This window comes from Vanessa atalanta, chromosome 7, assembly GCF_905147765.1.
Source record: "Vanessa atalanta chromosome 7, ilVanAtal1.2, whole genome shotgun sequence".
Taxonomy (NCBI): domain Eukaryota; kingdom Metazoa; phylum Arthropoda; class Insecta; order Lepidoptera; family Nymphalidae; genus Vanessa; species Vanessa atalanta.
The window spans coordinates 10,953,286-11,056,685 of record NC_061877.1 but is presented as its reverse complement, the minus strand read 5'-3'; the positions used below and the strand labels follow the sequence as shown (position 1 = coordinate 11,056,685).

The following is a 103,400-nucleotide window of genomic DNA, read 5'->3' as shown; positions in this document are numbered from 1 at the left end:
ACAGATTTCATTTTATATGTTTTTTTTTTTTAATATTGATTCATTTCTACAATTTACAAACAGCAAAGGTGGAAAGACATTCAGTAATTTTTACAGAGTAAAAAATATAGATATTAATAATATTCCTTTTTATATTTTATATACAGTCGGTTAGCTGACCTTGAAGTACCTAACTCTGTGTGCATTTATCGCGAAAGATTAAAGTGAACAATACAACATAGCAGACGATGATCAAATTGACCATCTTCCAATTTTAAATATTACTTAAAAATAATAATAATAATTGTACATTTCCCTTTATCATTATTATAAAATTAATTATTTAAATGAGAGACTTATTATCAGTTATCGCATTCATTACGTCACAAAGACTACCACACTGTAAAAAAATATAGTTACACTGTTTCTTCAAATGATCAGCAAAAAGTTGTAATTTCGTGATGCGTTAAAATTAAGGTTTTAATGAATTAATGATGTTAATGAAGTATGAAAATCTGGCAACAAATTTAATCAAACTTTTTACAACTACATTAGGTAAAATATTTCAAACATTTTTTTATCTGTTCAGCTTCTAAACTAAGATTGATTTCAGCTCATTTCCGGATCATTTTTGTCATGGCGTTGCAAATTGTTGACGGACTTCAGTAATTTTATTTTAGTATTAGCATGGATAAATTGAGGACTCGTTTTTTATAAAAACTACTACTTATTTTTGATACTCCATTCACTCATAAGTAGTTTTAGAGTAAAATATACAATAATTGTGTTTATGATACTTAGTACAACGCAGATCATCTGGTTGTATTTCCTGGTCATCCATCAAATTATTTCAAAAGTAGCACAAAAGTGTTCGAGTTGAAATGGGCTGAATATATTTTATGAACCTCACTCCATTTATAAAGTCCTATAAAGTTTATTTTTATTCTGTTTTACAAAATAAACAATTTAAATGGTGTTGCTATTTTAAAATAAAAATATGTTTAAAATCAAAACAAATTATTTCTTAAAAAATAAGACAATATTAATGGAATGAGGCTTTACATAATTCGAATAGGAAAAAAACCCAATAAATATTAAAAATTCTTATTAAATTTTTGGTTCAATTTAGTTTGCTTTTAGTAACAAATATTATCCGTTCCTATGGAACTATTATGTAAGAGTAAACTCGTACTTCGACGTAGAAATCCGTCGTAAATGTCAGAAAACATTACAGACTACAATAATTATTACAACATTTTAACGACGTATAACCGTATGCCGGATTTCAAAATTTAACGGATCAAGCACCAAGTGTTTAATTTGTCACTTACAGAATAGCTTAGCTGACCAAAAAAGCAAGAAAAACTGATTGTTACATGCGATTGAAAATTGACCTTGACGTCGAAGAAAACAAATATCTAGACTTGATGCTGGCTTTTTTACAAATGGTGGTACTGTAAATTTTCAGTGTCGAGCACGGAACCGTATAGAGGAGATTCTGAAAACAGAAATAAATCAGTATATTAGTATAAAGAAGTGATTGGTTATAAAAATATTTTTTTTTACTAGGTGGTGAGGCAAATAGACCACCTGATGGTAAGTGTTCACTACCACTGTAAAACGTGGTACTTTGGTGGTTACTGTAAAAAATATTAACCATTTTTCACAACAATCGCCAATGCGCCAACAATCTGGAATTTAAGATGTTATGACCCTTGTGCCTGTAGTTATACTGGCTCATTCAATCTTCAATTTGAAGCACAACAATAATAAGTAACGCTGTTTAGCGATAGAATGTCCTCCACATGTCATACCACAAAGTAAATAGAAGTGGTACTAATAAAAAATATATCTGCAATTATGAAAATACATCAATAAAATTAAGTTTTAATAGTTGACTTTTGTCATTTTTATGTACTTTTTTGAAAATAAGAAAATATTTAAGGATAAAGTAAAGTAGTCACAGCAGGGTTTGAACCCGCATCCTTCGGGTATTTTGTCAAGCATTATGTCTTATTTGCATCTTCGTGTTATATACTTCTCATTAATATTTTAATATAATTGTCAATTGAAGAGTAAAACCAGTCAAGTTTTTGAGTTAAAGTCAAATAAATGTCTGTCGGAGTCGAGTCGTGAACATACCTCTGTCAGTCAATAAGTCAATTGTCACACTTGAACAATCCTGTTTCCTCGAAGAATAAATTTGGTGTCTTTCTTCCGTCTAGTACTTTCCGTTCCAGTTGAACTATTTGTAGTTGTCGTCGGTGGGGTCGTGGTTGTTGTTGTCGTGGTCGTCGTAAACGTCATCGGATCAGGCAGGAATTCAGCTGGTAGCACACCTATCTCGTTATCACTGACAACTTGCGTTGGTAGAAGCGGTATGAGACCTTTCTTCAACATTTCTGCATAATCCTTATTTAATCTTGGCTGTTCGTCTGACGATCTTTGGTTTTCATTCATGTACGCGTTCAACTTTTCTAAATTTGCATTAATCTTTTTGATTTTCGATGGAGTCAAGCCTTGCGAATGTACATGCTTGTGGGCGGATGGAGCGACGGAGAGTTTGGAAGAAGCGTAATCATATGGAGGATATTGATAATTAGGATCATAATCCGTGTAACTATCAACCATGGCTGGTTCTCCGTAAGAGTTCACCGCTCCCCAACCCATTGGTCTGAAAGGTGGAACGGGTTGTGGCGGTGGCGGTACCTGGTCTACGATCGTGGGGTCTTCATGTGATGGGGTGTTGGTTGAGAAAACGTTTTTGATTGCAGAGTACACTGTGTTTAGTACCGATGGTGGAGGTTCGAGAGGTGTATAGCCAGCTGAATTATGACTTCCGCTGGGTATTGTGTCTCCCAGTGGCGTTAGGATAACCACACCGGCATGAACTCCGCTCAATTTACCCCGTCCTGTCTCAGAAAAACGTCTTAGTCGGACATGAGTTACGTCAACTGTCTGTTAGTTACACAACGGACTTCAATGATAGATGAGCACCTTTCTAATGTAATATAGATTGATCATTATAAAATAAAATCCAGCTTAGCTGAGAAATAAATAGTGATGTAACAGCATTTTATTAAATTATCGATAGCTAATTGACAGATGTGTAATGTTGTTTTTGTAAGGTGTTCGTAAATAGATGTGATTATAAAATACGAGTTTAAATTTAATATCATGAAATTTATTACACAAATTACCTTATTTTAAATAAGTAGGTTTTTTATGAATTTTTCCGTTCTTAATTTAAAAAAAAAGTCTTTATTATTATAATAATAAATTAGTTACTAATAATTACCTATCATATAATTGCTGTATCTAGGTTTGATTAATGTATTTAATAAATCACGTTATATTTTAAATATAAAGGTAAACGAACGAGCAAATGGGACCCTGATATTAGGTGGTCAACACCGCCCATACCGAATGGCGCTTTAAGAAATATTAATCATTCCTTACATCACCAATGCGCCACCAACATTGGGAACTAAAATGTTATGTCCTTTGTGCCTATAGTTACACTGGCTCACTCACCCTTCAAACCGGAACACACCAAATACTTCTTTCATACTGTGTTGTTGAATATCTGACGAGTGGGTGATGGGTACCACCAAGTGAAACCAACCAAAGATATTGTTGTTATAAGAAATACTTATTAATCATTCCTTAGATCGGCTATGCGCCCCACCGACCCTTGGAGCTAAGATGTTATGTGTAAATCCACGGGAATTTTTTTAATGATCCTGTGTCTGTAGGTCATCTAGCTTAGTCACTCTTCAAACCATAAGAAAATACAAACAAATTACTGTACCCTTCCCATATAAATATTATGATCCTCTGTCCAAAGGTTGCCTGGAAGAGATCGCTGTTTAGCGATAAGGCCGGTTGTACCTCATGCAACTTTTGTGTAGCGAAATTGTAATTTTTAGTTTTAAGTTTGGGTGCCATAATGAGTTAATAAATAAATCCAAATTATTGCTATTTGGCGGTAGAATATATTATGAGTGGGTACTATTAGTACCATTCTGATGAGCTTGCATAAAGCCATAACCAGTAAAATAAATCTCATATAATGAATTGATAATACATAGAACATCGAATCGAAAACAATCGTTACGTAATTGTCTAAATAAGGCCAATAGTCTATAGGTTAAATGTAATTTATAGTTCTTACGTTGACACCAACACTAGATGTCTAACTTGGTCGTACCACCTTTCACGAAATCATCCGGTAGCTGTTACGAAAGTAGTCCTTACAATTCGAATCATAATAAAACATTTTTAAACGCTATTTTAGAACAGCTCGACCGTGTCATATAGCTCGTTTTTAATACCTATATTACGATCAATACGTAACATTGTGGGTCACTGGAATAAGTATTAATATTTATGCCTGTAAGTTGTGTTGGTTTTGAGTTGAATTTTAATTTTGCGACTTTATTATATGTCGTATAATTTTGTGACATAATCACTGGCGATTGTGTAAGATTATGTGACTCTTTTTTTCCCTTTTATTGCAAGCAAAGGTATCATCAATAATAATAATAAACCGTGTTTTTAATTACATTTTCGGCAAAGACTTTCTTCAATAAATTTATTCAGTATGTTAAATAGACTTATTCATTGTTAAAGCGTTTCCTGGTCATAGACTACTAAATATTACATATTTTCTTTTTAAAATATTGTTTATAGGCAGCCTAAGAAATACGATATAGTATGTTATTAGACTATCCTGACCAATTGTTGAAATTAATATGATTACTGTATACTCTCACAATAATTATCTGTACGAACTTTCGATTTGAATATAATTTACAAAATATTCTAAAACATTATTGCATAAAATATAACGTGTAATTTTACACGTAATTTTTTTAAGTTCGATATTTATATAAATTAGTAAGTGACGTAATTTGGAAGGGGTGAGAGAGAAATGGCGAATGCATTCGACTCGCTCTAACCAGCTCCAATTTGGATTATTCATGCACGTTCTGTACACAGGACCAAGCTCCGAAATAGTTCTGTAGATCTCGATCTGTATCTATGTAGAGATAAAATTACTCACCGCGTGGACATACATGTCTCAGAATTTCATTCAACACGCAGATTTTCTCACGATATTTTCCATCGCTGAGCATTACTAAATTACAATAACAAAGTGTACAATAGCTATGAATAATTTATTAAATAATGGGAAAGTGTTGACGTCATCCCCGTTACTTTGATGAAATATCGTGTAATTCAATTTTGAGATTGTATGACTAGAATACATGTTTATGTCAAATCAGGATTTCGCAACTAGAGCGTGTGGATCTTTAGTCCAAATAAAATTAATATAAATTTATTTAAACAAAGTCTCGATTAAATATATATGGTAGTAATAAATTCAAATCATCAAATTATCAAATCAAATCAAAATATACTTTATTAAAGTAGGCTTATCTACCAACCCGCATTGGAGCAGCGTGGTGGAATATGCTCCAAGACCTACTCCTCAAAGGGAGAGGAGGCTTTAGCCCAGCAGTGGAAAATTTATAGGCCGTTAATGTAAGTAGGCTTTTACAAGCCCTTTTGAATCGTCATTTAACAAACTATATTAATTGAAGCTACCACTGGTTCGGAATGTAGATTCTACCGAGAAGAACCAGCGAGAAACTCAGTAGTTACTCTTTTTCAGCATCTAAAAATACAGTCATGTTAGTTAAATACAATTATATATATATGTAATATGTCCTGTATGGAAGTCAACAAGCATTAACTCCACGCTTTTTTATCATCTATATAATCTTGTATCGAATAATATGCCTTCTTTACCAATGTATTTTTACAAATGATTTGAATTTATGAAACAGCAAAGTTAATCGAGTTATTCCTCATAGCAACGAAGAAAATATTAATTACAATTTCTGTACTAATTTTATAAATGCGAAAATGTCAGTCTATTTGTTTTTCACTCTTATTGAACTGAATTTGATGAAATTTGGTATAAACCAAACTTGAAACCCAAGGATGAACTAGGCTAACGACCTATCACTATAACACTAGTTGTTTATAATACTAATGAGCCAGTTTTACTAAAGGCACAAGGGAATTAACCCAAGTTCCCAAAGCAAGTCTGGGGATGACTAATATTTATTGCAGTGCCAATGTCTAATAGGCGGTGGTGACCACTTACCTACAGTAGGCCCATTTGGTAGTCTGTCTACCTTTTATTAATATACGGACGAGGATTCAGACAAAAAGGTTGAGAATCCCTGAAGAATAATATTTGCTTTGCTAACGCGCTGCGATGCATGTGATCTGAGTTGTTACACTGTGGCTCTAATTACTCTGTCTCACTTACCCCCTTAACCGGAACAGAGCTTAACAATAACGTTACAACAATAAGAACATAATTTAACGAAAACAATAGAAAAGCGCCTTTATGTGTATTATACAGTTTATCTATCGCAAGAATAGTTCCTCGTGTTATATGACTTTGTTGTATCTAACGTGCTTATAATTCCCTGGTCTCAACGGGCTTATACTCTATGAGGTCAAAATATTGCGTAACCCTAAGAGAATGTTCACACATTGATGTAATATTTAATTTATAAAAATAACATAACATCAATTACTTGATCGTTACAATGCGTGCACGGAAGTAGCGTTAGCAAAATCATACTATTTTAACTATCAAAACGCGGTATTACAGATTTTGCTAATACAAAAAAATCATGTTTATAATGAAGCATACACCTTCTAAAAATTAAGATTTATTTACAAAGAACTCTAATTCACAGAATTGAAATTAAAGTTAAACTAGTTGCAATTTCATTTTCTGACGCTAATTATAGATCATTACCTCATGGCATGGTATTATTAAATACGTAAACGGTTTAATAACAATACAATACAAATACATACAAACATAAAATATACTGAGGTTTGAAGTAACAACTACACTGAAGAAGATTATGTTAATCAAATTAGTACAGACGTTTGAACTATTTAGCTAGTAACAATGGAACTGCAAACATTAATACATAACAACTCATTACTTTCTATTTGACTTATCTATGAACATAGTCTGTGGATATATAGAAGAATAGAAGGACTTCTAATACATGGACGGATAACATAAATAATCACCGAGCACTAATGCATTGGGTTAAGTTTCAGGTCAATTGAGTTTACACATCGTAAAATATAAAGGCTAGACTTGATATTATAGCAGGCTGGATATTTTGACATATCTTATAAACTTAACATATTTTGGCAGGTAATATATTTGTTCTCCCTTTTCTGAAATCTATGGGAGTGATTTCGTGAGAAGGGCGGAAGTGTGGAGCGCGCGCTGTGCTGGAATAGGCCGTTGGTACCAACCCATTTTTCAAATAAAAAGTTAATGTGACTTATTACCAAGGTGAGGTGTAACACATCATATGCGATAACAGAGTAAGGCTCAGCGTTCGTCGTCGTTTTTTTTTTTTTTATAAATATGTAAAGCCATCAAAAATTCTAGCAAAAACCGGACAACTAAAAGCCAAATATGTTCAGCTAAAACCAAATGGCAACCTCATCCATTAAAATTACGGATGCAGGAAGACGCGACAACAGTTCGCCAAGTAATAAATAAACATCACATTATACCTCACCTCTCTGTTTAAAACGCTTGACCCACTTAATTTAATCAAATATGTCTTCCGTCAGAATGTATTCACACACCAAAAATACCGGTCTGGTGATATAATTTGCTTTCACTAAAGGGTACAGTCGAGATTTGAACAGGTGTATCGGTTTCATTGTGCGTCTTCCTGGACGTATCGTGAAAGGAGGAAGGGTTATATAATTGATGATTAATATCTGGGTCGTGACCAGCCTTTGATCCTAATGCTAATAGACTATGATGAAATGTTTTATAAACTCTACAAGACGGTTAACATATTATAGTTTTGCATTATATGATAAAAACAAATCTGATCGTTATTTCTGGGCGACGGATCCTTTCTCTCTTTCTTCATGAGCTTGTTTTTATTCCTGTTATAACTAATGCTTTAACTTTTGTCTCATTAAACTTTATTCATTTTGTCTATCATCTCATTGTTTTACATACACGGATATATACTTTAAATACCTAATTTGAGCGAGAAATAACAACTATGATTTTAGGTAATTGAAATCGTGTAATACATAAGTAGATAATTAATAAAGTTACATCATAGTAGTATCATATTAATTAACTTGGAATTTTGATTCAATATTATTTGAGATGGTTATCGTAGGTACACGTGAATTCCCAAGATTGCTCGTGCTCGACGGCTAAAGAAAACATCGTGAGGAAATTTGCATTGTCGGCTGTCTGATTACATGTGTTAGTGGATACGAATCCACATGGAGCAGCGAGATGTATAAACCTTCTCGTTCTCTCTTCTCTCCAGTGCCGATATATCTTTAATATTGCGCTCGAAGTGGATATCCTAACTTTAAGCGAATCATGATTGCAGAACTGTCATAACAAATTTGTAAGGTGTCGCTTTGTGACTTATACGAACTGACTTCAATAAAATATTAGCTAAATATTTTGAATTTAATAAAATAGTGAAACCTCTCTTTCAACGACACATGACGTTATTTTCAACGGTTACATTTGAAAGGGAAAGTGCTTATGTTAATCATTATCTGATTTTTTAAAGTAGTTATTTTAAAATATTCACTTGCCTCACATGGCTTTGCGCAGGTCCGTCTTATTTGGTTTATTTATATTTTAGTATGAGGGATGAGTGATCAAGAGTGGAGATGGCCCAGCGGTTAGAACGCTGGGCCATCTCATCTACATCTTAAACGATGATTTCGGGTTCAAACCCAGGCAAGCACCACCGAATTTTCATGTGCTTAATTTGTGTTTATAATTCATCTCGTGCTCGGCGGTGAAGGAAACGTGCATGTGTCTAATTTCAACGAAATTCTGCCACATGTGTATCTAACAACCCGCATACCAATGCTTTTTTATATATACATAATACGTTTAGAAATAAGGGATAATTTGTAGTTTTTTTTTATACGTTAAAATTTACACACCGTTCAACACAATTAACATTAATAACTGTTTTAATGTTCTTTAACAATTATAATAATCCTATTAAGTAATCTTGAAAGAAAAATGAGGATGTACGTAATCAAGTCATGGATTCTTAACAAAAAAAAAAGCAAGAATTTATGAACATTTTACACATAAACATTATTTTCATTAAGCACTTGAGGTATGAATGGTAAGGTTATTAGATTTATGATACATTTTAAATCGTTACATAAATAACTGAAGATTTTTATTTGTTTGGAAAGTTGAATAATGCTGCACCTGTTTGGATAAAATTATTGTTAATTTATACGAGATTAGAACTATGATAACATTGGGTGTTCCGACTGTCATAGACCAAATTACGTCCGCGCTACGCCAGACTGTAAATTGATTTTGTGGCTTTTATTATAAGCATTTATCATTTTGGAAATTTAATATCGAAACAATGGAGGACTTTTTTTGTTAAAATTTTATGTATTTTTTGTAATTTAATTTAATTACGACAAAACGATATTTACTCTGTTTGTAAATTCTTTGTAGGTATTATATAATGATGGATGTTTTAATAAATACGTTTGTCATTTTGGAAATTTAACACCCAGTGAGCAATTGCATGTTCGAACATCTGGTGTCTGAAGTATTACTCAGCATTTAACTTCTCAACAAATTTTTACACTCGGTCGTCTACTAGTATTAGAAGCGCTGGCAAAAGTTCTTAAGAATAAAGTTTAGTATCTTTTCAATTGGTGTCCATGTATGAATTGCAATATTTTTTTTATGGGCGTTGGTGAATACATATCATTAGGTGACGCTTTTGTCGGCCGACTAATGTAGTTGCTTTGAATTGTTTTATTTTATTTGTGTCGTTGGTGTTGGTTATAATAATTCGTCAACATTTACATTACATTTTCTACATTAGCAGCCTGTAAATTACCCACTACTGGGCTAAAGGCCTCCTCTCCCTTTGAGGAGAAGGCTTGGAGCATATTCAACCACGCTGCTGCAATACGGGTTGGTGGAATACACATGTGACAGAATTTCGTTGAAATTAGACACATGCAGGTTTCCTCACGATATTTTCCTTCACCGTCAGGCACGAGATGAATTATAAACACAAATTAAGCACATGAAAATTCAGTGGTGCCTGCCTGTTTTCCACGTTAAAATCATAAATAAATCAAAGTCACAAATGTGGTAGGCTATAAGAGTGCTCGATTCCATGACTAAGAGGCACATGTGACAGGACATATTAGGAAAAATAACCTAGCTTTGTTTCCTACCTACATATATTAATATTAAGAATCTTCAGAGTGTTTACATATAACAACAAACTAAGTCCAACCTAAAATCATAAACTAAAATGATTTTCGAAGTGAACAATGAAATTACATAAATCAAAATATTCCCATACAAAACCGATATTCTAACATTTTCTCATTATGTAACGGTCGCCGCTCTCTCATTCTCAGATGTGTTCTGAATTACGTCACGACGTTTTGACCATCTTTAGTTTTTGGAAAAGTTAAACTTTGACCTAAGTTTACGGTTAGAATCGTTACGTACTGCTTATGAAAAGTCTGTTTACATTAACAAAGGACTTAAACTTTGATCCCATAGTTAGTAGTGAATTGCATTATAGATTAAAATTTATATTTGAAAATCGAACATGTTCTAAACACAACGAGGAACCTTTCTCTTTTTATTCCTTTGAATGGTATTAGGATAGGAATAGTAGTTATTAAATGTCATTTACATTACGTATCTCTGAAGGAGGAGCCATCTTTGATTGTCCATGATAGGTAATTATTTGTTTTAATATTGAAGTTGTATGTATGTTGTTGTATGTTTTTTTACTGAAGTTAATTAAAAGCCTTGTCCGTAACATAATTTAATATATAAATGTTAAATTAATCGTATAAGACTTTAGATAGTATCAAGAAAGTTCCATTTCAGAAATCAATTTTCTGATATAATTTTGTAAGTTTTCATATTTATCATAGTGAAATTACAAATATGATAGTTGATTAAACAAAATTGTGTTTTTGAAAGTGTGCGTATTAAAAGTCTATGTGTTTGTGTGTTGATCTAATAAGTGTCTAATGTTCGTCGAGTCGTTCGAATACTGTCATTACGTCAAAACATAAGTTTGTATAAAACACGATTTTTCATATATCTGTTAACATATCTTACCATCTAAATGGGCTGGGTACTTGTGTGCAGCAAATCCTGTAGGCGCGGCTGGCGCTGTGTGCGAGTACTGTGCAGGCGCAGTCGCACCGTAAGCACTTGGGGGTCCGTACTCCAGATGTGTAGTGGGAGGAGGTCCGTATACAGCTGTTGCTGTAATTATTATGTTACAATTAATTTCATCATTGATTATGATCAATGTCGCCAAGATTTGGAACGACCTGTCTGGGTCTATTATCTATAAAAAAAATCTAGTGCCCGGCTTTGAAAACTGGTAGAAAACCATCAAGTCTCACATATATCCATTAAAGCAGTGTGATGAAATAAGCTTGTAGCCTCAAAATTAGAGGAAGCTAAGGCCCGTTGGCTCTTACTTTTTATCAGATACATGTGGGCAATAATGGAATTATCAATATTCATAAAATCCTTAGTTCATCTTTTATGACATTTATTGTAAGCGTGAACCTCTTAACGACAACTTTATCTGGTCAAGGAATCCTATTGAGAAACAAACTTGGTCGTAAATAAAACGGTCCATCAACGGATCATGAGCGTGCATAACGACTTCTTGAATATAACTACTCTTGTATTCATTGTGTATTGTATACACATTGTATAATGAAAATTCCTACAACGGAGCTATTAAAGTGATCCTTTGTATGTATGCAAAAATATTATTATATAATAATAGTATTTTATCTTCTCACAGATTGTATATAAAATATTTAAGATCTTTTATATGTTAAAACACTTGAACCAAAATAATTCAGCGATCCATACCGAAAAAAATATAAACAGTCATGATATGTTTTTAAAAGTGGTGTCTACATTATAGATTTAACAAATTAGCTGCAAAAGACTGCGTAAGGGTAAATTTTAAACAAAATTACTCATTTAGTCCCGGTAAAGTTGAAATTTTTAAAAATCTCTCCTTAGTGAATGCTTACCTTCTAAAATGTACCTATATTACTAATTTTAACATTCTAGAATATGTCATGTGATCACAAATGATTTATTAGTTGGTATAGGTCATTTAAATTTAGTATCGGTAGACAATCGATTTTCTAAAGACATTTGCATGTTACGTATGAAATACCAATTAAAAAAAACCTTATGTTCTGAGGGTTGCAAAACTTCTGGAATACTTACATCCTGGCTTCTTCTCACTCAAAACAGCGGAGCTAACTATCTTCTTGCCAAAGTTGCTAACGACGTCTCCCTTGGATGATATCACTTTTCCAAGGGTCGATGCCAGTGCACCACCTCCTTTGATTAGCTGACCCTTCAGGATAGTTACTCCACCAGTAATGGCTTTAACAGCTTGGAACAAAGTGTAAAAGATGGATTTCTTCAAACCCCAGTAGTCAACTTTTTCTCCTTGCTGTGAATAGTTTAAAAATATCAGTTATGATACCTTAATTTACGTATTTAATTATGGCAGCAATAGTTTCCCAATAACTCATATGAGTAAAATTCGCTTTATTAAGTTGACCGACGGCTTAAATTGATTTTTGAAAAGCTACTACATAATTATTGAACACTTCTGTGTATAGGATAATAAAAGGTTCACACGTATTATATTTTGTTGACAAACATAATTTGTTGAAACAATCAAATCAAGATAATTAAAAAAAACTATATAAATATCCCGTCAAAAAAACTTGAAACTTGACAGCGTTAATTGCTTAATTGAAGTCAGTTCAGATGATTTAAATTGGTTATGATTTTCAACATTTTAGTGGGAGCCTACTCATGAAAAGGACGACAAATTCCCTAAATTTCTTCACAGTAATAAATAAGTATTCTATAAAGATATCTTCAAAAAAATATATAATTTTATAAATTTTACCGGTTCATACGAGTATCCCTGTTCAGTGTGTCCAGATTTTCCCGAAGCTGATGATAAGAATGACGCCGCACCAGCGGATGCCTGGCCAAGGAGACCAACTTTACTCTGTAATCCTGACGAAGCTTTGGAAATCACTGCTGATGTTATTGCTTGAGCTGAAGATCGTTTGGTTCTAAGAAGATAAGAAATATTTAGATAAATTGTCTTAAATTTTAATAAATTTGTCAATAAAGTTTAACAAAAAATCCCCCAACCTAAGTAGGTTGCTAAGTAGCAGATGGGCTTTGTATCAACTATCACACCAAACAGAAAACTTGCTTCAGCTTGAAGGGTGACTGAGCCTAAGGAAAGGTGACTGTAACTCAAGCGACGCATTATCTTATTTACCAAGGTAGGTGTCGCGTTGGCGATGTAAGGAATGCTTGTGGACGGTGGTGACTACATACCGTCAGGTGGCTCTTCTGCTCATCTGCTTGCTAATAAGTTTGTTTTGAATTAATGTTATCATTTATTTTATTTTTATGATTGGTGTAAATTATAATAATAGATCAATATTTTGCATATGCATGACTCATAAATAAATATGAGTTATAGGCGCATGATTTTTCCAATCTACAACAAAACAACCTTGCTATGTTTATTATACTATATATATTAATATTATGAAGCTGACGAGTTCGTTTGTTTCAACGCGTTTATCCCAGCATCACTGGCTAAACGAGTGAGAAATAAAATCTTTTTTCACTAGACTTTTATCAATAAATGAGTTATCCATTAATGTAGTATATTCTTCTAATACCTAGTTGTAATCATTACATAATCTTACCTCATTATTTCTTCTGCTGCTAATCCCTCAGCAAGAAGTTCCAGCTGTTGCGGTGTCATTCGACTGATAGCAGCCATGTCAATGATGTCCAGCTTTATTGGAGCCGGTGCTGCCATTGAGGTAGCCAGGCACACCATGCAGAACCAGAACTGGGACAATAATATATAGGGTTAAGTTCGCTGGTCACTTTGTTATGTAGAATGAGTAGTGAAGTATAGTAGGACATATTTATAGTTGTCTCTCACGCGATAATATCTTTGCCGATTATAAACTGATGTTGGTTGTTTTTTATTCAATTGACTATAACATAAGAAGTATCGACGCAAGTAAAACATAAGGTAGGTGCGCAATGTGTAGATCTAGACTTAGATAAATGGCTTTAAATCAGACACGGTAAAATTCTAAAATAATGGAAATATCTCAAGTACCGGACCAATATATTTTGAAGGCTGTAGTGTAAAAAATACCTAACCAAGCTCCGGCCTCCTGCTGAGAATTTTTATGATACCGGGAAGATTTCCAGAAAAACTTATAAATTCGTATTGGACCGACTCCAAGGATTGATTGGGAGAAATATCAAGGTAGAAATAACCACTTCAATAAGGAAGGAGGTGTTCACAAATATAAATAATAAATATTAACGCAAGATAATTCAGTAGCGAAACAATATACTACTGTTTTATTTACATAAAACAATCGTTGGTTCGACACGCAACATGCGAGATTTTGGATGAAAGTTGTAATTATATAAAGAAGTTATAATAATTATATTAATCCACACAACAAAAACACACACACACACATGCAACAATTTAAAGATATATATATAAAGGAATAATTGGTATTTTTATCTATTATTATACTTGAATATATTATCTGTGCCCAAAATATACAAATGTTACCATTATTTTTAAATGAAATGGTGCTAAATTAATTTATTCAATTCATAAAAATAAATAAAACGCCTCGTTTGTCAGTTTGCCTATCCGGTCACGTCCACAAGTAAAAATGAAAGTCATTGTCGAACATCAAGTGAAGATAATGAGTCTCGTACACATCGTGTTGTCTAAACTTAGATGAATTGTTTGAAAAGTATAAACAGTTAATTCTAAAGGCATTGATATTGAAACATACATCCATAAATGTGTGCTAGGAATTAGTTTCTAGTAATAATACTTATTTATTTGGTGTACAATAAAGTATTTTAATTATTCATAGTCCGCCTTGTCTTACTTAAAATTTATATTTACTTGAAAATACACATGTAAAACTTTAAAGCATTTTTATAAACACATATTGCGATGAAGCATTCTTGCTGTCATTGCAGACGGTCATGATTTGTCCATAAACTATTTTTATTTTAAATTTGTATATAGGTAGTTAAGACATTAATGTTAATGATCGTTATGTAAATAAATATTATACATTATATATTATGTTAAGTAAATGAGTGAATAATTTACCAAAATGCTGATTTTTAAATTGACGTTCATACTTATTGTATATGTTATACCTACAAGTACAAATTGTAAATGCTACGGTTTTCTCTCACGTATCTAGTCTAATTATACAATATTATTCATACATAAGCCAATTAACGAAAATGAAACTTACAACAGTACTTAAGTAATGTTTGCGATGAGTTAGACAGAGTTCTTAAAAGAAAATGCCAAGTGCGTGTCGGATTTGTGCTAAGATCAAAATCAAAATATAATTCATTCGAGTAGGCTTTTACGAGCACTTTTGAATCGTCATTTAACAAACTATATTAAGGGATGCTACTACCGGTTCGTAATCCATATTCTACTGAGAAGAACCGGCAAGAAACTCAGTAGTTTCACTTTTCCAACATTTAAAAATACTGAATCATGTTAGTTAAATACAATTATATATGTATATAATACAGGATGTATTATATTGCCTGGAAGTCAACAAGTATTAGCTCTACACTTTTTTATCATCTATAAGAGTTCTGTACCCGTGGATTTGGACTTCAGTTATTATCGTATGTCATAACGTCCGGAACGCGATGATGAAGATGTCATGTCCTTTATGTCAGTAGTGACTCACTCACCCTTCAAGCCGAATACAACAGACGGCAGTTTTTTGCCGGTAGAACATTTGATGAGTGGCTGCCACCCAGACGGGTTTGCCCAAAGCCTCACCACCAACATTAATTTATGGTTATAAAAGATACACTTTGGCAGAAATAATGATAAACGGCATAAGCTTAGTTATAGGTTTCCAACCATTGGGCACGGGAACATTATTAAAAACCACGAACAGATTTTGTAATTTCGTGTAGAGTATGCGGTATTTTTTTTGACGTCCTTTTGTTGCCGAATTCATATTCTATGAGATATTTTTTATAATATAATAAGTTTTAATAATAATAATATCAGTTATTTTATTACCATCTTCGTTTTAATCTATACTAATATTATAAATGCGAAAGTAACTCTCTCTGTCTTTCTATCTGTAGCTCTTTATGACCAAACCTCTTTACTGAATTTGGCGAGATTTGGCATGAAACAAGCTTGAACTCCAAGGAAGAACATAGGTATTCATTTATGTGTATGAAACCTGATGACCAACACCTCAAACGTGTCATTCAAGTCATTGAACATTTGGATAAGGTTCTAATATTTCCTAAATGTACATCGGAAATAGTTATCTGTATATATCTATACATTTTTATTATTTACATTTAAATACTATTTATTAATCGATTATTTTAATGCACAGATTATATATAAAAATAGGCATTAACAAAGTGGTAGAGCTGAATATGGGCTATGACAATATAATAAATAAAATAATGTTTTATTCTCAAATAAAGTTCACAGATGATTATATTTTACAGTTTTTTTACTCACGGCATCGTTATATTTATTATATGTAGATATATTACACAACGTTACGAGTTGCAGTATTATAATAATTCATAGCTGCGTTTTCTATTACTATTTTTTTTTATATATCTCTAATGTATTTTTTATTTGTATGTAAGATGAATATATATAGAATGTATTATAATTTTAATTCGCAATTACCGGATTGACGCAATACCGTAAATGAAATTCGAAAATTGAAAAAAAAACAAACAAATATAATATAGATAATAAATAATAGATACAAAGAACTGTAAGGAGTTTATTGTTTTTTTTTTTAATATTATAAAAATATTGACCAAAGAAGAATCAATAAAATAGTGATACGCAAAAATTTTATAAGACCCACATACGTGAAGAAGTGTTAGTAATAGTTAAGTAATAAATTAATTAATACGAACTGTTATACAACGATATTAGAGACTTAGTAACATAATATAAGTTCTTCATTAACCTTACAATTATACAAGCGACCAAAACGTAACAAGTACCTGTTTTTTTTATATAGAAGTGAAAGGATTCAGAATTTATTTTACAATTTTAGAGTACTATTTTACAACTTGAAGTCCAGGGAAAAAGAAAAATCATTACTCTTAATTTCCCGCCATACCGAGTATCTGTCAATATACATGTTACCAGTTTAAAAATTTAGATTATTACAATGTGTACAATATATATCGTTTATACTCTGGTATGGTCTAACAAAAGATTTAATACATAGTATTTAATCATTTTCTTTAAGTTTTACCTTTGATCGAAAATAGTAAACATACTAAAATTAGTAAAAATGTATTCCATTTTTTTTTAATATACAATTTTATCGTTGGTCAGTCGCAATCCAATAGGCGACGAATAGGCGTTAGGCTTGAAGCCAAATTAGTTAATCTGACTAAAGCATTCGTTTAAAAAACAGAAAATTAATAGCGAATTTAATTATATCTTTAACTTTTCTTGATTTAAACAGTACGTCTGTTAATTTTGTGTTTAAGTACGAAAATAAATATGCAAAAACCAATTTCTCAGCTGTGGTATTTTGTAAGTCGCCTTGGCAGTGAAAAGCGAAAGTTAAACGTGCGCGGGGCGACCGCAACGCGCCGCGCCTTCCGCTTGCTTCGATGCGGCTTTTGAACGAGCGATAATAACAATTATAAGACAAAATGTTTTTTTATTTTTATTCTTATTGGTTTTATTATCATTGACCATGTCCTATTATTTTACTATCGATATTTGTATGATATATATTTTTTAAAGAAGTAATCTTATTTTCAGAATATAAATTTCACTCTTAATTTTTAGCAGATAATATAATAATGAGTTATCATTTTAAATTTTAAAGTGTCAGAAACAAAAAGTCTATTCCTATAAAGAAATATTGATGTAACAAAAAATATCAGATAATACAAACCTTATTCACCTTTGCCTTTTCAAAGAAGTAATTTACAAAAAAATCAGTAAATATCTTATGAATCACATTAATTATTTATTTATATTATTTTAACGTAATTTTTAACATTAAAAAGGTTTACAATAAAGGCTCAAGTTAAATGGAATGAAAAAAAAAAACTTTCTTTAATTTGTTTTCGTGGCTTAACTCATTAAATACGCTAAGAGTATTATTTCCTGTTGTCAACTGTTTTTGTGGGTTAATATGTGAAGGGAAATCGGATTTGAATAATATTGATTTTAAATCTATATAATACGGCAATATCCTAACCTTCTACAAACTACAAAACGACAGAAATATTACAGTTAGATACGACCTTCGACAATTGATTTGGAGCAGGCACTTCTGCTCTATTATTAAATATATCAAATAGACCTGAATAGATGAATTTCAAGTTTGATGGTACTAGACAAAGTCGTTGCGCTAGAAACGCACATTTTTTTTAATATCTAAGTGTCGCGGGCAACCTTTCAATATTTTTTGGTTATTGAATCATCAATACATATTAAAAATACTATATATTGTACACATTATAAATTATCTACAATAAATTGTGAATTAAGCTTTATAGTTTGTGTTTTGTGTGCCCGACTTTGACAAATGTCTCATCCATTTTATTTCGTGTCTGACCTAAATCGGTGTTTTCCGAATATATTGGCTAGGTATTAAAGTATTTATAAAGCTTAATATTATATACAACGCAGATCCGGTATCAATATTTACGTAACTAAAAAATTAACGGATTATGTAATTTGTAAGAAAATAAAAGTAGGATTCGGCTCAAAACTTTTTATACTGAATATCAGATTTTAAGGTAACAGTCTAAAACTGAGTTACTCTAAGCTACGATAGCCTGAGTATGAGGAGCTTGGTTTCAAGGATCTTATTCTACCTTGGTAGACACGTCTGGCAACTTATCTGAAACATGCAGGTTTCCTCACAATGTTTTACTTGACAGTCGACACGTCATGAAATGTATTCATAATTTTAGCAACTTTGGTTATTACCACTCACGCGTTCTAGCCACTGAGTCATATCGTCTCTGAGTTTATATATAACGATTATTTATTATGATACATAATACGCAGGATGTATAAATAAAACATTAATACATAAGATATATTATTCCCTATTAATGAACATGACAAAGAGATTTTAAAAATACAATGAATCAATTATTTAATGTATACATACTTATATATATTATTAATTCGAAAGTAAACAGTTTGTGTGTGTTTGTCTCTAATGGAATGTAGGAAAAAAGGTTCGCAATTGTTTGTTTGTGAAATGTAGCAATATATGGCAAATTATTAATAATACATATTTGAAGTATTATATCAGACTAAAATTGCCAAACCAAATACGCAATAACTTAAACACTGATAATATTAAGTATTGTATACATTATACAAATATAATGAATTTGTTAAATATTATACTTTAGTAAATGATTTTAATTATAATAGAAAAAAATCATAAAATATAATAAACGTATAATATACTATAGTTCGTAATACTGAATCAAAATAGAACTAGAATATATATTATTATTATTATTATGAAATCATATATATAAATAATTCATTATATAGGATTACCTACAGATTATATTCTTGTATATATCTTTACAAACATATAATGTAATAAATATTTATTTTACGGAAGTTATTTCTTTATAATTCTCTTTGAATTTTTCCTTTCTACAAAGCTACAGGTCGTTAGTTGTTGTTTAATAAATCAAAACTCTTTCACTTGTTGTAATAAATATTTATAACGTGTATTGCTCCTTGTAATACTGCAATACATAAATACTTAAAATAATTGAAGATCAATTAATCGTATTCTAAATGGTTATATTGGTGAATAAAAGACACTCAAAAAAAATTCCTTTGAAATAAGTATCGTTATATAACCTATGTTATAATCTACTAACTCATAATGTATATATTAAGACTAGATAAGAATATAACATGTTTGTATGCAGGTTTCCTTACAATACATATATACATAGCACATTAAAACTAACAGTAGTTAACTCGGATTGAAGCCCATGACCTTTGTTCAACGTGCTATCCACTGGGCATATCAGTTGAGACACATATTATACTATGTCAGAAATCTTCAAAGAAATGCTTACAGGAACTGCACAAAGTGTTACCTCAATCGCCTGATCGATGCACAGACGCTTAGAGTATGAACAAGCATATGCATAAATTTTCATATATTAGATATTAAAATATATACAAACTAGGATTACTATATAAATAACTCTATAAATCACTTAGTGATAAAAATCTTCAAATGAACATATTTGTTATTTCGTAATTACGATTATGCAACTCATTGAAACGAAAGGAGTTTTTTAAGACATTCTCTTCGCTGAAGTCAATTTAAATTATGATTACGAATAGCTTCAGTGATTATCAAACCTATATATTTGTCACAAATATTATCAATTGATTTAATTTTGAAGATCGACTCTAGAATCATGATGTTAGCTTATTTTGACAGGGTTAAAGAGTAGAGTTAATCAAACCATACATTTAAAATATGTATAGGTATATCTATGGCTCGTTTGTGTGAACTCCATTTGCTAATATTTTGGTTACACTACACACTTGTATCACCGTTTATAATACATCGATATTCCATTTAACTACTTAAATCCATTGTAATTTTACTTCCAAACATCTAATATTTGCTGACATCATTTTTATTTTTAACTGGAATCCAGAATAAATATCATTCATTCAATTATTAACACTGTATTTGGCTTTGGAATATATCAAATGTCGTTCTCTATCAATTTTTTTTATATTCAAAATAATATTTAAACGTTGATCTCATTATTTTATGTAAAGACGCACGTACGACGACGTACGCTATCACCGCAAAAATTGCTGAAAAACTTAGAAGCTATAGCCATATCTTTCGAATACAATTTAAAACAGAAAAACAATAATAAGCACCTAATATAGCAGGCGCCTCTTTGATCCCTTTAATTATTGTCACCCCACTCCTAAAACTTCACGCTTAACTGGAGGGTTAAACAGAAACATTAACTATTCATTGCAAACAAGCATGATTACTATTCTTTAAAAACGGACTAACTTAAGGTTATTACTTAACAATATTACAACAACACACTCATTAATAGAGCTATACTTATTGTGTGCGAATATTTTTTTTTAACGGAAGTAAGTAATATATATTTATCAAGCGAAATGCACGCTCGCATGGATCAAATGATTGAAGGTTTGATGACGATTTTACAACTGGCTTCAGGTTTATTGACATAAAATTTCCTTTAGACATTCTTAATGGTATTACGCCTTCGACTTTAACTGTAATAAATTTATAGTAATATAAAAAGCTGTTTTGTTTTCATTGAATTTGCTAAACTGACTATAAATGCGTTTAGGAGGATCTTTGCTCAATCAAAGGGATTCTTGTTAATTTTTATAATGTCAAAATATGTATTTTCTTTATCTATACTTTGTTCTAAGGTTTTTATTTTTATCTCTACAATCTAATCAACACGATTAAAATCGCTTTTTGCCTGTGCCAGTATCTCCCCTTTCTTCTTCTAAATGACTTAACATATTTTTATGTAGTTTTATTTTACTAGAAGGAGTGATAAACGAGATAGGTAAGATTTTAGGTAAACTTAAAAAGGATTACAAAGAAGTCCTCATTTTAAGATACACGTAATAACGATTTTTGCCTCTTACAAATTATTGAAAAAAAAAAAGAAAAATTTACAAAGCTGTTTTCTTTAATTAATTATTAATCTTTAATCAGATAACATGCTAGTTACTTTGGGCATACAATATAGATTACAATTGTCTTTTACACTATAATATAAAATGAATACTTTCGATAATTGATATCAACGGTGATACGTTTACAAATGATTTGGACGAAAAAAGTCGTTCGCTGCGAAATAGTTTGTTTGTTGGATAACTGACAATAAAAATAAAGACATTGGGAGGTAGAGTTAAAGTTAACCATACCCATTAAATATTACTACTAAGTGCGCTTCTCATTTATTTTTTAATAAATTAAACCCTTGCGAAGCCGTGGGTCGCGTGTTAAATATGGATAATTTCAGATTCATATATGTAGAGACTTGTAATTAAAAACAAGCGGTTGCATAAATTTTTGTAAATGTTTAATCTAGTTGGTAAACCCATTTCACAAACGCTAATAAATAAACATAAGCTACGATTATAACAGATTAAAATAAAAGCCGTATTTTTTAATCATATTTATAGTATTATATAAATTTGACGACCTCCGTGGTCGAGTAGTGTGTACACCGGTTTTCATGGGTACGCCACTCCGAGGTCCCGGGTTCGATTCCCGGCCGAGTTGATGTAGAAAAAATCATTAGTTTTCTATGTTGTCTTGGGTCTGGGTGTTTGTGGTACCGTCGTTACTTCTGATTTCCATAACACAAGTGCTTTAGCTACTTACATTGGGATCAGAGTAATGTATGTGATGTTGTCCAATATTCATTATTATTATTATTATTATTAAGTACAGGCTTTTGTAGGCCCGTCTGGGTCTCTGCTCCCTCATCACATATTATCAATACTTACATCGTTATGTTCTGATTTGAAATTATTGAGCCAGTGGAAATACAGGCACAAGATACATCTCACTGCCCAATGTTGGTGGAGCATTAGCGATGTTGGTTTTATATTTCTAACGGTGCCGATATCTGTAGGCAGTGGAGAAAACTTGCCATCTATTGGCCTATTGGCCGTTAGGTCTAAATTTAACCAATAAAAAGGTTTCATCAAATCCTTTCTTAATAAATATAAAAGAAAAAAGGAACTTTTCAAGTATTGCCTTTGTCTTATAGGTTCAAACCTTGTGTTTATAGACAGCCAGTATATTGACAAAAGTTTATATTAATGTTATTAGTAAATATATATTACGTTATGTAAATATTGAGAAAACGAAGATCCGGTGAGAGTTGACGTGACACGGAATTCCCAAAATGACGTTATTTCGAAATAGTCTGTGGTCACGGGGACAGGACACTTACTGATAAAAAAATCTAAGATATATTTATCATTACCACATAATATAATAACTAATGGGCTCAACTTTGTTATATAATGTTAAAAGTTAGTTTTTGTTTATTATAATAAAATAAACTTTTATTAGGAATGGACAACCTGTAATGGATTGATCGAGACTGTTTAAGACTTCTTAAAAGATCGTGTATTACGTGTGTATTTCAATTTGCTTATTAACTAATTAATAAAAAAATTATAATAAAGCAATAATACGATCTATACTTACTACTTTTACCGAAAGGAACCGGCGAGTAGTTAACGTAACTCGGTATAATATTAAAAACACATTAAATGATTTTTTTAAATTATTCTTTAACTTCTGTGCACACCCTACTGACTACTCTCCTACACTATTCTGGGTTGGCTGGCAGAAAATGCTGTTATAGCGTTAAGTCCGCCCTCTGTACATGTTTTATTTGTACAATAAAGAATAAAAAAAAAAAAAATGATAATTCGACGAAATAAAATTATAAGTTAAGTACAATAAGAAAGTATGGATCGTAATTGTAATTTTCTCAATTTACTTAACATTTCGTCTTACGGTTAAATGAACTTCAAGTTTTACTCGACATTCAATTTCATCTGGTTACCTGCCTGCCCTGTTCCAAGAACGTTCATTAATTACCACTTTCTTAAAGTAAGACCAGTCTCGTAAAGAAATTATCCGACGTTACATATTATAGGAATTATTGTTGATGCCGTAAACTATTTATTCGTAAGAAAATTTGATTCAAATTTAATTAAATGTGTTTTGTTTATAAAATCATATAAACAATGGATGATATATGTTTCCAATAAAATAGTTAACTATTTCTGTGTTGCTTATAATTCTTCAGTATTCAGAAGATGACCAAAATTTTTCACCAAATTCTCGAAATTTGTTTACATTTTTTTTGACTCTAAGTAATTGCAACATGTTGACTAACACGTTAAGACAAAAAAATGTCTGTATCAACTGTTAGAGCAAAGAATGATTTGTCCGACCGCGGTCGTCAGCGTATTCACCGCAAACACCTCTGTTTAGTTCCGTTTTACCTTTTTGGACACGTAACAGTTCTCCGCCGTCTTGACACGCGGTTGTATACTCGCTTACATAATATTGTCCTCATTATGTTTGTCCATTACGAGATTATGTCTCGGAAGTAGAATGAGACGACATAATATCGTTTTCGGATACAACGTATTTATTTTATTTTAAATAAATATATATAATTTATCTGTTTCATTATGTGGTTTTAGGTTTATTCAATATAACTAATCTGTACTTAATTTTTTTTGTTTATAGCAACACTGTATAATACAGATAACACAAAAACTGTCATAATTAAAAAAATACATTTGAATAAAATTTGTGTTTATAAATAAATTGCTACTAAAAAAATGAAAAACAAATTTAAGAAGCATTTGATTTAAAATATTGGTATCTTGCTTTTTATTGACTTTCCTACAATCTAAAAAAAAACTTAAAAACAGTAACTCAGTTTTTTTTTAATAATGTTTGTAACATTGTACCGGCCAATAATATTACTTAGGGTATTGTATTATTTACAATAGACTTATGATATTTCAGAAACTTGGTTTTGTGGTCGATATACTTTCTCCGGTATATTTATATATCTTTTCCGGCATTGATGTATGTAATATATTGTCATATAATATAACGATTTAATTGCGTAATTTTAGGAATATATAATATAATACCTACGTCTCGTCTCGTCTAACTAGCTCACCCTTCAAATCGGAATACATTTGTTTCATATATTATAATGTTTGAAAATATTATATTGTCATACATAATGCTTATGTGATAATGAGTGGGTGGCATCTGCCTATATGGGTCAAAGACCTACTTATTATGAAAACAACAACACGACTGCTTGATCATGCTGAAAATGCGCGTCACGCAAATACCAAGACCAAATTTCACTGAATTTGTTTTTAATAGATGATTAGACTTTAAAATTACGAAGACGACGAAGATCTAACGATTAAACTAGTTAAAAATACCAAAAGAAATATTTAATGAGGAACTAGTATTAAATGTAAATAATGTAACCGAAGCCGCGGGTAAAGGCTAGTTGCAAATAAAAACACTATTACCTCAACATAATATCATAGGTACTAGTGACGTGTAACTTTCTATCGATAATAAGAATACGTCAATATATATTATGACAAATGTTGATAATTTGTGTAACGACAACAGTGATATTCAGAAAGCAAAACGGATTCACTTTCGTTCGACGTACGGTTACGTTACAAGTCGATGGCCGAGGTAACCTGGCCTACGACAAGGAATGAGGTTTACGTAGCCATATAAAACCAGTTCACACCGGTTCGTCGTCTTAATAACGACGCTTTTTATTCGTGACTTTAAACTTCGCAACTTTGAAAAAACTAATTGTATCATGAACCAACTCTATTGAAATTAAAACATAATATCTATCAAGAATATTTGTTGATTACTAACAGTATTTAAAACGGGATATTTACCATGTTTTTTATTTTTATTTGTTGGAGCTCGATATTTCGACATTATCTACGAATGTCTTGTTCACGAGACTGAACAAGACATTCGTAGATAATAAGGTAAATATCCCGTTTTAAATACTTAACAGTAATAAAAATAACCATGTTAATTTAAAATCTTATATTTGTTGATGTTATAGATACTGCTTAAGGCGCGTTGTGAAGAAATTATAGAAGTGATTTATTAAGTAACTTATTGTCATTACAATTAATAGGATTGTCACAAAATCGAACTCAAGACATGGTTCATTGACCGTCTAAATTGATTACTTTGTTTTTAATTTAATTATCGCAGTTCTACCTACATTGAAATTTAGATAGAATTTGAAGTAATTATTGTAATAATATAAATAAGGGAGTTACTAATAAGTTATTACTATAACATAGGAATTAATGTATGGAAAATTAAGGATAACAAGTAAATTTTGCAATAGTTAGTGCGTATTCACGAGTACAAGTTTTAAATAGATAACTGGTATCCGTACATAATAGGAGTGCGTTATATTTTTCTAAAAAAAGGACATTAGAAGAGGAAACATCTACATTTATAGTAATATTTTGCATCGTGATGTTGCGGCATGTGTGTTGACGTGTGCGATAAAGGCATCGAGGTCAGTTTATTTCTATAAATAAAATATGTCCAGATATAAAGAATCAGAAATTTAAATAATCCTAGTGCCAATTTAAGTAGGCGTCAAATTCACGTGACCATCATAATACCTAAATTATCTTAAACTACTTCTAAACTGGTATAATCGTTTGGTTGGTTTTAAAATTATGGATGGCATGAAGAATAACATCGCTAATGCACCAACATGCATGGGGCACGATATTGTGCCTGCATTTACACTGTTCCACTCATCCTTCAAACTAGAACACAACAATAATATGTATTGCTATCTGGCGGTAGAATATACTATGAGTGAGTGGTTTGTACCCAGCTATACGGGCAAGTATACTTAAATCAAATCAAATCAAAATGTTCTTTTTTCAAAAAAAGTTTTTTTTTTTTCAAAGTAGGTACTCTTTAGTATCGTTTTAATTAAATTAGCATTAGCATTAGCAACCACTGCTGGGCTAAGGCCTCCTCTCCCTTGAGGAGAAGGTTTGGAGCATGTTCCCCCACGCTGCTCCAATGCGGGTTTTTTGAATACACATGTGGCAGAATTTCGTTGAAATTAGACACATGCAGATTTCCTCACGATGTTTTCCTTTACCGCCGAGCAGGAGATGAATTATAAAGACAAATTAAGCACATGAAAATTCAGTGGTGCTTGCCTGGGTTTGAACCCGAAATCATCGGTTAAGATGCACGCGTTATAACCACTGGGCTCTTATATCAATAAAGTACAATTAAATCTATATATAGTAGTAATAATATATAAATAAACTACTCTCTTGAATAAAGGTGGAGCGATTTCTAGAATGCTTGTTTAATGAGAGTAGGATACATACGAATATAAGCTGTCTGCACGAACGTTAGATTTTAAGTCACTATGACTAAAATAAATGGATCAAACTGCAACTAAATTACCGAACAAAAAATGTTTTGTAAGTTTGTTTAATACTTTACATATATTATAGAACACTATACACATTTCAGAGGAAGACGGTTTAATGCAAAAGAATGATTGCTTTATAATCTGCATTCACCGAGATTGCGTAAAGTATAAAAAAAATTGCAAACTGTGCCAAACGTGAATGTTCATAAATGACTAACATAAGTGTACTATCACCAGTTTTTACTGACGTCATGGAAGTTTTTTTTTTAAATTATGATAACCAGCGAAGATTCTTCACAAGATCTTTGTAAAAGTAAATTACAAAAAATATATTTAAATAGTCGAAAATAGTCTAGATGTTAAATAACTTAAAGGACTGTTACTGGTTAAAATCTCAAAGAATATTGATGATTTTACGTATATTTGGACTGATTGCTTGACTGGCTGAGATTATATCTAATAATTAAATCGTATTCAACTTAATCTTGGAAATCTTATACTTTGAATTATAAAAGATAATTATACATTACTTAGAGCTATTCGGTCTCACGTGCGTTACATTCCAGCGATAAAAAAAAAAACATATCTGTCAGAAATTTGGCGTTTCGATAACAAAAAAAAACAATCAATACCTTCACTTTATTTAAGTACAAGCACTTTTGAATTGTCATTTTATTTGATTAAATTGAATTTGTAGTTTTTTTCCTTCTTTTTTAAATTATATTATTACATATTCTTATACTTATATTTATGTAATTATTGTGAACTTATATATCACATACTCGTAGTTCACTTCCTGCGTAGTGACGTACGTAGTTATTGGCGGCCACAGAATACCAGCGTTGAAACTCATCACAACAATGATTTTCAACATGCTGAGTGGCTTACCAATTTGGGCATCACACATTGTTTTTTTTTTATTTATTTTTTTTATTTTAGTTTGTATTCTTTATTCTTATACGTTCCTTTTATATACATTTTTTATATTGTTTGCATAAGTTGTGTGTGTGTCCAAATAAAGATTTTTTGATTTGATTTGATTTGATTTGATTTGATATTGAGATATGTATTGAGATAGATATTTAATTGGAATGTATCTACCGGCAACAGTGCTTATAGTGTCTTCACCTATTGAATTAGATAAATATATGTTATTTGAATACAATTTAATTATTTTTTATCGTGCGTAAAATTCAAAAATAGCTTTTTAATACTAAGTTATCTATAATGAATAGAAGATTTTTTTTTTTTTAATTAATGTTTTTCTTAAAAATATATTTTTATGTTTGATCATCTCAAATTTATTTCTATCATTGAATGAATGTAGTGGTAGATTAATTTATACTATATTTTATTTCATTTTATTTTATATAGGCTATTTATTTTTATTTATGTGATATTTATATTTATAAAAGAGGCCTGTGGAATTATTTATGTGAAAGATAATAAAAATGCAATAGTCGTTAAAACTTCAATGTGTTTCTTCTTCAAGACGAATGAGTGAAATGTGAAAGTAACCCAAAGCGATGTGTTAATACAAGAACATCGACATAGTATAATATATATGTAGACATAACAGTACCCCCCACCCCTTTACGTAGACTTCATAGTTCGATTGCTATTATTTGATAAGTATTTACCTTGTTTTGTACATAAATACTTTTTCACAATCTGTGAAAATTGATTGATTTTAATTAAATTAAAAAAAAAAAAATCTATATTACGAAAAACGATCTAACACTATTCCAAATATAAACTTAAAAAAATTGAGATAATATGACAAAGTTAATAATTTAATAAGCAATACCGATAAATAATCAAACGAATGGTGGTTGTGTCCATCTTCTGCAGACGTTTTATGTTTTTATTATAAAAGTATACATCTCTCTACGTCATGCCTGTTTCAAACAGTTTTTCATATTGGTTAAATTCTAGATAACTTCGTTGTAGTGACATAAATCTTTTTTGTATAACAGACTCAAAAACAAAAAGTATTACTATAATCAAAATTGTAGATCCTGAGATTAACACTAACGCTGACATTAACACTCTCTCTTATAAGATCTTATAAGATAAATATATATTTTGTAATCGTTAGATGTCTGATTCATTGAAGAGCCGAGATGGCCCAGTGGTTAGAACGCGTGCATCTTAACCGATGATTTCGGGTTCAAACCCAGGCAGGCACCATTGAATTTTCGTGTGCTTAATTTGTGTATATAATTCATCTCGTGCTCGGCGGTGAAGGCAAAACATCGTGAGGAAACCTGCATGTGTCTAATTTCTGCGAAATTCTGCCACATGTGTATTCCACCAACCCGAATTGGAGCAGCGTGGTGGAATATGCTCCAAGCCTTCTCCTCAAAGGGAGAGGAGGCCTTAGCCCAGCAGTGGGAAATTTACAGGCTGCTAATGTATGTATGTAATGTAAGATGTCTGATTACGATATCCAAAAAACATTAGTCATGTTTCAAACTTGGAATTATAATTTAGTGTTATAGAAAAAAATACTTTCAATTTTATCCTTCTAAACGGTGCCACATTCTCTTGATTTCCGACTTGTATGATGAATACGTTCTTGTATGTTACCTAATCGTCGTTCACCTAAAAGGTTAGAAGGTAAAATCATTTATGCAACTACAAGATGTATCAATTGACTTTAACTCGTATCTAAGTAAATGATCGCAGGCTTAAATCCGAACTAATTTTAGCTTGCTTGTTCAGTTGTAAATTATCTCTTCGGTCAAAACTGCACAGAAAACTTGTACATTTTAAAAAAATAACTTATAACAAATGTAAGAATTATCCGCAGTGACGTAAATTAAGGGTCGGATCTGGCTCTGAAGCTATTTAATCGAAATAACAATTTGGTGAGAGCCAATCGGCGTTTTAAATAGTTTTCAGTATCGTATTCACTAATAAATTTTATCAGACAGTATTCAGATTGTTACAAATGTTGCCAACATAAATATTTTATTTAAATACATCTATTTATTGCTATTATTTTTACGTTCATCATTGAAAACCGAATCTCAAACCTAGGCAATGTCGTGAGGAAACCTGCATGAGTCGAATGAAATACTGACAAATGTGTAATCAGTAACCCACATTAGTTCAGCATGGTGGAATCAATTCTCCATTCAATCCAATGTTCTCCTCAAAAAAAAGCACGAAAAAAATACAATAATATCTCAGCTTAATAAATTTGAATAAATACATCTTAAATAATATGAAGAAAAACTTTACTCACTACATATTTATTGGAACGATGAAATTTTGCGAGTTTCTACCTTGATAGGTTTATTCAGGAAAAATGCGCTTAATACAATGTGCATTTCTTATTGACGCCATTGTTGATACCGGTGAATAGCATGCCATGGGATTTTTGTGTCATTTTTTTTCAAAGTAAGTATAAATTACTTCAATACTTTCTTCGAAAACATGTTCGTTTTTTTTTTGAATAAACTTACTACCATTTTTTTTATTTTAACTTTATTGCTATTTAAAATTAAAAAAAAAGAAATGCGAAGAAATTTAAAAGTCATAGACAATCGAACGTTAATAGAATTTAAAAACATTTACCTTTATATTACGCGTGTTAGTCATCCTGTATGTGTTACGGCGAAAGTCACTAACACCCAGTTCACAACAAATCTTCACAAACACAATTAATTAAAAAAAAATAAGTTTAAAAAAGTATCGATTCGAAATTTGAGTAAATATATTTGAAATATTTTCAAAATGGCAGAAAGTATTGGCGCCAAATTTGTATTACGTAAACTTTCTCGCGCGCGATCGTGCGCGTGCGTCGTCGAGCGGTTGCTGTCACTCTCACCGGTCGGTCGTAAGGTTTTTTCTTTTTATTTAAATGGCAATCCCCGCTCTTTTTGCGATGAGAATTATCGCATAATATCGTATTATCAAACTTTAAGTAGGACATCTATATATTTGATCGAAATATATAGATCGAATAATTATTGTATAGTTCGAAAAAACATTTTTGTTTGGATTGAGCAAGAAATCGTACCGGCTGAAAAAGTTATTAGAATCAGGACTTTGCTAAGACATCATCGGAATCATGTACTACTTATGTCATATGCCACGTTGGCTTAGTAGGTCCGGTGATCTCAATTGCCATCCCAACTCAAGAAGGAATAGAGATTGTATTTGTGTTGGCGCAGACACTTGTGCGCAATAATATGACCGCACAGTAGGTTTGGCCACCGTGGTCGTAATTGATCAGGAAGATAATAACATTATCGTGTAAATCAAGCGTCGGATTGTCTTCCCGAAACACGTCAATCATACCTCGATAATATATACGTCATACATAACGTGAATCTAGGCTTTCTATCTGGTCAAATTTGAGAAGAGATTGGTAACACAGAATCTAAACGTTGACTATATTTTAGGCTATTTTCAAAAGATACTTCTGGTATTTCATAGATACTTTTGTTACTTTAAATTTTGTTAACAGTCAATAAATAATAGAAGTTTTGTTCTCGTAAATCCTGACTTATAAAGTAAGTTTGTAATTTAGATATAAATCTATGTTAATGTATTTCTCATTTTAAATACTTGCGTCAATATTTTATTGTAAATACCCTCGGTTAACTTTCTGGAGATAAAATAATAAATAAATTACAAGATAATCTTTCATTTTAATGAATGGTATGATACATACTTATTTCATAACCCCATCATTCTAAAACTAGGACTTTAGTGTTTTTTCTCTTAAGTTTATGAACAATATTGGAGTCAAATTTTTTGATATTTTCTTTAGAAGCTTTGAATTCTGAACGCTATAGATGCTCACTCCTCTTGTTTACTCAACGCTTCGTGAAATTGGCTTCAATCGCTAGGAAGCCCTAGAATGATTCGCATACTTTGTGATGCCCACTCAACAAATAATCTACCGCCAAACAGCAAGAGTAAGTGAGCCAGTATAACTACAGGCGCATACGACATAACATCTTAGTTCCCAAGGTTGGTATAAGGAAGGGTTAATATTTCTTACAAAGCCAATGTCTAATGGCGTTGGAAACCATTTTTATCAGGCCCATTTTCACATGTAGTGCTTAGTTAAATAATTCGATAATACGTCTTATTCATGCATGGTTAACTCAGCTTGTATCAGTTTAAGAATAATATAAAAAATACAGGCAGATGCCTTTACTTGGTGGTAGGGCTTTATGCAAGCCCGTCTGGGTAGGTACCACCCACTCATCAGATATTGTACCGCCAAACAGCAGTATTCAGTGTTGTTGTATTCCGGTTTGAAGGGTGAGTGAGCCAGTGTAACTAAAGGCACAAGGCACGTAACATCTTAGTTCCCAAGGTTAGTAGCGTATTGGTGATGTAAGGACTGACATCATATTTTTACAACGCTATTTTCTCTGGGCGGTGGTGACCACTTACCATCAGATGGCCCATTTGCTCGTCCGCCTACCGATATAAAAAAAGATGCGTTTTCTTTACTGATTCTTAGCATGGATGAAACCAAACAGAAATATTTAATATAATGGCAGAATTATATTAAATATTTCTGTTTGGTAGAAGAATATTTCATGAGTTTAAACACAAAGTAAAAATTTAAGACCGTTTTTCCAAATCCAACATCATTGCTTCTCGCTTCTTATTGTAATTATGTTAAATAATTCTGTAATTTATAATATATTTATAAGATAATCTAGGGAAAGTTGGAGATGTAATTGCTATAATGTTAATATCGTTTTGTGTAACCGTTATTTTTTAAATTAGAAGAAGCGTTGTGATGAAACTTTAAAATGGAAGTTATTGTTTTCTTAATGTTCAAAATTCTTAATTTTGTTAAAAAACTAATAATTCATAGTAAAATATTATATCATTTTGAAACATTTATATATTCTTTTTTAAATTACGAAACTGACCAAATAAAGTTATGTAAGGTAAATTTTGTAATAATTTCACTATATAACTAAAAGTTGGAAAATATATATATATTTTTTTTTGTCTAATATGTATAACTAAAAGTTAAAACAGTAGCTTTTTCTAAATGTATCACCGCTGGGCTAAGGCCTACTCTTTTTTTAAGAGTTGGAGCATACATATCCGCTGCTCCAATTCAAGTTGACGAATACACATGTAGCAGAATCAGACACATTTTTTTCATTATCAAGCACGAGATGAATTATAAACAAAAATTATACTTGCTAGGATTTGAACTCGTAATGATCGTTTACGATTCACGTGCTCTAACCATTCTGGCATCTTAGCTCTATTGACTATATTTTTTATTACTATAAAAGCAATGCTTCTATTCTTTGTTTTGTCTGATCATTAATATATGTTTAAAAAATATATCTATTTAATTTTAAAAAGAGCGATTTTAATATATGTAGAAGCCAGAATATTTTAACATTACTTATAACGTGAATATTTTTTCCCAAATAAGAAGGAGACTCAGCAACGCGTGATGGTGATTGTCCTAACAAAGAGTAGTCTGACAGTGTGTCAAGTAGAAGTAAAATGATTTGAAACTGATGAAGTAAAACATTACATTTGTTAGGTTTATTTTATTAAAAACTATTTTTTAGCCGCGGCTTCGCTCGCGTTTCCAGGGATGCTCGTCAGGCGTGAGGCATAAAAGTAATCTATGTCCTTCCTTGAAGTTCAGTGATTTGCCCCTTAATGAGCCATAGACAGACATACATAGTTACTTTCGCATTTATAATATAATAATAAGCCTTTTATTTCATTCCCTTAGTTAATAATACATTTCATTTAACAATATAATATAATTCAATGATTATAGCACTATTATTGTATCAATTAGTGTAATATAATATTCAAATATTTAAACATGCATTACACAGTTTTAAATTATAAAATGATTAATTTAAAAAATACATTTGATTGTTTATATTATTATTCTATTAAATTTATTTAGTTTATTCCAACATGAACTACACAATTTTAAGTTAATAAAATGTTTCATGTTTATTTATATTTAGTTAACTTATATTATAATAAAATTACACTCAATTACACTCAATTAAAGGGGAACCCCCGTGCGGGTAAAGGCCTCCTCCAGACTAGACCATTTTTCTCTATATTGAGCTACCTTCATCCAGTTCTCTCCAGCGACAGCTCGTATGTCATCCGCCCAGCGCTTGAGCGGGCGGCCCACACGTCGCTTGCCCGTGCTGGGGCCTCTCCACTTGGTTATTCTCTTTGTCCATCTGCCATCCTCATAACGAGACAGGTGGCCTGCCCATTTCCATTTCAGCTTTCTAACATGGGTTATTGCGTCTGAGACCTGTGTTTGTTTGCGAATTTCAGTGTTCTTTACCTTATCCGAAAGCTTAAGGTTCAGTATACTTCTTTCCATCGCTCTTTGGCAGACTGAAATTTTGCTAGCTGTTTTTTCTGTTAGACACCATGTTTGGCAGCCATATGTGAGGCATGGTAGTACACAAGAATCAAGTACTTTCTTTTTTAGTTTGGTGGACAATTTAGATTTCAGTATGTGTTTCAAGGACCAGTAACGTTTCCATGCTGAGGCAATCCTTCTCTCCACCTCTTCCTTGTCTGTCTCTCTAAAGGACAGTTGCTTGCCCAGGTATATGTAGTCATTGACATACTCTACATTTTTGCCGTTTATTTGAATAGGTGTTAAGGTATTGTTAGTCATTACTTTTGTTTTGTCAAAATTTATTTCTCTTTTAGTCCGACTTTAATGCTTTGTAAATGTAGGGTTGTTAGCATGTCATTTAGTTCTTCAGCGTTGCTAGCTAGTAATGCAATATCGTCCGCAAATCGCAGATGGCTCAAGTATTTGTCGTCTATTTTTATACCTTTGTTGCTCCAGCTTGAATCTTTAAGAATGAGTTCTAGAACAGCTATGAAAATTTTCGGTGACAAAGGATCTCCCTGGCGGACGCCGCGTTCTATTTTGAAAGTTGGTCCGATTCTCTCCATTCTGACTTTACTTTTACAGTTCTCGTATATGTTGCTAATGATGTCTATGTACGTTGTCTCTACTTCGTGGTATTCTAGAGCTTCTTTGATGGACGCGTGTGAGATAGAGTCAAAGGCTTTTCGGTAGTCCACGAAGGCTATGTAGAGTGGGGAATTAAATTCTTTAAATTTTTCTATCACTTGGCTGAGAACGTGAATGTGGTCTATTGTAGAGTATTTAGTCCTAAAACTGGCTTGCTCTATGGGTTGTTTCGCATCTTTATTTGTTCCAATCCTTTTCAGCAGACATTGGGAGAACAAATGTATAATATAATTTTGATTTATAATATAAGTAGAGATTAACTAATTTATTGTGGAGGGCGTCTTCGTGTGTGATCTATTCTACACAGATCACTCACTTTAACATTAAGATAACTATTTGTCCAATTGCTAATAATATTTCTGTAACAACTTTTCTGTATATTAAGACATGTTATTACATTATTATTTTGCATAATTAACTTTAAACTATTGCACGGGTTTAACAAATTACTATCTTTAAGGGGGTTTCACAAACGTTCCACATTCAAATCGAACCGTTATCTAACCGAATCGCATCCTTTCCTGCATCCGAGTATGCGCAAGAGTGGATTGGGTATTTACTCTGAACGTTGGGGGAAAACTGTTATTATGTAATTCGTTAATTAATATTAAGAACGTCTAGCTTTATTCCTTGACAAGATGACCTTCTTTTTTCGAATATTAAGCAAACTAGCTTTAGAAGAACATTATTTATCTCGAAAGTAATAAAACTATATGAGTATAATATGAAGCGTCAATAGCGCAATGGTTTAAGCGGTGTAAAAAGTCAAAAATTCTCACCTCTTGGGTTATTTTCGTCCCCACTTGTAATACAAGATTTAAGCTTAAATGGAGGGGTAAATAGAAGTATAAGTAATTTCTCATTGGGCATTGCTACTAAAAAAGAAAAAAATAGATTATAAAAGTACTTAATTAAATTTTAACAGCATTGCATAATGACTAATAAGTGGTAAACTAAGGAAGTTTATAGGTAACTCCGTTTAAAAACGGAACAAGATAATTACAATACAGATTATAAAACGTTTTATTGATTCTCAAATGGGATACAACATAGTATTAGATGTTTATTAATAAAATTATTTTTTAATACTTTTTTTAATACTAGCAACTCTATTACTAATTATAAATTGATTTCATGATATCTGATGCTATTATTATTTGAATTTTAAAAATTAAACTGTTGCCTGTCGTTTTGCTTTTTTAATTCGAAATAAGGAAGACGTTATAATTTTTTTTAATACCTCAAAAGACCGCCATTTGTGCCCTGATTTGGATTTTTTTGTTTGGTAAGGTGTAATTCCCGTTTGGTCTCGTTTTAACTTGAATAAATATAATGTGTAATAGGAAATTGTATAATCCAGTCCAATTCATCGTGGGCTTGCAATGGGAAAACCAGGTGCTTACAAGACAGCCAACCTGCCACCTGATTTCATGTGGTCACCTCATAGACGCGGCATTGTAAGAAATTACTTACACCATTAATGCGTCGCCAACCACGATTTCTAAGATTATGTTCCCATTTTTTATGACTTTGAATCGTGATTTATTACATACTAGTGGGTCTCCCGCGAAATTTCACTTTTATTCAAAAGGTTTTTAGGAATTTCGAGACCTATGACAGGTTTTGTTTTGATTTCATTTCATTGTTAACTGCAAGTCGCTCATCTATATTTGGCGCCAAAATGACGAAACCACTTTTAAATGATTTTTTAAATATCAAATAAGTAGTATACTTGGTTCAGTTAGAATTGGAGGTTACTTTAACTTTGTTTACGTTTTTTAATTTTTTATTCTTATACAGCCTTAGTACTGCTCTCTAACTGGCCAGTAACTTATTTCCGCTCTCTACATTTTTTTTTTTTTAATCGTAACAATTTAGTTAGTTGCAATGAAGACTCATCTTTAATTTCCTGCACATCTAAGGCTCTTCAAAATGCGACTACAACCGATTTTTTATATGCAGCCATCGTCCCATAACCACTGGTACAAAAATCGGCATACGCTATTAATATATTATACATATATATGTATAATTGTTTTATTCCTGTCTCCACATACGTCACGTAGTCTGTATCTTTAATTTATATTTTTAATTTTATTTGTTGTTATTAAGATCTTTGGTTTAAAAAGTAGCCTTTGTCCTTCCAAAAGGTTCAAGCTTTCGTTATACCAAATTTAATCAAATTCGTTTCAGCGGTTTGGTCGTGAAAGAGTAACACACATACATAGGGCTACTTTCGATCTTGTTATTTTTAGATGAAATGTAGAATTTACCAAGAAGAGACGGCAAGTAGCTCGCAGTTACTCTGTTCGAACCATTTCAATAATAAAATTACCTAGTGTCTGTAATTACACTGGCTTACTTACTCTTTAAACTGGAACATGGGATTATTATTCCTCGAAACAATATTACATAATAAGTATATTACGTTCATAAGTTACGATCAAGACTAATAAAAAAATTCTTATATTCAGCTATTTCAAAATAAAACTAAATTTACATAAATCCGTCTCTTCTCTATCAACAGAACGGATTTCCTTATTTGTAACAGATGTAAATTAATTTATTGACGTACAAAAATATAAAAAATAAATTTTGACATCATTGCATATTATTTAAAAAAAAATTGTCTATGCTAAAATTCAGTTCTTAAGAACAATTATGATGATACGAGCTACAAGATTTAAATACTAAATAATCTGTTTGTTTATAAATATATATATATACCTCGGAGCAAGGAACGGAATAGAGTTAGTTGTATAATTTTTCATTCATTATAAAAAAAATCTACAAAAGTATTTGTATTGTTGCATTTATTATCGTGTAAAACCTTACTAATTAATTTAAAGTTACTACATATTATAATATTGCGTCATACGTCAAGATCAATCAGAGTAGAGGATAGGCGTCGAGCGGGTTCGAGATGCCATTTTGAGTTTTTGCCGGAAATGACTGAGTAGACTACGGGCTATGTAGTCTGTGACGGGAATAGATTCTACTATGTTTGAAAAAGTACTTCAAAATGTTGTTTTTCCTAATAAAAAGCCAAAAATATACATCGGCATAATAAGAACATTTTATTGCCATAAAATTTTAAACCCTTTTTAACCCAGCGAAAACGCTGTCAGTCATTTTGGTAAAACGTGACGTCACACTGATAAAACGTTAACAGCTATAAATATTTGGTGTTTTTTGGGATAATAATGAATTACAATCACTATCGTTGGAGTTTAATGTGCAAATACTGAAATTAAAACTCCAGAAAAGTTGTTTATCAAAATGTCGCCAGGCCATGGCGGCTTGTGTTTCAGGTACAGACACAGATACAGACTAAAAATTCCGACTTTTAATTTAAATATAATAAATTAATAACGCGCTTTTATGACTCAAAATCAAAATATTTAAGTATAGTTGTACATATATTTTAATTTTTATCAAATTTTATAATTTATTTGTCTCTCTAAAATACCCTATTGTAGTAATACGTAATACGAATGGCGGAGTGCTGGATCGAGGTGGTCTAGCCGCTTAGAGGAGTTCAGTGGCATTTACACGTAGGTAAAAATAATTATAGATTATTAAATGGGATTTCGCCGTTAACTGGTTTAAAGCAGTTTCTGCTAGATTTAAAAAAAGGACTGCAAATTTAATATTTAGTATGAAGTACGTAGTACAAATAATAACTTAATAATGTTGGTAAATTCGATTGAGAGAAGGCAAAAATAACGACGAAGGCGTTATTTTAGGAAAGATTATGTATTACTATTATGTAGGCTGTGTATGTGTTATCTTAGCAGACAGCCTAGGAGATTGCTTTTCATGATTGTATTATAATTATGCTCGTTTATATAACTTAATTAAAAATAAAGATATATCTGTATTGTCAGCTCAATTCAATGAATAACAAGTACAAACGCTAGTATAATTAATTAAATTGTTTGTACATAATGAATTTTGGAGTGTGAATGGGAAAATCGAAAAAACAAGGAATATTGAAAAATGCTTTAGTCTCGGAGCCGATTTCGATGAACATAGAAATACATTATTCGATTTTTGAAAATACGTCACTCGAATCTTTTGATGTAGAACACAATTCAGTACATGAATGTGATGTGTGCTAGTGATGCTAATAAGAACAAAATTATGGGAAGTGCAGTTAAACGGCAAACATTCATAGCTTTTACTTTAACTGTTCAAATTGTACGGCATTATGTTAAATTTTCAACTCGTGATTGTATCCACTTGCATTCAGACAACGTCATTTTCTAATTTAAATTTTCATGATAATAAATTTCACTACGATCATTAATAAAAAATAGATAATAAAAATAATAATATGAACTTCAAAATATCTCTTTAATATTTTCTTGTACAATGGCCTTGTAAGATGGCCTTTTGTACGTCGACGAAACTGTTATCGGAACTTTGGGAGTAAATTAAAGTGGATAAAAATGGTTTACAATGTAGTTAAGTTATTAGCAAACCGCTTATCTTTTTTATCATTATTCCTTCTTCGATTGGAATATATAGCCTATTCCAATCCGCTTCAAATTCCAATCAGCTTTAGACTTCACATTGGTCCATACGGTGATACGGTGAACTTGTTTAATTTTCGTACTATTATACCTTGTTTTACGAAATAATGGTTGTTACAGAGGATTTTTACCGGAAAATGTTTTAAAAAGAAAGTATGAAACCAAATGCGTTTTAAAAGTTCCGTATAAATAACTTAATCTAATAAAATTCCTATATATACAAAACACTAAATTTATTTTATTAAAAAGCTGATGTGGCTCGGTATTTGGAATACGTAGATCTTAAACGAAATATCATGAGTACAGCGCAGGGCTACGAGCACTTTCTTCTAACCCTTCTTAAGGGTAGTCGAAGCCGTTGTCGAGTTTCATTGTCCAGAATATTGATGGAGTATTATTATATCAAATAAATAGAGTTATATTTTTCTTTATTTTAAATGGGTAAGCAGACTGATAAGTGGATCAGCTACCTCCCATTGAAATCAACCATGAAACATCAGCTCTGGGTCTTATTCCCATGCTTAATACCTTGATCCTGTAATTAAAATTGTTCACACACCCTTAAAACAGGAAGAAAATAATACTATTTAGTGTTGTTTAACGGTAGAAATTCACATCTCTGATTTCATAGAGCTATTTTATCACTAAGATCCCTAACTATGTTATAACATGACCAATTGTTATAAAGTTGACAATTTTATATGGAAACAGTGCATAGCATACGCGGAAAATTTCTTTAACTAATTCACTGCAAAATCGGTCTTATTGCAACACGATAAAGTCTAGTTTTAATAAAATACATATTATTAATAAGAGGATTGCTAAATTATTTAACGCCGTCATATGTCGCTGCTCTGACATAATGACAACATTTAACCACTTGAACGGTCGAGTTTCGCGTATTCTGATAGTTTATTAATATTTTATGAGAATATTTTTTTAATTATAGTAAATCTAATTAAAAATAAAGTATAGTATAAGTACCTATAGTATGATTTGTACAGTAACTATTTTTAATTTTTATTTATACATAATTAAGGCCATAACGTTAATTAAACTAAAAATTATCTAAGTGATGAAATTGAATTTAAAATTAATTAAAATTCGTTTTTTTTTATGAAACACTTAATTTCAATAAAAAAATAAAAATATCAATATCTGTGTTTGGACATGACTTCTACTTTTAACCCCGCATGCAGTTACATCCGCATCTTAAGGGGGGGCAGGTGTTATGTTGCTTATGTTTAGAGTCACGTTATAGACGATCTCTATTTCTAAATTTATCAAATCCGTCGATTCAAAAATACAGACTTTCAAGTTTATAGTATTAGTAGAATACAAATATTTTCCTCTCTAATTAAACATTAGTCAGTCGTAGCCATGTGGTCAGGATCAGATCTCGCCTTTCACGTCACTAATCTTGTATACCGTTGTATAATGAGGTTTTGTCTTAGTGACTTAAATAAATCGCTGCCATATTTTAATTTATTATTATGTATGGAACAAAAACCGTCCAAGCAGTGCTAGACAAAATGACTGGCTCGCGTATGAGGATGCGTTTTGGTCTAGTGTTAGAAATTTCGGGTCCTTTTTTATTAATTTTACGTACCTTCTGAACGTTTTGTTTGATTTCGTATTATTTTCAAATAATTAATATTAAATTGAATTTGTACAGAAATATAAGTTGGTTCTAGGCTTTAGTTGTATTATCGTTATAATATAGTATTAACAAATGTGTACTAATTTGTTCTACATTCAAGAACTCCGCAACCAAACCAGAACGAATATATTTTCAATGGAAATGATTTCATGTAATACTTAGTATTATTCTGTCAAAACAACATGTCACCTCGTTAACAACATTTGGAAACAACATATTTACGTAAAAGTGTATCCATCCACTTATGATTGTCACAACGCCTATTGTCCTAGCAATAACAGGCTTGCATAGAAATGTCTTACCAAATATCCAATTGGTAAAGTGCGGAGAGACAAAACATTTTTACAACATATACTTATTATACAATTATACAAGTATACAATGATAAAACTGTTGCTGAGTCTTTCGTACCTGAAATGTGAGCGACTTATTAGTGCGAGCCAAGGGGAGGATTGGACCTTGGCTGCCTATGAAAAATTTCCGATCTCCTAATCCTAAAACTTTGAAATATCGTTATCTCCATGTGTATTTTCAATTTTAATTTTACGCATTTAACATAAGGCACAAATATTAAAAAAGGTTGGGCCTAGGTCTAACACAAAATCCGTCCCTGGTAAGCAAGACTAGTTCCGTATCTACTGATCAGTTATTCTACCAAAAATCCTTATAAATGAGGAACACCACGCCTGACCAAAAACGAGGGTTGCGTATAATCCATTCTCCTTAGCATCAACACCCTTATAAAAATTCACAACTTATAAATTTAAGGAAAATATACTTACATGTAAAAATTTGCTTGTTTAATTATTTCTTTTATTTTCTACAATTATTTTTATAAAAAAAAAAACATCTCAACTGCTTTGACTTGGCCTATTTATATATTGATTTAAAAAATAATAAGAATGTAACGGATTCATAACTCATATATAATACAATAAGGAAACTCAAAATGTCATAGAGTCTTAGAAAGAGACAAAATAAATTGATATCGCTGTGGTTTAGTCTATGATACTTCGTTGCTTCATATTATTATAATATTAAGATTTTTTTATAAACGTAACTTCTTGGTTCTTAGTTATTTTACGAGGCTTACAGTAGATTGAACTGTTGGAAATCGTCTAGTAAGGAAAAACTGTTATGACTCCTCTAAACGACCTTTCCCTGTCTTTACCAAATATCCAATTGGTAAAGACAGGGAAAGGTAAGACGAAACATTTTTTACAACATACATATATCTCTCTGTTTATTTCTATTTAATATGGTTTTATTTTATTTGTCATTGTCATTTTATTTTATTGCGATGTGTTATTTAATACTTAGCGAAAGCAACTTCGTTCCAACGTGATAATAAAATAAAACGGGAGGTGACCCCGCTTTATTTTTTATTATTCCATAATTATTTAATGATTATTCATAAATAAGAAATTATTTTAATAGCCGTCAATTTTGATGCTTCACACATCTCGACCGACCGATACGATTATATTATTTATCGTGTTCCTGATACGCAATATTCATGTTTTCAAAATTGCTCTTTAAATTTGAAAGGCACCATAAATTGTATGTATATAGAAATAATAATCAAGAGCGAACTAAAAAATATTATTAATCAGACTTCAATTACCATGTTCATGTTAAAAACTATACTAATATCCTACAAGACTGTATTATAAATTAAATGCGAACTTTCTGTAATCTATTAATCAACGTTTGTTCTACAACATAATCGTGACTAAGTAAGTATTTTATATTCCACGTATAATTTGCTGTGTTATTATCTATATTTTATATAAGTTTTTTTTTTTATACCTAAATGAAAAAAAATACTAAAAAATCAATGTACCTACATTAAACTCATACCAGAAAATTCAGCGCGCTTCTGAGGTTATAGAATTGTTTTTTTTATATAATAGTAGTAGTTTCACCCGCTTCAAATTTAGTGACGTAATAAGCATGACTTATATGTTCTTAAATATATATTTATTTTTATTTATAATGTTCATAATTTCTTTTTATAATTTCTAATTAAACTTGTAATTTCAACGTTGACAATGGCGCTCTAAAAATATTAATCATTCTCTATATCGCTAATACTGAGCTAGTATGTATGTTATGTCCCTGTTGAACATGTATTTACACTGGCTCACTCCTTCTAATCGATACAAAAAAAAAATACTAAGCATTGTTGCTTGCTATTAAAATATGCGGTTAGTAGTAATCAGTTGGCTCACCTAATGAAAGTGACTACCATGGAATTCACAGGAACAACTTTCAGATGCGTTGTTGCTCTTTTTAAAGATTCCCATAAAGTTTTAGTTCGGAAAAACCGCAGGCGAATCAGCTGCGGAACCCGAAGTTACGCAGCGTGGCACTACCATTATTTTCTTACTATTTTTACAAATTCAATATTGCATAACTATAAAGATGGGGTTGCACGGAGCTCTTTCACCCGAGTGAATTTTAATGCTGCTTTACTTATTAATGTGAATTAATTGTTTCCATAACAAAATAAAAATTAAAACTATACAGATACCACAATATTAAAGAAGGATTGAATGAGGTAAATATTCATGCAAATATTTTATCCTTATTTGTCCTTATTAATGAAAAGTATTATCCCATTTGAACACGGTATGACGTCACGTGTACGTCACATTATTATTGGCGACGCTTAAGCTATCTGTAGGTCACATTTGTGTCATAGTTCGCGTACAGTTCGTAGTTATCATTTTTATTTATCCGCAAATTCTTTAATACGCTGCGTTCAAAGAGATCATTCCGTAAAATTTTTAATTATATTTGGTAAATTATTATTATTTAATATTGTAAGATAGACAAATACACCACCTGGTGGTGATTGGTCAGCATATTAGAAATATAATCGCCACCAATCTTGGGAGTAAAAATGTCCCATGTTCTTTACTTGGCTCTCACCATTCAGAGCACATATTCTGTGTTTCTAATTATTGCTGCTTGGCAATAAAATATGCGATTCATTTGAGTGATGGAACACCAAATAAATTATATTCTTACTGATATTTTAAATGACAATGTTAGTGTTATAGGTACGTTTGTCTCGTTACTGGAACAGCTTGACCGAATTCTTTATATAATATCGTAGAAAAGGAAATACGGTTTAAGTTTAAATTTAGTATTATTTAGACGGTGAAGTTGTTTCTATTTTTTAATGTTGGTTGGCGGACAAGCATATGGGCCACCTGAAGGTAAGTTATGACCACGCCCATAGACAATGGTGCTGTAAGAAATATTAACAATTCCCTTCATCGCCAATGCGCCACCAACCTTGGGAACTAAGATATTATGTCCCTTGTGCAGTTACACAGGCTAACTTACCCTTCAAACGTGTTCAACCGTGTTCCGGTTTGAAGGGTGAGTGAACCAGTACAATACTGAGTACTGTTGTTTAGCAGTAGATTATCTAAGGAGTGGGTGGTACCTACCCAGACGAGATTGCACAAAGCCCTGTCACCAAGTAATTTGTTTTTATTTCAATGAAAGTATTTAATAAATATTTTCATTTAAAATTTACTCTATCAAGTAAAATAAATCAGAAAGTTCACAGAACGTTCGACTTGATGTGATATGCAATGATGATTGCAACTTTTTTTTACACACATTGCTCAGTAATTACGACGTTGCAATTTAATATATAAGTTTACTTATATACATGTTTTATGTTGATCTTAAATCTATATTAATATTATAAATGTGAAAGTGTCTGCCTGTCAATCAGTAACGCTTTCACGGCTAGACCACTAACCCTAATTTGATGACATTTAGTATGCACCAAGCTGGAACTCCAAGGAAGGACTAAGCTACTTTTTTATACCTAAAACTACGACAACCCGTGAAACACGTGGTTGAATTTCAAAGATTCGTACAATATAATTGAACAAAGTTGCACTGATCTATAACGGGACTTTACAAAATACGGTATTTAACAAACTTTATATAAAATTACTTATTATTAAAAAAAAATATAGACGTAGCTTAAGTCCCTTATCAAATTAACGCGACATAATTCAAAGACGACTTAATACACGTTGCACACTAACTGGAGTTAGCATCACATATTTAATTTCCTTATGTTTCATCGTAATTTATCTAATATTCGATTATTGGAGTATCCAGTATTGAGAAGAGATCTATATCTCTCATTTGTTAAACAAGCTTTTGCGTCACTTATTATTTTTTTATAAATACTTTATATACATTTATTTAACTATTAATTTTTTTCTCAGATACGAAGATTAACCTTATCTAGATCTAAAAACTAGTTATAATACAAGTTATCCTCTCATGTCTATTACTATATTCAACGTATAACTGTTTTTAGTTTACGGATAAAGAATTGTTTACGAGTCTTACATAAATACCTAATACCAACAGTGACGGCTCGTTACTCGTAACACAAAAACGAACGGTTAGTGATGTACCATTGCTAGGCATAGCCTCTCCTTTTTAAGGACAAGGTTTGGAGCTTACTCCGCCCCACTGCTCCCATGCGGGTTTCTCATCCACCACTTGCAGATTTACTTACATTTTCCTTCGCCACTGAGTACATGCACTTAATTACTTAACTCAAGCAACATGAAAACAGGGTGCTGGACTTGAACCCAAAATCGTTGGTTACGATTCACGTCTTGTTACCGCTGGGCAACACGGCTCCCAATTGAAAGTAAATATCATAATTTGTTACGCACATACGAATACTATATTATTATTAGCATATTTGCAAGTATATTGTTATGTGTTCAACTTAAATACATTTTAACTCACACAATCACACCCACCACGGGAATTACCCTACTCTCAATTAGATGCAACTGACTATCTGACACAACTGAAGAGCGATCTGATGAAGGATCTGCTCTACGTGTTTATTGAAGTACGGGAAACAACTATGTACCTAAGTCTGATACATACCTAAGCTATTCAGTAAATTTTGATTAATAAACACCGACCCCAACATTTGATAGGGATCTGTTGTATAAGGTAGCAGACACACTATGCAGTTAATCTACACTAATATGAATACGAAAGTGTAATTGTCGTCTAGTTACGCCTTCACATCGAAACCACTTAACCGAATTTGATAAAATTTGGCATGAAGCAAACTTGAAGTATGTATTATTGTTACTTTTAATAACGATTTTAATCAGAAGACCTTGTGTTTATTTGTTTTTGTTTGACATTCTTGAAATGATTAGTTAAAGTTTTTTCTCGAGACATGTAAATCATAAATATCTATTTTTTATTTTTTTTATAATTACAGTAAAATAAATTATTTTTACATAATATCCAGTCATAAACACGTCATATCAATAAACCTAACAATTTTTAGCATCATCCAACTATTGTGAATAAGCCCGAATATCATAAAATATTATTTATAAAAAAAATATAATGTTTTGTCTTCAATATTAAACATCGGCTCAGTCATGATCCGCGTGACGTATAACTATGTACTAACATTTGTTTTATTTATTACGGTTACGAAGGCTGATACGATAGAAGATCGGTTTCGTATACTTTATTCAAAGAATATTAAGTGTGAGTAATTGAAAATACATTCCTTACAAGTTATTCATTTGTTTTTAATTTACTCCGTTTGCAATTGCCGAACTCTTCGACATGTATTTGTTTGAATGACAATATTAGAAATTTAAATTCAAATCAGTTGGCCTTTGTGCAGGTGCCCTTTGTTTAGGTACCGTTTTACTACAACCAATTTGATTCACAATCTAATACTTACAAATTACATCTTAGATTAAGCTTATTGCAGTGCCTGTGTATGAGCATAGGCGTACAAGTGGTCACCAAGGATCCACGTGATGGTCAGTACCATTAGACATCATGTATTGAAAAGTTAAATAATAGCCGTTTGTAAAACATACGTGAAAGGAAACATAACACATATATCACAGTATACCATTACTTAGTTCTACTTATATAAACATTGCATATATTTTATTTTTGGTATAAAAATTTTAATCTTATTATTCTTCCAGGTGACCACAATAGATCCTTAAATCTGGATGTGAGTGAAACGCGTGTTTATTTTTATGATTTCGTCAAAAACATAAACATTAGCAGCAGAATTGACACAGCAGCTGATTTATTGCGAAAGTCTGTTGAATTAGATAGCAGCAGACGTGTCATTGTATTCGTGCCTGGTTACAAAAGCCAGATAAAAAGAGTTCTCGAAGAATTAGTCCGACAAACGTACAAAAGTGTGCCTAATATTTATCTTATAATAATAGACCATTCAGCTTACACTTACGAGAACAAAGATAAACTTCAAAGTTATTCGCGGTCTGTCAAATATGCATACTATATTGGGACCTCTCTGGGAAAGTTCTTGTCAGATTTTTGTGATAGGAATATCCCACCAGATAATGTTCACTGTATAGGTCACAGTTTGGGCAGTCATATTATTGGATATGCTGGTGAAACATTCATGAATATAACAAAGGAGAAGCTATGGCGAATCACAGGATTGGATCCGGCTGGCCCATGTTTTTCTAAAAGTCGTGTCGAGGATCATATACGATCGGGCGTTGGAAAGTATGTTGAAGTGTACCACTGTAATGCTGGATATTTGGGTACGATAAGAACAATTGCGGATACGGATTTCTTTTTCAATTACGAAGGAAAAATTCAGCCAGATTGTGATGCAGGTATACCATTTTTTTCAAGATTTATAATTTGATTATGTTTTCTTTATAAACTTCAGCTAAAACTGGGATGAGTTTTATGTCAAAAGAGTACGTCGTCCCGTCTTATCTATTCCCATATAATTTCAGTATTCATTTACTGAGTTTTGCAAAAATTTAATCCGAATTATAGGTTCTTTATTTAATCAGTTTTTTAAAACACTATTATGTCGTCAATTTAAAATATAAGTATTGTTTAAAGCTACCATTGGTTTGGGATGTAAGAAATTTTCCTTCCACTTTGTTTATCTGTTGTACTATTTGTATTGAGTTTATCAGTCGCATACTGCAATCGGGAAATTCATAGTTGATATACGTCATCATATTTGATCTACATAGTGTCGTATGGAATAATATACCAACGATATTGATTTTATCATAAGCGTATATCTATGTATAAATCGAAAAAAAAGAAAGAGTTCAGTAGCTTTTCACTATCAATTCTCTTTTTCTTTTTATTGTAAACTTGCAACTTTATTTTAAGTTCGTATGTTATATAATACCGGCTGAAGCTGTAGCACACAAATCGTCACCTCCCATAAACTACGATGTCCGATCATGACTCTATGTATAAATGTTCCCTGTACAACTTCATTGTATACATTTAACAACTATTAATTTTTTTTAAGTATGTCCGATCATTATAGAGCCTTATGGTGGTTACAGTAAGATGTTATCCAAATTTAGCCGTGATATACTTTTTTCAGGCGATAATCTCGAAGAAACCGTGAAATGCTATCACAAAGCCTGCGTCAGGTACTGGATGAAGACAGTTCATAATCCGGAATTGTACGTGGCTCGCTCCTGTCCTTCATACAAAGCCTTTGCGCAAGGTTTATGTGAAGAAAATGAGACAACAATAGCTGGCTGTTATAACCCTGGTGATGCCCGAGGCATTTTTTATGTCTCCACTAATATAACTCCTTGATTTTTAAGGTTATTTAGTGAATATTGTCTAATTTACAAAATATATTTTTTTTGGAATCACTTTTACGTTTGTTTTTTTGCCATATTCTCTAAGTAATCGATTGTATTAGTTATTATATATTATTTAATACATTTAATACTTTGATTTTGGTTTCCTGGTTCGCTTCTAATTGCTTGAAGAATAAAAAGTCATAAACGCTAGAACAGTTACAGTTTCAGTAACATAAGTAGTACTTAAAGATTATCCGAATTAAAAAAAATATGTTTTTCTTGGTTTACGATGTTATTGTTACATTAGCAGTCTGTAAATTTCCCACGGCTAGGCTAAGCCCTCTTCTCACTTTGAGGAGAAGGTTTTGAGCATATTCCACCACGCTGCTCCGATGCGGGTTGGTGGAATACACATGTAGCAGAATTTCGTTGAAATTAGATGATGAAAACAGATGCAGGTCTCCTCACGATGTTTTCCATTACCGCCGAGCACGAGATGAATTATAAACACAAATTAAGCACACGAAAATTCAGTGGTGCTTTCTTGGGCTTGAACCCGAAATCATCGGTTAAGATGCACGCGTTCTGGGCTATCTCGGCTCAACGATTTTACGGCACGATGTTATTGTGTTTCAAACAAAATACGTTAAGAAGGACAAAGTTACTGTTTTCAGTCATTTGATTGCTATTCATTAGAAAAAAACGTGACGTAAATATGTGCCACTGGGTATTGTATTAATCACTTCATGTGCGTAAGTTCATTTATTGCGGAAATTCATATTAAAAATAACACGAGCTAATTAGATTTTATATGTAAATACAAATAGTGAAATAAGGAAAAACTAGGATAAATACCACACTTTTATAATAATTATTTATTCTGAAAACTGTTTTATTTTGTTATTATTTAACACGAAACTCTGTATCATATATACCTTCATACATACAAGCTTATATCATATAGTGAGTACATAATGTTAACATTTTATACAATACGTAGTAATAAGCAGTTAGTATTACTGAAATATTTTTTTTACTAAGTAGATATTGAATAAGATATGATTTTGTATACATATCTAAAACCGTTATAAATGTCAAATATCTTTATCACGCAGTGCCAAGTTGACAGATTTTTTTTTTAATTTCTTGTTGCTAAAGTTGTATAGGTAAAGTGTAAATTACTACTCGTCGAAAATATCTTTCGACGATTGCAGTAGATCAAGGCAATCTTACAATCAGTCAATAGTCGGAAATTTTTAAGTTCACATATTCGAAGGGTTATGAAAATTAAACGTAAAATTGTTTTTATCTTTGGAAAATATTCACCTGCAAAATGGTAAAAAAATTCAGAACTTTTACTTTTACTTTTTTCTTTAAGGTTTCTTTTGTGTTTTTGCTTTTTTACTTAATTGAAGACATAATAATCACTCGGAGTCAAATTTGAACTATAGGGTAGGTCAATAAAAATATTTAGAGTCTTGTAGACGGACGCATTGTCATGCAAAATCAAGACACCTCGTGAATAGATTTAAATTTAATTCAACACTGTAACATGACGATTCAATATATAAATAATATTATGATTTTCATTTTCAGTTTTAATAGTGGGGCCTCCACCTCTCTTTCATAAAGTTTAATGCATTTTTTATACGGTATCAAGGTAAGCAACCACTTCGATACTTAAACATAGTTTTTGAAAATATCTAGGTAACAAATAAATATTTAAAAATGTTTATGTGATAGTAACTAAAATTTTACCGTCTTGTAGACTGTCAATAAAAAACATTGTTTCATTTTTTTCTCATCGTCGTCCCTAACACAAGTGATAAAAGGAGGGGTACATAGGAATATGATTAAATCAGAAATTAATTTAGGGCATTGATACTATTCTTAAAAAAAATGTAAATATACTTGGAAACAAGTATAATTTTCTTCAGGTAATTACATTTTTTTATCTAACTCGTTGGTCTAGTGGTTAGATATAAGACAGCAGATCTCTAGGGCCTAAGATAAAACCCAAGAGTCGAGAAAATATATTTGGATATTTTTATCCAAAAATTCTCAGTAACGACCCAGATTCTATAAGTTATAAGTGTGACTTCCGTGCCTCAGAAATCACGTAATGCCGTTGGTCCTGCGCCTAAACTGTTTCCGGTTGTGTCGGATTTGGCTTCATCATCATCGTGGGTGAAATCGGTCAGACTGACATCATCATCACAAGTTTTATCAAATTGTTCGGTGGTAAGCTGTAAGATTTAAACTTGCTACAGAAAATTGAATTATGAAGAACATGGATAATATAACCGATTTGACTTGATTATATATTTTTTAAAGCCATTTCGTAGTTTTACTTGTCTGAGATAAGTTTTCCAATTCTTGTAATTAATGAATTCAATTTGAGTATGTCAAGAAAGTCGTTGATCGAGCTAACTCCGAGGTTCTTAATCAAGACCACTTTCTTCAGCGCAAAGCAACTACAGTTGTAAAGGCTTGTATTTAATTTAAGAATTTGCGTCATTAAATATTAGATCTAGTTTTAACTAGATCCAGTTGGTAATATTTAAGAAAATATTAAGTTTAAATCAAATATTAGTCCTAGGTAACCACTATATAGGTAATTTATCTACAGTTAACCTATTTAAGATATATGTAAATACCAGATGTTGTTTGAAGGCCTATTTCACTGTAAACTGCTACTGCTGACAGCTGATACTGGCGAGGCTCTCGTATAACCAACATGTTATTTTTTAAATTAAGAATCTGAAAATTACTTTCTGCATTTTTTTTTATAACAGTATTTTTTTTAATTTCATACAGGAGACAATGCATGTAATATAACCGTTTAAATAATACGATATATGTACGACCATTCAACATTGTGTTAGGTTAGTTTAGACCATTACGTATGAAACAGATATAATTACTCTATGATTAAGCGTTAATTCGTTTTCCTTCCTCAATTTTTTTTTCTCAATGATATAGATCTGGATAATTCATGTTTATATGATGAATCATCTAAATGTACCGTTTAAAAGAAGATGACTATTTATGAAATTTATTTATTTCTGGAACAAATGTGTAGATAAGCTGATGGTGAGAAATCCAAATTCACCACACATTTCCAGTTAATTTACCAACTACTGACATATAAATAATAAGATACCTCCGCGGTCGAGCCGAGTAGTGTATACACCGGTTTTCATGGGTACGCTACTTCGATGTCCCGGGTTCGATTCCCGGCCGAGTCGATGTAGAAAAAATTCATTAGTTTTCTATGTTGTCTTGAGTCTTGGTGTTCGTGGTACTGTCGTTACTTCTGATTTTCCATAACAAAAGTGCTTTAGCTACTTACATTGAGATCAGAGTAATGTATGTGATGTTGTCCAATATTTATTTATTAAAAATGCCAAATAATTAGTTCCTATACAATAATGCTTTTTTTTTGTTATTAGTCAGCTTATTGGAAAACGTACAATAAGGTTCTATATAGAACGTTTATACCACCATTATCATCATACTTCAGACAATTTATACAAGACTTTAATGAATTGTGGGAAATTCGGTTAGCTTTTTCGTTATTGCTTGGACTCGTACATTAATTTATTTTGATGTCCGAGTAAAACCTTTTTACATAATTACAATGTAAATATTTGCTCATAATATTGGTAATTGTTATTCGATTTTCTGAAATGGAACAATCAATAATATTTAGTGTCATGTTTTTGTTATTTGTTTACAGATTCCCGTGACACATATTACGGAGCATACTGGATAATAAAATCCCCTTATATTAATAAATGAGGTTGATTATAATGCTATGACGTTACTTCAGACAAATTTTGTAGTATTTTCATGTAAAGTAAGAATAACAGTTTTTACAGCCTGTAAGTACATTTTCCTTAGGCCTTGTATCTTGTAGGTGGACTCATACATATGTGGCAAATTTTCATCCAACAAATCCTTATTTTCAGACGAACTTACCCGCGTTTGCTCGCTGTAAAACTGTGTTTCTGCAAAAGGAAAATTGGAAAGTTTTACCGTCGGTATACGGAAATAGCAGATGTCCTAATTAGTTAACAAAAATCTACTTAAAAAATAATGTTATTTAATTTATCTCCAATTTTTGACTGAGATTCGAGCGTTTTAACCACTGGGTTATCTCGGATCAATATGTAATCAAAACGAAACCATTTCAATAAAAGTGCAATTGAGGTATTCTCCACTGAAGTAAGTGTTTGCAAACAGATAAACTGTCGTAGAGCGATTGACCAATCCGATCCGACCGGAAAAATTAATTATTCCATAAAATAAATTTATAAACGATTCGAGACTATCTTTTTATAAATGAACTGACAAAAACCGTAAGACAATGACCGTTCTGGTAAATCCAAATTATAATAATAATTTTGTTACAAAAATTTTACATGTTATTTTTTTATTTACGAATGAATCATAAATTCCTGCATATATGATGGTATAAAATTGATGGCAAAATAGCATTCGATAGATTTTTTATAATTCGTAGGAAGACGGACGATTGGGCCACCTGATAGTAAGTGGTAACCATAGACAAAGCATTGGCGCTGTAATCGTTAGTAACCAATGTTTACATGGCCAATGCGCCGCCAACCTTGGAAAGTAAGGTGTAACGTCCCTTGTGCCTGTAATAATACTGGCTCACTGGCACTTCAAACTGGAACACAACAACACTTTTTGCTGGTAGAATATATGATGCGTGGCTGGTACTCAGGCGGGTTTGCACGATGCCCTTTCTAGTCTTTTTATAATCATGGAACTCAAAACAGAATAACATTTTTAATTAGGTCGGAAAAGTAACTGTCCTAAAGCCTGTCGTTCTGTGCCTGGTCGTTCGTGCACATTCACACACAATTAAAAAAATGCACATTTAGAATAAGAGTCCCCAAACGAATACAAGCAACAACTCTAATTAAAAATCAAGTAAGCTAACCTAGTTAGCTAGACTCACTATCGATATACAGTAAAAAACAGTAATTTATGTTTACAGCAAATGATTAAAATTAATATGTTATTAATTTAGTTAAGCGTTGGTACTATGTAAGCGAATATTAATAAACGCATTAATTTAAGCTGCACCACTATATAACTAATAAAAAACTACTCTTTTTTTATGGCATTGGTTGGCAGACGAGCATATGGGCCACCTGATGGTAAGTGGTCACCAACGCATTGACAAAGGCGCTGTAAGAAATATTAACCATTCCTTACATCACCCATGCGCCACCAACCTTGGGAACTAAGATGTTATGTCCCTTGTGCCTGTGATTACACTGGCTCACTCAGCCTTCTAACCGGAACACAACAATACAGTGTACTGTTATTTGGCGGTAGAATATTTGATGAGTGGGTGGTACCTACCCAGACGGGCTTGCACAAAGCCCTACCACCAGGTACTCAATCCATTTCAATAAAATACCTGCCTTGTCCGAATCTCGAATCTATACATGGATTATCCGTATTTAAGAAATAGGATAATTATGTTATTTCCCTGCCTCAATCAGTTTTAGTTTAAATCCTCCTCGCACGGTCAAATCACATCTTACATATTATATCGTCCTCCTATTTTTAATATCGGATAATAAGTGGCTTGCCTGATTGTGTGATACGAGCGATTCCTTAAAATGCAACCTTGACTGGCAGGTTCTGAAAAATAAGCTAAATAAGATTTACTGATTTGACTAAAACACTGAATCCTCATTGGTCACCCGTTTCTTCGCTAATAATTGACCAATGACGTTCATATATAAGTAAAATTAATTAATCACACTGCAAAAAAATAAAACGAATCTTTAAGCACATTTAATGTACATGTAAGTCAGTAAAATGCATAAAAGCGCAGCGAAGACATAAACTAAAAAAATTCCTTAAACATTATTTCTATTATAAAAAAAATAAGTATACTATTTTACTTAAAGACGGGCTTTGTGCAAGCCCGTCTGTTAAGGTACCATCTATTAAACAGATATCCCACTGCCAAACATAAATACTTACTATAATTGTTGTGTTCCGGTTTAAAGGGTGAATGAGCCAACATACACAAGGGACATAACATCATAGTTCCGAAGGTTGATGGCATATTGGCGATATAAGAAATGGTTAATATTACTAACAGCGCCAATGTCTATGGACATCCACTTGCTATTAGGCGGTCCATATGCGCGCCTTCCTGTAATATAAAAAGAAAAAAAAAAAACAAATCAGTTACAGTAAGTCTGGCAACCCTATAAAAGTCATTCCGTTACTAATGCGATGCTTATCTTGAACTTGAAGTGGTATTTCTCTTTTGCCCCTAATTACACTGGATCTACCAATTTAAGCGTTAATACAACTGGTATTCAGATTATAAACTCTTTAGCTCGACTAGAAAATAAGTGGTTTTGCTATTTACGTAGTATTAAAATAAAAAATTAAATATTGTATTGAGGTGTTAGTTTATTTAATTTATTAAATAATTTAAAAATAATTATTTTTAATACTTCCAAAATCAAACTTCATATTTAAGAGGCCCTTTTATATTATTTATTTATCTGTACGTGAATTTCTAATAAAATACACACTTAGCGTGTTTATTAACTCTGTTGACCGGTTGACAGGTTCTCGTCAAAATAAACGGTACAATAGTCAAACAAAGACCATGAATCATATGTGAAACTCAGGATAAGGAATGACGTTGAAGGGTTAAAAATGACGCTAGATTTTAATAAAAAAACGTCATCAAATAGAACAAACAGTTAGACAAAACCAAATATCATAATAAATATATATTAATAAGGGATATAAAAAATTTAAAGCAATAAAAAAATGGAAGACTTTAATTAAATTACCACAATGACGTATTGGAAAATAACTAACATTTACATCTGCAACATCGGGACACTTGTTAATCCTAGTTCGAAGTGTTTTAAGAAAGCAAACTGAACTATAGCAAATAACCCGAGTATTTAGCAAACAAATAATTTTATCCTCCAGAGAAAGAAGCACAGTGCATGTTTCAACAATTAATTAAGCAATCTCGGGAGTTTCCGAGGGTGATGTAGGTATTTCGTAACTAACAAATTATGCAAGTGTTATGATTGTCCTGTTTTGTGATCATCGTATACGTAATAATAACAATACCAGTGACACTTTACCTGTTTCCCTAACTGGGTTTTCCTTTTGTGTCCCGATAGTGCCTACGTCACACAATCGTACCTGTTTTGACTATAAACCATGCAAATATTGAGAGAAACGTACACTGGTATTTTAAAACGTTACCTATCTTTGTTTTAATAGTTTTTATACAAAGACATCACAATCACGTATAATCGCTTTAAAAATTGATAAAATAGAAGCTATATGGCTTTAATAAGGTAAGGTAATATATAGGTGATAAATAAAGGTATTGGTAAGGTAGGCCTTCGCCCAAAAAAATATACCCAAACAAAATATTGGAATATTGGAATAAACTATATTGGAATGAGCAAGTAACTTGGACGTTATGGTAACGTTTCCTAATTAACTTGCATGCAAGACATTGAGAAAAGCCTGCCATGTCTGTTACTTTCATACAGTAAGCACAAGCCAGTTCACAAGTATGAACCAGTCCCACGCTAAATATACTAGTGTTTTCAGAAATTTCAATGGAAACCTTTCGAAATGAAATTACGGTTTACAATTAAATATATTTGAATGAAGTACATTCCTCTGATTTTTATTTACCCAATAACTATATAAATTTCTCATAATATTTAATGGGCACTTTATAAATAAGATTAATAACTAAATATTTATTAAATTATATAACCTAATAACGGTAAGCGTTGTTCGATTTTACTACCGTTTTTCCAGCGCACTGCGCGTTTCTGACGATAATCTCCCGCCGTAAGCACGCACTTAGAAGCTATCTCATTTACCGGCTTGTCTGGTGCCAGTTAGTATTTTAGGCCTGCATCGGCCGCACGTTTTGTCATACCGAGTTCATGTGTCGAATAGTTCATTACAATTTTAGTGAATACAACAATATTGTCAAGATGTTGGCGATCGCTTTCGTTTTTATTGTAAGTTTTTTGTTCATTATTTATTCGGATAAATACTTTTATAATAATACTTCAGAGGGTCGATTATTAAATTGTTAATAGTTAAGGAATTCAGAGATGATATTGCCCTACACTAAACAAGTTTTGTGAATATCTTAATACCTTATACGGATTATCTATGTTTAATACTATGATATTTTTTTAAAGGTTAGTAACCTTGGTTTATAAACTCAACCCAACCTAAATAAAATATCAAGAATACTCGATCCTGTTACTCACTTGGTCTACGGGCTAAAAAAGAGAAGCAAAAATATTTGACAATATTAAATTGCTATATAAAATGACGAGACCAAGATTTATATAAAAGCTCTTGTTATAAATAATATCTAATGTTCTTTTTATGTATGTATCCATGAACGCACACATCGATTGTACATTAAATACTACGAATGAAAGAAATATGTCATGTAACTAACATGACATACTTTCATTTAAATATAAATTAAGAGAAATAATATCGCCCGTCTATATATATATATATATATATTAGAGTAGCTAATTCAAACGCATAAAAGAGAAATCTGTAGCGATACTCGTCGAGAAAATGAATGCAAATTCACGCGGAGCTATCCCGCCTACTATAATAGTAAAGCTATTTTTTACTTTTATCTTTTAAAATAATTCATTAAACTTTGGATTTGTAAAAGTCTTTGTTCTTAAAATGAGTTCCGTTACAAATTAAAACCGATCATTTTGTTAACTGTTGTAACATTTTTTGAGTCTTCGAATTTTAAAATTTTTATATTCTACAGTCGTTTCTTTTATTAATTCTTTTGTAAACATAAACACATATAAAAACTATATTATACGGTGTCTCAAACCTTTCAATATATTTCGTTTTAATATCTAGATAAATATTAAGTTACTTACTAACTCAACCTCGGTCTCAGACCACTGTTTAGTAGGAGGCTTTGTTAACAAAAGATTAGTGAATTCCTCATCAAAATATTATACGTTGACAAATTTTGAAATGTAACCGTAATCAAATGTTATTTGAATTTTTCGTATTCATTTTACACATAGGCTCAAATCAATTCATAATCGATGTATACACACACACACACATTAAATTGCAGTTAAGCCATTCATATTACATATCAATGACTCAGATGGTTAATTACAATTATTTTAATTCAATTGTTTTCAATGTACCTACTTGTTGATTAAAGGGGGATTTTTAGCAACTTAAGGCCATTCCATAATGGACTATGAATATAAAAATGACATAACATTGGTTATTTATATTAAAACTAATTATAAAGAACTTAAATTATTTATTGCCAGTTAGAATAATCGATTTTATGGAAATGCTTATTTATATCGCGTATAATTGAAGTGTGTTGCTCGACTTTATTATTGTATTCATAGAAAAGATTAAATTAAAATAAATCTCACATTAAGAGTTAAATAATAAAACGTAACACACACATAAATACGTATCGATCATATATAAGATACAACATAATTAACATTGTATGTTTACGTTCAATAATTTGCTTATATGTATCACCTTGATCAATATTAATTGGCCTTTGCTAAAACTTGAAGGAATATCAAGCGAATTTAAAGTATCAGATTTACAACTCATAAATATAATTTATCATTAGAATATAATCTAAATTTGTATTTTGTTTAACAAACAAACAACAGACAAGCTTAAGCGATAATCGTGAGCAATATGTCATAGGAAAAAGATATATCAAAAATATGATCATAGATACTATCTTTGGATATAAAATTGTATCCTTAATAGTACTTTAGAACTAAAATGGATAAATTAAATTTAATAAACTTTAATTGACTACTTTAGACCGAAAGGGCAGTTATGGATGTAATTGTATTGTAATACTTATACGACAGACGTCTTGTCTTAACTTTGCATATTAAATTCGATCTGGAATAAATAACAAAAAAAAAACCGTAAAAACTGCTAGTATAGCATAAACGCTCTTAAGTCTTCTGTTTTTTTTTCTGAAAGTGGATAAGTATGTTCTATAAGTATTAGAAAACATAAAAAAACACGAATGAAATCGGTAAAGTCGTTCTCCATATATAGCGAGACGAACGGAAATTAGGATCCATTTATATGTATATATGTGTGTGCGTAAGTAAAAATAAATAAATATAGTATAATGAATAAATATTACAGCATAGTAACTTAAATCTACTGCGTAATAGCTTTAATAGCCTTACGGACTAAAGGCTATGAATAGTAGGAACAAAAATAGGTTTTATACGTTGCGTTTTTAGAAAAGAACTTAAACTCTTTCGTTTTTCCTATATTATATAATTGTAAAATATTTTAAAATTGTTGATATAATGTTGTGTACATTATTAATCACTATATAGAACATATCAGTGAATGTTTCGAAGTCATTTTTCTTATTCAGTGCAATACGTTTGTCGTCAATGTATATTTTTAAATAGATAAAAAAATGGAGGAATATTAAAGATACTAGTGTTTCTATTAATTAATACGTCATTAAGAAAACTCTTGTATACTCCAGGTCGGTATTTAATGTCTGAAGACACTCGTTTGATAAATATAACAATAAATCTCTTGAATATAATGTTTATTGTAACGGATACCGAGAATAGGTAAAGCATTGTACATATGCGGTAATTATGAACATAATTATTGGTCACGATCTTTAGTAATCCTATAAAACACGGGTTTTAAATGTATTTCCTTAAAAAGACCTTCGTTTATTTAAATATTGTGACAAATCTTTACGAATTAAAACAACGACGAATTCATGAACATTACAAAGTAAGGTTAGCAAAAACGATATTAATATTTATCGTATTTAACAGATTTTATTAAATTAAAACTAATTCTATAAAAACATATAAGGTATTCAGATACAGTTTTGTATTATAAATCATCGGTAACTTGAATTTTTTTTATTTATACAATAAGGAAAACGGTATTTATTTATATTTAACTCTGCTATATTTATATATATTATCTGGTTCACAGGTCAGCGCTAGTCTACAACAAACATATGCAGCGAGCGCTAAACATCGTAAGTTTCACGTATTTTTATATAATACCATACACATAAACACACACAAACAAGAAACAAATATTTTAAAATAATAAATTTTGACAAAAGAAATCGGACAAGTTTCTCAACACGACCGAGCTTCAATCGACTCTAACATTCAAAAAAAATCATGAAAAGAGCGTATTTTTCAGGAGAAGCATCTACATATCATCTATATATCTAGATAAAATGATCGAGATACAAAATTTAAGCCAAATCGTTAGAGTTATTTCCGAGATACAACAACATTTATAATAACATACAAGAATTGTCCATTTAATATTAAAATATATAAATCGTATCTTTGTTAAGAATTAATTATTAAAAGAAAAATCGTATTATTTTTTATTAAGTTTATAAACGCAGTCGAGCGAATGTGTTATGATAACTGCTCACCGTTTCACATTGGCTGGCTAGGCATTTACATAGACTATGTAAACCTATGGCTTAGGATGCAATTCTTACGTCCCAATCAACTTTCAGTAATACAAAGTGGTGATATTTGGTACTGAGATGAAACCTGACGAATTTTGATCCAAGATTCAAACTGATTCATGCAGTGAATGATAACAAGAAGATAAATAAATACCTAAATATTTTGCCATTAATAAACATTTCAACAACAGTATGCCTAAATTCCTCACTTAGTCGTAGGGATTTGTTCAAGCCCATCCGGATAGAAGCCAAGCGCTCATCAGATATTTTACCGCCATACATAGTATTCAGTATTGTTGTGTTTCTGTTTAAATTGTGAGTTAGCTAGTGTAAAAAAACAAGTACAAGGGACATAACATCTTAGTTCCCAGGGTGGTGGTGCATTGGCGATGTAAGGAATGGTTAATATCAATTACAGCGCCATTGTCTATGAGCGGTGGTGGCCCAATCGCATGAAAAAATGCCCATAAAATTTTACATAATACGACGGAACTGTAACAAATTCTATACACAGTTCTGTAATTACACAAACATAAAGTAACAATACCGAATATTATGTACATTGTGATGTGTGACGATGAATTTTTCAATTATATTTTCTCTTTCTGTAATATATAATACAATTTTTAACATTACTTCAATCAAGTTGGCTCTAGCATACTTGTAATGCTTGAATCTTTAATTTACTGTGAAGCGACCACCATCTTCTAAGGAGAAGAATTGGCCCTATTAGTAGTTACTCTTAGTTATTCCTTTCTCGAATGAATTTACCTGCTTAATAACTGTACTCATCGTATTGACAAATTATGAATTTGCTTGAAATGAAATTGAATAAATTTTCAGCTATGGAAGCGTCCTCAATTCAATATCCAGAACCAATAGACAAAGAAACGGAACATATCCCTGATTCGTGCAAGGATCTCACGTATTGTACAGTGAAACCAAACGATTACCCAGAAGAAAAATTTAACGACATGTTCAAGGATTACGTAAGTTACTCGGATGTTATTCCTAGCAAATTATTAATCTATTGCCTTATTTCTGTGTGAGAATTTGGTTTTCCTCTGTACAGTGTTAACATAGTCTTATTTTTTTTAAATATTTTTTTTATATTAAAATTTTGTAAGTAATTGAACTCCGTATCTTAATATAGTTTAATAACATATATACTACCTATGTATAGTAGAAATTAATTGTATACTTATAATACGTTTTGAAATAGAAAATGTCATGCAAATTGTAATAAATTACTTAGAGCGACACTCATAGACATCGCAGAGGAGCAGGTGATAACGGCAGCCTTACTCCAAATTCTCAACCCAATGAAGCTGCTGAGATTAATGTAATGATACGTATAAAATGAGATTATACATTCGACACAGAATATCATTATTATTCATCTTACATAGTTCATAAAATGATGTAGTTTGCATGAAACATATTTTGCAACGTTTTGTATCATAAAAAAACATTAATCAAGAATATATATAGTCTCATGGTGAGACATAATTTTATTGAATCGATTTTCTTAGAACTATAAACGGAAATTACTTATCACAAGCGTGACATTATATTTCAAATGTAACAAAAATCAGTCGATTAACCTTCGTCTGCCTTAACGAATTTCAAATTTTGCTCAATACCAACCTGACTGCAAGGGATCATAGCCCATAAGTAAATATTAATCCATCCCTTCACCGTCAATGCGCCACTAACCTTGGAAACTAAGATGTTATGTATCCCTGTAATTACTCTGGTCCTCTCCTCCTGGTATTTTGCAGTAGTTTGACGGTATGATTATCATGTACGAATTTATTTGTTCTTACAGAAAGTGGTGCCTCAACCATCAATGGTAGTTGAACTTAACAACCGACAAGGCGGGCCCGATAGTGCTGACAATTGCGAGAGTATAGTGACCGTAAGTTTTAATTCGAGTTTATTCTATCATTTATTTGATTTTTATAACCTTGCCATTTGGTTTAATTCAGATTGAACCGGTTACTACATGATGATCAATATTTATCGATCAATAATAGTTTACATATATTTTTAAAAGTATGTATATAAGTTACATGTGACCACATTTTAATTATTTATTAATATTTTACTTAGATAAAGTAAAATATTAATAAATAATGTTTCGAATAAACTTCATTTTTATCGTCGTCAGCCAATCGCGATCCAGTGCTTGTCATTGAATTTATAAATATAATAAAATAAACATACTTGATAATTAATTCTTTGTATTTTTCTAAATATGTAATATCAATATCTGAATAGATCAGATAATTATCATCGTAATCTTGCGTTGACGTTCTCAAATGGTCCAAAATTCTACCAAATGGCATGCTATTCATAATTGCATATATGATTTAGTTGTTATATAATCATCCATATACAACAACTAAATCATATATGCAATATACTACTCTAGTAACAATGCAGATAAACGCCTTACGGAAATTGTTATATTCAAGGTTACGAGCAGGTTTTTCTTGAGAATATAGTTGTTGAATGTTTTGCATATGTACATCAATGTTTAAATGTGATATTCTAAACATATATCAAATTTTATTGCCTCGTTGTTCATTGATTACTTTATCTAACAGTACGAACCCCTTTACAAAGTAAGACCGAAGAGAGACGAACCTTGGCGCACAGTGATCCAAGTTCCTGGTAAAGATATCATTCAACGAGTACGTCTCGAGACATGCACGTAAGTTACAAAATTACATTACAAATATAAAATTACAATAGCAGAAATACTTTAAATTAAAGGTACAATTAACATAATAGCACTGTAAGAATATTAATCAAATCTTACACTACTAATCTTGGTAAATAAGTAAAGCCCAAGCAATGGTATATTATTTGGGCTTCTTCATATGTACTAGTTATATTAATTTTATCACGCTAATCATTCCTTCTCTGCTCTCGTGTACCTTTGCATGACATTTGCCTTTAAACTTCCTCAAAAATGGGGCTATCAAACTCAAAGATATTCTTTAAAATCCAACATAGTAAGGCCTGGTTTATGAGAGTAAAGAAAAAGAGAGTGCAACTGTTTGCACATTAGAACAACATACTTCTCCATTACTTTTTGTTGAGAATGGCATCTGATCAAAATCTATTAGAAGAACATCATCATATAATAAAGATTAGAGGATATACAGACTGTTACATTACTTTTTTATTAATTAATTTACATTTTCTCATTTCAGAACTCCTAATGCACCGTGTTTTAAGGAACTTTCACCGTTGCCAGAATTTGTTACATTCTGCAGACAAAAGATCAATGTATGGGAAGTTATGGTCGCCAAGGGAGACAATGAAACAGAGATGATCAAAGCAGAACTTCCAGTATGTTGCTCTTGTCACTATAGAGAACTAGATTTCAAAGTCAGATTCGGCAAACCTAAGAAGTAAAATGGGACGAATTAATCATGGTTAAATTATATCCATTCTAGAAGGATTCTGAAGAGGCTTGTTTTACGAAAAAAATGTCTTGTACGTGTGCAATAATTTTCGATAAATCTTTATAAGTTTTTGTCGTATACAGATCGAAAAGCATTTGATTAACTGCATTTATCCAAATTGATTTTTTTGAAAATATTGTCCTCTGTTAAATTAATTCAAAAAGGTTGTAAATAGGCCGTAACTTTTTATTTAATATTATGCTTAGGTTAATACTAAGAAAAATACGTCCTACGTTTTTTACGTATTTCTTTAATTTTAACATATATTGTCATTATTCATGATATCATTTTGTCATAAGTTTTTGCGCTACATAATGCAGACAAACACTTATTATCATGTTATGCATTTATACGAGCTAGCGACTACAATTTCGATTCAATTTGTACAAATCTATAATTCAATTATATTCATACAATCTATAATTAATATTAAGACGACGTGGATTAAAGTCGCGCAAAAAAACCCGTGCTCTTTCGCACTTTGGCGTAGCCTTATTATTCTAGCACTATTTAAAACATTTGTTCTATTAGTTGTAAACTACGGAAAGCAACAAAGTTACATGCATGACTAATATGACTTAGATTATAATTGTATAGAATATTTTAATATTAAAAGACAGGTAATTTAAATAGGATTATGTTTCGCAGTTCTTGTGATTGTTTGGTTTTTCACTCCACTTGCCATAGCATTTATTAAACTATTTCCGACTCGTAGAAATGATCAATCAATTAAATTGGTTTGATTAATGCCTTTCATTCGATTTTAGGCTATTGTTTTTCTGTTATACAAATATCTCGTAGACTTGAATTGTCATGTTGAAAGTTTAAAACAACTGTAATGCTTGTATCGGTTCGAAATGATAATTCGACCGAAAGAATACCCAACAAGTTCTATATTACTCTTTTTAAGAAATGAAATTCATAGTCAAGTGTTCAGGGATTTTGATTTTGTGAAAAACGTAACAGTAATATAATATTAATTTATTTAAATAGTTTGCATGCTATCGACTAGTCAAATTAAGTGTATCGAATAAATTCATAACAGAATTTACTTGTTTTATTTCCGGACTAATTGCCTTTTTTTTAAATGGATCCTATGATGAACTCAATACAATTTCTGTGAATGAAAGTGACCACTTCAACATCACATTAATTCATTCAAGCGCCTTCGGGTTTTATTATTGGCGTTTTAATGAATTAAACTTAAAAAAATATAATATAATTCGTATTTTTTTCTCTAAGTCATCTCACGCACAATAAGAAATTTTTAAGTCATATTCTGCCTCGCACACGCACTCTGTGGAACCAGCTTTAATCGGCGGATTTTCCGAACCGATACTGCTTGGGAACCTTCAAGAAAAGAGCGTTCTCATTCCTTAAAGGCCGGCAACGCACCTGGAAGCCCTCCGGTGTTGCAGCAGTCCATGGGCGGTTTTAGTCACTTTCCAGTGAGCCTCCTACTCGTTTGGCGTCTTGTAAGTTTTTTAAGCACGTGCGTCACTCACTCATAATAATGCAGTGGAGAGGAGCGTCTTGTTTAGTGAATAGATATGTAACCCATTTGCCTTAAGGTATTTTGTTTGGTTAGCAGAATACTTTATCAGAAAACTAAACTTTTACAAGAGAATACAAATCTGGTATTAGGTCTTGTCCGGATTATCGGATTTGGTCGCCAAGGAATCGTTGTAGTTCATTCCTATTTATTCTACAAACGCAACGCAATCTAGTTGCGTTTTGGTCAAAGTTGGTTTGGAATATATACGGGATTGTATTGTAACCAATATGAATAAGTAGAAATAGTCTTCCCATACGATTATGTTGAGGTTAATTACTGTTTGAATTACTCCAAGTTGGATCGTTATAGGTTTGTATGATTATCCAAATACTGTTTTAAAAATTAGCCGATAAGATCAATCAAAAATACTAATTTTATGGAAGTCCGTACAAGGTCAATATTACTTTGATTTTCGGTCAAGATTTTTGTGTTTTATTTACCTGGATATTACGGCATCAGATTATAAGAAAAGTATTAAGTATGTCTTACATAATAGTTTTACTAGTGTTAGGCCAACGACGATGTGTATGTATAATCTTCTGTAGATCTGTTGAGTATTTGAGAAATCGTATTATGCTAACTTTCTTTTGCATTTATAATCTGTACTAATATTATAAATGTGAATGTAACTCTGTCTGTCTGTAGTTATACCAAACCAAGAAACCGAATTAGATAAAATTGATTATAGACGCAATTTTGAAATTACAAAAGACATATTTATAAACCAAAAACCTAAGCCCTCTAACAAGCGAACAAATATAACTTATAATCACAAGATTCATTAAGAATATATATATTTTTTATTTACGTACAAAGATTAGTAAAATTATTTTATTACTCAACGAAAGAGGACAGTTAACAGATGAAACCGTTTTAATCTGTGTCACAAAGATTGGTTGAGCAATTCAACAAGAATAATATGCAATGATGTTCTTTTTTTATTTTCTTTGTCTTTTTAATATGATTTTAAAATAATGTCATGAGTTATCTTTATCATACAAGTTCAATGACCTTAAGTTTATGCATAAAGTTATCACTACACACATTTTATGTAACTAAAACATAGCATTACTATTATACTGTAAAGATAATTGCGGGATTATTATCACAAGCGGGTCAAAACATGTTTTGAATATTTATAATCAACAGTTTAGTCTATGACTTTAGTATTATATATTTTTATTTATTTACAATCTTTTACAAAAGTAGACGCAACAATAAGTAAAATTATATTAATATTAATTATAATCCAAATTTTTGTGAGTTACGATAAATGTACTATTGTCAGTAATTAAAATTAGAAATTCAGATTTGTAATTGTTTTAACGTATGTAACAACTACATACATACTAGTATGCACACATTGGCAATTCAAAAGTGCGAGGGGAAAAAACCGGAAAACGTTCTGAATTTAAAAATATAACAGACGTCAAAATGCCATCCTATTTTTTATGTGTTACAACTGTCATGAGTAATAAAAATTACTAATTCAAATTTGTCATTGTTTCAACGTATGTAACAACTACATCCAAACTCTTACACACATTGACAATTCATTGTGCAGGAGGGAAAATACCGGAAAACGTTCTGAATTTAAAAATATACCTAACAGACATCAAAATGTCTGCATATTTAAAATGCTTATTTGCATGAGTATTATTTACTGCTGTACAAATTATGACCGCGTGGAAGGGTGGCAAGAATACTTATGTGCCCGTTGAATCCCAAATCCGATCCTCTGGGGGAAATTAACCAGCACTCCAATATCAGCGAAGCCAATAACACGTGGCGTTATACTTTTCGCAAAAATCACAATTATTTACAGATGACGAGGAAAATCGTTACAGTAAATTGCTCATCTATTCCATTGTAGGAAAACATGATAACGTTAAAGTTAGTTTCATGGTTAGCTGTTATTCGTTATACTTAACAGATGTGGCACGTTCCTTTTGCGTTTCACTTTAAAACGTCATACAAGACATGTTGCACTCTTTGACCTTGAAATTTATAAGATAATGAAATGATTGTTTTATTACAAACAGAAAATGAAATTATATTTTAAAAAAAATATTGTAATGGCGGCCAACAGACATTTTCCTTCTATGACAGGCCGTCGCTAGATATTCGGACAGCTAAGCGGATAAACGAGTACTGCCAAGTATTGTCATTTGTGGAGGAAAATATCGTTTACGTTATGTTTGTATGTGTGTATATATACAAATCTGCACTGAGCAGGGAAACGAGATAAGTCCTGAACTCTCTTAATACTTTTAAAAACATATACAAGACAAAATAGGCGATTTTTATGATGTGTATGTGTACGTCTACTGTACAAGAAACTGTTCAGTAAATGGCCTACGTAGTAGTTTTACGTAATAGTGAATATGAGGGCGCAATCAATCAATCAAGAGGATCAATATCCTGATATAATAATACAAGTTATCAATATTTGTTTAATTTAATAGTGCATAATACAATGTACTCGCTACTCTTACGCTGGTTGAACACTGATTTAACGTTTTCTTTTCCTAACACGAAATTAATAGTTAACACAGAGTAAATATATGAAATCACAATAATGATTATCCGAATTTGAGCCCTCTATGTTAAGTGCTAACTGCTCGGCTCTGTATTCTTTTTTCATATATGTATAATGGCTTAAAATGACGAAGAATGACATAATAATCACCGAGTTCAATGTTGTTATTATTAAAATCATTTGTTCATTATATTATTCCTTTGTTCTAGGACTCGACTGAGCTATGATCTTTTTCTTGGTATTAGGGCTTTGTGCAAGCCCATCGGAGGATACGTCATCCAATCATTTCAAATTATACCTCCAAAAAGCACGACTTATAATTTTTTAACCTTAAGATAGGTTATTCGGGTATTTAAATCTGGTGTAGAACATCTTTTTTCCAGATTATATACAAGATAAATGTGTAATAAAGGAAATATGTAAACTGCCTAATCTCATCAAATTATTTTATTAATGACTTTTTTTACAGAAAAAGTCATTAATAATTAATGTTTTCTTTTTTGCTTTAAATAGATAATTGTCGCGTAGTATAAAATAGTCATATATTATAAGTAGAAAAATAATATTTTAAAATTAACAAAAATGTGCGGTGAGTCTAAATAATTTATATGTATTAAACTCCTACATAATTGACGCGACAAACACGTGGATATTTTTTTCGCTATTATTCGCTATGTAAACCGACAAAATTTAATTTAAAGTACACAAAGCGGCAAATTTGTATCAAATTATACAAAACACGAGGCATAGTAACCGACCATTTTTATTCAACATCGATAATCAATCATTTAACAATTAAATTAAGACCTTGTCAATTGAATCATACACATTTGAATCAGCTGTGGTCAAATTTTGATCTTTCACGATAGTATTTTTATTCAAATTTATCATTTATTACAAACTATTTATTACAATAAATATGTAAACTATTAAATATTTTCTTGTTAAGCTTCTCATTTTCTTTATTAGAAAAGTGCATACGTATATACATATATATACATAGAACAGAAACGGTGGTCTAAAGTCGAAAGTACTAACAAAACATACAAAAAACTAATATAAAAACATAGGAATATCGATGTTCACGTATTAATATACAAATCTTCCTTCCAACAACAGTCAAGGTTCATACCTTAAACATTTTTAAATACAGGTTTTGTTTAATTAGTCAATACAGATACGATGTTACAAGTTACAAAATATATAAATGAATACGGCTATAACACGCTGAAGTTTTCACAAAATAGTTATAAAATATTATTAGACGTTATTGAACATTTGTTAATTAACATTTTATAACAAATTTTACTAAATTTAAAATATTTACTTCGGAATATAGATCCAAAGCCTTAACTGAAATTTATAGGATGTTTTGTTATTAACAATTTTACGGTTTCATCAGTGACAGAGGGTATAAAACATCCAAAGAATCGCAACAAAATATAATACATATATATATATATATAATAGTTAATGTTTTAAATCATTTTGTAAATGCAGCATGGCAGCACCAAAATATTGTACTGTAAATTAAGCCAGTATTTCGCATACTTTCACTTATCGAGGCTAACTGGTCCTTCCAGCCGGAGTTTGAACAAACAAAGAACTTTGTTTACCGTCTGTCACGACGGGCTAATAGTGCCGAAATCAAAGTCGCCTTTTTATACATTCGTCTATCATTGACCTGTTACTATGGGCTGTTTTGTTTTAACAAAGATTATTCAAAGTATTTTGTTTAATTTTTTATGAAAATAATTGATATAAATTTTAGACGAATCGATAACCGTCTTAATCTTTTTCAGTGGATGCAGAGAATATTTGTGTGATATATATGTACATATATTTTTTCTTTTAGTTGGATCAGAACAATAACGATTGTATGCCGTAATAAACGGATGATTTCTGCCACAAATTATGATGCGCAAATAAAAAGAAAAAAAACACGACCAGTGATCTTATCCAGGCTGATTTTCTCAAGTGTGACCAACCTCTGCAGCGCGAGATATTATAGTGTAGAACTATTCAATGTACTTTATATAGAATGTGAATACTCTCATATTCCAATGGGATGATAAATCCAATTCAATCGTAAAGAGTTCAGGTGCTTTACGTGAATTATGACGTACGGCAAAATAAGCACTGCCAACTTCCAAGCTGCTTGCTGTTACAAAAACTTCATATGAAAAAGTCTGATTCATAAGCTTTTTATTGGAAGACCGTAAGATATAAAGCCTATATATGCTAGCTATATAGGCTTGCAGATGCAAACTATAATGTCTTGCATTACTTGTCCGATTGATATGGAAGTTTCACGTGATTTTTTAACTTGTAACCTCTCATGATATGAAAGAGGCCGGAAGTACGTAATCTATGTTCATATTATTTTTTACGTATACTTATTATATCCATTTTGTCGTAAAGAATATTGTCTGAGCGGACGGTATCAAAGTAATATCATATAAAAATATTTTTATTTAAGATTGTTTAATATCCTAATAAAAGCTTGAGGTAAAATTATGATGAGGAAGATCGATTGGCTTGGTATCAAGTAGCAACAGTTTAATAAAAATGAAAATAAAAATGGAACTTTACTCTATTTCTACACGACAGAATACAGGAGTCAGCCTATTGAAACATTAATTTAGACCCATTAACTTATGGAATTTAATTTAACTACTCAATAATTTAACAATAAATAAAAAAATCTTTTCGTTATCGATGCTCATAAATAAAAATATAAAAAAAAAATAAACGTATAGCAGTATCGTGTTTGTATAAAGCAAAAGTACATATTTATTAACTTGACCTAAGATGTAACGATACTGTTTACTGTGAGCCAGTCGTGAACATCGGAGCTGTGTCATCCTCGCAAAATAGAATCGCTCTGTGTTATATCGTATATGATAAATCCATAAATTATTATGAAAGTTTATACAAAGATCAAAGCTAAATCATTACCCACTAATTTATTGTTAATTGTATCATTTATATATATCAGGAATAGCATAGGGCCCAAGGCACTGCCTAAAGGGACTCCAAAAACAGATAAATTAGAACTAACTTAAACATCAACTAACAACAGCATAAATTATATGAGGAAAAATAAATGCATAGTAACTACGAAGAGTATAAATTATGTCGATTCTTTCCTATTCAAGTAATGATCACGTTCCAATAATAGTTGCAACAGAACACATAATATGTATCATTTATTAGTAATGAAATGTTTTTAGGTAAAAATTCCAAAACTTAATAAAATTTTAATAAAGTAAAATGTAAAAACAGTCTCTCTAAAATGGTAATCTAGGCAGCTATCGAATCTTTTTTTTTTAGGTAATCGACGACGACAAGCAAATGGGCCACCTGATGGTAAGTGGTCACCACCGCCCATAGACAATGGCGTTGTAAGAAATATTAACCGTTCCTTACACCACCGATGCCACCATCCTTGGGAACTGAGATGTTACGTCCCTTGTGCCTGTTTCACTGGCTCACTCACCCTTCAAACCGGAATACAACAATATTGAGTACTGCTGTTTGGCGTTAGAATATCTGATGAGTGGGTGGTACCTACCCAGACGGGCTTGCACAAAGCCCTACCACCAAGAAAACTGTCTAATGATTTTTAAAGAAAAATCTTGTATTTTCACGGTCCTAAATATACCGATATTTAAAAATAAACAAATTTGATTTAATGAGATTATCGCTTAATAAAGTATGTGAAATTATATTGCATCTAACATAACATTTAAAAATATATATGTAGCTTATTGTTATGTTACTATCGGTCAAGAAGTTATTAAGTTAATCATCTGTATAATTTATTGCTGTATACAATATACACGTGTAAATTTGAGTCAAGTACCAGGCTTAAATTGTGTTTCAATGAGGAGTTCATTGACACGTACTGTGAGAATGGTGCGTAATGGACAAAATAGCATGATCATAAGTAGTTACTACGAGTAAGTTCTGACATATAATTCCATATTGGAGGTTTTTCCTTCAGTCTTTAACTCATATACACTGGTATTTAAAAAAAAAAAAAAAAGTTTCTTATGTAATAAATACGCCAAACCAAAGGATCGTTGATCTCAAGCCCATATAGACCACACAAGGTATTGCTTCTTGACGGTAGAATAAGCAATAATTATTTATGATAATACGCAATATCAATTAATAATAATTAATGTTTATATAAAAAAAAAAACAAACGAAGGTATTATTTATCATATCAATATTATTTAATAGAATTTTAATGTTTTCCATATAAACGTATTTATTGGAAGTCACCATTATAAAATGCATGCATATATAACTGACATTAGTCTATTTATAACAGGAAGCCATATATATGTATACACTTAACACTTTAATAATATTGTAAAGAGGTAAAGTTTGTTTGTTTGTATGTCCGGAACGAACGAAATTCAAAAAATGTTTACACTGGTAGAAATCTACTTAATTATTAAATGCTATATGGTATATGTTATATAAATATCATATAATATTATTTATTAATAAATTACACCCGTGCGAAAACGGGTATGTCGCGAGTATATAGTAATTCAGAGACATCCTCTGATGATTAGTATAAATGTAAATTAACAAAGAATTTTGAATTATTTTTACTCGATTCTGTATTATATCAGATCTGATCGCTCACGAATTCTTTCCCCTCCACGCGAAATTTCTGACATACTATGAAGGAAACACGTGGTTGTAAGTATAAAGGAAGCGACAAAAAATTATACTTGTTAATGCACAGCGATAGTTAAACGTGGAGTGTCGCGTCTCCGTGACTGAACAGATATTTAATGCTAATAGGTATAATATTGTAAAGAAATATTGTACACTGAGATGAAGTAAAAAAACATCCTGCAAATGTCCAACAGCTTATTTTTCATGCATTGGAAGCTGAAGAAATGTATCCCAAATTTTAGGGGTTATGTTTGATTCTTGCCACTCCGATGGCCGTCTTAGGCATGGATCGGAGAGCTTGCGGCATTGTTTTAATATAAAAATTCCGCGACACTCATACTATGCTCCGCTCTTGGCTCAAAGGACGAAAGTGATCTCGTCTCCCCCGAATTCGTCGCTAGTGTGTATAGCAGTGCGAGGCCACACCGGCTGTCGTCCTCCTCAAGGCCGCCTTAAATGAGACACGCGATGGCCTCAACTTACGCATCCACATCCAAAAATTCCTTAAACTCTAAAAAGCTAGCCGCTAACAATAAGGCGGAAACTAGTTATCTTCAAATTATTAAGATTATTATATCTTGTATATTGAGGATTTTCCCATTTCATCTCACACTGTTCTTATCATGTAAAGATCAAAAGAGCCCAGTTTATTGTGTGGGGTTAAGCATATATCTTACGATAATTATGTAAACATTTGTTTCAATAAATATATACGTAATTTGTAACACGAGACTTAAATACTTTCTAATTCAAACTTATGTTGTTTAATCGTTACAAACTATTCAAAGAAATAATAAAAATGGGAGGAATCCCGTGTGAATTAAATCAATAACAAAAGTTTGTTTTGTTTTAAATCTAACTGTTTGTTTACATTAGACAGAAGAAGCGAAAGAGAAACGCCCCATTTGGGCGTTATGCTTTTCCCTTGTGTTGTTTTTCATGTTATTGGTGACAAACGAGCTTATCAGGCTTACCTGATGGAAAGTGATTACCACCGCCCATGGACATCTGCAACACCGGGAGGCTTGCAGGTGCTTTGTCGACCTTTGAGGAATGAGAACGCTCTTTTCTTGTAGGTTCCCAAATCGTATCGGTTCAAAAAACCGCCGGCGAGAGCTGGTTCCACAGAGCGGTTGTACGAGGCAGAATATGTCTTAAAAATCGCGCTGTTGTGGATTTTCGGACATCTAGGTGGTGCGGGTGAAACTTGGAATTTTAACTAGATGTCCGAAGGTGAAATTCAGCAGCCGCTATTAATCCTCGAAACATTTCCTGTGAAAAAATCGGTAGAGGATGCAGAGTGATCGAACGTTTTAACGCAAAACAGAACGATCATTACGTGATAAATTTTGGCAGTTCACAGTTCAGAAAGCCGCATAAAAATATTCATTCTTAAAACGCGAAGGTACATATCACTTACTCTGTATACGTAGTCACTAAATACATATAAAAAAAATAAATTGGTTGTGTATGTCAATTTACGTCTTACTTAATTTTCTTACTAGACCAAATTATCTCAGCGCAAATATTCATTATCTGTATAAAAATAACTCTTAAAATGATGCCAAGGTCATATGAGCCTACTTGAATAAAGTATGTTTTTGTTTTGACCGTGTAAACATCAGATACATTATGCTATCGTAGATTTATTGAATAAATATTTTTCGATTGACAAAGTTTTGGTATTAAGTAGGCATATATTTTAGCAAATAGTATTAAATATATAATGTTTAAAATTCGTAAACAATCTCACAACATTTTAAATACATTGTATTGAAATTTTATACAAATGTTCATGACAACAACGTAAATATTTCTGGTATGGTACCATAACTGATACGACTTGGAAATCTTCAAGAAAAGAGCATACACATTTGTAAGGCCGGCCACGCACTTGCAAGCCGATCACTTGCAGATCTCCATGGGCGAAGGAAGTCACTTCTACCTATACCATAAAAAAAAAAAGTTTACAGGTTTAGCTACAATTCGTTAAACAATGTTTTGTCTTTTCTTTCGAATGTCAAACCAAGGAAGACCGAAAGATACAATCTGTGAACTAAAAACACGCTAAACAAAGTTTATAAGTAAACTCTTTATATTTATATATGAAATTGATTATCAAACGGTTAACCGTTAATTTATAAGTCTTCCATTAAACAGGAAAAGAGCAATTTTTCATATCCATAATACGAGCATGACACATATGTACGTTTAAACATCGTTTGGCCTTCTGACGACTAAGTTAAAGGTTCAAGGTAAACGAACGACAGTTTTTATAACGAATTTACTGAGTCACTGTGAATATTAATTATATTTATATTTAGGACTATTAGAAAATGCATTGTTACTTGGTCTTATTAATGGAATTATAACGTTATTATGAAAGTATACTATACAATACGAAGATTAAAGTAAAATGACTACCAACTAATTTATTCATAGTATAATTATTTTATATTCCATAAAATCTTCATAAATAAATTGTTGTTTAACGATCAAAACGACTAGATAATAAATTAATTATTTATTTATACAGATATATATGTATCTTTTAAATTAGAGCTTATTGTGACTTATAGAAATAGACGAAGTTATTACTTAATAACAAAATTCTAGTATATTACTATGCGGATTTATTTTAGTAGTTCAACAATATAATTAATTAATTACAATTATGTAATTTTAACTCTTGTACGTACAACCTTTAGTAAGTCTACGTTGTAACACAAGTTGAAAGACATACATTTCTACGAAGTCATTTTAACATATGCAGGTTTTCTTACGATATTTTCCTTTTGGAAATTATTTTTAAGCTGCTTTTTTTGATTGACGACTCTCAATATTACTATATATGATATGATTTAATTATATTAAATGTTTTATACTTTTAAACGTTTACTTTACTTTTTACTTTTTTAACAATAAATGCATCTGTGCAAAACTTAATTATTATCAATTTGAGTAGTTAAGAAATAAAAGTATATCGAACAAATGATCAAACTTATTTTTAATTGACAATATTAGTTAGGATTAGTATATACGAGTATATATTCTTTGTGTGTTAATCGAAGTATAAGCAGACCTAATGACAACGCTTTCACTACATCCGGTCAGACTGTAAGTCACTCATCTCAAAGTATCATTTCGCTTACTTGTTCAAACCAGTTTGAGCAGAGCAGAGTTAAACGCGTGTTATTGAACGATAAAACGATGTAAATTACCTCTGAACGAATAATATCAAACTAGACGAGGAATAATTAAAAACAAGTCATGATTATTTATGTTTTATGAGATAGTTTATTTTCTCTAACATAATTTTTAGATAAGAAAGAAATGCTACAGCAGTCGAAGTTTACAGTGTATTCGAAAACACTGTATATACATACGTATAGTGTATACGCTCGAGTTAGAAAAAAAGGATTTAAATAACCGAATTGATGTCAGTCACTTGTTAGATTTAGCAGGCCCGCCAGTAGGCGAGTAAGTACACTATGTACATTTAACTGATATAATTTATACTGAGTCTAGCAGCGCGTCTATGAGCAAAGATTTTGAACATGATGTAGAAGACAGGTTACATACCATAATACTTTTCAAGTCTGGGTACCACCCACTTATCATATATTCTATCGCCAAACAGCAGTACTCAGTATTGTTATGTTCCGGTTTAAAGGGTGAGTGAGCCAGTGTAACTACAGACACTAAGAAAATAACGTCTTAGTTCCCAAGGTTAGTGGACATTTGCGATGTAAGGAATGCTTAATATTTCTTACTGAGCTTATGTCTATGAGCGGTGGTGACCACTTAACATCAGATGGCCCAGATGGCCCATTTGCCCGAGCTATACAATAAATATATATGTAAACAAGACAATGACAAGATTTTATCTCTAGAAAACTATTTCGATACGTTATAAAGTGACAATAATAGTTTTAAAGGAAAAATATAAAGTTAATTTTAGGAAATATAATATTTATCTCTCTTTTATTTATTTTTTTTACTTTTTAGTTATCGCCGGACAAGTTATCAGTTTATTCATCTCATTTAACCCATCACTGTTGCAAGGTCGTTTGCTGGTTAATTTCGAACAGTAAGCCACTCAGTCCTACCGACGCCCTCACTTTGGTGTGGTTGTTTGGAGTAATTCGCCACTTATGCCTTACGAAAAACAGTTCCGAGTTTTGATTCTAGTGTTATCCGCCTAGAGAGATTGCAAATTATGCTGTTGACGCCTATCTCACCTAAGAACAAAAACTCCAGTACACCAAAATTGAATACGGATTGGATCAGGCTATTTTAAATCGCATTTATCAACAAGTCATTTCATTTGCTACTATGAGTAATAGCGAATGAAACGACTAGACTAAACGACTAGTACTTGTAGGAATACATAAAACACTTAGACCGCCATCTTTAGGTGTCCACCATATTGGATTTAGAGTGACGTTACTTTATTATTCGAGTTATTCTCAGCATGCCCTTTTATTGGATATATGTACATATTGTACATTAAAAATACTTATTCAGCTATCTTGGGTGTTACGTCATGTTAGATTCAGAATAGGGTCACATATCTAACCAAACATTGACATCCAAACTAAAAGTGTATTCTAAATTTTAGTTCAATCGGTTGAAGATATCTGTTTCAGAATTTAGTTGCCGAAAAACATAGGTAAATTATAAGTTATAAATAAGTGACCTTGTGAGTGATCTTCCTTGTTTATAATACAAGTTATATGGAATAAGACTTTCTTCTCAAGAAGACTTTACTCGCTTATATTAAGCAGGTCTAAACAATTTTGAATTATATTTATTACTTATGAGAGTCGACCCTACTATGATGATAATGTCCTACTTGAAATGTCTCTCAAAGGCGGGCCTGGTTATGGGTCTGGGTTGAACAGCCTAACTAGTAGTTTTAGGTGTACGTGTAGAAAATTTTTATTTTAGAATTAACCATATAATTATATACATTAAAAAAATAAGTTTCTCTGTGTATGATTTGACACCATCTACTAGACTATTGGGTACATGTATGTACTGCATCACTAGGCTCGTAACTAGCATAGAAGTACATGAGAGTCTAGATACAAATATCGGGTTGAACCAGTAAAAACTTTTGGATTTTCCATCGAGTAATTCTCAGTAGCAACCCAGAATCTGGAGTTGAAAGTGTTTAATTCCCGAAAAAATACACACACAAAAATGTGTTTGCTCCGTAAGTCAGTGTAACTACAGTCACAAGGGACATAGTTTTCAAGGTTGGTATGAACCGAAAAAATCGAGAACCTCTGTCCGTAAAACTTTTTTATTTAATGCGGTCTCCTTTCCTATTTAACCACAAGCGACATAAAGGTTTACTATCCTGACAAATTAATTTAATAGGTATATGTACGGTACGGTGCGTAATTTTAATTAAAATATTACGTGATGACTAAAAAATATATTTTTTTTTCTCAATTTATTTTTGAAAACTTTATAGTGTATTTGTATTTGTATTTTAATTTAATTTCATTATTGTATTTAAACGCAATATAAAGTTATAAAAAAACATCACGCCCACTAAGCTAAAGACAGACTTAGTACACCCCTAATTTTACAATTCTGCAAGTGATATGTAACTCTGAGCTTTACTTGGTACGGGTACAAAAAGGCCAAGCTTCTTAAAAAATCGAGTCTAAAAGGCGAATAAACCAGTACACGAGAAACAGGAACAGGAAGTTCAATTACGTTTGCCATCTGTACTTTAAATGGTACTTTAATCAAGATACAATGTTATTGCAATATTTTATTATTACATTTGCTATTAACGCTTCGCTTAATTAAGAGAAATTCCTCATTGCCGTTATTAAACGTAAAATCCTCTGCATCTTATCAAACGAGCTCATAGCGAGGCCAAAAAACAACTTTCTTAGTGAATTCTTAGTGAAAAATGTTATTTCATATAAATATATTAATGATATCATACATGCAATTCCATTATTTTTCCCATTACGTATTCAACTTAATACATGAATGGGAAACACTTATTTTACACTATCAAATTATAATTGAACCCACCCTCCCCTCCCGCGCACACATATCAAGGACCATAGAGAACTTATTAAAATAAAAAAATACAGGTCTCGGTAAAGTGGTCTGTAATAGCATACAATTTAGCGAGTCGAATTAAAATATGAGCGTATGTGTCGTCGTTGATAAAATCTAATGTTACATATTTGTTGAGACGTGACGTGTGAAAAATGTTTATGATATTTTATATAAATAGGAAGCACGCTCAGGCGAGGTTGTTAAATCAATAAGTCAGACGTGATGGCCGGGATTCTTGTGTTCCTTCTCTCGGTTTCTCTGGTATGTTTGAGTTTGATAAATACACGCATATCGTACAAAATAATAGTGTGCGATTATTTTAAATAATAATTATATAAGACTGTGAGCCAGTGAACGGCAGACGCACGGTATAGTAGCAAACTCCATATTACTACCAGGTATACTGCTTCACCTGCTGTTGGGGAAATGGAGGTTCACTATTCCCATCGAGGGTTCCTGTTCGTGTCAAGGAGTCGAAAGTCATAAAATATGACTTTCAAAACGTGATCGAAGCATGTCTGCCGTTTTGATATCTTAAAATATATTAGAAAAAATGAATGTCAGACACTTATTCCGGTTCCGGGTCGGTTTTTATAATTTCAAAGGTACCTAAATTTGAAACAAATGTACGTTATTTCAGCACAGTCTATATATATATATAATATTTATACTATTATTATTACATACATATATTTACAAAAGCAGACACATAGGTCGGTTCTAAGGTGCAAGTAGACCACATAATAATTTCTTAGCTGTTATGAAGGTGCATTCTTTTAATTCTCGCACTCTTAATTTCGCGATGAATTAGTGTTTCAGCATAGCTGCAATTTATGTATATTATTTATAGTTTATAGTTTTGGGTTCGAGAATATACTAAATAAAATATAATTTTAATGAGCCGAGATGGCCCAGTGGCTAGAACGCGTGCATCTTAACCGATGATTTCGGGTTCAAACCCAGGCAGGCACCACTGAAATTTCATGTTCGTAATTTGTGTTTATAATTCATCTCGTGTTCAGCGGTGAAGGAAAACATCGTGAGGAAACCTGCATGTGTCTAATTTCAACGAAATTCTGCCACATGTGTATTCCGCCAACCCGCATTGGAGCAGCGTGGTGGAATATGCTCCAAAACCTTCTCCTCAAAGGGAGAGGAGGCCTTTATCCTAGCAGTGGGACATTTACGTGCTGCTAATGCTAAATTATAATTTTAGATATATCCTACGATTACTTCAGAGTATTTTAACTTCAAATTAAGATATTCCTTTTTCTATTTTTCACGTATAATTATTCAAAAAAATATTACGATATCCCAGTACGTAAAAAGGGATTGAGTTGACTCACATATATTATGTTTTAATACAAGTCAGAAAGATTAGAGAAATAGATTTATAGAGAACGTGTATTCTTTGTAATGTTGCAAGTAAAATAAATCAAATCAAAATAATATAATAATTGTGTTATGTCGCGTTGTTTGATATCAATACGTTTCAGTGTAATATAACCGTATCTATATTAAATTTAGCGGTAAATTATAAAAAAATCATATAATCAGTCCATAAGTATTCATTTTGTAATGCAGAAGCCGCTGATGACTATTTACATTTTTTATATACCTTCTTATGTAATAAACATAACAAACATGACATTCAAATAATGACGAAGAATTAAAGGCACAAAATATTTTTCTATGAATTCGAAGATATAGTTTTTTGTCATAATATGTTTAGTTTTTACGTACTTGGATGACGTATGTAGTCTTTATGCTTAGATTATTATTTTGCTTTAAGAATCATTGAAGGTGTTTTTAAAAATAACCCTAGAAAATGTACGCGTTAAAATTATGCCTGTGTTAAGTTTTCTGTAGCTTGGTTTTGTAATAAATATCTTTAAATTCAAACCAACATCTAAAAATATTTCCATTACAAAATTTTATTTATATATAACTATACTGCCTGTCGTCATCTCACAAGTAACTTTCTTTCCAGCCTTATCGTCTTTCACACATCCATCCATTGTTTCTTTGGTCATCCTCTTCCTCCATATCTATCCACGTCCATGCTCAAGACTTTCCTCACAATATGGTCCTAATTCCTCCGCATTACATGCCCATATCATATTTATACTCCATTTATTATTTAAAACAAACGCAATAAATTGTTTGAAGTTAGCCGTTTAGTATTTGGCTATTTACAAATTAACACGACCGTTAAACCTTGGTTGAAAGTTTGGTAAGGTTTAGTTGAAGCAGTTTTATGCTATTTCTGAGGATGACGTCACAAATAATTAAGTACGTAAACAAATTGTAATTTATGAAATTTTAACAACTATTTCAAATAACTAAAACAATATCAAAAACGACACATGTCCAGCAAATATACGAATACGTTAATTTTACGACGGTACATTAAAATATCATAAAACATACTTACTACAAAATTTAGATAAGAAAATAGTTTAAAAATATAATCTTTGTTAAATATTTGTATTTATTTTATATTTACAATAACTCATACCTGGAATACTAAGTGTTTTAAAAAAAATGTTTTATAAATGTGTGGTTATACATATGTATATGTAAAAAATTTTAGAAAACGTATGTGGAATTCTTATACGAAGCAGCCTCTGTAGAGCAGCGTGGTTCTATAAATTTATCTCTCTCTAAGAGGTTCTCACTCTCTCACTCAGGAGTGAGGCAATTACAGATTCACACTTTATATTTTAGATATATTTTTATCAGTTTCAGGCAACAACAAATGGCGGTAAGGTAACTGGATCAGTGTCGGATGGCAGGAGGTCTGACGACAGCAACGCGAATGGTTCGTAAAAATTCCTGAATAGATTTGTGAAGACATTTGTTACGAAAAACGAGGGTCTTTCCAGTCCAATAGTGATTTTCAAAAAAGACTATGATGTACGAATATCTTTCTGGCGATGTTCACAGTCGCTTAAAAAGCCAATAATATGTTAGTGTACTTTCAATAGTCAACCATCGCTTCACCTTTCGTATTTATTCGGATGGATGAAGGTGGGAAGGTGTCGGGACGCTCTACGTTGCCTTTGTCATCCCCGGTCACAGACTCTAGGACTAGTCATCTCCATTGGCCATCAAAACCCCCGACATACATGACCAGTCCATTGGCACTTCGGTCTGCAAACTTTGCAAGCTATGTCGGTAACTCCAGTTCTTCTCCGGATAAACTCATTCCTGATTTTACCTTCAATAATAGTTATAGCAAGTTGGCAGGCTTTTTATTTAAAAAAAATAATCAATCGCTACAAAGATAGAGTTAGTGTGTAGAAATTAATTTTTATATTATAGAATATTTAATTTTGCAGTTGCAGTTGCAGCAGTTGGGGAAAATTTGGAAATTCCCGATGATTGCAAGGGAATTGGCATCTGTGAAGACATACCCAATTACCCAGAAGATATAGTGAAAAGTTTAATTGAAGACGTAAGCTACTGTTATGTTATTAAATATATAATATGTTAATACGAATATTTTACTATATAAGTAGCGGAAAATAGGCAAACGGTCCACCTGATGATATGTCACCAGCACTCATAGACATATTAACCATTCCTTACACCGCACATTCGCCACCAACCTTAGTAACTAAGAAGTTATTCCCCATTTGCCAAGTAAAACCATACTAAGTATTGCTGTTTGATGGTAGAATGTCTAATGGCTACAACCCAGACAGGATTGACTAAAGGTTTTTTAAATAGGGAAGGAAAAAAAATTAATTATTTTATTAAAATGAGTCCTGTACCATTATTTTGAAATAACCGTTAGCAGAATTGTTACTTTTAATCTGCAAGGATTGTACATTAAAGTATAATTTAATATTTTAAAGGTCTTTATCTAAATTTAAAATTTTAACATTTCAGCTTGAAAAAAGTAATATCAGTGTATTCAACAAAGACGCTTTGAACGTACCTACGGTATCTAGGAGACTTGAATCCGGAGATGACACAGAACTTTGCAGATCAGTAGAAAAGGTACTTTCGACGTACATACGTTTTAATATGTTTAGTACGAAGGAAGGCATATGGAAAACCATGAGTTACGTGTCACTATCTACCATTAACTTTAGCATTACTTCTTCATTTTACCGCCAAAAATGTAAACTAAAATAATATGTCCCTCGAGCTTGAAATTCAAAAATAAAAACTGGATGATAGTTACCCAGTCTGCACAAAGTTATACCTCATAATATTAGGCAAATAATTTTGATGATCTTTCTGTTTACAGATATACGCTCCACGAGCCGCTCGGGCTACTGATGGGCAATGGTTCTACATTCTTAATGAAAGGGAACGTCCACGGCAAACGTTTCGATTAGAAATATGCCAGTAATGTTTACTTTTAACCATTCAATTATATCCGCCTCTAGACATTAACACTAAAAAAAATATTAACTATTCCATACGTCGCCAAAGCGTACCGACCTTCGGAACTAAGACGTTTTGTCTATTGAGTATGAAGTCACACTGATTCATTCACTTTCCAAAGCGAACAAACACTTTTAGATCGTCATTTATAATTTATATTAATGACTTTCCTTTAACAGCATTGTTTGACGAAGTTTTCCCGAATTTTGGACAAAAAAACCTGACTATACATCAATACTGGGTAACAACTATGGAAGTTTTAGTACGGAAACAATCACTATTCAATTTTAAGGGCTCTATAAAATAATATATATATATATATATATATATATATATATATTTTTTTTTTTTTTCTTATACAACTCAATCGGTGAATGTTTGAGTTGAAGTCTAATCATTTGTGACTTCAATTCTAATGTCACAATCATTTAGTTATATCTTCTTTACCAATTTATTTTCATGATTTGTTTTTTCTCTTCTTTTTAATTTTTGTACTTACTCTCTTAATATTATTTAATTAACGTGACTTATTTTATCTTTACTCCATATTATTTATGATTTAAATTTGTATGTAATAGTAAAAAATATATTGTAATAGGCTTGAACCCCAAGGAAGGACATTTATAATTTTGTTATACCGAAAAACTATGTAAGTCGGTTGGCAACATATCACGAGTGAGGTTTGAAGTGAATTCTTAACAAACTGAACACTAATATATGGAAATATACTTAGAGGTTTTCTATGTTGTTATTGTCGCAAATTTAAATTTTATTTTATTTTTACAGCACCGATAACTCGCCTTGCTCATCAGCGATATATATTCAAAGTAGCTACGAAGCGCGGTGCGTCCAGAAGTATATTATCCGACAGATGATAGGCTTAGACAGCGAAAAAAAGATCCTTAAGCTTAACATCCAAGTGCCCAGTTGTTGTTCTTGCGTTATGAAACACGTGTAAAGAATAAAATTATTCCATCATATCACTCACTTGTTTTCGTATTACATACATTAAATATAAAACATGTTAATATGTTAAGTTGAAGTTGATGTAATCATAAATAAGTTTCAAGCTTAGTTTTCAACGATATATATTACGTGAGAGCGTCTTCAAGCCCTAAAGTATAAAGCAGTACACGAAGTTGTTACTTAGTAGTAAAATTCGTTATAAATATGTACGTACTTAATTGTAACTCTGTTATGTCTTTATTAACTGATGTTTTGCTGATGTTGTCCGGTCGATTTCGGTCTCGTCAGCCAATCTCATGGGAGACTACCCAAATACGCAGAACACACTTGTGCACTATTATAGTGTGCCCAAACACAGGTGCTTTCTCTATTCCGTCAATCTCATAATCAGATGGGACGGCAAGTCCGACACGTCCTGAAATAGTTCGGGCGCCGGGACAACAGACACAGAACACACACTACACTGTGCACACTTCCAACTTCCATGCTTCGGGCTGTTAATGAGAATTTATCGACAGAATAACACAATAACTTTTTATCGATCTGACCTTGGATATGAAACCAGAACTACGTTACTACGGGATCTGTGACCTTTTATCGAGTCACCAGACCAACGAGACAATCGATGTTTCACTGTAAATCGAGAAACATACTTATTTACTTCGAAATAATTTCAACATAATACATGTATGTTTACTCACGTTGCTTTCCTTGATAACATATCTCTAAATAAATTTTCCCAGACACGCCTTTATATTATTTTAAGTATTATTTTAAGTCGGTTTATGTTTGACGATATCCACTGTTGATACTATATTATTAACAAAGTTATTTTAAGAGCAAATATGCGAGTTTCTTGCCGTTTCTTCTCACTGGAGGGTGCTTTCCGAAGCGGTAGTAGTATTTTAATATCGACGATTCAAAAATGGTTCATTGTGAAGTTTACTTGAACAAAATTGATTTTATTTGATAATTAATATATTACAAGAATCTTATATATTCAGCCTTAGAGGTGTAGAAAATTAAAGAGGATTCTTGATTGCAAGTGAAGTGAGTGAAGATTGAATAATTAAATAATTTTAGACAGAGGAAAAAGTAAAAAAAAGAAAACATATATAAAACGTGCGAACAGACGTCATTTTAAATGAAATTAAATCAAAACAAAACCCGTCATGGGTTTCGAAATTTCTAAAAATTTGTTGAATAAACGCGAAGTTTCGCGTGCGATCCACTCGTATAAAATCAATAGCAAAATACTTTTATCCATTTTTGGTTTGCGAATATTATTATAAAGCAGCTTAAGAGTTATACGCCTGACGTTATTTCACGCTGCCTCCCGCCAAAAATACATTTAAAACAAATCTGACCGCTTAGCGTAATGACGTCCGGGAAGTCAGACTAATTCTCCTAAAAACATGATATGTAATAAAAGTTTCTGAACAAACAATTATAAAAACTACTATCATCAACCAGACGTTTTATGTAATACGTAGCCAATGGTGTGTGGTCACCACCACACATAAGTACTGTTGCTGTGAGAAATTATATTGCTAATACGCTTCCTATCTTGGGAATAAAGATGTTATGTCCATAACATGACCTTTCAAACCGATACACAGGATATCCGATGAGTGGGTGGTACCTACTCAGACAAGCTCGTACAAAGCCATACCGAAAACATATGTATATGGTAAATACTACATACTTTTTCTAATAATAATTGTATCTACTTACACTTTTAGATTTGTATCCTTATTCTAGTTTTCTTTGTAAGTATGCAATTTTTTGTGATGATCAGTAGTTAAGACTTAATAATAATCTTCTAGCACATTTCAAATATTACTTAGGATTATTATAATTATAATGTGATGATTTAATTATTCTTTGTCTGTCAATCTAAATATAACCACGACTGCGCCTGATGCTTTCACTTTTATCCGGTCAAACTATCAGACACTAATCTCAAAGTATCATTTAACTCTTACTTGTTTAACTAGTTTAAACTAGTTTTAACTAGTTTTACTTGTTTAAACTAGTTAAACAAGTAAGAGTTAAATGATACTTTGAGAAGTTAAACGATACGAAAAAAATCTTTCTTGAATGAATGAATGAACACAATTGAACTAGACTAAATATTTACAGAAACATTAGACATTAGCAAAAAAATCTTAAACACACTTGTGTACCCAGACGGGCTTTGTGTAAGCCCGTCTGGGTAGGTAGCACACACTCATCAGATATTCCACCGCCAAACAACAGTACTCAGTATTGTTGTGTTCCGGTTTGAAGGGTGAGTGTGCCAGTGTAACTACAGGCACAAGGGACGTAACATCTTAGTTTCTAATATTGGTTGGCATTTGGTTGGGAAATAAAAAATATATATTTTATAACCACTTTCAAGTGGTTACTAACCTAAGTACCTAAAACTACGAGTAACTTTATTAAAAATAACAAATACTATCAATTTAATTTAATTAAATCGAATGAAATGAAAAAATCGAGACCATCTGGACAGATATTATTAGATACTAACGGAGGTAAATGATTGAGGCTTAGACTTAATTTAAACTTCCATATTTATATGCAATGGTGCTTTTTCTGTTACATTGCTTAGAGACCAGCCTTTCTTATTTAAATCACACTTGAGAAAGCGATAAACTCTCCTGACAAATTACTTTAATTTGTATATGTACTAAGGAACCGTCATCAATATGTACGTGTTCCATTTTAAATATTTCCTACGGTATATTGTCAATGTCGTTTTTTATAGTAGCATCCTGATTCGTCTTCATAAAAGTACAATAAGGGTTAATATTATTACATATAAACTTTTCTCTTGAAATTCTGTTTATTGATGAAAACCGTATTAAAATCTGATGCGTATTTTAAAAGATCTAAGCGTACGGATAACGGTAAAATAGTCATCCCGGCTTAAGTTAGAATGTTAACACAGCTAAATACCTAACTAAAGATAGGTAAGCTGATGATGAATTTACAATTACAAAATCTGCTTAGTGTGTTGTAGTTTTTTTGAAATTTACAATTGAATTGTTGTATTAAAACTCAATCTAAACTTATAAAAATGCAACCCATACCAAATAGGCCTGCTACACAGACCATAAATATAAGCAAAATTGTTTTTAAATAAAACAAACTGACAAACAAAACTGACTGGAATAGGTCTCCAATCTGCATCTCGGAGAAGAAGCGGCTGATGCTTATTTAAGTTAAAGTATTTTATTTTATTATAACATACGAATATTAATAATGCAAACTATCAAAAGTGTACAAATTGCATTTTTTTACGGTACGGATTGACCCAGATGTTATAAAGAAAACATTCACAATGTTGTACTTAATCTGGTAGCTTGGATCAGGCCACTAAAAATGTTCAAAGATAATCTCTCGTCTTTTATGAAAGTGTTTATAAAAGATCATAATATAGTATATTATTGGACAACTCCTACCTGTTTCAATCGTTGATATGGTTACAAAATCGTAAAGCTTCGTAGAGAAGTTCCAGTATGATGAGCGGGTGAGCCAGTGTAGAAATAATAATAATTATATTATTTGAATATTTTTAAATTATATTTTGTATGGGAAAAAACTATCAGGAAGTCTTCGCTTCCATATACGCTAGCGATGTGCAATACAAAATGCATTTCAATCAAGATACAATTTTATTGCAATATTTATATTGTTACAGTTGCTATTATCGCTTCGCTTAATTAAGAGAAATTCCTCATTGCCGTTATTGAACGTAAAATCCTCTGCATCTTATCAAACGAGCTCATAGCGAGGACAAAAAACAACTTTCTTTAGTAAATACAACCAAGTAACAATGTTATTTCATATAAATATTTTAATAATATCGTATATACAATTCCATTATTTTTCCCATTACGTATTCAACTTTATACGTGAATGGGAAACACTTATTTCACACTATCAAATTATAATTGAGCCCAACCCCCTCCCGCGCACTAATATCAAGGGCCATAAAGAACTTATCACAATCAAAAATACAGGTCTTGGTAAAGCGGCCAGTGAATAGCATACAATTTAGCGAGTCAGCGGTCACGCCAGTTGTCATTCAGACGCTGATATAAGTGTATGTGTCGTCGCAGATAAACCGCTTATTTGTTGTGACGTAAATAAGTGACGGGTGAAAAATGGTTATAATTTATACATAAAAAGGAAACACGCTGTATAGTGGAACAGACGATGTTATTAAATCAATAAGTCAGACGTGATGGCCTGGATTCTTCTGTGCATTCTTTTGGTTTCTCTGGTATGTTTGAGTTTAATAAATAGACACGTATCGTACAAAGCGAATAGTATGCGATTATTTTACATATAATAAATATATGCCCAGACCTTGTATTTAAGCGGAAATCCATATATAGAGTGTTCTGTTTCCTGATAGTTTTATGTTATAGTTTGAAAATATTTCGTTTACGAAAATAATAAAAATACAAGGTCATATTTTTAGTAACTTATTTACTTTAAATAACTTTTTCTATTAAAATAAGACTATATTGTATCTATGTGTGCATTTGTTTGAAAGAAAGAAATAATTAATGTGAATTCTTATCGCTTAATAAGTCACACTAAAACATTTATGATCTTTTATCTCAATGGTTTTTTTTTTTACTTTAGCTTACTTATTGTGTACAATGAAAATATAAGTAATAAATATTCTTAAATATAAGTAGCCGAGATGGCCCAGTGGTTAAAACGCGTGCATCTTAACCGATGATTTCGGGCTTAAACCCAGGCAAGCACCACTGAATTTCATGTGCTTAATTTATGATTATAATTCATCTCGTGCACGGCGGTGAAGGAAAACATCGTGAGGAAACCTGCATGTGTATAATTTGAACGAAATTCTGCCACATGTGTATTCCACCATCGCGCATGCGATGTGGAATATGCTCCAAACCTTCTCCTCAAAGGGAGAGGAGGCCTTAGCCCAGCAGTGGGAAATTTACAGACTGTCAATGTAATGTAATGTAAATTTAAATTGATTTATCTCTACTTATAAAATCTTTTGCTGGATTGACTATCAACGTGCAAACAAAATTACTCTCGACTCTACTCTCGAAATTTGGAACATTGTATAATTTTATCGAGTAAGCATAAGCTGAGTTGGACGTTTCATTATTAGGGGTAACTTTGTTTGAATTTTACCCGTACTAATACGGTCAACTAGTCTATAAATAAAACATAATTTAGTTTAGGTAAGTTCAAGCTATGCAAACCTTTTAAAACAAATTACCTGTTATGTCTTGGCGAACTCGCTACAATTTAAAAAAAGTCTACAGTCAAAACAATGTAGGTACATAGTATGATTACAAATTATTTATGAATTATTATACTATAATCAGTAATTACCCCTTAGTTGTTTCTACGTACGTTTATCGTACTGTACAAATATCTGTTGAATTATTTCATGCAGGTTATGAAAATTTATTATTTTGTGTATTAATTATACATATATAATGACTTATCTTCGTTTGTATGTCGGGGAGGAGGGAGGTGGTCGTAGGTTTTATGTAAAAAAGTAGTCTATGTTCATCCTAGGGGTCCGAGCTTGCTTCTTATCAAATTCTTAGTAGTAGGGCTTTGTGCAATCTCGTCTGGGTAGGTACCACTCACTCATCAGATATTCTACCGCAAAATAGCAGTACTCAGTATTGTTGTGTTCCGGTTTGAAGGGTTATTGAGCCAGTGTAACTACAGGGTCAAGGGATATAACATCTTAGTTCCCAAGGTTGGTGGCGCATTGACGATGTAAGGAAAGGTTAAACTTGATACATCGCCATTATCGATGGTGACCACTTACCATCAGGTGGCCCATTTGCTCGTCCGCCTAACTATACCATAAAATAAATAAAAATCGCTTGAATGGTTTATTCGTGAGAGCGTAACAAACAGACATACATAATTACTTTCCCATTTATAATATTAGTATAATAGATAATTTATATTATTTATTATAATTATTAAAAACCATTCCATATAACTGTAACACTTACTAGCATAGGAACCTAACAAATTTGTTTCGACGTTTGTGCATGAAATGTATCATGTAAGGAACAGCCAGTTCGCCTAGATGGAATACTAGGCGTTTTATACGTTCATTCATACACATTCTGAACTGGAGTAGTAGCTTAACATTTAAATTTTTACCTTGTAAATTGAAGACTCTAAACCACTTCTATTTGTTTCATATTTGAGTAGTTTTCAATAATTGATTTAAAAGTGACAAATTTTCTTATAGCTGTACTAAAAAAAGAGTTTTTTTTTTTATGTACTAAAGTAAACTAATAATACTTTAATAAACATGAAGGAGCAAGCTTTATAACTACAAACTTAAAAGTTACACGTATTGATTTCTGGTATTATTGAAATCGATTTAAAATTCAGACTTTCCATCAAAAAACAATGCGAAAAATATTTACAACGTTCTTGCCAAAACAATAATACCTTCCATAAGCGTTTAAGTGGGGATGGGGCAGTTTCCAAAACATAATAATAGTATTTGACAGTTTTATACTTTTGTAAAGAAGTAATTATTATTATTTGCTTGTTACACACATTAATATATAACCAATATATATCCCGCCGTATGTATAATATATACCGGAGGATATATAACATTAGCCCAAGCAATCAATATCGACATGAATTTTTACATAAACAGAAACAATCTTACTTTTCGACTATTAACAATGATTTTAAAAGTAACATTATCGAACAATTTTATTCTGAATCAATAGTTAAAATACACTATAATTTATTACAATACAGTTCATAATTATAATAATAAATAATAAAATAAATTTATATTTATATATGTCATATCGATATAATTTCCTTGACCGGTTATAAATGCCGGCTATAAATATGTTGCTGTACAAAAGTAAAAGTGACTTTCTTTCTTTATATGTACAACGTGCTAAGACTTGTTCGTGTTTAGAATCATCGGACAAGCTAATAGAATACACAAAAAAATTATCTACATTTCACGCTCGGTTTCGTCTGCATGCTATCCATTATAGCCAATTTCTTAATTGGTTTCATTTTATTTATCGCTTTAAATACATCGATAACTTAACATGTTGCTATTTCTTTCTCGCGTATGGAGTTGTAAGAGATAGCGAATTGTTAGGTCTTTTTTTATTGTGTATAAATATGATAGAACTACAAATCCTGTATGTCTGTACTAATGTAATAAAGGCGAGTATTTTTGTTTGGAAGGTAATTCAACTGAGCCATCCTGTAAGATCAAACTCAAACCACGATCTAAAGTACACGTTCATGATATATCAGAAAGTGTTATAAAATGGTAGGTTAGACAATATGTACACGTATCAAAAATGCGTATCACCGAAAGTCGAATGAAACAAGAGATTAAACTTTCGAAAACAACGAAAACAATTATTTGTATAAATGTTACCATATATAGGGAATGATGTAATAAATTATGTTCACATAAATTACGATCATTAATATGTTATAATATAATATTGAATAATTTATTCTATGGCTCTATAAAAGATAGATAAACAACGGTTATAAAGATTTTAGATAAATAAATACATTTGCTTGATAATGGCAATCGTAAAGGCAAAAGCCTCGCATATTGATTCTAACTATGTGTGTCAACACTCATATGTCACCTGTATATATGTTAACTACAGTATGTTTATTTGAATTGTTGGAGTCAAAAGTCTTTTAGAAGATACACTTGAAATGAATAGACAAAGGATAAACAGGGGGGAAATTCCACTAACTTATAACGGTAATGATACGTTCCCGATTCTATTCTGAAGCAACTTTGACTCAATCTGGATCAAATGGATTATTGTGTCTGTATAATGGGTCTGAACGGCAACGATTATGTTTCAATTCGATTGCGATAAGCTGACAATTTGTTACTAGAAATGGGGCCCAGTTTCATCTTTCGATAAAATCAAAATATACTTTATTCAAGTAGGCTTTTACAAGCATTTTTGAATCGTCATTTAACAAACTTTATTAAGTAAAGCAACCACCGTTTCGGAATGTAGCTTCCACCGAGAAGAACCGGCAAGAACTCAGTAGTTACTCATTTTCAACATCTAAAATATTTCATCTTCCTATTTTTTTTCTATTGACTCAAACATCGAATCAGTCCTTTAGGCAAAGGACTGATTCGATGTCGCTGCTAAGGCCGCCTGTTGTACTTCATGCAACTTTCGTTTTAATCCAAATGTTCAAATTATTTTGAAGTATTGGTGTTTAATAAAGAATAATTAAATAAAATGGCAATTAGAGCAGAAAAAAAATTGACACATGGAAATTCATAGATATTCTCTTAAAATTTTCAATATTGATTATTAACGAATTTCAACCACAAAACCAACACTGTATGTTATGTATGTATGTATGTATGTTACAATCGTAGTGATTACATATTTTTACATAACGAACGGTCATTAAATTATGTAGACAATGTTAGAAATTAATCCGGATATTATTTATAGTTAGCCAAAGTTAGTCGAAGTATCAAATACTGACTTGGACGAGGTCCCACTTGTTTCAGTAAAAAATAGTGGTTTTTTGGCAACAGTGACGAGACGTTAAACTCTTACAATGGACACTTTATATGAGAAGTTTCAAAATAAAAATTATCAATGCATGTAAGTCTGGTTCGTTAATCGATTTTGTTTATAATATTTGCGTTATATTATATGTTTATAAATTATAATTATATTTTAAACAAAGAAAATAAATTGATATTGATATACCTGAAATTTCAAGCAATTGTTTTTATATCGCTGGAGAGCTGGTGACCTGTAACACGAGTTTATGAGTCATTCCGTAAAAAAATGTATCGTTACTAAGAGGGACAAAAGGAACAATTTTCAAAAAATAATTTTAAAGTATGTTTTTAAAATTTATTAAATTTTGTTTGTTTACGTTGGCGAAAGGAGGAGTGACATGCTAAAATTATTTTTTTGGATACATATTTTTATTTTTTAATAATTTGAATTAGCAATTATCGACTCCCTTATAGATTTTTTTAAAGCTTATAAATCAATCTGTATATTAAATAAAAACGCCATTCAATTGAGAATAGGGTGGCCTTGCATATTGTTTGTAAATTTTTGTCACAGTATTTTTTCCATGTGTTCAATTTTTTACGAAATGGCCCTTATAACTTAGCCCAAGGACCAACGATATACAGCCAGAAATTATATCCACGTTTTTGATATATTTAATTTCTTTTATAGTATAATATTGTTTAAAGGACAAGTAATATTTTTATTATTATCATCTATGTTTTTAAGTAAAAGTTATTTCTGAGTTGGTCCTAAGTCACAATCGAAAATCAGTATGTATTTTTTTTGTATAATTTTGGTAGCCAGCCGGGGTAATGTCAACGCCGCTCATAGACTTTAGCGCTGTAAGTAATTTTAACCATTGATTACACTACTAGTGCGCCACCAACCTTGGAAACTAAAATATTATGTCCCTTGCGCCTGTAGTTACACTGGCTCACTCACCCATCAAACCGAAACCCAATAATACTAAGTATTGCTGCTTGGCGGTAGAATTTATGATGAGTCAATGGTACCTACCCAGACGGGTATGCAAAGAAACCCTAACACCAAGGAACCATTGATTTAAATAGATCACATACGGGCCATATTATCCGATCAAATCAAAGTGTGTTTTTACAGTTCAAAGTATAACTTTGGTAAATTTGATTCGAATCTAAAATAGACTTTTATCTGAATTTGTAAATGCTGTTTAACCTGTTCTGTGGCGTGTACTAAACTTTGAAATTTAAGCCATCACATGCCTATTCACTGTTATGATAGATTTTGGAAATTCTGTTTCTATGACAATGTTTTCCAATTGGAATGTCATATGAGATCGCATCTCGGTTTACAGCGACGCCAGTGGGTTGAAAAAAATACAACACCAAGTAACAAACGGCACGCCAAGTAACAAACATGTTGCCTTTACGATTTTAAACGTGAAATATTTAATCAACGACATCTATCAGTACCGGGTTCTAACACAACACAATCTAATACACAATTAAACATTATTTATGGATAAAATGGAGACCACTCATTATGTCTTTATGACTCTTTCCATTGGAATAAAAAACAACAAATATTAGTACTCACCTAACGTTATTAAAATACTATGTAACATATGAACGTAGATAAATAGAACAAATTTGATCGTTGAAGACCCAGTATCTTCAAGGATCAAAATTAATTATTACAAGACGCCAATTGTTAACACGTGTGCATATTAAACAACCTATCAGTGTAATAATCGTTAATTTAAAATATTATTAGTAAATTACTTTGAGTCACCAAGTATCCATAAGTTATACTGAATTAATATTATTCATACATCAATTTCTTTATTTGCTGTATTCTTGTTTATTTCGTTTAACTGTTGTGTCAAGTGCAAGGGTTATTGCCCATGATATTACACTCACAAGAATGTACAATCTAAGTTTTAGTAATGCGTATTTGGAAATATAATATAATTAATTTTACTTAAACAATTTTAATTAATCATCTGTGGTAAACAAGACTTACGCGCCATATTTAAAAAAATTATATACATATTACTATTTTTTATGATAGGTGGCTATACTTATTGGGGCTGTGGGGGAGGATATGAGTATTCTCCCTATGCTCTGGTACCATTCCCATCATGCGAATTTGCTTCGTTCCTGAGATATTGGCAAAAACTAATCTTATAATTCTAACCTCAAATCAAGCTATTTATTAACAATTTCGAAACTCAGTGGCCTTTGGAGCTACGGGATGTGCAGCACCTTCGCCTTTCGTACAGTTCGTACAGTTTCGTAACAGCAGGCGGGTGCGTTTCTTAAAATAACACTAGGGGTAAGTCCGACAAGACCATATTTATTCAGAGTTAACAGAGTCGGATTTGTGTCAATTTTATACAATCAAATGCGTAAATCTAAGCTTTCTAGCAAAATCATCGAAATAAATCACAACAAACGAAATGAGCACTCATTCGAATTACGCGAGTCAAAAAGAAACAACGAACGACATATTTAAATATGAATAATGTCAAAACACATTCCTGATATTTGACACATTTATTTAGCGTTTTGACATATGATAAGCACCTTATGTATATTACATCCTTGGCGAACTTATTCAAAATAGTTACTTGTCCTGCTCTTATAGTAATATTAGATCAATTTGACATATTTCCGCGTGTATAGGTTATGATAGTTTTTCTTAATTTTCTCGAAAATGGTACAGTTTCGCAGGACGCGAAATTGGTATTGTAGTAATCAGGGACCAATCCTACATATAGAATAATTTGTTTCCCCAAAATCGTGGAGGATTATTCTAAGCCCAACCCAAAACTACAATACTTTCCATAGTCTATGGTTTTTCTGCGTATTCAATTAGTTATTAATTGGCAAATATAAATATATTTTTAATTAACCATGGTTGAAATTTGCTCGAAGACAAAACTACACTATAACACAAATAATAATAAACAATAGTAACTAACCTAAACACAACAGTACTAAGTATCGCTGCTTGGTTGTATAATATACATTTGATGAGTGTCTAGTACCTACCCAGATGGTTTGGCACTAATCACTACCACTAAGTAATTTTTCCCTACAACGAATTAATAATCTACCTCCGGATTATAGCCTTAAATAATAGAACATTATATAGTGTTATTTAATTTTTTATACACTTTAATAAATTAACTTTCCAAATAATAATTAATCACATTTGTCTGTGCGATACAAGTAGCGCCATCTATTATAGCAAACCGGAACTGTTTTATTTCGCATTATTTTTTATAATTAAACCGTTTTTATTACCGTAAACATTTTGTTAGTAAAAACATTCCAACAATTATTTTCTCATTCCTTATTTTTATTTTATTTTATTTTTTTCAAATATTTTTGTACCAACAGTAAGTTGCTACCTTCCGTAGAAAAAGAAAAAGAAATGGATGTTACTGAAAACCAGTTTTGGAGCGAAAACTCCTATCATAACTGAGGGACATTCCTTTTCGGGGACATTGCACCATTATATAACCACCAGATAGATAAGCATTTTATTTTCATTACCTAATGTTTTATTTTTTATTTTTCATGTTTTATTATAGTTTTTTATTATCTTTCTTTTCATCATTTTAGGTATATTGTTTTTTTTTTTAATGATTGTATGTTGTTTTTTTTTCTCTTTTAAGATTTGTTAAGATTACTTTAATTTTTTTTTCTTATGCTTTTTGTCTATTTCTTTAATTTGTATACGTGTACATGTTCCCGAATAAAACTTATTCTATTCTATTTTAAAATTTCTGTATACCTATTGTATTATATTATAGTATTAATAATATTTGCGAACTTAATACATTTATTCAAATAATAACGAAAATCTTAAAACAGAAGAATCTCCAAATTTTTTGTCTATTAAATCCGAGAAACATTTTTTTTTGTCATGATAAGTTTAGTTTTTACCTACGTATTTACGTACATAGTATATATACTTACATTAGTATATTGCCTTAAAAATCATTGTCAATGTGTATTTAAATATTAAACAACAAAAAAAGAAAGACGCGTTAACATTATGTCTGACTTAAATTACCTTTGATTAGTTTTATAATATTTTTAATTACTTCACTAACACTTAATTCACTAATATTTTTCAAATCCTACCACGTATTTTCAAAAACATTTTCATTATAAATTGAATTTATATTTATATTCCATTAATGATTTACAAGAAACGGAATCCATTGTTTGAAGTTGCCCAATTGGTATTCGACTATTAACAAATACTCGGAATCGTTGAATGTAAACTAGGTAATTAAGAGTAGTATTTAATAAACTGCTGTATGTTGTTTCTAAGAGGATGGCGATAGAAATAATTACGTAAAACTAATCCAACATATAAATTATCATCTCCTATTTGATCCCCTTAGAAAGTAGATTTACCAAAAATCCATAATCTACCTTATATAACGTTACGTATGATTTTGCACAGGAGATACTTATTTCCTGTGCAAAATTATATACATTTAGACTTACCGGCTTAAGTTGTGCGTTGTATGTCAGTCAGTCTTGGAGTTTTATTATGTTGATGCACACTCCGACATAAGTCTGAATATTTTATTAGATGAATTATAATAATAATTCTTATAGGAGATAAAACGAAAACTAATTAAATGAAATGAATGAAACATTAATATCGATTGCAAGATTTTTAGCGAATAGACAAACAGACAGACGATAAAACCATGTCAAAAACGAAATATATCTAGTCTTTATTTTCACGCATACTTTAATTTTACGACGGTACATTTAAATATAATAAAAAATACGACAATATTCAGATAAGACAACAATTTAAAAAACGATAAACTTTTGTATATACAATGACTCACTTACGAACTGCTTAAAAATAATTTTAAACAAATATGTGTTAATATAAATGGATTAATATTAATCGTCTACTTAGCAAAAGGCTGCGCCCAGAAGTGAGGCTTTTATCGATTTACACTTTTAAACACACTTTTTTACACTTTTACAGATTTTACAGCAATTTTTCATTAGTTTCAGGCATCGACGAATGGCGCTGACGTAGCTGACACTCGGTCAGTGTCGGAGAGCGAGAGGTCTGCCAACCACAAACCGAATGGTTCGTACAAAATCCTGAATAGATTTGTGAAGCCTTTTGTCACTAAAAGAGGTTCGTATCGAAACATCGAGCGTGTTTCCAATGCAATGCTGCTTTTCAAAGAATATCAAGTGCCTATATATAGCTTTTGGTTATGGACAGGGCAGTTTTAAATGCCAAAAAAATATTATAGACGTATAGAATGGTTGTGGAGAGATACGTAATGATATACTAAATTATAGAGGATCGCATAGTTTTATTGGACTGGGTTCTATCAACTTATAAGGGTTATTCCTGATTCCATTTGATCCAACTTTAAATAATTCTCACAAAAATAAACTTCAGCTTAATCGTAAGTGGTGGCGATTTTACATATATATGATTCGATACGATCCCGATGATATTATGATTTAACTTCGACCGAAAGCAACCGTTGTTTTTGTAGAATACAAAAACGGCTGAACTATAAGGTTTCGCTTCGATAGCGATAATCAATTTATTAACTGAATTGGCGCCCAAGTTTTTATCTCTAATTAATATTAATGTTCCTCGTGGTTGTATATATTTTTTTAATTAGAGATTAAATCGCTATATATATATAGCAATAAGTGTCCCTTTCCTTAACTGTGGCGATTGGCTTGCGCGCACGATATTGTAGCACGGCTGCTGCTCATGGGTTCTTAAGTGTATGACATGCCAATAAAATAGTAGTGTAGTGTAGTAGTATGCTAGCAGTGATATAAACCGGCTTGAAGAAGAAGAAAGCACGTTAATAGGAAACAAAGAAAAAAGACATATCGTTAAAATTTATATAACTAGTTGTCGCTTGCGACTTTGTACGCATTTTACCTAAGTTGATCGTGTAGGTGTTAGGTATAGAAAGTAGCCCATGTTCTTCTTAAGGGTAAAAATTAAATACTATAAAATTATGTATATAGGTTGGTTTCGTTCATAGCGCAATACAATGTGGTAGGGGTCATTACTAATTATAATTAGCATTTGATATTTTAAACAAATATATATTTTATTGTTAATATTATTAAACTAAGTTACTGTCCTTAAGGAACGCGTCGTCCATTTATACTGTTTATCAAAAATTTTTATAACCGTTGGCGGTACATGTATTCACTTTGCACCGACGCCGACGCGAACTATGATTATATCTCCTTTGTGTGTAAATTCACTAATTAAACCTGGCTCATATCAACATAAGCACTGGCTGGCAAAGACTGCCTAGATAGCGTTAAGTCCATATTTTATACCATCCTATTGTTAGTTAACCAGATATCAAGAATCGGACAAAAAAACATAAGATAATAAGACTATGCGAACTTAGAAAAAGTAGTGTAGTCTTGTGTCTCATAAACTCGTAATTATGTTCAAAGCACGCGCAATAAATCACCGAGTTGCCATCATAAACATTAACGATTCATTGTTTAATGTCCTTCATAATTAAATAAGAATTATTATCATACCATCAGCGATACTAATGATTCTAACCTTATGTTAGAATTTATGTCCAGTTAAAGATATTATTTATATTATTACTATTTCATAAACCGGTTTTACTAACATTGTGACGTCATTTTCACGTGTCCGATCCAAGATATTAGATACTGTAGTCGGTCCAAAGAGACGTCGAGTATTCCTCGATAAATGATGTAAGTTAAACTGAATATATAATAGAGCGGAGATGGCCCAGTGGTTAGAACGCGTGCATCTTAACCGATGATTTCGGGTTCAAACCCAGGCGCACCACTGAATTTCATGTGCTAAACTTGTGTTTATAATTCATCTCGTGCTCGGCAATGAAGGAAAACGCCGTGAGGAAACCTACATGTGTCTAATTTCCACGAAATTATGCCACATGTATATTCCTTCCCTACTCCAAACCTTCTCCTCAAAGGGAGAGGAGGCCTTAGCCCAGCAGTGGGGAATTTACAGGCTGCTAATGTAAACTTAATATAATATAAATAGTATTCTGAAAACTTAATATTTTTTTAATAATCGATAAATAATTAGATGCAAGATGTTATCTATGACTTCGTACATAAATAGATATTTATGAACTATAATTTGTAACGAAGGTGAATTATGTAATACGGCAATGTTTATCATTATTTTTGATTGCATATCGACAGTGTAAGTAATTGCCAGTGCTAGAAGTGATTGGCCATATGATATATCTGTGATCAACTTTTATCTTTTAGTGTTATGTATGAATTGTCTATGTACAGAGTTACTCTTTATATATCTGAAACTATTTCATAATTATCTGTCCCTATAATATAATAATAAACTTCTGGTGTTATTTTACTGCTTATAATGTATATATTGCATTATTTTATTTAACAGATGTAGGTACAACATCAAAATATATAGACAACTGCACAAAATTGATTATACTATATTATTACTATTGATAGATTATATATTGACTACAGTTACGCTCATAATCTCTTTACTTTTAAAATGCAATGGGACAGAAGATTTCACTCGACTGGAAACAATTTAGGCGCAGGAACAACAGCTTTAATGCTCGCCGATCAAATTCTGCGGTGCTACTGAACAATTAATGGGATTTTTTGTCATGTATTTTGTATTGAATAAAAAATAGCACTAATATTTCATTAGTAGTACACTTGACGTGAACCTAGTTTGAAAAAGATTAGTCTTAACGTGTTATTAAAATTTGCAAATATTAGTCGGAAATTTCAGAATTTTGGACATATTTTAATTTCGCATTAATTTGAAATTTATTGGCAAAAATGTGAACTTTTTATATATCACACTTTATATAATTTCCCTACATAATATACTAACATAATATTTTGTTTATTTTCAGTGGGATTCGTCTTCCCGGGATTAACGTCACGGGCTGGGAACAATCTAGTAATTCCTGATGAGTGCAAGAAAATTGGCATCTGTGAAGACATACCCAATTACCCAGAAGATTTAGTAAAGAATTTAGCTCAAGAAGTAAGCTATTTATGACTCTTAATTATACATTAAGTCATATTATACAACATTATATACATTGAGTCTTAGACAAAATAAAACAAATCATCTGACATTAAAAAGAGTATTTCTTCAATGATTATATTTAATAATTGAAAAAATACTCTTTTTAAAACAATTGGGTATTAAGTCAATTAGGTATTAAGGCAAAAACAATTAGGTATTATTTTAAATCTGAAACTAAATTTTTAACATTAAATAACGCCAGTTCAATGGCCTCAATAATACCTTATCCTAAATAAGAAATTATAACATTTCAGCTTGAAAAAAATAACATCAGTAAATTCAACAAAGATGTTCTGGACATACCACAGATAGCTGAAAGAATTGGACCTGAGGAAGAAAACATTGAACTTTGCAATTCAGTACAAAAGGTATTCTCTATGGTTATATATGCTTTTTTATTATTAGTAATTATATGTACAAAACCCAAACAAATCATGTTAAAACATTTTAATAAATATAAAAAAAAATCCATACTTTTTACACGATATATAAATACGTGTTTCGGATGATAATTTGACACGCTCACCCCCCCCCCCCCCCTAGACCCCTAGACATTAGCATTCTAAGAAATATTAAACATTCCTTACTCCGTCAATGCATTGCGAATAATAATGAAAGCTAAAATGAAATGTCCCTTGTCCCTGATACAATACTAGTTAACTCAAATTTTAAAATGCACAAAGTTCTACCTACACGAACATTAGAAATAATTTTGATAACTTTTCTTTTCCAGCTGTACGCTCCACGAGCCGCTCAGGATGCCAATAAAGAATGGTTCGTCATTATGAATGATAAAGTTAAGCCACAGCAAACCTTTCGAGTAGAAATATGCCAGTAAGTATTACTTTTAACCCAATTCATAGTATACTCGATCGATATATCATAAGCCATTGTCGTTGTAAGGAATATTAACCATGCCTTACATCGCCAATGCACCACCAACCTTGGGAATGAATTTTGCACCAATTTTGAACACAATTGCAGTCATTGCTTCTTAAATCTCTTTCTTTTTTCTTGTATTTATTGTTGTGTTTTATTTAAATTAAAATTAAGTGTTATATACTTTGTCTATTTTTTTTTAGATGGTGAGTTTAAACTTTTTTTAAATGTGTCGTGTTCTAAATAAACTTCGTCTTTCTTTTTTCTTCTTTTTTTCTTGTGGCCTAGCCTGTGTTTGTAAATACCAGGCCAGGTCTTATGATGGTTACATACATTCTCGATTCTATTCCAATGCAACTTCTATTATTCCTCTGAAATTTAAACCTCAGCCTAATCGTAACTGAGGTCTAATTCTACTTATTTGTATCCTATACGATCCTGATTATATTTAAAACTAACTGAAACCGAACTGCAACTGAAAACGGCTGAACGGCGAGGATTACGTTTCGATTCAATAAAGTGACATTTCGTTATTAGAATAAGCGCACTAATTCCCTGACCCTTTAAACTAAAACAAGACAATACTAAATATGGCTGTGTTTTAATCACTTTTTTTTTTCATTTTACAGGACCCGGGATTCGCCTTGCTCAGCGGTGGCGTATTTCCAAAATGGCTACGAAGCGCGATGCGTGCAGAAATACATGTTACGACAGATGGTAGCCTTAAATGAACAAAATGAAGTCGTTCAGAGACCCTTCCAAGTGCCCAGTTGTTGTTCTTGTGTCGTGAAAGTTGTGTAAAGAATAAAACTATTAAATAATATAACACACTTCTTGTTGTATTACAAATATATTGTAACATAAAACAATGTTATTATAGTAATTGTTGACGTTAATTTTACGTTGTTTTAATTATACGTGTTATTGGTTGGTGTAGTTGACAACGATAAAATTTGTAAAAAACTTAAATCGTATGTTAAAATCATCGCTTCCGAAACTTTTATCATAGTATTTCATAATCAGAATTTTCGTTTAGTATCAATATGCTACTTAAATGTTGTACATTAATTTATATATATACTAATTAGGAGTATTATTTTGTAATGCCTAACTGAGAAAATTACTATACCATACTTACCCACCCACCCACTTGTACCAGATGATGCAGCACGTTTTAGAAAAGGTTTTACCACATAAAGCTAGAGCCAAAACCGATTAACCAAAAAC

At 31.4% G+C, this 103,400-nt stretch overlaps 5 protein-coding genes across 9 annotated transcripts; 4 read left to right on the top strand and 1 right to left on the bottom strand.

Annotated features, from left to right (window-relative positions):
- Positions 1-1,103: 1,103 nt before the first annotated feature.
- On the bottom strand, positions 1,104-31,111 carry LOC125065349. Its single transcript, XM_047672900.1, has 6 exons — positions 30,938-31,111; positions 13,903-14,051; positions 13,077-13,248; positions 12,377-12,608; positions 11,231-11,380; positions 1,104-1,477 (listed from the first exon to the last, which is right to left on the bottom strand). The coding sequence occupies exons 1-6, from the start codon at positions 30,959-30,961 to the stop codon at positions 1,419-1,421; spliced, it is 786 nt and encodes a 261-aa protein (XP_047528856.1). The 5' UTR covers positions 30,962-31,111; the 3' UTR covers positions 1,104-1,418.
- Positions 31,112-36,778: 5,667 nt separating this feature from the next.
- LOC125065451 (phospholipase A1 member A-like) lies at positions 36,779-49,371 on the top strand. Its single transcript, XM_047673032.1, has 4 exons — positions 36,779-36,853; positions 37,625-37,640; positions 47,876-48,292; positions 49,036-49,371. Exons 1-4 carry the CDS (start codon positions 36,779-36,781, stop codon positions 49,254-49,256), a joined length of 729 nt encoding a protein of 242 aa, XP_047528988.1. The 3' UTR covers positions 49,257-49,371.
- A 7,798-nt stretch (positions 49,372-57,169) lies between these two features.
- Positions 57,170-65,365, top strand: LOC125065371. Of its 2 annotated transcripts, XM_047672933.1 has the most exons (7): positions 57,170-57,321; positions 60,341-60,386; positions 61,686-61,831; positions 62,098-62,184; positions 62,671-62,760; positions 63,452-63,558; positions 64,064-65,365. In XM_047672933.1, the coding sequence occupies exons 1-7, from the start codon at positions 57,244-57,246 to the stop codon at positions 64,266-64,268; spliced, it is 759 nt and encodes a 252-aa protein (XP_047528889.1). In that variant the 5' UTR covers positions 57,170-57,243; the 3' UTR covers positions 64,269-65,365. The 2 variants fall into 2 exon arrangements, with proteins under 2 accessions (XP_047528889.1, XP_047528890.1); XM_047672934.1 differs by lacking the exon at positions 62,098-62,184.
- A 14,014-nt stretch (positions 65,366-79,379) lies between these two features.
- LOC125065386 (protein spaetzle-like) lies at positions 79,380-84,579 on the top strand. 3 transcript variants are annotated; one of them, XM_047672956.1, is made up of 6 exons: positions 79,380-79,461; positions 81,943-82,021; positions 82,557-82,657; positions 83,095-83,205; positions 83,459-83,559; positions 84,385-84,579. In XM_047672956.1, exons 1-6 carry the CDS (start codon positions 79,423-79,425, stop codon positions 84,554-84,556), a joined length of 603 nt encoding a protein of 200 aa, XP_047528912.1. In that variant the 5' UTR covers positions 79,380-79,422; the 3' UTR covers positions 84,557-84,579. The 3 variants fall into 3 exon arrangements, with proteins under 3 accessions (XP_047528912.1, XP_047528909.1, XP_047528911.1); XM_047672953.1 differs by having other exon boundaries at positions 82,542-82,657; XM_047672955.1 differs by having other exon boundaries at positions 79,382-79,461; positions 81,949-82,021; positions 82,542-82,657.
- A 4,043-nt stretch (positions 84,580-88,622) lies between these two features.
- On the top strand, positions 88,623-103,165 carry LOC125065250 (protein spaetzle-like). 2 transcript variants are annotated; one of them, XM_047672763.1, is made up of 6 exons: positions 88,623-88,855; positions 98,207-98,342; positions 101,116-101,249; positions 101,549-101,662; positions 102,028-102,128; positions 102,803-103,165. In XM_047672763.1, the coding sequence occupies exons 1-6, from the start codon at positions 88,817-88,819 to the stop codon at positions 102,972-102,974; spliced, it is 696 nt and encodes a 231-aa protein (XP_047528719.1). In that variant the 5' UTR covers positions 88,623-88,816; the 3' UTR covers positions 102,975-103,165. The 2 variants fall into 2 exon arrangements, with proteins under 2 accessions (XP_047528719.1, XP_047528720.1); XM_047672764.1 differs by having other exon boundaries at positions 88,624-88,855; positions 98,207-98,291; positions 102,803-103,159.
- Positions 103,166-103,400: the final 235 nt, after the last annotated feature.

What these genes read in the sequence shown, in the direction of transcription:
- LOC125065349 (XM_047672900.1), bottom strand. Translation starts at nt 30,961, where the DNA reads ATGACTAACACGCGTAATATAAAG. An exon ending in GAGTGAGAAGAAGCCAGGAT is followed by an intron (nt 11,381 to 12,376) that starts GTAAGTATTCCA and finishes TAATAATTACAG; the next exon opens with CAACAGCTGTATACGGACCT. An exon ending in GTACCCAGCCCATTTAGATG is followed by an intron (nt 1,478 to 11,230) that starts GTAAGATATGTT and finishes TTCTGTTTTCAG; the next exon opens with AATCTCCTCTATACGGTTCC.
- LOC125065451 (XM_047673032.1), top strand. Translation starts at nt 36,779, where the DNA reads ATGGGAAAACCAGGTGCTTACAAGACAGCCAACCTGCCACCTGATTTC. An exon ending in TCAGCCAGATTGTGATGCAG is followed by an intron (nt 48,293 to 49,035) that starts GTATACCATTTT and finishes TACTTTTTTCAG; the next exon opens with GCGATAATCTCGAAGAAACC.
- LOC125065371 (XM_047672933.1), top strand. Translation starts at nt 57,244, where the DNA reads ATGTGTCGAATAGTTCATTACAATTTTAGTGAATACAACAATATTGTC. An exon ending in ATTGCGAGAGTATAGTGACC is followed by an intron (nt 62,761 to 63,451) that starts GTAAGTTTTAAT and finishes TTTATCTAACAG; the next exon opens with TACGAACCCCTTTACAAAGT. An exon ending in GTACGTCTCGAGACATGCAC is followed by an intron (nt 63,559 to 64,063) that starts GTAAGTTACAAA and finishes TTCTCATTTCAG; the next exon opens with AACTCCTAATGCACCGTGTT.
- LOC125065386 (XM_047672953.1), top strand. Translation starts at nt 79,423, where the DNA reads ATGGCCGGGATTCTTGTGTTCCTTCTCTCGGTTTCTCTG. An exon ending in TGACGACAGCAACGCGAATG is followed by an intron (nt 82,022 to 82,541) that starts GTTCGTAAAAAT and finishes TTAATTTTGCAG; the next exon opens with TTGCAGTTGCAGCAGTTGGG. An exon ending in TGAAAAGTTTAATTGAAGAC is followed by an intron (nt 82,658 to 83,094) that starts GTAAGCTACTGT and finishes TTAACATTTCAG; the next exon opens with CTTGAAAAAAGTAATATCAG.
- LOC125065250 (XM_047672763.1), top strand. Translation starts at nt 88,817, where the DNA reads ATGGCCTGGATTCTTCTGTGCATTCTTTTGGTTTCTCTG. An exon ending in GCATTCTTTTGGTTTCTCTG is followed by an intron (nt 88,856 to 98,206) that starts GTATGTTTGAGT and finishes ATTTTTCATTAG; the next exon opens with TTTCAGGCATCGACGAATGG. An exon ending in TTTCGAGTAGAAATATGCCA is followed by an intron (nt 102,129 to 102,802) that starts GTAAGTATTACT and finishes TTCATTTTACAG; the next exon opens with GACCCGGGATTCGCCTTGCT.